Source organism: Pecten maximus, chromosome 8, assembly GCF_902652985.1.
Source record: "Pecten maximus chromosome 8, xPecMax1.1, whole genome shotgun sequence".
Taxonomy (NCBI): domain Eukaryota; kingdom Metazoa; phylum Mollusca; class Bivalvia; order Pectinida; family Pectinidae; genus Pecten; species Pecten maximus.
Window position 1 is genome coordinate 42,457,943 of NC_047022.1, and position 101,983 is coordinate 42,559,925.

Here is a 101,983-nt window from a genome sequence, read left to right on the forward strand (position 1 = left end):
CTACAATGAGAATCGTTAATGAATAGTAGACGCCTACCCTCCCGGAGCACCTGGTCTTATTATCACTTTCTACATTTAAATCTAAATTCGTCTACATGTCGGGTTATGCTTTTCTTGACTGGCTAAATGTCTGAATCAGGGTGACAGTGGAGGACCATTCATCTGTAAACTAAGCGGGAAATGGCAGCTGGAAGGAATTGTATCATGGGGATATGGGTGTGCAGGTAAGAAATATTGACCATAATATATATTCCTAGATTTTTACTTTGTTTTTTGTTTTAAGATATTTCATTGGTCTGCTCTGATTCACAAACACAATTAGAACAGCTAGAAACTGTCATTTATAGTTGATCAACAATATCAAACTTTCTATACTTTCATACTACTGATATGTTGAGATCTTCTGTAATGAAGTATGGTCAATTGCATTTAAAATGTTAACTATTTCTGTCCTTAACTTCTAATAATATAGTGGGGTTTTCTGCTTTTGTTTTTTTTCAATTGTGTAATATTTTTCAGAACCTAACTCACCAGGAGTATACGTACGTGTAAATAACTATATACCTTGGCTTCTACAAAACGTTGGATCACATTCTCCATAAATGTATTTTGTGTATTTCATAATTAATGTATGTATATCCAAATCAACCCACATTAAATACGCATTTTTCATCAAATGCTTTTGTGTTATTATTACATCAAATACAAGAAGACATAAGTACCGACAAAGAAAATAGGAAAAGCAATTCATTTACTTCATCAATTTGTCCAAAGTATCTGGAAGTATCTGAGGTTGGTCTTAGATTGGTATGTGAAGTATGTGATCTGTTAATCCCCCACCGAAAACTGTGTCCGAGCTCTATCTGACATATTGACACTTCATACCGGAAGTAGGTCACTTTGATTTACCTTGTGACCTTTGACATACACCATGGAAAAATGTCTGTGACTCTATCTCCCACCTGCAGAAAAACAACCTTCGAAGCCAAACAACAATTCACAAAATGATGCCCTCTTTTGAAATTTTACATTTATGGAGGGAAAGAAATCCTGATGTTAAAAGATATACGTTCAAAGGTCCCGGTAAAAAACAGGCTAGACTAGATTACATTTTGGTATCTCCTGATTTAAGTCCACTTATACTTATAATATATAAATTAAGCTATAGGTCTGATCATTCTCCATTATCTATTTCTCTAAGATTCATTGATCCAAAACAAGGTCATGGGACATGGAAAGATAATTCGTTATCAAACGGCAACATGGCCATAACGAAAATTAAAGAGTACATCTCTGACACGCTCAATCAGTTCAGAAATAATGATAGTGATATACCAGGTGAGTATTAATGGATAATCAGTTGGTTTCGGAAACAATCAAACTGATGATAAAGGGGCCTAACCACAAAGAATTGTTCCATTAAGAACAAAAAAGCGGGAAAACAAAGTGTTGGAATTAAAAGGTTTCAATTTATGTGCAAATGAAAATACAAATGAAGGGGAGATAACTAGAGTAGAAGGAGAATATTTGAAAAGAGAAAATTAAGGATAAGATGACTAGAGCTAAAACGAGATGGAAAGTAGGAGAAAAAACTACTAGATATTCTTGTAACTTAGAAAATAAACATTTCACAAAGAAGATTATTTCACAATTAATAGTTGAAGAAAATAAGGAAAGGAGGTGGTGCATAGGAGGGCTAAATCGGCCCACGGCGATTCTTTTCCCGGAAACATATTTTTGTCAAAAGCATAATATCCCCGATTATGTGGGAGGAATTAATTTCCATTCCTCAATGTATATATTCTTTTTTTGGTGATTTCATTATTTCCCCATCTAACTGCATAAGAAGCTAATGTTTTGACCACTAATTATTATAGAACACATTTTTATTTCCTACTTGTGAAACAAATTCACCCCATTTGTTTAAGGTTTAATTTTGTATATGAATCATCACGCTCCATGACACTAAAATTAAATTTCAGCCTAATTTGATGTCTTCTTTGTGAAAATCATTGTTTTTAACTTTTCATTTAAAGTCTAATACCACAAAGTTATTAATGGAGTACTATCAAAATTTCCGGTTAGAAATAATCTATGGATATTCATAAACATTTAATGAAACAAATTTATTTGGTGAATTACTGGATATGCCAAGATTTTATTATGTTAAATGCATACACCCCCAATTTTGGACAACATATCAAAGTACCGAAAGTACTGAAAAATAGAGGCAAATGCTAAAAATCCAACAAAAATAACAATGCAACCAGACTTTACTGCTTATGTCAGACAGGGTGCTCCTTTTAACCCTTGGGTTTTTAATACAATTTACTTCATGACCTTTCTTTGTAAGCAAAAATCTGTTGTTATCCAGTAATTTTTGATGATTTTTTTTGGTTGTGTATCAAGATTAATATGCAAACATGTTTTTTAAAAGCAAAATTTGATAGTACTCCAACGATTATTACATTTTATCTACTTAACAAATAAAAGAAAATTTCAAGAAGGTAATTTTTTTACTGATAATTTTGTTAAAAAGCTGTAATTACACTTTCTATTATACAAATTCATACTAAACACACATGTTTTTATAAAATATAACATCACATGAGACTATCAATGCAATATGAAATTTATCAAGTACTTTTGTACGAGAAATATACTGAATTTAAAAGGGAGGGTACACATTTTTTACAGAAATCATGTTAGGTGGCGCTGCGTATACAGCATTTGACAATTTTCGTTTTAGTGTCTAAAATGACATGTATTTTGTAAAAGTCTATCATAATATCATGCATAAAATAATATTCGGCCGTGGGCCGCCATGCACCACCTCCTTTATAAATAGATGAAAGTATGAAAGAATAAGAAAGCTATTGTACAGATATATACAAAAGTAGGGATACTGATTTAAAGGATCCTCATATGCAGAGCTTTTTTGATGGAGGATATCCATATGATTATAAATTAACTACGGGAAAGTTTGACAAAATGGAAGGTACATTATCTAGATAAGAATGCTTAAATGCTTTTTAAAACATAAAAAACTGTATATCTCATGGTCTAGATGGATATAAAGTTGAATTTTACATTTAAACAAAAAATTATCTTCATCAACCCCAAATTGTTTCTTAGATGAATCATTTAGAAAGGGTCAGTTATCTATTTCCAATGTATAGGGATCATTAATTGAATTCCAAAGGAAAGTAAATTTAATTTTTTTAATGACACACTATCTCTCTTTTAAATATAGACTATAAAATCGCTCCAGACGATATTCTGCCTACAAACTTTGGGAAAGGGGCATATATAACTGGCATAAAAAATTCGGCAGATCCAAAAAATATTCTGAATACAGAGCACACCTAATTATAGGAATAAAGACCAGTGATGATACGGGCGTCTTCACGTTGATTTCATTGATGATACATCCATCCCATTCACAAAAGTATATTTTATATATTTTAACAAGTTTTTCTTTTAAGCACAAACTTGAGGCTCTTTCGAACATGAGCATTTATTTTCTTCATAACGGATATACATATAGCTTATATATTGTCCTTTATTTATCTTCAGAATTACAAACTACGCCTAAATGTCTGTTTGTCGAAGAAATATGGTAATTTGTCATTGAATCGTAATTGAAAATTTCAATTTAGTTCCGTTAAAGATGTGTCGTCTGCCAAAAGTCTAGAGGTAGAATGCAATACGTCAGATAGGTAATTAATATCAATCAAAAATAATAAAGGGCTTTTATGATACCACTTCGAGAGTGGGAGAGAATCTAATCGCCAAAGAAAGTGTACAGCTTGATACACGTGTTGGCAACTGTGCACACTGAACTGACTTTGCACACGGAATGTAAGACCAAACCTTCCATGTGACGTCTACAGATATATACTCTTATATATGAGTTATCTGACCGTCATCACAATATAACTTGGATTTCTAACAAGACTGTCAACATGGCGGTCACAGTCCTGTTGCTGTGTTTTGGTCTTCTGGTGTCGAGCAGTTACGGAGGTAACATCTCTTCTCTCGTTATATAATCGACGCTTCAAGTCTATATTTTTCATGTCCTTTATGTAGAAAATCGTGTAGAGAAGCCGAAATGACCAATGTACTTTAACACTGAGCATGTATGCATGATAGTATTATTTTATTCAAGGATTCACATTGAGAGTGGACAAATCTTTTTCCGATTTTGCAAATTTCACGATATGTTTCGAACTGAATACATTTGATATAGAAAGCAAATCCTTCTGCGTATTTCATGATTAAAATGAAAATGCCTGTCTTGACATTTTCCTCCTAGGCGATGTTTTGATATCCAGAGACCAAAGTTACTAAAGTCATTTGAGGTGTGACCCATAGAAAAGAGCCACTCTCCCCCAATTCTGTACACTGAGATCTACTGCAGACGAAATAATACTGTAATGCATGAAATGACATGTTTATCATACAAATAAGATTGAAAGCATTTCTAACAAAAACATCAGGAACAACAACAGCAACCTGTTGGTTAAATCATCCGCTATGATTTTAACAAACTTGTCCTAAATGCCAGCTATTCATTTTCATAAACGATATCGATATGCAAATGCGAATGTAATATAACTGATATTATCAACACGTAGTAAAATCATAGGTTTATACATGGAAGGATTTCGCCAGTAATATGGCTTGATGCATTTTTCTTTCTGAAAATGATAATTCCTGACATCTCAAAATAAAATGACTTTCGTCTTTTATATCTAAATTGCATCTCATACAGAGTCTTTGTTATCCCTTATTATCATATCTACCAGTCTCAATAGTTAAATGGTGAGCCGAAAGGCGAAGCTTCAATAAAGATTCGGTATTTCACAGGAATATACTAGTGAATATTAGTTGGTTTGCTTAGTGCTTATATAAAGTACATTAAGGTGAGGCCTCTAATAGCTCATTTACACATATCCAATTCAAATGAATATCTAATGACATTATGTAAACGCAGGTTTATATTAAAGAGCTTACTTAACATTGACTTGAATTACGTGTTTTACTTATTTGATTAATTAATTTATTTATTAGATCAATTATTTAGTAGCAGATATAAATTGATCGATACAGTATACCATTTTATGTTGACACCATTAGATGTTTGATCGCTATCTCAGTATGTCAGGGTTAGACCAGTGACACGGTGAGGGAATAAAGAACCGTCTGTTCGGTTACACGATACAAATATATGACCTTCACAGGCATTCTTACCTGCTTCAGTCACGCTCATCACAGGTTATATCATATTAGATATACACACCTTTTTACATGCCCTATACAATTTTAGTCTATACAATCTTACTCTAATAACCTGCTTTCAGATTTCCAGATTTTTCATGTTTAAGTTTTGTTTTTGACGATTTATAGAAGTAAAGTTTGTAATGGTCCGACATTCACGAGTTTTTAGTTGCATTGTCATTTACCTATTGCACAAGACACACAGGTAAATCACCAAATTCTCCAGTACCTAGCTATCCCTTTTAATCCGAATACTGCATACAAGTAAATGATGTTTAACAAGAAACGTATAACGTGTTTTGTAACAGGAGCTTGGTTGTCCCAGTTTGCGTGTCAAACTGCACCCCACTCGCCCTGTAAACCAACCAAGATTCGATAGAGGGAGAACAATAGCTTTGAATTACAATTAACAATTTATTATTGATGACATATATTTACAACATAAAACTACATAAAAAGCAGACAACAGCATAGGCCTAGCTATAGAACAAACGCATTAACCTTAAAGCCAACCCATATACATACGACCTAACTATACGAACACAACATCCCTGCTAATAATACCCGCCATAACCCCAAATAACCTAACCCTTCATCAAAACCTGAGACGAAGACGTGACAGCACACAGGAAATAAATCAATCAGACTGCCCAGTATATACCACGGTGAATTTATCCCGCCAACGACAATACAGAACTATAGGACCTATCACAATAGAGGATTCACAGGACCATACAGGCACGTCAGACACTGACGAAAAAGCAAGCGACTGCGGAAAATGCACGACAAAAACATTGACCAGAGACAGAACACGTGAACAGAGAACGACAAAGGTCAGGGTGACACAAGTAAACAAATAGTACAGACATAACATATAAACATGTGGTCAGGGTGACACAGGTACACAAATAGTACAGACATAACATATATACTCATGTCATATAGTTAGCGTTAGCTACATTTATAAGATAATCAATATTTTGAAAAAAAATGGCCTAAGTTATATGTTCTGGTGTTTGTCTAATGTTGACTGAACGTACGGGCAGGACAGATTTGGATTTGACATTCTAATAACTATTTTCCCCAGAATGTATACTTTCATCAAATTTATATGCAATATTATTTATTATTATATATAAGTGTTGATCGTTTATGATACGGAAAAATACGCACTATACTTACGACGATCCTTCGAGTTATCTTGTTGAATTTCCTTTTGTGTATTGTTTAGATTCTGGTCATTCTGGCTGTGGCGGACCTGCCCAACTAACACATAACCACGGACATTTCTCGTCGACCAGAAACGCGTCAGTGACACTGTATGAAAATGATATCCAGTGTCATTGGAGGATCCACTCTACATCCGGAAAAATTATCCGACTCCGGGCTCTGTCTTTTGATTTAGAAGATGATAACGAGTACGCTGTTTCTCTTCTGTCCCCTTTGTTTGTAACAACTATTTCTCATTACAATTTTCTAGATATTTTATTGTTTATGCTCGAATTATATAAATAGCTAAAATAGATGATACTGTTCTCCGCGTGCTGACATCTCATAAATTATGTTGATCCATTAGGATGTCGTCTCTTTCTTTGGTGCATATCTTCATATACTAGATAAGAGATAGAACAATACAATTGTTGTCTCCCCCAGGTGCGACAATGACTACTTAGCCGTATACGACGGGAAGAACACACGATCCAATCTCATTGGGAAGTTCTGTGGTAACGCCAGCGTGGAGCTCATATCATCCCACCGATACCTGTCCCTGTTTTTTGTAACCAACAGTCACAGACAAGCTACAGGATTCAACTTCACCTACGACTTCGTACAAGCGTCAAGTAAGATTTAACTAAGAAAGGCAGCTATTCTTCAATTAATTTAACAAGGATAAACAAAGCAGTTGTTTTACTTTTGTTTTATAGATAGCATCTCTAATATTATCTTTTCAGAATTAAAACCGGGATACTAAATTTCTTAATTTCATGTTCTTTATGGTATATCCACATATTGACAATAAAAGTCTTGTTATAAATCTGAAATCGAAGAATTGGTATATCGTCTTTGTGGCACGTTCTGAATGGCAAGCCAAGAAATCATTCATTCACGGAGCAATGTTGCTTGGCTTGCCATAGTTCTGGTATGCTCTCTGATAAAATCAGCCTCACGCAGAGAGCGGCACAATTCAGCCCCATGGGTATGCCAGTAGTCTGTTGATACAACTTGTCACCAGAAATGTTTCAGCGAAACTAGTTGTGATACAGCCAGAACATTTTTGCGCCATTTTCTACACATTTAAAGATAATAATAATGGTTGTATGTGTTTATTTTCACACAGGTGGATGTGGAGGCAACTTCTACAGATGTGCAAACAACCGGTGTGTCCCCAAACTTGGAATCTGTGACGGACACAACCAGTGTGGCGATGCCAGCGACGAAGAAAACTGTGCTGCATCCGGTACGTAACGTTCTATCACTAAATTAAACTCCACAAACAACCCCTCCCTCCACACACACACACACATACAACATAGCCTTTCCCCCACACCATGTTCTTTTAAATGTACCAGACAGAAATAAGTCTGAACCAGATGTGTAGCTCAATTTTATTGTAGACGGGAACAACTAACGGACTCTCCTTGTAAATACTTCATGCACTGAGATAGTTTGTTATTGATAGAATAACCTAGTTATAGATAGATTGACCTTGTTATCGGTAGAGGGTAAAATGATCTATTTTGTTTTTGAGTTTCAATATCGATAGCGCTTCGGCCATTTTTGGTATGACATTGCAATGACATCATTACGTCAAGATCTATGACGTCATGTTACAGGTGCCTGTAGCGGTACAGAGTACGAGTGCCCAGACAACACGTGTATCCCAAAGAATGGGTGTGTGACGGCAGTAACGACTGTGGCGATTTGGCGGACGAGGACAACTGTGGAAAACAAACAGGTACTGAACAAATATCTCGAAAAATATCTAGTATTTTGTAAATGAATGCTGCTGCAATCCTGCATGTGATTTGCAATTTCCAATTGAAACTGGGAAGTGACAAAACATATGTATTCCAAAATCAGAAAATATGTATCCTGTGAATATAAATAGTGGAAAGGAGTTTTCTTATCTGTTTTCTAATAAAAATGTAATGGTGAGAAATTATTTTTAATTAGGGCTATCTGGCTGTAGGAGTAGCGCATGGCAAAATGGTACTTCCGGTTCCTTTAGCAGTATGGACTACACTGGACCAATCTCGGAGTATGAAAATGATACTGAATGTCATTGGGATATCAATGTTCCGAATGGCAAGGTAAGTAGCAAGATGCTGGTAGTTAATGATTACTAATTTACGAGGGCTGATAGATAAGTTGTGAGCATCGTATTGAAGGATTTGAATTTTGTCGGACATATTGTATTATTTTCAACATAATCCCCCTTAGTATCTATACACCTTTGCAAACAGTGTTTAAGGGCCCCAATGCCACTTTTATAGAACTCCTTTGCCTGGCTGTTCAGAAAGTCATTCATTGCATGTTAGGATTAGGGTGCTTGAAATAGCTGTGTTCAGTTTTTGAAATAGATGAAAGCATGATGGAGCGAGATCAGGTGAATAAGGCGGATGCTCAATCAATTTAAAGCCACAATTGTGAATTGCAGCCATGCCAATGATAGACTCTTTCACCCTAACCCTAACACTGACCGATTTTGTCCATTTTGCAAAAGCCGCTTGTCTTGGGTACTTTAGAGTGCTACCTCGTCGATATAAACTAACCAAATGAGACCAGTCCTTGGGTACGCGGCCCTTTAGTGAGAGAATAGTAGGAATTTAAAAGAACAACCTTGAGTACCTCCTTCAATACTAGGCTCACGACTTCTCAATTAACACTCGTAGCTCTAGATGTTGGCTATATTGCATCATAGAGTGTCTAGACAAGGTATTAGCAATATTTCCATGGGTAAGTGTTCACTCATTGAAACCATGATGCCCGCAAAATAATTTGTAACGAGGTCACGTGGTAAAAATATATGCAATTTGTCATTGAGTGAATCAAAAGTAACAAGTTGAGGAAAAACGTTAAAACAATATCAAACATTTCAAATACTTACAGTATAGCTGATGCAAGATTTTTTGTTGAACGGAATATACATTGTAAAAGGAACAGACGGCAACCCTTTGGGAGCGCTCGTTGCAAACTCGTTAGACCATGCTTTGCGATTCAGAAGCTAATTTTATATAGGGTCCACGATCATGCTGAATAAAATACAAGAAATTATTATCTTGAAAGCGAAAAACAATTACACAAATTTATAATTATAATCATTTCTCTGGTAGTTTATCAGGTTGACATTTGACCCCGACTTTGAGATAGAGGATGGCCATGCCGTTTGCGACACCGACCGACTTACTATATTTAATGGTAAAGACCATTCCCTTATAGGTAAGTCCTAACAGCTGTCGTGGCACACATAAATATAGACAAAAATATATCAGATTTAGTCACGGATAATGACTCGATCGAGGTCAAGGTCGCTGTTTTTCGTTTATTATTCAAGTATACCGACTGAGGTCAATGTCGGGGTTTGTAATTTATAAAAAAAGTATATTGACCGAGATCATTGCTCTTTCTACTTCTCTATAAAATTATTTGAAAAATAAAACAAATTTTAGCCAAGGTTCTATTTCAATGTGGCCTTGAGCTAAAGCACTCAATGAATATCCATGGTCTACTTTTCAGAAATGTGACAGACATTCAGAAGCAATATTTAGTCAAATTCCGGTGACCTTTAAGTCAAATTCCGGTGACCATTAAGCCTAATTCCGGTGACCATTAAGTTAACTCATTTCATATTCAACTGGATGAGATAGATTGTTTCAATACAATTGTAGTCGACATTTGGCACGATCCGGAAAATCAATCAAACTAAAATGACGTTAATTTTGTTTTTATTGTGTTCACAATAATTTTCTTTGACTAAATGTATTTTATTTTCTAGATAGCATTAAAAGCTTTGGTATTGTTCTCTAAACACCGATTAATATATAGTATATTCTGGTCTGGTGACCCCGTTGTCATAAATAGTTATTTCTTAGATAGTTTCCGTTTTTTAATAGTTTTATATTGTTGTTGTCTACTTAAGTTGAAATATTACAAAACCCATGATGGTCCTTTACTTCAAATGATAGATGAATACTGTGGAATGACCGCTCCTGATCCAATCATCATCCCGAATGACCACGCACTGGTCAAGTTCTTCTCAGACGAAGAGTCGAGTTACAAGGGATTTATGATACATTGGGAGGCAGTAGACGGTATGTACAATATAATACATTTATTGTATAATTTATAGACAGTTGTTGTTCATCATGATTTGTTACAGTGAGTGTTAACGATAAAGCTAGGTTGGTGTTATATATTTCCTAGTGGCCAAAATAAACATTCCGATTGGTTAAATACGGATTGAACAATCACTATTTTCAGGCTCATTGTTGTTGCTATAAATAAGAACTATAAGGAAGAGATTAATGAGTAATTGATTTATAAAACAATATATCTAAAACAGCTTTGTTTACATGTTTTTTTTTTTTTATCTTTTTGTTAGCCGCTGGCCTGCCTACTGAAGTGAAACACGATGCTGGTCCCCATGGGTGTGACCAGTGGATTAACTACACGGGCCCGGGGATAATACAAACTCCCAACTTTGGTCCCGGGAACAACTACCCGGACAATACTACTTGTGTTTGGAGAATATCTGCCCCTGAAGGTTACGTTATCAAGGTACATTTTAACGACTTTGGGGTGGAAGGCTCTTTTCTGTGTAAGTTCGATAGTGTCCGGATTTACGATGGCCCTAGTACTGAAGACGATCTCCTGGCTACCATCTGTGGACGAAGACTGCCCAGAGACGAGTGGTCGAAATCAAATAACATGATGATTGCCTTCTACGCCGACAGGAGCTACAATGCGGAAGGACTCAACGCGACATTTGAGGCCGTCAAAGTGGTGTGTAAGTATTCCATCGTCTCTGGTACAGGTTGATAATATAAAAGCAAAGTGTTCGGGGACTACACGGCTGACATTATGTTAAGTAAGTACAATGTATATTGATATTCATTTTAGAGTAATATACGCTGTCTGTATGTGTCCTTGCCATTCCCACCTCTGGACACTAGATCATGAGTAACTCATACATAACGTGTCATCATACTGGCTAATGCTACAGTACATGTATATGAAGTAAGATTAAATCCCTTGAGCCACTTTTGGAACAATTTTGGACAAAACATGCTCGGGATATGGTTCACCAGATTGATACTACTTAGTATTAGGAGATGTTTATTTTTAACAGTGGTTATTAACTGTCTTTGCGACTGAATCTGCGAACTTTCGAAAACGTCTGTATCCCTAACCTCAGACACGAAGATTACACACTTCTAACAATATCTTTGTATACTAGCTAACCCTCAGTCACACGAGTCGGCCTGTACCAAGAAAGTTACACTAAGAGATGACCACGGCATGCTGACCTCTGACCTCTACGACGGGGCTACTGAATATCCTAACGACTTATTGTGCCGCTGGACGATTGTTGCTCCCGCTGGTAAAGTCATCACACTAACCTTTAATGTAAGTACCTTATGACGGAAGTACAATCGTATTGGAAAATGAGATTAGATAATGAGACTGGAAGGAGAACGAAAGGGATTACTTCCTATTGAGGTCACATATATTCCAGTCAGCATTTATAGACATTCCTTTATGGGAATCAATATCATATTGCGATTCTTTAATTGAGTGTGTTAGAGTAATTTGGTATTTTCTACACGTAAATCGTAAATATCGTATCCTTTACACAATATTTATATCGGGCATATCCCCTGATCAGTAACATCACGATGTCGACCATTAAAACCTTTCTGTGTATTTGTTATAGTAAAGTCTCCGCCAGCCTTCATCTCTATAACCCGATGACCTTCATCAACCTTCATCTTTCTGGCCCTATGCATATCATTTACTCCATATGTATATTTTTCAGACTTTTGAGACGGAGGAAGACGAAGATTGCCAATATGATTTCCTTCGCATTACAGAAGGCCATAAAAATAGGCGTTTATGTGGGTTCGTGTACCCAGAATACATCACGAGCCACGGACGTAATATGGACATCCGGTTTGTGACGGATGAAAGCATCGGTGGATTCGGGTTCAATATAACTTACGACATCCACGATCCAATACGTAAGTGCCATTTCTTCATTAACTAGCACAACTTCATAGAGCAATGACCATGGAACGAAAAAGTACCTCCCTGAATCTCGAGCAGGTCTGGTGTGTGCTTGTTTTATGGAATATATCAGTGAATAGCACATCTAATTACATTATGCGTATATGGCTAATGTATAAATTTGAGCCGAGAGTTGCACCAAAGAGGGACGTTTACATGTGTAATTATCCACTACTCCTACAACAATAACATGATATCCACAAATATAATATCAAATGTTCAATGCAATCATTGGTTACGCAAGTTCAAAACTAGCATAAATATGTTGTCGTTGAGGAGTTTCAATGGCGAAATAAATGCAAATAAAAGTTGGTAGATCGAATTGAAAATATTAACATGTAAACTGGTTCAATATGTCTAGAGGAAATTTACATCCTCGCAAGAAATGGAGTGAAGCTTGTGTTTCATTTTCCAGCCGATTGTCCAAATGCCGACGATTTCCGGTGTAATGACAACTCGTGTATACGTGCCAATCAAGTATGTAACGGCCAAAATGACTGTCCAGGAGGGACAGAGGAAATTGTATGCGGTGAGTGGGCTTTGGTGAAAAATGCGTCTGCGTAAGATTGAAGAATTTCTTTCAGATTCTATATCATACGAATACTATGTAATTACATGAATTGGTGATTCATTAATTGTGCCTCTTGTACTTAAGTCTGTGAGGTGTTAATCAACATAATGTCATGCCACTAATGATGTAATCGAAAATGTCACTAGACATATCGCAGTCTTTAGTTCATACCTTTCCAAATGGTTGAGTTAGTTGTTTACTTTTTACGGTAAATGTTTGACATTTAGGAATTTAGATCAGACATCTTCACTTGTTCTTTATTTACATTACAGGGAATGTCCCCACGTGCGGAATTCCTGCCATAACACCATCTACTGGCAACACGAAAATTGTCGGCGGGAAGGTGGCTATCCCAAACAGTTTACCTTGGCAGGTGTCTCTCAGGTTTTTAGGTTCTCACATGTGTGGAGGGACACTGATTGCCCCACAGTGGATAGCTACAGCGTCTCATTGTTTCGAAGAGTACGTCAATTTTCTTGAAGCTAAATCGCTACATGTAATGTGTTTGTAGTGTGGTGTCTTTAACGGGAGTATTCACAAAGATCCCCTTTAAGTCATTATGATATATATTAGAGGAAGTTTATTGTTGATAGTTATTATTTTACATGATTTTATGATGATATGTTCATGGTGTGGGTTTCTATATTACGTCATCATCACTAAATACATTTTGATGATTTTTGATGTCCTATCGCAGACGGTATTTGCGAAAATACCGTTAAAACAAGGATACCCTTCGCCGTTTCCTGATACAAACCAGGAGCGTGTGTGCCAACCCCCGACAGCAGTTGGTGTTCTTACTCTCTTACAAACCCTAGCAACATAGTCTTTGTTGTCCTCCTCCAACGTAAGGTTACCTTGATGGATAGAAGAAAGAACGAGTTGTCTCAAAACCTGATTCCGATATCTTACTGTGGTAAGATTACGATGGACAAATACAACACACGCCTTAAGATATCCCTGCCAATACCATTACCATAACAGACCCTCCCTCGAATATGTCGCTTTCTGTTACCCAAGCACCAGAATATCGCTCATCACGACGTCGATGGACATGTTTTCGTCCATCTGACATGTAAAGCGTAAAGCAAGATTTGTCAGAGAACAACACGCGTCTCCAATGGACCTAACAAAACCGATTGGGTGCATGTGCAAGAAGCCACTGCATTCGACGTTGGCGTCGCCTCTATGTAAGTGGAGGACCAACATATGGACGTCCTGGCTTTACCTGAAACTCCCGCAACCGATTCCTTATTGCCGGTAATTTGACATGCCGTCGTCGTCTAAAACCGATTAAGAAGGTACGAGAGACGTATGCCTCTATCTTGACGTCACGACCAATGCTCGGGCGTCCGCACCTTATCCCCCTGTGGCTCTGAGACGCCCAGCAAACCAGGATGTTATAAGTAAGCAATGGTAACCTTTGTAAACGATGGTAACTATATTAAAATATGGTAACCATACTAAACATTGGTTACCATAGTAAATATTAGTAACCTCAGTTAACAATAGCAACCTTAGTAAAAATTAGTAACCTTATTTAACAATAGTTGCCTTAGTAAGCAATGGTAACCTTTGTAAACAATGATAACCACAGTAAACAATGGCAACCTTAGTAAACGATGGTAACTATATAAAACAATGGTTACCATAGTAAATATAAGTATCCTTTGTAAACGATATTAACCAATAATGACAACAATAAAGTTTGAGACAAGACAATAGTAAACTTCGATGTAATAGTAACCTTTGAAACAGCGGTATTTTTGACGACAATGGTAACCTTCGAGACATGGTCACATTAACGACAATGGTACCCTTCGAGAGACAATAGAAACCTTCGAGAAAATAGTAACCTTTGAGACTATGGTAACCTTAACGACAATAGGAACTTCGGAAAAGAGTAAACTCGAGACAGTAGTAGACTTTGAGCCAATAGAAAGCAATGCGAGCAAACTATTCGTAACCTTAATGCAAATTATCAACGACTTGTCATATTTTAAATGCTGAGTAGGATAAGTGGACAAAGAGAACGGCTATTCAAGGAAACAACAAATAACACGTTTTTAGAATTTTCCTTAATGAAAGCGTAAATTGTCTTGAAAATCCCTGTCACTAGACTTGAACACACCTGTCACCATACTTAATTCTGATCGAGTAGAGCGGCGATTAACCTTTTACAAACAGCAATGTTTAATTAAGGCCAGCGATGTAATATACAGAAAACATGAGAGCGACTTATATCGTGGTGAAGTTACATGAAAGCGACTGTGATAATCGGGTGAAGATATCTTACAAAAATGTGGGGTTTTTTTCCCTCCTGGCTTTCATCCATCACCAAAACCTAGTACGTCTTAAAGACGTAGGGCGTAAAACAAAATAAACAAACATGGGCCAACGTGAAAATGATAATGTGAATGCGTTATTTAACACGAAATCCAGTGATATTGTGGTGAAGTGGTTCAACATGAAAGCTAATGATATTGTGAAGTTGTTTTAACACAAAAGCGACTGATATTGTGATGAATCTGTCGTTATTCAATTGCAGCAATAGAAATCCCAAGAACTGGAAAATTTACGCAGGGAAACAGCACGAGAAAAAGGATGATCCTCACCAACAGCTTAGAGACGTAGTCAAAATACTCATGCACGACCAGTATAATTCAGCCGCCGTGGACAACGATATTACCCTGCTGAAGGTGGACCCGCCATTTACGATCAATGATTTTGTCAGTGTTGCCTGCTTACCGACAGAAGAAGCTCCGGACGGAAAGGAATGCATGTCGTCTGGATGGGGAGATACCATGGGTAAGGTCACGCCACTGTTCGGGTCTATTATTTTACCAACACGTAGCGAATTATTCCAGTTGTTCGATTGTGATTCTAATTAAAAACAAGTATATTGCTTAAAAACATTGTCTGCAAACGTTTGAAACAGTGTGATTGCATCAGACAACTTTTCACTGTCCATTGTTAGGCACTGGCGGAGAAGGTCTATTAAAACAAGTGACACTCCCGGTGGTGAATTTACAGAAATGTAACGGATCTGACCTTCTGGATGGAGAGGTCACAGCCAACATGATCTGTGCAGGCTTGGACTCCGGTGGTCACGATACATGTCAGGTAATATTTCCTGGGTTGTTTATAAGAACATTCTGACGATCTTGATACAGACAATAAAATAATTTATAATGATATATCTATTATGATACTAAATGGATTTCTATGATATTAACTACAATGTGTTGTTAATGAGTAGCAGACGCCTACCCTCCCGGAGCTCCTGGTCTTATTCTCCCTTTCTACATGTAAATCTAAATTCGTCTACATATCGGTATAATGTTTTAGGGTGACAGCGGAGGACCATTCATCTGTAAACTGAGCGGGAAATGGCAGCTGGAAGGAATTGTATCATGGGGATATGGGTGTGCAGGTAAGAAACATGGAACATATAACTATGTATATATTGATACACGCTTAGTTGTATTCTTTGTGTTTTGTTTTAAAATATTTCAATGGGCTGCTCTGATTAACAAACACATTTAGAACCGCTAGAAACTGTCATTTGCAGTTGATCGACAATATTAACAAGTTCATATTTTCAGACTACAGATATATTGAAATCTTTTCTAATGAGGTATATTAAATTGTATTTAAAATATTCCTGTCCTTGACTTACAAGCAGTATAGGTTTCTATTTTTCTATTTATTTGATATTTTTTCAGAACCTAACTCACCAGGAGCATACACACGTGTTAATAACTATATACCTTGGCTTCTACAAAACGTTGGATCACATTCTCCATAGATGTATTTTGTATGCTTTATAAATTAATGTATGTATATTCAAATCAATCCATATTAAATATGCATTTTCATAAAATATTTCTGTGTTATTATTACATCAAAACAAGAAGACAGGAAGGGTCATCAAAGGAAAACGGATAAGCAATCTATGTACATAATTTAGCAATCTGTGGAAGTATATGAGGGTGACCCTAGATTGGCATGTGGGGTATATGATCTGTCATTACTTAGTTTCCAACCGGGAGGGATGGTGAGGATTATAGTTTTGCATTGTGTCCGTCCGTCTTCCGCACCTCATCATTTCATACTTGGGGCACGGGTTCACTTGGTTCACTCTGACCTACATTGCGACCTTTGACCTACATCAAAGAAAAAGTGTGTCTGGGCTATATCTCCTACACAACTTAATATTGGCTCTGTATACTTGGGGCATGGTTTCACCTAAATGAGGCAGTGTTTCGTGTACAAAAAGTCGGTCACTATCACCCACACTTCAGAACTACTGTGATGAACCCCTGCACACGAAGCAAAGCCATCCAGATTCTTTCTTCTGTGCATTTTCCATACAGTATAATCCCGACACAACTGTATGCATTTATTTATTATCAAGGATTTATCTTAAATACAATTTACCGGATTCAGGTATCAAATATTTCTAATTTAGAAAGTCGTATCAACATAATGCGTTTAAATTGGTAAAATATTTATATTATCACTTCAAATAAGCACGGTTGATTTACCCCTTGAGTGGGCGATATCATTGATCAAATTGTTCACATTGCCTTTGAATTTTTCGTTTTCACATCTGAATCCCGATATATTAGTGATAATACTAAAATTTATACTACCAAAATAGGTGTCACAGATACAATTGCATGGACAAAGGACACCACTTATCAGTTAATATTAATCCGATTTATTTATCATATGTGCATTCTTGACATATCAATTCATATTCGGTGGGGGAGTGTAACTCTCTTAATTGTATTGTTTATTCTAAGTTGTTTTGATAGACTAGATTCTACCACAATAGTCAACTAAGGTAAGATAAAGGCTTACTGTGGTATTTCTTGTATGCAAAAAGAACTTTCCATTGATGACATGTACGGATATAGAAATCAAACAGTTATAAGAAAGCACGCAAAAGGACTAGCAATAATCAAAAATATATAAGGAAGTGGAAAGCAGAGGACGATAAAAAGTGGGGAAATCTTTACGTGGAGCAACAGGATCAATACTATAGAGAAAAATGGAGGAGTGGTGACAATGGGTGGATAACAGGCTGAAAAAGATGAAAGTAAAATATCCTGGTGTATGGTATAGCGGAATCAAATAGTGCTGCAAAAATAGGAAGTCAGAAACTTCCTGTCTGACGGGATAGACAGATTGGCACTAAACACTTAATTATAATAGGAAGATTTAGTAAGAGTGTAGAAGGATAATAGAAACGAGAGGCCCGCGGACCTGATGTTTTGCTTTTATACCAACATTTGATAAACAACATGAACAACTAGGAGTAGTGACATAGTAACTCGTTGGTAGCAACGTTGGTTACTTTGCAAGTAAAGATCGAGTTAAGCGGCTGATGTTGAATGGTCTGTAGTGTCCTTGTTACGTGTAAGTAAAGATCGAGTTAAGCGGCTGATGTTGGAGAGTCTGTAGTGTCCTTGTTACTTTGCAAGTAAAGATCTAGGTAAGCGTCTGACATTGAAGGGTATGTAGTGTCCTTGTTATGTTGTGAGTAAAGATGGAGGTAAGCGTCTGATGTTGGAGAGTCTGTAGTGTCCTTGTTACGTTGTAAGTAAAGATCGAGGTAAGCGTCTGATGTTGAATGGTCTATAGTGTCCTTGTTATGTTGTGAGTAAAGATCGAGGTAAGCGGCTGATGTTGAAGGGTCTGTAGTGTCCTTGTTACTTTGCAAGTAAAGATCGAGGTAAGTGGCTGATGTTGAAGTCTTTGTAGTGTCCCTGTTACGTTATAAGTTAAGATCGAGGTAAGCGGCTGATGTTGAAGAGTCTGTAGTGTCCTTGCTACGTTGTCAGTTAAGATCGAGGTAAGCGGCTGATGTTGAAGAGTCTGTAGTGTCCTTGTTACGTTATAAGTAAAGATCGAGGTAAGCGTCTGATGTTGGAGAGTCTGTAGTGTCCTTGTTACGTTATAAGTAAAGATCGAGGTAAGCGGCTGATGTTGAAGAGTCTTTGTAGTGTCCTTGTTACGTTATAAGTAAAGATCGAGGTAAGCGGCTGATGTTGGAGAGTCTGTAGTGTCCTTGTTACGTTATAAGTAAAGATCGAGGTAAGCGGCTGATGTTGGAGAGTCTGTAGTGTCCTTGTTACGTTATAAGTAAAGATCGAGGTAAGCGGCTGATGTTGAAGAGTCTTTGTAGTGTCATTGTTACGTTATAAGTAAAGATCGAGGTAAGCGGCTGATGTTGAAGAGTCTGTAGTGTCCTTGTTATGTTATAAGTAAAGATCGAGGTAAGCGGCTGATGTTGAAGAGTCTTTGTAGTGTCCTTGTTACGTTCTGAGTAAAGATCGAGGTAAGCGGCTGATGTTGAAGAGTCTGTAGTGTCCTTGTTACGTTGTAAGTAAAGATCGAGGTAAGCGCTGATGTTGAAGAGTCTGTAGTGTCCTTGTTATGTTATAAGTAAAGATCGAGGTAAGCGGCTGATGTTGAAGAGTCTTTGTAGTGTCCTTGTTACGTTCTGAGTAAAGATCGAGGTAAGCGGCTGATGTTGAAGAGTCTGTAGTGTCCTTGTTACGTTGTAAGTAAAGATCGAGGTAAGCGGCTGATATTGAAGAGTCTGTAGTGTCCTTGTTACGTTGTAAGTTAAGATCGAGGTAAGCGTCTGATGTTGAAGAGTCTGTAGTGTCCTTGTTACGTTATAAGTAAAGATCGAGGTAAGCGGCTGATGTTGAAGAGTCTTTGTAGTGTCCTTGTTACGTTGTAAGTAAAGATCGAGGTAAGCGGCTGATGTTGAAGGGTCTGTAGTGTCCTTGTTACGTTGTAAGTTAAGATCGAGGTAAGCGGCTGATGTTGAAGAGTCTGTAGTGTCCTTGTTACGTTGTAAGTAAAGATCGAGGTAAGCGGCTGATATTGAAGGGTCTGTAGTGTCCTTGTTACGTGTAAGTAAAGATCGAGGTAAGCGGCTGATGTTGAAGGGTCTGTAGTGTCCTTGTTACGTGTAAGTTAAGATCGAGGTAAGCGGCTGATGTTGAAGAGTCTGTAGTGTCCTTGTTACGTTGTAAGTAAAGATCGATGTAGGTGGCTGATGTTAAAGAGTCTGTAGTGTCCTTGTTACGTTATAAGTAAAGATCGAGGTAAGCGGCTGATATTGAAGGGTCTGTAGTGTCCTTGTTACATTGTAAGTAAAGATCGAGGTAAGCGGCTGATATTGAAGGGTCTGTAGTGTCCTTGTTACGTTATAAGTAAAGATCGAGGTAAGCGTCTGATGTTGAAGAGTCTGTAGTGTCCTTGTTACGTTGTAAGTAAAGATCGAGGTAAGCGGCTGATATTGAAGGGTCTTTGTAGTGTCCTTGTTACGTTATAAGTAAAGATCGAGGTAAGCGGCTGATATTGAAGGGTCTGTAGTGTCCTTGTTACGTTATAAGTAAAGATCGAGGTAAGCGGCTGATATTGAAGGGTCTGTAGTGTCCTTGTTACGTGTAAGTAAAGATCGAGGTAAGCGGCTGATGTTGAAGGGTCTGTAGTGTCCTTGTTACGTGTAAGTTAAGATCGAGGTAAGCGGCTGATGTTGAAGAGTCTGTAGTGTCCTTGTTACGTGTAAGTAAAGATCGAGGTAAACGGCTGATGTTGAAGGGTCTGTAGTGTCCTTGTTACGTTATAAGTAAAGATCGAGGTAAGCGGCTGATGTTGAAGAGTCTGTAGTGTCCTTGTTACGTGTAAGTTAAGATCGAGGTAAGCGGCTGATGTTGAAGAGTCTTTGTAGTGTCCTTGTTACGTGTAAGTAAAGATCGATGTAGGTGGCTGATGTTAAAGAGTCTGTAGTGTCCTTGTTACGTTATAAGTAAAGATCGAGGTAAGCGGCTGATATTGAAGGGTCTTTGTAGTGTCCTTGTTACGTTATAAGTAAAGATCGAGGTAAGCGGCTGATATTGAAGGGTCTGTAGTGTCCTTGTTACGTTATAAGTAAAGATCGAGGTAAGCGGCTGATATTGAAGGGTCTGTAGTGTCCTTGTTACGTTATAAGTAAAGATCGAGGTAAGCGGCTGATATTGAAGGGTCTTTGTAGTGTCCTTGTTACGTTATAAGTAAAGATCGAGGTAAGCGGCTGATATTGAAGGGTCTGTAGTGTCCTTGTTACGTTATAAGTAAAGACCGAGGTAAGAGTCTGGTGTTGAAGGGTCTGTAGTGTAATGTTGTAGAATCAGCTGTGTCCTTGATTTCAAGTCCTACAGGGTATATCCGATCGACATGGCCAATAAAGTTTTTGTTATTTACGATAACACATCGCCAGTATCCCTGTTTACGATAGCGCATCGTCAGTATAGAGAGCATTGAAGGACCTTGTAGGTATATGTTACCTGTTCTTTTAAGGTTCAAGTTGTTGATTTCAACAAATTGGAAGCCCTTCATCCTAGCATGCTGGTGGTCCATTAACATGCCCCTGACGCTTTTGGTTGTTGATTAGAAATCGTTTAGATATTTTAACAAATTTGCCTCATGTAGCCTTGAAAAGCACAACCCATGGTATCTTGGTTAAAAGAAATCGTTTAAAGATTTGATACCTGTGATATGGAAAGTAGGTCAAAATTAATTGTTTACGGACGGACGACGGACGACGAGGGTCTTTTTAAAGGGCGATTAGAGAAGGTTACTTCAGACAATGTCTCGGGTGACCTAAAAATCTACTAAATAAAGATGAATTCAAAGCTAGAGGATATGCTATAAACGGGACTTGACTCGGGGAAATAGTGAGAATTCATTTTAAAGACATGATGAATACACTGCTGTACCACAGATATCTCCCGTGAGGGAAGGGACATGATGAGTAGAGACTGCTGTACCATATATATCTCACGTGAGGGAAGGACATGATGAGTAGAGACTGTTGTACCACGGATATCTCACGTGAGGGAAGGACATGATGAGTAGAGACTGTTGTACCACAGATATCTCACGTGAGGGAAGGACATGATGAGTAGGGACTGTTGTACCATATATATCTCACATGAGGGAAGGACATGATGAGTAGAGACTGCTGTACCATATATATCTCACTGGAGGGAAGGGCATGATGAGTAGAGACTGTTGTACCACAGATATCTCACGTGAGGGAAGGACATGATGAGTAGAGATTGTTGTACCACAGATATCTCACGTGAGGGAAGGACATGATGAGTAGAGACTGCTGTACCATATATATCTCACTGGAGGGAAGGGCATGATGAGTAGAGACTGCTGTACCATATATATCTCACATGAGGGAAGGACATGATGAGTAGGGACTGCTGTACCATATATATCTCACGTGAGGGAAGGGCATGATGAGTAGAGACTGCTGTACCATATTTATATCACGTGAGGGAAGGACATGATGAGTAGAGACTGCTGTACCATAGATATCTCACGTGAGGGAAGGACAAGATGAGTAGAGACTGATGTACCATAGATATATCACGTGAGGGAAGGACATGGTGAGTAGAGAATGTTGTACCATAGATATATCACATGAGGGAAGGACACGATGAGTAGAGACCGATGTACCATAAATATCTCACTGGAGAGAAGGACATGATGAGTAGAGACTGTTGTACCACAGATATCTCACGTGAGGGAAGGACATGATGAGTAGGGACTGTTGTACCATATATCTCACATGAGGGAAGGACATGATGAGTAGAGACTGCTGTACCATATATATCTCACTGGAGGGAAGGGCATGATGAGTAGAGACTGCTTGTACCACAGATATCTCACGTGAGGGAAGGACATGATGAGTAGAGATTGTTGTACCACAGATATCTCACGTGAGGGAAGGACATGATGAGTAGAGACTGCTGTACCATATATATCTCACTGGAGGGAAGGGCATGATGAGTAGAGACTGCTGTACCATATATATCTCACATGAGGGAAGGACATGATGAGTAGGGACTGCTGTACCATATATATCTCACGTGAGGGAAGGGCATGATGAGTAGAGACTGCTGTACCATAGATATATCACGTGAGGGAAGGACATGATGAGTAGAGACTGCTGTACCATAGATATCTCACGTGAGGGAAGGACATGATGAGTAGAGACTGATGTACCATAGATATATCACGTGAGGGAAGGACATGGTGAGTAGAGAATGTTGTACCATAGATATATCACATGAGGGAAGGACACGATGAGTAGAGACCGATGTACCATAGATATCTCACTGGAGAGAAGGACATGATGAGTAGAGACTGCTGTACCACAGATATCTCACGGGAGGGAAGGACATGATGAGTAGGGACTGCTGTACCATATATATCTCACGTGAGGGAAGTACACTGATGAGTAGAGACTGCTGTACCACAGATAGCTCACGTGAGGGAAGGACATGATGAGTAGAGACTGCTGTACCACAGATATCTCACGTGAGGGAAGGACATGATGAGTAGAGACTGTTGTACCACAGATATCTCCCGTGAAGGACGGACAAGATGAGTAGAGACTGCTGTACCACAGATATCTCACGTGAGGGAAGGACATGATGAGTAGAGACTGCTGTACCACAGATATCTCACGTGAGGGAAGGACATGATGAGTAGAGACTGCTGTACCACAGATATCTCACGGGAGAGAAGGACATGATGAGTAGGGACTGCTGTACCACAGATATTTCCCGTGAGGGAAGGGAATGATGAGTAGAGACTGCTGTACCACAGATATCTCACGTGAGAAAATGACATGATGAGTAGAGACTGCTGTACCACAGATATCTCCCGTGAAGGACGGACAAGATGAGTAGACTGCTGTACCACAGATATATCACGGGAGGGAAGGACATGATGAGTAGAGACTGCTGTACCACAGATATCTCACGGGAGAGAAGGGCATGATGAGTAGGGACTGTTGTACCACAGATATCTCACGTGAGAAAATGACATGATGAGTAGAGACTGCTGTACCACAGATATCTCACGGGAGGGAAGGGCATGATGAGTAGAGACTGCTGTACCATAGATATCTCACGGGAGGGAAGGACATGATGAGTAGAGACTGCTTGTACCATAGATATCTCACGTGAGGGAAGGACATGATGAGTAGAGACTGTTGTACCATAGATATCTCACGTGAGGGAAGGACATGATGAGTAGAGACTGTTGTACCATAGATATATCACGGGAGGGAAGGGCATGATGGGTAGAGACTGCTGTACCATAAATATCTCACGGGTGTGGCCGACATGATGAGTAGAGACTGTTGTACCATAGATATCTCACGTGAGGAGAAGGGCATGATGAGTAGAGACTGCTGTACCATAGATATCTCACGGGAGAGAAGGACATGATGAGTAGAGACTGCTGTACCATAGATATCTCACGTGAGGGAAGGGCATGATGAGTAGAGACTGCTGTACCATAGATATATCACGTGAGGGAAGGACATGATGAGTAGAGACTGCTGTACCATAGATATCTCACGTGAGGGAAGGGCATGATGAGTAGAGACTGTTGTACCATAGATATATCACGTGAGGGAAGGACATGGTGAGTAGAGACTGTTGTACCATAGATATATCACACGAGGGAAGGACACGATGAGTAGAGACCGATGTACCATAAATATCTCACTGGAGAGAAGGACATGATGAGTAGAGACTGCTGTACCACAGATATCTCACGGGAGGGAAGGACATGATGAGTAGGGACTGCTGTACCATATATATCTCACATGAGGGAAGTACACGATGAGTAGAGACTGCTGTACCACAGATATCTCACGTGAGGGAAGGACATGATGAGTAGAGACTGCTGTACCACAGATATCTCACTGGAGGGAAGGACATGATGAGTAGAGACTGTTGTACCACAGATATCTCCCGTGAAGGACGGACAAGATTGAGTAGAGACCGTTGTATCATAGATATATCACGTGAGGGAAGGACATGATGAGTAGAGACTGCTGTACCACAGATATCTCACGTGAGGGAAGGACATGATGAGTAGAGACTGCTGTACCATAGATATCTCCCGTGAAGGAAGGACATGATGAGTAGAGACTGCTGTACCATAGATATATCACGGGAGGGAAGGACATGATGAGTAGAGACTGCTGTACCATAGATATCTCACGTGGAGGAAGGACATGATGAGTAGAGACTGTTGTACCATAGATATCTCACGTGAGGGAAGGACATGATGAGTAGAGACTGCTGTACCATAGATATCTCACGGGAGGGAAGGACATGATGAGTAGAGACTGCTGTACCATAGATATCTCACGGGAGGGAAGGACATGATGAGTAGAGACTGCTTTACCATAGATATCTCACGGGAGGGAAGGGCATGATGGGTAGACTGCTGTACCATAGATATATCACGGTGAGGAAGGACATGATGAGTAGAGACTGCTGTACCATAGATATCTCACGTGAGGGAAGGGCATGATGGGTAGACTGCTGTACCATAAATATCTCGCGGGTGTGGCCGACATGATGAGTAGAGACTGTTGTACCATAGATAGCTCACGGGAGAGAAGGGCATGTTGAGTAGAGACTGCTGTACCACAGATATCTCACGGGAGAGAAGGGCATGATGAATAGAGAATTTTGTACCACAGATATCTCACGGGAGAGAAGGGCACGATGAGTAGAGACCACTGTACCATAGATATATCACGGGGGGGGGGGGGGGGGGAGGGGGGGGGAGGGGGGGGGGGAGGGGGGGGGGGGAAGGACATGATGAGTAGAGACTGCTGTACCACAGATATATCACGGGAGGGAAGGACATGATGAGTAGAGACTGCTGTACCACATATCTCACGGGAGAGAAGGGCATGATGAGTTGAGACTGCTGTACCATATATATCTCACTGGAGAAAAGGGCACGGTGAGTAGAGACTACTGTACCACAGATATCTCACGGGAGAGAAGGGCATGGTGAGTAGAGACTGCTGTACCAGTAATACATCACGGGAGGGAAGGACATGATGAGTAGAGACTGTTGTACCATAGATATATCACGGGAGGGAATGACATGATGAGTAGAGACTGCTGTACCATAGATATCTCACGTGAGAAGGGCATGATGAGTAGAGACTGCTGTACCATAGATATCTCACGGGAGGGAAGGAAATGATGAGTAGAGACTGTTGTACCATTAATATATCACGCGAGGGAAGGACATGATGAGTAGAGACTGCTGTACCACATATCTCACGGGAGAGAAGGGCATGATGAGTTGAGACTGCTGTACCATATATATCTCAATGGAGAAAAGGGCACGGTGAGTAGAGACTACTGTACCACAGATATCTCACGGGAGAGAAGGGCATGATGATTAGAGACTGCTGTACCATATACATCTCACGGGAGAGAAGTACACGATGAGTAGAGACTGCTGTACCACAGATATCTCACGGGAGAGAAGGGCATGATGAGTAGAGACTGTTGTACCACAGATATCTCACATGAGGGAAGAACATAATAAGCAGAGACTGTTTTACCATAGATATATCACGGGAGGGAAGGGCATGATGGGTAGATTACTGTACCATAAATAGCTCACGGGTGTGGCCGACATGATGAGTAGAGACTGTTGTACCACAGATATCTCACGTGAGGGAAGGACATGATGAGTAGAGACTGCTGTACCACAGATATCTCCCGTGAAGGACGGACAAGATGAGTAGAGACTGCTGTACCACATATATCTCCCGTGAAGGACGGACAAGATGAGTAGAGACTGCTGTACCACAGATATCTCACGGGAGGGAAGGACATGATGAGTAGAGACTGTTGTACCATAGATATCTCACGGGAGGAAATGACATGATGAGTAGAGACTGCTGTACCACAGATATCTCACGGGAGAGAAGGGCATGATGAGTAGGGACTGTTGTACCACAGATATCTCACGGGAGAGAAGGACACGATAAGTAGAGACTGCTGTACCATAGATATCTCACGGGAGGGAAGGACATGATGAGTAGAGACTGCTGTACCACAGATATCTCACTGGAGGGAATGACATGATGAGTAGAGACTGCTGTACAATAGATATCTCACGGAGGGAAGGACATGATGAGTAGAGACTGCTGTACCATAGATATCTCACGGGAGGAAGGACATGATGAGTAGAGACTGCTGTACCATAGATATCTCACGGGAGGGAAGGACATGATGAGTAGAGACTGCTGTACCATAGATATCTCACGGGAGGAGAAGGACATGATGAGTAGAGACTGCTGTACCACAGATATCTCACGTGAGGGAAGGACATGATGAGTAGAGACTGCTGTACCATAGATATCTCACGGGAGGGAAGGACATGATGAGTAGAGACTGCTGTACCATAGATATCTCACGGGAGAGAAGGGCATGATGAGTAGAGACTGCTGTACCATAAATATCTCACGTGAGGGAAGGACATGATGAGTAGAGACTGTTGTACCATAGATATCTCACGTGAGGGAAGGGACATGATGAGTAGAGACTGCTGTACCACAGATATCTCACGGGAGAGAAGGACATGATGAGTAGAGACTGCTGTACAATAGATATCTCACGTGAGGGAATGACATGATGAGTAGAGACTGCTGTACCACAGATATATCACGTGAGGGAAGGACATGATGAGTAGAGACTGTTGTATCATAGATATCTCACTGGAGAGGAAGGGACATGATGAGTAGAGACTGCTGTACCATAAATATCTCACGGTGAGGAAGGACATGATGAGTAGAGACTGTTGTACCATAGATATCTCACGTGAGGGAAGGACATGATGAGTAGAGACTGCTGTACCATAGATATCTCACGTGAGGGAAGGACATGATGAGTAGAGACTGCTTGTACCATAGATATCTCACGTGAGGGAAGGACATGATGAGTAGAGACTGTTGTACCATAGATATCTCACGGGAGGGAAGGACATGATGAGTAGAGACTGCTGTACCATAGATATCTCATGGGAGAGAAGGAATTGATGAGTAGAGAGCTCCCGAGAGATATCTGTTGTACACTGCTCTCTAACGTCGTTACTCATGTTCTTCTTTCCCGTGAGATGTATGTGGAATACCGCTCACATATCACGGGAGAAAAGGACATGATGAGTAGAGAGCGGTGTACTAACAGAACAAGAATCGACTTAAATTTTAGAGACTCACGGTTGATTGAAATGTTAAGATACATTTTTCACAAAGAAAATAATACGTGGAGTAATCGAATGCTGTGAATGTATGCAGTTTACCATATTTCATTACTGAACAGTAGACCTGTGGATTAGAAATATATATAGTTTTATAGGGAAATAGCGATCACAATTTGATAATGATGATTAGGTCTATGTATATTGTAAAATTTGTTTTGTCTTAATTTCTTTTGAAATAGATCTACTTCAAGCCTCATTTGTTTGACAACCGATATTACAATTTAATATTTACATTTCCGGTGTGTGTTCGTTATGTTACTAACGATAACATCGTTTACAAGTTGTGCACCATTAAATAACAACATATGTTAAAATGTTAATATAAGGAATATCTAATTCTGATTTTTTTTGTAGTTTACAATGGCGCCGGAAGGATGTCATAATTAAATTTTTTTGCTTTCGCAAAATCAGTTTTGCCTAGGCAAAAATATTTCTGCCTAAGCAAAAATCAGTTTCTGCTTAGGGGAAAATCGAATATTGCCTAGGCAGAAATATTTAATTAGGCCTATTTCTGCCTAGGCAAAAACAATTTTGTTTCGATTATTGCCTAGGCAGAATTCAAATTTTGCCTAAGCAGAAATCGAATTTTGCCTAGGCAAAATCATTTTTGCTTAGGCAGAAATATTTTTGCCTAGGCAAAAATATTTAATTATGACATCCTTCCCGCGCCATAGTTTACAGTGTGAAAACTTGCAAAGCAACTAAAGGGAGGTAACTCTGATAGAAAAATTAAACCGGAAGTTTATGCTCGCTAGGCAACAAACTCCATTACCGAAAAAAAAGAGAGCAGCGTTGTTTACATCTTCAAACGACAAAATGCCATCGCCTACGCTTATTGAGGATCCATTAGAAGTTAAGGATGTACCAAAATTAATACAGGTGACCATTGAAAATGTTCTTGTGTAATGAAGTGTATTGAATTATTCGTTTATGATATTTGACATCTTACTCCACAGGTACTTGTGGACATGATTATGTTTTAAATTTAAATGTTACATTATAAACGAGTAAATTATTGTATTACAATCGAATGCTTAATTTGTAAAAAAAATCGTACCTTTGCCTTATAAATACTAAAAGGTAAGCAAGTAACAGATCGAAAATCTAGGTCACCGCCTACCCTATCGAGGAAATCCCTGTTCTCCCTGAAATATGCATTGTTTTACTGCTACAAGCCTAAGCATAAGTATGTGCCATCGATTCAGAAATTGTATTTCTTCTTAGCTGGCCTTACTTGCTTACCTTTTAGTGTTTATAAAGCCAATTTACTCGTCTATAATGTAACATTTAAATTAAAAACATCATAATCATGTCCACAAGTACCTGTGATCTTACTCCTACTCTGTAACCAGTTTATTGTAGGCTGCTGTTGTACAGTACTGTGCATATAAGCCTGGTGTTGTGGGACTGCTTTACTTGTACAAAAACAAACAAAGTACTAAATCATGTTGCCATCTTATCTTCCTGATTTCTTGCCTGTATATATGTAGAATTCCAAGTAATGTGTGTGACAGGAGAACAGTTGTTGAATGAGTAATAAATGTATAACCTGGAACATAAGGTCTCTACTTAGTTGTACATGAATAATAATGAACTGTTATTTGTTTCCTTTTAGCCGAGAAATCACAGAGCCAAAGTTTGTGTTTGGTAAGTAGGCCACCATTAAGTTCCATGGAGTAGGCTACCTTATATATATATGTAGTGATTACATGGATTGGAAAAAAGGGATTTTGTTCTACTAGTACATACTCTAACATACAAAGTGTATGAATGCTAGCTACACACTGCATTGCATTGGGTCAACTGTAAATTACGTCTCAAATGTCAATGAGTGACACTATGATGGGCATACCCATGGTAGCATGGTAGCATTACTACTGGAGTCATTATAACTTGGTCATTCATTTCTCAGATGTTTTACCAAACCAGATATTTTTGTTATGCAGGGCTGATCTAACTGTTGACGATGTAGACAGGATCAATGAGTCGGGGAACGCCGCACATATAAAACAGTAAGTATATTTGTATTTGGAAGACAGGTCATCTACAGGTGCCAGTAACATGGCTCGAGACATGTTTCTTCTGTCATTATAATACACTATTAATTTATAGAGAGTATAGGAGCCTGTCAATTGATACTTCTAAAACATTAATGATTTACAAGAAAGTTATCAAAATATCAAGTTATCTATTTATCTATCTATTTATAAATCTAAATATGTAAATAATTGTTAAATAAAGCATGAGAAGTGCATGCATCCTGTTTTAGAATCGTCTCCCTTGTTTACAGAGTGTTGGCAGAGATATTCAATTTGACAGACTACAAAGAAAACCTCAAGTCTGGAATCGTCCTTGACCTGTTCTTCTACACAATACAGTTTGCTAAAGAAAATGGTTTTAGCAAAGAAAAGATGTCCACTTTATTTTCCATTGTGAAAAAGACACACGAGGTCTGCATAGGTAAATTGTAATGCAACATGACACATCCTGTAATCATACTACATTTTATCTTATTTTTTCGAAATTTCAGTAATAATAAATTTTTAAAACCATTAATGAATTAAAGAAAACAATTTAAAGTAATAATTTCCTTTACAAATTTATAGTAGTGTATTAAATTTCATTGGAATTTTCGGTATTTTTTCAGAAACTCCATTCGGAAATGTAGACCAGACATTTGACTATTTCAAAGAACTAGTGTTGTGTCATTCTGTCAATGTAAGTACATCAGACCTGCTTTACTACCCATTTGTCCGACAACCTATCTACATGTTCATCCCATTCAAATTATGTAGAAGTACCTGAGTTTAGTCTGAAAAGAACCTCATACTTAAAAAAGCTAAAGATTAATATCCCTCACATGTTAGCATTTCATTTGATGCTTTTTATAAAAATTGCACTAAAGAATCTACAAGTTATGTTCTTATGGAAATCATACATCTCAATTTACCATATGAAAACACACTTTGTAAACTTAAGAGAAATTGTAAAAAGATCTAGCTAGATTGATTTAAAAAATGTGTGCAACTCAGGTTACCCTATTTTATCGCAATAGGTTTGAGTTTTATTATATTTAGCCAAACATTGTAAAATGTTTGTATATTTATATTTTTTTTCACAAATTAGTTCATGAAGCAATGAATATTATTTTGGCGGGGGTACTCCCACCAATTCCGCTTGTCCTGACTACAGGAAAGATATTTTGATGCTGAAAATATCTTTAAATATCATTAGAAATGTTCATAAAAGGTACAGAATAGTCAGGAACTTTCCAACGTGTGTGGGATATCCCTTTAACAGTTTATTCTTTTTGCACCAAAACCCCATTTGCTATAGAAAATATACAAAAACTAATGACAGGACTATTACACAGCTGTCAATGAAATAAAAGTTCTATGTTAGATGAAATCTTCATTTTGAGTGATGTAACAGTGGCACCATTAAAAAAATTCTTTTGAAGTTATTTCCTGAAGTAAACTTATGATCTGTGTAAAATGGAACTAATTATATGGAACATGAGGCTATGAGAATTGATAGCTGGTTTACTTTACAGAGACCCCCCTACAGTATTGAGCTGTTCACAGCCGATGAGATCCGTTTGATAACAGAGTATGTCGTCAACACATATTTCCGTCACTTCAAGATGTACAAATACGCTTTCACACCACTGGTAAGTGAATAGTTTCAAGTCCTTGTTAGTTGCAACGTCTAGAACATCGTCTAAACTGATTGCTCCCAATGTTGACATGACATCAGGACCAAACTGAGTTTCATGTCTAAAGGGCCTGAAAATAATCTTATAGATATTTCTCTTAAATTCATTTTAATATTGAGTATAAGATCAGAGTTTGAGCATGACTTTGGTAAAGTTTCAATTACTTGGTTTGGTAACAGAATTACAGTATTGATGATAATGTTGTAAATTAAATATTACATTATTTGTATTTAGGTACGCCTTGATTTGGTATAGTTTCAATTACTTGGTTTGGTAACAGAATTACAGTATTGATGATAATGTTGTACATTAAATATGACATTATTTGTATTTAGGTACGCCTTGATTTGTCCTTGACGTATGTTGGAGTTCCTCCATCACCACCACAGTCTGAGGGTAAGTTATCTCCCTTGAAAATAACCCTTCATAAAATGTACCTTTAAATCTAAAGGGTAATTCTCATTATTTTAGTTATGAAAACTGTTATTTATGAAAATAATATAGAACATTATTGTTTTCAAACATGAAAAAATACTGCATGCTTACTTTAAATATTTATTTGCAAACTGGAATTTTCATTATGTTCCTTTTATTATTTTTGTGTACTATTTTAAGCCTCAGCCTCATTTTGGTTGGTTATGAAATTAGAATATTTTGATTTCAAAATGTGAATTATGTTACTTTGAAACTGTTACCATTGAAAACAGGACAGGATCGTCACAAACATGTAACATTTGCTGGTACAGCCGGGCCTAATGGTATTTACATGTAGTACATCAATATTCTAGGCAATGGGAACTAGGTCACCACAGTGATCTTGTGGCATCATCTTCTTTTGTCTGTTGATGGCACACAGTAGAACCTCAAAACAATGTGTTATATTAAAAAAATAAAAAACTTCAAAGATATAAAAGTATCAAAGTATTGAAGCCTGTTCAAGTCTGGTTGGCTTGACAGAAAAAGTTAAAGTAGATTTTCATTTTCACAAAATTTAATTCTTTTTAGAATATCGTTTTTTTTATCAGAAGTTCAACTGTGCACTCAAACTTTTTAACTGAATATTTCAATTTGCATGATGATTTTTTCTCAAAATCCACATGGGTCTCACTAGTATGTACAATTCCAGAAAATGAAATGCTTGTTTGGGATTGCACATGCTGTATGTGTTGATTACATCTATTGCATGTTATTGAAAGACTAAGTAAAATTCACAAATCCTGTACAATCAGGCATGCTCAATTTTACACCCCAAGTCTGGTAAAATTCAACCAGTCTGGTAAATTCACAAATCCTGTACAATCAGGCATGATCAATTTTACACCCCAAGTCTAGTAAAATTCACAAATCCAGTACAATCAGGCATGCTCAATTTTACATCAAAAGGTCAGGCTTTAGTTGTGTTAAGGATCTGAATGGTAGTCTCATCTTCGCTAGCCAAGGCTTCTGATTACGTTACACTCCACGAACCCTTGGCGGATATAGTTGTGTTCAAACCGTCGCGCCCTGGAATCCCAGGGCACCCAATCAAATCGCGTTTTACATTCTGGCTTGGTTTCGCAGTAAACAAAAAATGCGGCACCCAGTACAGAGCTACATTGCCGACTATGTCATGGCATTTTACCTAAATACAAAAATAACAATCTTTGGGGGAACATTCGCAGTGTTTGATCAATTCATATAAGTCATTGATCACATATCTCATCGAAATGACGCCAAGCCTCCATGTGTGTTTGTAAACATCACCGATGAAGTAAATCGGTAACGCTTGTTTTGATTGGTTGAAAATTTCATGCGTGAAGGGTGGTAATTTCGAATCACCGCTAGAGGGCCAGAACTGACGCCTATATCTGCCAAGGGTTCGTGGAGTGTAACGTAATCAGAAGCCTTGGCTAGCGAAGATGTGGTAGTCTACACAAATCACATTCCAAAGAGAAATTGTCAAGCTTACTTTGAGCAATTCTGTATGGATGCACACTATATGCTTGAGAAAACCCAAACAATCCATAAACCCATGTAGTTAACCATTTGTAATGACAAAATACTACTAAGACTACCCAAGATCAGACAAATAGCTATACCATTAGTAACACAACATTGGTATACACAAATCTACCTTCTGGGCATGATTAGAATGCCTGTGTCAAATCCCCCCCCCCCCACGAATGTACTTTTATCAAACTTCATTTTTTTTTGTATAATTAGGATGAGGGTGGTGTTGGTACTTTTTTTGTGGTGTATTCTATAGTATACATATACTTTTGCATGTTTAAATCTACCCGGTATGTGGTATATATTCAACAATTCAAGTGTTCTAATTCATGAAGTTATTGTGATTGTGATATAATTTATCAATACATATATTTATATATGTCAGGTGGAAAATATGCTATATTTAGTTATGTTGTTACAGACTTTCCATATATTGTCTTAGGAATGTAGATTTTACTAATCAAAGTCAATTTTACAATTGTAATTAAACTATTGTACAAGATAAGAATAACTTATATGCAAAATATACTGATTTAACTTCTTTCAGTAGACTTGTCCTGTTCTCTTTACATATATACAAAAATAAATTGAAATTCAATCATGCTTGCAGGAAATCCGATCAGGAGAATCCACAGTTTTGTAAAAATCTGTAACATTTTTGTGTAATTTTCCAGTGGGTGAGCCAGAAGTTCCGACTGAGGAGTCGACAGAGGACCTGATACCAGAGGATGCAGAGAGGGGTACTGGAGAGGGAGAACAAGGGGAGAAAACTCCTGAGCCAGGTAAAAATGTCATGATCAGTTGCATCTTAATAATCCACGAGCTGTGGTCTCAATATATTATCTTCCCTGTACACTTATAATCATGATACAAAGATCAAAGGCTCACAGCTAGCCACCCGATTCCTGACATGTCCCACGTTATTTGGAGTGTGTATGCTACACCATGACACTTTTGAACTATCATATAGACCATGGGTATTCATGTTTCAATGAAAGTGAACTTGAAGTTTACCTTCAAAGGGCATGTCAAAGGCAAAACCTTTGTATCTAAAAATAGATTTTATCACTATAGTAGTTTGAAATTATACAACACAGTTGATACAAGCCTTATTTTGCAGCCTCTGGAAACAGTCTCATCACCTATCAGGGAAAGTTTTAACTGTTGACTAAGACAACATGAAACAACTGTTTTGTTAACTGAATTACCCAAAATAATCAGATATATAGCCCATTTAAAAAAATGACATTTTGCATGATTGGATAAATCCTCAAACTATTCTGAAGTAGCTGCACTGTTTACGTCAAAAATGGTGGTTAGAAAAAATGCTTAATCATAATCATTCAGTTTTGATCATTGTCTAGCTTGTTTCAATTTTACAGAAACAGTAAAAACTCTTGGTTTTACAATTAGATAGAGTTAAGCAACAATATAGATTATCCTTCTAGTTTTAGTAAGGCTTGGGAGTTATTTACAGATACTTAGCAGATATCATGCTCAACCTGTTGTTTATAGTTGCATTTACAAGCAAGGGCTACTAACTTTAAAATTTGATGAGTTAGTAAAGGGGCTTCTTCATATGATTTTGTCCTACTGAGATGAGTATTCAGATCTGTTTAGTTGATGATGTCATGTGTGTTGTAGAAGAGTCGGATGCAAGGAAGGAGCTTCGCTCAATGATTCAGACATTCCTATCAGAAGAAGTGAAGAAGATGAAGGTATCAGTAGAGGAACAAATAAAAACGACAGAAGAAACTCTCAACAAAAAGTTGGACGTAGCAGAGGGGGGTTCTAAAGGAGGGAAAGGAGGCAGAGGCTCGGCCAAGGGCAAAAAGAAATGATGTGATAATGACATAACTGTATATATGATATCTTTATAATTATTCATGTTATATGCTTGTTAAAAAATGTTTGAAATAGAAATGGACTTCTTATGTATGAATTTCATACTAGAAACTATCCAGTTCCTTTACAGTTAAACCATCATCTGTTGTATTGGTAATGAAAGAACCACATATGACAGGACTTCAATACCTATCTATAGGATTGACTGGTTTTACATGTAATATTGTATATAGGATTTACTGATTTTACATGTTAATATTGTATATAGGATTTACTGATTTTACATGTTAATATTGTATATAAAGTCATCTGTAAATGTATGTATGGAAGAAAGTGTGTGGAAGAGAGACAAAGTGACTAAAATAAAGATAATAAACTATTGATATATTTAGTGTTTTATCTGATTAGTTGTAGAAATCTCATCATAGTAATGACCAATCAGTAATCAGCGTTTATCAATGTTGACAATAAACAATGACCAACAATAGATAAATTTCTCTAGGACAACAAATGCGATGATTCAACAGTTGTTTGCATAAGAATCATGTTGGACTTTGTGTTGCAGATACCACTTTGGTTAAAAACAATGTACAATGTAGATAAGTACTTATTTTTGACATATGATAATTTGACTAGTAGTTGTTTTGAAGATAAATCTGACAGTATGAAATCTGACTCCATTTACAGTCTCACATTTCCAACTTTAGCTTTATAACCAGGTTGAATGATTCCTGGTAGTGTAATCCTCCAATATTATCATTGTGGCTACTGTCTACAAAATTTCTACAAGTGTATACTGTAATATTGGCAGGAGGAATTTATTTTCTATATTTTTGGTCGTTTAATATAGAAAGAAAAATAAATATCCATTTAACAAAATGTATCAAATTGTTTACTGCAGAATGTTAACAAGGTGTGATTTTGTGAACTTCAATGACCGCTCTGTCCGAGTGGCACAACCAGGAAATACCAACCCGGTAAAATTTAACAACTATACAGTACTAAAGTTATTCAAATTATTTAAAAACTTTCAACATTTAAGATTTAGGAATCACCTGCAAATGTCATATCCAAAGCTGTAAATCAGATGTTAAACAAGAGGCCCTGTATTGCTCACCTAGTTATTTGAGCAAACATTTCAAAGATAAAACAAAGGAGCAGGAACTAAGACTTTCGGGGTAGAGAAAGACACCAGGGTCTATTTTTCAAAACACATTTGTTAATCTCTTGAAGCTCAGCCCCATCATTTGTATAATTTTTTGAATCCCAGCCACCTAGGGATGTTACCACTGAAATATAAATGTTGTACAATGCTTAGTTCTAGAGAAGAAGTCGTTAATATCAATATTACCAAATGGACCCCTTTTGGCCTCGCCTCGCAGGCCCCTGGGGAGTTATCCCTATTAATTGTATAAATTTGAATCCCAGCCACCTAGGGATGCTTCCTGCAAAATTTGGTTAAATTCTGATCATTGGTTAAGAATAAGAAGTCAATTGGTAATGGACAGATGCCTTGGGCCTTTTGACCAGGTGAACAAAAAGGAATTTTATCACTTTGTGTAATACATAAGGTATCTCTCGATATTACCAATAAAAAAAAAAAAAAAAAAAATTGATTTCTATTAAATTTTAATATTTCAATCAACATGGAATAACATAAACAGTACTCATCAACAAAGTAACATACAGGCAGTGGATTCACATAGACATGCTCCACTCTATATAGCTCCACTCTATATAGCACCACTCTATATAGCTCCACTCTATATTAGCTCCACTCTATATAGCACCACATGATGACCATCCGACAGGTGAGCTATGCAGTTATACATACGTAATTCATCAGAGAAAAAAGAAATTGTTTCAGGGTTTACTGCATGTACACAAGCATTTGCATAAAGCCAAAAAGTGTCCAGGCCCGACATTTCATGTTGACCTTGACAAATAACTTTGACTTTGAAACCGAGAAGCGCCAAAATACATGATTTTGTGAACCCATCAGCGGTTAAAACATAATTTTAAGAACCTATTGGAGGTTAACACATGCTTTTATCAACCAATCAGAGGTTTGTAATATTGCAGAGGTTATTACAAGGTTTGTCTTTCATTATAAAACAGTTATTTCTCAGGAGTTGTCAGAATTATTTTCTTTCAAACTTATCTGCTTTATTAAATAAAAGACATCTGATTTCCTCATTCATGTTATGTAGCATATACCTTACTCATGACAAGTTTGAATTGAAGAATAAGAGTTCTGGGTGTTGTCACGTTATTCTTTGCCGTTTCGTTGGATTTTCATCTGTATTTAGTTCTTCATTATCATCGTTGTTCTCCTCTTCTGTAACAACATCACGGATTCCTCCCATCTGGAAAAATATTTGATCAATAACTAATTAATAGAATCAACATTTTGTATATAACTATGAAGGATCACTACAACAATTTGTATATAAATAAGAAGGATCACTACAATTTGTATATAAATACAAAGGATCACAAAAGGGATACAAATCTCAAGTGGACTTTGACCTTTAACTCCATCAGTGACCTTGACCACTGTATGATGTTGGTACAATATCATGTTGACCCCTGTTTATGATATTGATATTATAGGTGAGCGTATATTTATACAGGGGGTGCTGATAATCACTGTCATATCAGTTATAGGTGAAATAGTTGTTTGTGTGATGTGTTAATCAACTCATTACCAAATAATGAAAGCTGTAATCTCTCATATACTTGTCTGATAAAATTGATTGTGAAAGTCAAAGGGACATTTGGTCTGATGTTTAAAGAAGTGTACAAAGATGTGGTAAGAGACACAAGCCCCTGTGTCTGTGTCAGGGAAATAAGTATAACATACTTACTGCCAGTGTCTCAGCAAAGTATGACCTTGACCTAAGTAGTGTTAATTACCATGACTTAGTGTGGCACTAAAGTTTTTGCATGCGAGAGAGATTGTATAGCCAGACTTACTGACCATTATCTCTGTATAGTATGACCTTGACCTTAGAAGCATTAAATACTGTAACTTGGTTTTGGGAAATTGGTACAGCCAGGTTTACTGCCAATGTCTCTATGTAAAGTATGACTTTGATTTAACATTTTTAAACAGTGACTTGTTTGGATTCACTGTGTGAAGGAGATTTGTTCAGCAAGGTTTACTGTCGGTTCATTGTCTGTAAAGTATGGAGCTTAGGCCTCTCTATGTGAGGGAAAATTTGAACAGCCAGGTTTACTGCCAATGTCTCTCTGTAAAGTGCGACCTTGAGTTGACCTTAAGAATTGGGCCTCTCTGTTTGAAGGAGAATTGTAGTCAGATTTACTTCCAATGTCTCTGTAAAGTACGACCTTGACCTTAGAATTGTTATTTACCGTGACTTGGTATAGGACTCGAGCCTCTCTGTGTGACGGAGATTTATACAGCCAGGCATACCGCTTCTGTCCCTCCCAATACAGAATCACCCGGATAGTACTCGCGTGACCCCAACTCTCTCCCAAGGCTGGCACCAGCTGTGAGGCTTCACCCAATCGCACTTTCGTAGTCATCTGATTGGTCAGGACAACCTGTGACAGGATAAAAGTGAGTGACAAAACAATAACAAAGCCAGTAAACAAGCTGGCTGAACAGGATTAAAATGCTTAAAGGTAAAATGAGGACTATTTTGTGTCTGTATTCACTTAAAAAGGCTGTAATGTGTCTTTTTAACACTTAAGCATGAATTCGGAAGGGCGAGTTTAAGTATGGGCTATGTTGATTATGAAACATGAAATACATGATACTAGTAAGTCCCTGGATATGAAAATATTTTTTCTTACCGCAAGTTGGTAGGTGGTTGCCAGTTTGATGAGATTCTGAGCTGTGGAGGTAAGTAGGCGTGTCCTCAGGGACATATCATCAAAGTCGTGACGAAAGTGAAAGGCCACACTATCTACAATCACAAGTCGCACCTACAACATAAAAATACCAATAACAGTTAATTTCATCTGAAGTTAGATTACCATAAATCAGGATATTTTTGGCACCTGGCATGAAAGCGCTAAAATTTAACACCCAAATTATAACATTGTTGGTATTGAAATGGAAAATACTCAGGATGCAGCATTTATCAGCATGGTTGTTAGGTTAAGTGCTTTAATTTGTGTTTCATAAACTGAATCATTTTGTTATTCTCCAAAACAGGCATGATTTATAAAATTTTAAGCTTTTTGTTTTGAATGCTGTTTGAGAAGACATAAGCACTACTCATACTAAGTTTTCATAGATTTGTTAGTTCTTTGTTCGATCAGCCAGAATGTCAAATATCATATACAGGTTTGCTGACACTCGCAATGCCCATGAATATTTTATACAAAATGCTGTTTGTCACAGTGGATCTGTGTGAATTAAGTGTCATGAGTTCAAAAGCAATCATTATATTTTTTAAACTGAAACCTGCAAGTGTGATTTAATTTGAAGATAGATTAATAAAGGCCGAGTTTGATGTGGTGTAAAGGGATGACCATGATAAAAATTGATCTCGGAGGAAATACAACAAAATCAGTGTGGCAACATGGAGATAAGAATCCACTAATAGTTGACAGTATGTCAGTCATATCCCTTCAAGCTAATAGAGAGTGGCCCTGATCTAGATATAACCATGGTTTGGTTTTATACCTTGTTAATTACATTATAAAAGATTAATCAACTGAAATACTGTATTAAAACAGGAGAAATACCAGCATATTTGTTTATATGGGATTTATTGCACCCACAAATAATTTATTTCATACAGTTGCACTTGTCAACAATGTCTGAAAACTAACTTTTGAATGATGTTTGACAAAGTCAGGTAAGAGGTGAATGGTGGCCAGTAGTTCTATGTAGTCATGACAGCGATAGTAATGTATCCGTGACAACACATTCTCCGGGGTGAACCCTTGTAAGTCATCAGAATCTGTGAATAAGGAACACACAACAGATACTTATATGCAGACTCACTCTTAAAAAAAAAGAAAGAAAAAAAAAAAGAAAAAGAAAAAAAGAAGGATTCTGAGTAAACACTATCATTTATCATCACTTGCAAAAAAAAAAGTTATCTTATTAATTCCATTACAAAGATTTAAACTTCAATTTACTTTAATGCATTCTCAAATATTTCACTCTTATTTGGCTTATTATGTGAAAAATGACATAAAAAGTATTTCTATTTAAAAGTCATTGTTATCCATACAACTTTGACAAACACTGTTTATTCAAACACACGCAAATATTGTGAATTCAAAACACTTCAATTATGAAATTTTATTTAATGTAGAAGTTACCTTGTTCACCTCCAGCAATTTGTTTACAGTGTTCCACTGATGCAGTGACAATGTCAACGAGGCGCTCCACAATAAAGCTACCCTCCGTGTCTATGTACACAACCTCTGCCTCTAGGCCTCCCAGGCACTCGGGTATCTGTGCATCTACAGCCAGCTGCATACTAGTATTAGAGACCAGGATATAATATTAATATCTTATATCTAATGATACCCAAGGTCATATTGGGATGTAGAATAATACCCAAGGTCATATCGGAGATGTAGAATGATGCCAAAGGTCATACTAGAGATGTGGACTGATACCCAAGGTCATATTGGGATGTAGAATAATACCCAAGGTCATATCGAAGATGTAGAATGATACCCAAGGTCATACTAGAGATGTCGACTGATACCCAAGGTCATATTGGGATGTAGAATAATACCCAAGGTCATATCGGAGATGTAGAATGATGCCAAAGGTCATATGAGGGATGTTGACTGATACTCAAGGTCACATTGAGGATGTGGACTGATACCCAAGGTCATATTAGGGATGTAGAATGATGCCAAAGGTAATATTAGGGATGTGGACTGATACCCAAGGTCATATTAGGGATGTAGAATGATACCCAAGGTCATATTGGGGATGTGGACTGATACTCAAGGTCACATTGAGGATGTGGACCGATACCCAAGGTCATATTAGGGATGTAGAATGATACCCAAGGTCATATTGGGGATGTGGACTGATACCCAAGGTCATATTGGGGATGTGGACCGATACCCAAGGTCATATTGGGGATGTGGACTGATACCCAAGGTCACATTGAGGATGTGGACTGATACCCAAGGTCATATTGGAGATGTGGAATGATACCCAAGGTCATATTAGGGATGTTGACTGATACTCAAGGTCACATTGAGGATGTGGACTGATACCCAAGGTCATATTGGGGATGTGGACTGATACCCAAAGTTATACTGGAGATGTAGTATGATGCCAAAGGTCATATGGGGATGTGGACTGATACCCAAGGTCATACTGGAGATGTGGAATGATACCCAAGGTCATACTGGAGATGTGGAATAATACCCAAGGTCATATTGTGGATGTGGACTGATACCTAGTGTCAAGAGACACACATCAATTCAATGTAACTTATATGTAGCTGTGGAATAAGATAAACCTGAGGTCATAGTGGAAATGTACAAGAATTATAACACCACCTACCAAAAGTTATTATTTTGTCAGATATCATATATAGTTTACCATATTTGAGTTTTGCCTGTGCCAGGAGCACCACAGAACTCGGTGATCTTGCAGAGTGGAATTCCACCGCCCAACATGTTGTCTAGCCGTTCGGAGAATGTTACAATGTAGGGAAGTGATTGTTCCTGTTTCAGAATGTCTAGTGCTGACTTGTCTACATGACCAGAGTTATCTCCCTTCCCATCTGTTCCCAGCACCAGCTTTAAAATGTCCAGTGATTCTTCCATACCAATGCCAGTCTCTGAAAGATGTGTGATATATTGATAAATAGTACAAATTGAATTTGAATGAATGTAATTAACTTTTTTAATTTGTTTGCTTCATAAACTGTTACCTTTATTTGTCGAGTTCAAACAAAACTGTTACATTTGTTGAGTTCAGATGGCTTATGTCTTTCAATGAATTCAGACAAAACCGTTATCTTTGCAGATTTCAGACAAAACTGTTACCTTTGTAACAAAACTGTTCAGACAAATCTGTTACCTTTGTTGAGTTCAAATTGTTACCATTACTAAGTTCAGACAAAACTGTTACCTTTGCAGAGTTCAGACAAAACTGTTACCTTTTCTGAGTTCAGACAAAACTGTTACCATTGTAACAAAACTGTTCAGACAAAACTGTTACCTTGACTGAGTTCAGAAAAACTGTTACCTTTACTGAGTTCAGACAAACTGTTACCTTTACTGAGTTCAGACAAACTGTTACCTTTACTGAGTTCAGACAAAACTGTTACCTTTTTGCTGAGTTCAGACAAACTGTTACCTTTACTGAGTTCAGACAAACTGTTACCTTTACTGAGTTCAGACAAAACTGTTACCTTTACTGAGTTCAGACAAAACTGTTACCTTTACTGAGTTCAGACAAAACTGTTACCTTTGCTGAGTTCAGACAAACTGTTACCTTTACTGAGTTCAGACAAAACTGTTACCTTTACTGAGTTCAGACAAAACTGTTACCTTTTTGCTGAGTTTAGACAAACTGTTACCTTTGCTGAGTTCAGACAAACTGTTAACTTCGTCGAGTTCAGACAAACTGTTACCTTTGCTGAGTTCAGACAAAACTGTTAACTTCGTTGAGTTCAGACAAACTGTTACCTTTACTGAGTTCAGACAAAACTGTTAACTTTGCTGAGTTCAGACAAACTGTTAACTTTGCTGAGTTCAGACAAACTGTTACCTTTGCTGAGTTCAGACAAACTGTTACTTTTACTGAGTTCAGACAAACTGTTACCTTTACTGAGTTCAGACAAACTGTTACCTTTGCTGAGTTCAGACAAACTGTTACCTTTACTGAGTTCAGACAAACTGTTAACTTCGTTGAGTTCAGACAAACTGTTACCTTTACTGAGTTCAGACAAAACTGTTACCTTTACTGAGTTCAGACAAACTGTTACCTTTACTGAGTTCAGACAAAACTGTTACCTTTGCTGAGTTCAGACAAACTGTTAACTTTGCTGAGTTCAGACAAACTGTTACCTTTGCTGAGTTCAGACAAACTGTTAACTTTGCTGAGTTCAGACAAAACTGTTACCTTTGCTGAGTTCAGACAAACTGTTACCTTTACTGAGTTCAGACAAACTGTTACCTTTACTGAGTTCAGACAAAACTGTTACCTTTACTGAGTTCAGACAAAACTGTTAACTTTGCTGAGTTCAGACAAAACTGTTACCTTTGCTGAGTTCAGATGGTTTCATGCCCTTCATATCCTCAACAATGAGAAATCCTGCTGCAGCCAGTTTTGTCTTATGTACAGGAGCTATTGGAAAGCTACTCAGCTCCCTCTGTGTCTGCATAATGGTCAGATAGCACAGCTTGTCTGCTTCATGTGTCTGCAAGTATGATTAATGCATTTGAAAATAAAAGATACATGTATATATACTTATTACCTAATTACCACTTCCAACTTATTAACATATAGTCATATACTGCAGCTCTCAAAGTGGCGCCTTAAATTCACCATTAGTGACCAGTTATTGACCTATAAGGCGCTTGCAGGGATCAATCTAGGGATTTTTTACTACCGTTTATGGGTAGTTCCCCTCAGGATTTTGTTCCATTTCCCCCCTCAAACTTCTGTTAAATTCACTGAAATATTGTATTTTCCCTCATTTTTATGGCAATAACATTCCCATATACTCCAGATTTGCTTTCCTAATTAACCATTTGCTGTTTTACTTGAAAAATGTGTTTTTAAAGCAAATAACTGAAACTTCGAGATTTTTAAATTTCCCCTTTTCAGAACTGATTTTCCCCTATGGTCCAAAAAGGATAGTTTCCCCTAAATTCTAGATTAATCCCTGGCTTGCAAAGGCCACTGAAAAATTGAATAAATTTGCGATTTGGTTAATCTCTCAAAGGTTGCAGTAAATGCTAAAATCATTTAAATGATGTTCACAATCGAAAAAGTTACAAAGAGATGTTATACTGTATTAAAGAATTAAAAGATTTTTTTAAAGTTAAGACAACTTGGCCCGGGCAACTAACTTTTCCAATTGGCACCTAGATTTTTTGACTTGGTAGCCAAATAGGCCACATGGTAAAAATATCCACTTTGAGCCCTGTACTGTGAACATTAGTTGCATCTTCTATGAAATCAACCAGCGAGTACAAAAATCACTTTACTACTTATGAATTTAATTTGACTAAAACAGAATATCTTCAGTACTTCTAGTCTATTAAAAACTTAGTCAAAATAGTGACTAACTGATCGTACATAATTCATTAACAAGAAAAGATATATCACGCCTCATTCATATATTCTATATAACATATCACATTATAATTGGGAAATAAGTTAGTGTTTCGCACACTTGTAATCTCATGATCAGCTCAATCCTAGGGTGTACCTAATGAGTGACCAGGGAGTAATGAGTGTCCAGGGAGATACTTTTCACGCCCAGGAATTCGTTAATGAAGATTTTTTGAAATTTTTTTCTGTAACGTACATATTGTCCCATTATCTACCACCATGTAAAATCTCACTTCGATCGGACCAGTGCATATTATTAAAATGCACCGATGAAGTTGCAGTGCAGCGTGCACTCGGGTGTCCCGGGCGTATTTTACACGCCCAGGAAGTCGTTGATTTAAATTTTTTGATTATTTTTTCTGAAACATACAGATTAAACCTTTATCTAACATCATGCAAAATTTCACTTCGATCGGACGTGTGCATAATACAAAATTTTACCATTAATCTTACGAAGTTACGATGAAATTGTCCTGTATTTCGGCTGCGGTCAGCACGTGAGTGTCCAGGGCGTATTTTTCACGCCCAGGAAGTCGTCGATTTATATTTTTTGATTATTTTTTCTGAAACATACATATTATACCTTTATCTAACATCGTGCAAAATTTAACTTCGATCGGACGAGTGCATAATACTAAATTTTACCATTAAATCTTACGATGTTACGATGAAGTTGCCCTGTATTACGGCTGCGGTTGGCACATGAGTGTCCAGGGAGGTTTTTACACGCCCAGGAAGCCGTTGATTTATATTTTTTATTATTATTTCTGTAACATACAGATTATACCTTTATATAACACCATGCAAAATGTCATTGCGATCGGACGAGTGCATAATACTAAATTTTACCATTAAATCATACGAAGTAGTGTACTCCAAGGATTGGAAGGGAAGTAACTCTATTGTTAAAATAAGAATGTTACCAGACTGCGATGAGGACGCGGTTCTACAAAGAGTCCATTATTTATTTATTTTATAACGAGTATAACTAATATATTGGCTATATGTAACACATTTACTTTATTTTTTTGACTCTCCATAATTTTATTTTATTTCTTAACACTAAGATATTGTTTATGATAAAGTTTTTCAAGTATAAAATCAGAATATACTATTTGGAATAATTTCCTCACTTTGCATTAAAACATTATTTATTTGATTATAGATGAAGATGTAATTTATTATAAAACTTATATTATGTGTATTTTGTACTGAATAATGTCACAATGTTTGATGATGATTTAATATCTTAACCAATTTCTGCATTGTACTTTGCATAATAGTTATTGTTGTAACTCATAATTGATTCATCTATATTCATGTACCGGTATTATTTTTTATGATATTTATTTATTAAATGTTTGATAATAACTTAATATCTTAACCAATTCATGCATTTTAATTTGCATAGTAATTATTGTAAGTCATGATCTATTCATCTTTATTAATGTATTATTTTTTATGATATTTTTTTATTGAATGCCTTTACATGAGTTATATATACTTACTGTTTTAGACTTTTAGTTAATTTTTGTTGTTGTTAGTTACTTAGTTATTGATAAATTGTTCAATTGGATATTTATATAATTACATTTTTTAATAAACTGCTGTAAAACTATTCTAATGTGAAAAATTCTGACAGGATTGCCTGATAATAATGCTATGTACAGTGTGATTTTTGTTTTTAATATGCAGCATTATTTCTTTTAACAGTATAAATATAGGAGATAGGTACATATAAAGTTAAATGACTGCATCGGGAAAGATCACGACATATAAATGTTTGGAATGAATTCAAATATACTTGATCGATTAGAAGAAAAAACATTTTTAATATTATATGGATAAATGGAGCATTTTGGATTAAGTTTTTTTATTATAGGAAAATAGTATGAAAAGAAGGGGTTGGGGGATAGGAAGTGATGATTAGTCGAATCTTCCCGACCTACTCAAGAAGTTTTGCACAACTTTGGCGATTTTTACATTGTCAGTTGAGGAGATATTCGTGTCACCATTGCAAAGTATATTTACATTAACAGGACCGTACCAGGTTAAATCAGCAATAAGAGTTCCTCTTAACTTCCTCCTTTGTCATTAAGAAATAAAATTTAGAATCATAACAGTAATTTAGAAAGTCAGCATTCACTGTTTTGTCATGATTATAAAGTTTTTGATGTTCTTGGTTATAAAAGATATATTTGCCTAAAAAATGGGATTCTGTTTCAACGTCGTAAGAATTAAAGTATACAAGTAAATTAAAACAAATACATGTACACATATGTAGATGTTTCTTTCGTGTAAGTATATTATTTATTTTTTTTCTCTCTCATTTCAAACATTGATTGTTAACACAGCAAGGAAGTATAAGTACAAGTAGTACAACATAGAAAATGATACATTAATGTATTAAATAAAGGTATTAGACAACAGACTTTTAAGAGAAATTAAAGGAAGAAAAAAAATCATATCTAACAAATGACTCTTTTGAAATGCTGTATATTATAATCATATAAATTAGAGAGTTTGAAATCTGAAATGAAATACAAATAAAACAGTCAACTGGCATTGGAAACTGTCCTATATCCAATAAACAGTTCTTCAAAATCTATTTCAAAGTTTGAAACTCGAAATGAAATACTGATAAAAACTTGTTGATATAATGATATAATGATAAAAAGAACGTGCATATGGGATAAGAATGTGAAATGGCATCGAAAACTGTATGAAATAAATGTTTTACATGGAGTGTACAGAGGAGTCCGCGTGTAAAAAATATTATAATCTGTCAAAATGTATTGCAGTATTTCAAAGTTAGAGTCTGCAACCAAATTGTGAATCATGATACGAGATTCGTATCAAATAATAGAAAAAACGGTCGATGGATTTTAACTGAAATAAAAGGTGATAATTCGTGCCATTTCGGGAAGATAAATGTGTACAAGTTTGTACATGCAGGGACATACTATACTCCTACATTTGTTTAACCAAGGACAGATCAATTAAAAATCTTAAGTCCCTTATATCCAAAATAAAAAGGCCACTGATTTTATTTTTTATCCGACCATATTGGGCTGATACCTAGTGTGATTAGAACCATCTTCTTGGGATCTAGATAAACCCTACCCTACCACATTGTTCCGACAATAAACGATCAGTACCTCTAAAAACGGCCCTTTTCAAAGCCGACCTCTTCACGAAATGTGTTAAAAAATCTCGAAAATGCACAACTTAAATCGATAGAACTTACACTTCAAAAAGCCAATTGGTGGTATTACGTAGTCTTCAATAACAGTAATTGATGATTATTCACTCGGGCAACAAATGGTCATTTTTGTACACGTGTTGTTGCAGCAGTACAAGATGCAGAAAATTACATTTGGTAATAAGATGACTTGTTTTTTTCATGTTTCTGGTAGCAACAAAATATTCTTTTTATATTAGAATAGAAATAAGCAAACTGATGGTGAGGGACAAACAGCACGACACCTAATTTGTTAGTTACGTGACTCCGCCTACTGATGGCTTTCGTTACCTGTCACTCGTCTTCCATTGAACACAAGTGAGGCGGAGACGCGGGTTAGTTGACAGCTAGACAGGCGCCAAAGTTATATAAACTAATCCAATTAGACTACACCGCAGGTGGGCGGAGTCACCGATAGATGATCTTTTTCACTTGACTCGGTCAATTATTGTTTTATAAAATATTAATGCATTTATTGATCACTTCGAAATTGTAAGAATGTATTCTTGGTTTTGATGAAATAATACGTTTTTATAATTATTTTATTTCAGGTATCAGATTTGGAATTCCACAATTGACATATTAGAGACGTGTACATAATTTGGTTTGATTTATTTTGTTTAACGTCCTATTAACAGCTAAGGTCATTTAAGGACAGCCTCCCGTGCGTGCGACATACATCCGTGTGGTGAGTGCGTATGTTTTGGGAGGCTGTGGTGTGTTCGTGTTAAGTCTCCTTGTGATAGGCTGGAACTTTTGCCGATTTATAGAAGAAACGCAGAGAATGTCTTTATTCTTCTCTACCAAAAATGGTATAGATATAAATGTTCTTTGTGACATCATGCCAGAAAGATTAGCAGAAATCCGTAATATTTTAGATTCCCATCATCTGAGACAACCTAACTTTCGATTAGAAAATATGCGTATTTCCTTCTTTCCGTCGTCCATCAAACTGGAACGATCCAGATATTAAAGGATTCGTCTACTTAGAAGAAGTTCATTAAAAGAAATATACCTAGGAAATGTCCAATAATAAAGGCATCTTGGTGTGTGGCTCCCGCATGTTAAAAATACTGCATAGCCGTTTGAAGAACCGTGCTAGCTCTCTTAACTATGAACTTTTCAGAGCAAATTTTAAAATTAATTCTCCTGATTATATGTGTGGTAATCCTTGAACGACCCTAAAGGTCCTTGGTTGTTTTTCTATTTACAATTTACATTGTTATAACCTTTCCGCAAAAATCAAACCTCCGACTTTCTCCTATTGGGCGAACCAGAATACGGGCATGTTAAATAAGTCTATAGCCGATTTTAATACATTTATCAGGTATGGCAACGGAGTTATAACGTTACAATTAATTCTATCATAATGCGTTATATTCTATTTGATTTGCAGGAGATTGATAAATAATTGCTAGATTAGCCGAACACGCGGGTTTGTCACTCATTAAAACTATTTATATTGTAAAAAAATAATGTTAGTATTTAACTTGGAATGTATGATTTTCGTATTTATTTTAGAACTCAAAGTTTACGATGTTATTAAACGTTCTAATTACGGAACTGAAACTGTAACTGAAGGAATAATCGTAACTGATGAAATAGTAAGTTTTTATTTGTATTTTATTCCGGGTTGCAATATGTTATATATCAATTAACAGGGACATGTCAAGTTGTTATGTAAACCAATACAATTACCGGTCACACCGCAGGTGGGCGGCGCTCCGGGATTAATTTGTCAGATCACAGGTAGATATAAAATGGCCTGGACAATGAAGTGATCACCTAAGGCTGGATTCAGTAACAAAATACAATAATATACACTCGTCCGATCGAAGTGAAATTTTGCATGGTGTTAGATAAATATATAATCTGTATGTTACAGAAAAAATAATAAAGAAATGTAAATTAACGGCTTCCTGGGCGTGTAAAAACCTCCCTGGACACTCATGTGCCAACCGCAGCCGTAATACAGGGCAACTTCATCGTAACTTCGTAAGATTTAATGGAAAAATTTAGTATTATGCAATCGCCTGATCGAAGTGAAATTTTGCACGATGTTAGATAAAAGTATAATCTGTATGTTACAGAAAAAATAATCAAGAAATATAAATCAACGACTTCCTGGGCTTGTACAAACCTCCCTGGTACTCATGTGCCGAGCGCAGCCGTAATACAGGCCATCTTCATCGTAACTTCGTAAGATTTAATGGCAAAATTTAGTATTATGCGATCGTCTGATCGAAGTGAAATTTTACACGATGTTAGATATAGGTATAATCTGTATGTTACCGAAAAAAAAATAAAAAAATCTTCAATAACGGCTTCCTGGGCGTGTCAAATACGCCCCGGACACTCAAATGCACGCTTTAATGCACCTTCAGTGGTGCATTTCCGTATTATAAAATCATTTGATCGAAGTGAAATTTTGCATGGTGTTAGATAATGATGTTATTAATATGTTACAGAAATTTTTTAAAAAAAATCTTCATTAACGAATTCCTGGGCGCGCCCGACACCCGAGTGCACGCTGCACTGCAACTTCAGAGGTGCATTTCCATATTATGTAATCATTCGATCGAAGTGAAATTTTGCATGGTGTTAGAAAATGGTCTCATAAGTATGTTACAGAAAAAATTATTAAAAAATCTTCATTAACGAATTCCTGGGCGTGCAAAATGTCCCTGGACACTCCCTGGTCACTCATTAGGTACACCGCAATCCTAATCTCCCGTAATGTTGACTTGACAGAGGGGTTGCTCTATAACTTAGATAATCTTATTGGTATTTCCAAAAATATAGCATGTTTGTCAACATCCCCTTCTAAATTGTCATTACAAATGTGCCCTGTCTGCTTGTATCTACAAAGAGATGTACAAATACAATTTAGTAGCATGTCACCGTAAAACTAAGCCTACTCTAGCTCACTCTGTATATTTCTCCGCGTCCATCTCATGATCCTTCGTCGATCTCAAGATGAAATGTTGGGCTAGTTCGAATACATGTTTGCTTATGATGCTGATTAAATGTTTCCCTTCTTTGTAACTATCATAGAGAACTAAACCATAAACCTAATATCACTAAAATTCATCCACCACCACTGTGAAATTCCCTCCAAAATGTCAAAATTGTAAACACACTTTACTGACGTCATCACTTTGTGTGCACAAAGCTGTATAAAAGCCATCGATGGCGTGACAACACTGAAGGATGGAGCGAGGAAGTGACTTAGGTTCCTTTCAGCGTTTCTTGGATAAATTCTGTCAAACTATTGCGGATGAAGGTGAAAGTGAAGATCTCCCAATCCGTCTGTTTAATCAGCGTTTGCTGACCGATGAGATTGAAGGAGAATGTCTTGAGTGGAGCCTTCGTTACTTGGATTCGCGGTAAGTTAGAGGATTATAACACTAACGGTACCTGGTTGTTTATGTATACAATGTATGGGGTCAGACCCAGATTAAGTAGTGGTTATCGAAGGTAATGTACACATTGATCATATTAAAGGATTTAAGTTTCCTTTCGCTGGTTTGTCAAATACAAAACTTATAAACAAGGACACAGAAAGTAAACTTGAACCGTAATTATGAGCAGGTGCCCGTTTTACTGTTTTATACATGCTGTATTATACCCATGTGTACACTTTATGTAGGCTTATGTACTAACTGCACGTAGTTCAACTATTATCGTATTACCAGTGACAGGATTGATTAAATGTCAGGAAGAGAGGTACAAGTAATATTTAAAAAAAAGAAGTGTGTGCCACCTTTGATTCATTTATAATAAATGATTAACAATAATCTTTATCGGAGATTTTTTCAAATATAAAGATAATTGTTGTTGTATTCATTGGACATCAGCATCTTTAATTTGTTTCATCAAATTTAATTTGCAACCTTAATTATAATGTATGATGATCGAACAAGAGTCTTAAATTTCTGTATACAATATTATTATTTATGTACCTGAGAAAAAAATAATATATAGATCTCTGAGTCTGATATGAAGGAACAGCCAAATGATGATATGACAAGAAGTCTTTGTGTGTATATTATATATATATGAAAAAAATTAGTCCATTACAACTGGAAAACTTTTTTTTATCAAAATTAGATAGTTCAGTAGCTCATTATTTTGAATCAACAAGTCTTATTATCAGGGTGATACTACATGTAGTTTGTTATGAGAACTAGTGTATTATTGGCAGTTTAATATACTGTATATCAATTTATTTATAGACATTTCTGACCTAATACATATTTTAAAAAATAGGTATTTTGTCAGGCTCCCCTATTCTCAATTGAAATGATTTCATATCTTAGCCAAATTATCAAAATTTGTAGTTTACTCATGAAAAAATCTCTCCCAATTCACTAATTTTCTTCCCAAATGAGACAGAAAGGCTCCACCCAAAACCAGTGAGAAAAAAACCCTGTTTGGTAATGTCTATATTAGTCCTTGATAAAATTCTTAACTTTAAAAAGTATAGTGTAAATCAAAAGGGGGTGTTTACACTAAATTTCAATGACAAAGGTAGATTTTTTTTTTTTTGTAATTTGATCAAAATTTAAATAAAATCTTGAACTGAAGTAAACAACTCTTGAGATATCTATGCTTAGCTTATGTAAATTGCAGATGTGATTTCTATTTGCATACCAGTAAATGTGTCTGCAGAATAACATGTCATTTTAATTGGATACATCTGTGTGATGTTGTGTGTATTGGTACATCCTAAACCGGGAAGGAGATGATATATAATACAGCTGTACATGTAGATAACATAAGACACCTTACAAACCATTATAACCTGTACATTATACGAATCTGTGTGATTTAAATCGAGTAGGCAGTCTCATATGATATTAGGTACACTATATATATATGATCTGCACTAAACACATTATTTTTTATAGTGTGTTCTCAAAAAGTCGGTCAGTTGCACAGGAAAAGCATTATAAACAGGATACTGTTTCAAATATCTTGTCCCACAACATCTCCACAACTGAAACAATCAGGCTTCATCAAACAAAATATGTATGTATCAAGGGTAACATTTGGACAGTTTAATTGCTGCTGCTTCCCTTTAAAAGAAAATTATATTTTCCCTTATGGAGACAAAATAGGAGTAATTTACATTTTTTATCAGATCTACAATCCCTGGCAATGATCCTTTGTGACTGATACCTGTACAATGTTACATCGTTAGTTTTCATCTAAATCTCGTGTAGGATGTATGAAGGATGGATAATTTAGGGTTAATATTGTAACAGAGCTTCATCATGATCAGGGTCATTGTAATTGGTCGTGTACAATACACAGAATAGTATTTGTAGTGTCTTGTTATAGGACCTGTCAAACTCTGGTGTTTATGAGAACTTAAATACAGTGGAGAAGTATGACAAGCTTATACACATGATCATGCTATTAATGATAATTTCCTGATTCCTGGCATCTGTTTAGCAGACTCTTTACTCCATATCAGTAAGAGATAAGGATACAATGGCAACACCACCGATTCCCACATGTGCTGCTGACTATATAGATCACCACCAGAAATACATCTGGTTCCTGCTGCATCAAGCTCCATTGGTTTATAATTAGGGCGAGGAACAGATCTAGTAATTAGGGGCAATGTAATGTTCAAAAGGGCTAAAACTGAAAAAATAACAAATTACAGGTGATATACACATGTATTATATAACTGGCAGAAAACATTAAAAAAAACTACATGTATATTCTCTCTACAGATATGCATACACTGTACATATATTAATTTCTGGCTTATATTAGAATGTCCCATTATAATGAGGCACATCTACAAAACAACCATGTGCTGTGGAGTACTTTGCCAGATATACATGTTATATTGTTTTTTGATTGAATGCTCCACATTCATCACATACATTGTACTTTCCCACGGACTGCTTATTATTTTAACAAGATGTTTAATGAATCTTTATTGCTGTGCACTCTGGATCTGGTGTTCAGATGTGTTGATAATTTGGGGTTGGTTCCCGTCAGAGATTCGGTAGGTATACATTAAGGTGTTTATAAATGTACACAGTATTAATTAAGCTAATACTACTGTAACAAAGGAGATAGCCTTCGGGAAACACCTGGACTGTTTTACATGCTTTGTTGGATTGCTGATGCGTAAAGGTGCATTTTAATATTGATGCTATTCTCATGATTTTTTAAACTGATGTAAGGGTGGTTTGCCTTAAATGTTTGATAATTTCATTGTCTGCCCTAGCCTGTCATTATTGCAACACAGATCTCTTATCACTGATAATTATAGTAATAGCAATACAAGTATATTTTACATAATAAGGATGCCTTCTTTCAAATTCAAACAAGGACTTTCAGAGATTTTAAAAAGATATGACTTCTATGTATATTATCATGTGAACTGACTGGTGATGTATCATTTCAGTTATCATTTCAGTTCAGACAAGGAGTCTGAAGTAATATCAAATTCTGATCAGATTCCTAATACCAAATTTTGTATGAATAAATATATCCCCATATATACTAAAAGTACATAGTATACATAGTCACCAGAATGTGTTGATTGAAAAATTGTTAAATAAAATCAGTTAGGGATTCATGCACAGTGCTGAAGACGTCAATCTGCAGTGTGTTCCATTTTGAATACCGCATTTGTGGAAATCAGCACATCATGCACATGGAAAATTGATGAAAAGTTGATGTTATAAACCATTGTGGAAAGTACAGTCCTTTAAGAGGATGTTACAAACCAAGATGAAAAGAGCCCTGTAAAACTTCATTTGATGTAAAACAAATTAAACAATATTCTCATTATATGAAATATTGTATGGATGTGCTCTGTATGGTTGCATTTAATTTGGTTAAATAATTATGGTTTATATGATGTAAAATATCCTGGGCTGGTCTAGATCTAGACCTTGACTAATTATAATACAGGGAGTAAGACAGATCGATGGTTAATGTGAATATTTTTAAAAAGAAGGAATGGTGCTTATTGGAGCTGGGGCACGTATAATAGCGAGTACAGTAACTGTACTTTCATACGTACAAGGAAACTTTGATGACTCCCAGAACACTGCCAGTGTATGTCATGATCAGCTGCAATGGAAATCTATGCATACTGAATGTGACAAATAGATAAGTGATGCTTGACCGATGGTCATTTTCCAATCACCATGATGTCTGCCTGTCTGGTTTCCACAATATATTCATGATCAGTAACAGTGAGAAATCCAATTATCTGAGAGCTTATCTCTGATGTTTCCTAACAGTTTCTGAAGCCAAGAAAACAGAAAGCTGATGTTTCCTAACAGTTTCTGAGGCCAAGAAAACATCGAAAGCTGATGTTTCCTAACAGTTTCTGAGGCCAAGAAAACATGGAAAGCTGATGTTTCCTAACAGTTTCTGATCATGAGGCCAAGAAAACAGAAAGCTGATGTTTCCTAACATTTTCTGAGGCCAAGAAAACATCGAAAGCTGATGTTTCCTAACAGTTTCTGAGGCCAAGAAAACATAGAAAGCTGATGTTTCCTAACAGTTTCTGAGGCCAAGAAAACATGGAAAGCTGATGTTTCCTAACAGTTTCTGAGGCCAAGAAAACATAGAAAGCTGATGTTTCCTAACAGTTTCTGAGGCCAAGAAAACATAGAAAGCTGATGTTTCCTAACAGTTTCTGATCATGAGGCCAAGAAAACATAGAAAGCTGATGTTTCCTAACATTTTCTGAGGCCAAGAAAACATCGAAAGCTGATGTTTCCTAACAGTTTCTGAGGCCAAGAAAACATAGAAAGCTGATGTTTCCTAACAGTTTCTGAGGCCAAGAAAACATAGAAAGCTGATATTCCTAACAGTTTCTGATGAGGCCAAGAAAACATAGAAAGCTGATGTTTCCTAACAGTTTCTGAGGCCAAGAAAACATAGAAAGCTGATGTTTCCTAACAGTTTCTGAGGCCAAGAAAACAGAAAGCTGATGTTTCCTAACAGTTTCTGAGGCCAAGAAAACATAAAATGCCGTATCTGATCTGTATTGCGGTTGATTACTGATAAGATATATTAGTGACCAGAACTTTTAATTTGATGTCTGAGTTACCGACACACTAATTTGATTTCCTTTTATGATATTCCTTTTGTAAATCAGCAATGGAAACATCATCCTAAACTATTGTCAATTTGCTGTTAGGATTATGTTGAATTGAGAAATTTGCCTTTTTGCTATAATCCTAGAAAAATATAAATACTGATGATTGAATACCCTTTTTGGTGTAACATGGAACATTACAACATGCATATGTGTTTGAAAGACAGTTTTTGTGATGATTCGATAAGATCTTTGAATGCTAAAATTCAAGCCTTAGTGTGAGTTGGTGAATGTTGTAGTAATTGTTGGGAGTTAATACATCTCTCATCTTCAAGGTCATTTGTCACCTCCTAAAGATTAGGGATCAATAAACTGGTGCCACTGTTTCTTGATATTTGCTGCATTGCACCTAACTAAGTGACACACATATACCGGGCCTGCCATGTACAGTTCTCATTCAAGGGTGTTTTTTATATTAAGTTCATGAACTTAAGGTGTATTTGGTTGAGTCAATGGCATAATGTATGGTCAATATAATTTGTAACTTCATCAATATACAATGTATACCTAAAAGTGACAATAAGCCCATGACTGGTAGCTCTTGAGCTATCGGTAGATAACAGATCAATTGTATGTTATTTGACATATTAATACCCCATATTTCTATACTGACAGTGATGGAAATGTACACATAATTAGGTTATCAGTTGTTTGCAACTCAAAGCATGGTGTTGACAATAAAAAATCTTCCTAAATATACAAATATTTATGTGAGTGTCCCCTACTTGTCCTCAGCGTATGGAGGTCACATGATGCATCCTGGATATATATCTCCATGGCGTACATGTTTATATGCATGTGACTTGATTGCACCGCCTTTAAACCAGTGAATATAACATCATTGCTCGGTAGAAGTTGGTCTAGTTAATATAACATCATTGCTAGGTAGGTGTTGGTCTAGTTAATATAACATCATTGCTAGGTAGAAGTTGGTCTAGTTAATATAACATCATTGCTAGGTAGAAGTTGGTCTAGTTAATATAACATCATTGCTAGGTAGGAGTTGGTCTAGTTAATATAACATCATTGCTAGGTAGGTGTTGGTCTAGTTAATATAACATCATTGCTAGGTAGGTGTTGGTCTAGTTAATATAACATCATTGCTAGGTAGGTGTTGGTCTAGTTAATATAACATCATTGCTAGGTAGGTGTTGGTCTAGTTAATATAACATCATTGCTAGGTAGGTGTTGGTCTAGTTAATATAACATCATTGCTAGGTAGGTGTACATGTTGGTCTAGTTAATATAACATCATTGCTAGGTAGGTGTTGGTCTAGTTAATATAACATCATTGCTAGGTAGGTGTTGGTCTAGTTAATATAACACCATTGCTAGGTAGAAGTTGGTCTAGTTAATATAACACCATTGCTAGGTAGGTGTTGGTCTAGTTAATATAACATCATTGCTCGGTAGAAGTTGGTCTAGTTAATATAACATCATTGGTAGGTAGGTGTTGGTCTAGTTAATATAACATCATTGCTAGGTAGGTGTTGGTCTAGTTAATATAACATCATTGCTAGGTAGGTGTTGGTCTATATAGCTAGTTAATATAACATCATTGCTAGGTAGAAGTTGGTCTAGTTAATATAACATCATTGCTAGGTAGGTGTTGGTCTAGTTAATATAACATCATTGCTAGGTAGAAGTTGGTCTAGTTAATATTACATCATTGCTAGGTAGAAGTTGGTCTAGTTAATATAACATCATTGCTAGGTAGGAGTTTGTCTTCTTTAAAGTGTGAAAACTCACTTCCAAATAATCATGTGTCAAAGAGTATTTTACTATTTGTAGAGTGTTGAATTTGTTGGGTTTTTAGAGGGGGTATATTGTAACCTCCCAGATATGCTGTAGATATATATACACCTTCAACATTGCTGCGGTGTCATTCTGCTGTCTGCTAGATAAATTATACCAAAGCAAATACTTGTGGTCAAAAACGATTAGCTATTACCATATTAATGTCAAGGGCTGATGTGATCTGTGTTACGGTTGCTATGTGTTATCCTTCTGCTTGTTGATAAGAATACCTGTTGCGAGGTGATGTACACAGAGAAATGAGTGATATTCACTTGTTACTTGGTCGAATGATATTCTGCTCAATAATTCATCACCCATTATTTGATATCATTTTGTCCTATGGCAGCATTCATGATGCCGTGAATCCCACAGAATTGCTGACTTGCAATAACTTCAGCTTTTAGCAATCCACGGTTCTACTAAAACCTGTAAAATGGCTAATATTTGTGTACAGTGTGTGATGTCACAGTGATATTAAATATAAATAAGTGATATTGGATTTTGTAACAGCCTGTATGATAATGCAGTAGGAATTTTATTCTTGGATTCTGAAGGCCAACATTGAACTTTGTGAAAGCTATAACCTAGCTTTGCATGTTCAGCACTTGTCGACCACGTACCTTGGTGCTTCTACATCTGCACCATTTTTCTTAGACTGGCTCCTGTCTTTGATAGAGTTTAGAACATATAAAATTGAGCTTTATAAATTTGGTCTCTAGGCATACGTCTGATTCTAGACAAACTAGATGGAGAAAATCTAGTATCCATTTGGGCAAATCTTTACAAAAACTTTTTCCTGTTGATCAGGGGATGGAAGCTACCTTTTTCTGTTGATCAGGTGATGGGAGCTACCTTTTTCTGTTGATTAGGGGATGGTAGCTACTCTTTTCTATTGATCAGGTGATGGTAGCGACCTTTTTCTGTTGATCATGAGATGATAGCTACCCTTTTCTATTGATCAGGGGATGGTAGCGACCTTTTTCTGTTGATCAGGTGATGGTAGCGACCTTTTTCTGTTGATCAGGGGATGGTAGCTACCTTTTTCTGTTGATCAGGGGATGGTAGCTACTCTTTTCTATTGATCAGGTGATGGTAGCTACCCGTTTCTGTTGATCAGGGGATGGTAGCTCTCTTTTTCTGTTGATCAGGGGATGGTACGTAGCTACCTTTTTCTGTTGATCAGGGGATGGTAGCTACCCTTTTCTGTTGATCAGGTGATGGTAGCGACCTTTTTCTGTTGATCAGGGCATGGTACGTAGCTACCTTTTTCTGTTGATCAGGTGATGGTAGCGACCTTTTTCTGTTGATCAGGTGATGGTAGCGACCTTTTTCTGTTGATCAGGGGATGGTAGCGACCTTTTTCTGTTGATCAGGGGATGGTAGCGACCTTTTTCTGTTGATCAGGGGATGGTAGCGACCTTTTTCTGTTGATCAGGTGATGGTAGCGACCTTTTCCTGTTGATCAGGTGATGGTAGCTACCTTTTTCTATTGATCAGGTGATGGTAGCTACCTTTTTCTATTGATCAGGTGATGGAAGCGACCTTTTTCTGTTGATCAGGTGATGGAAGCTACCTTTTTCTGTTGATCAGGTGATGGTAGCTACCTTTTTCTATTGATCAGGTGATGGTAGCTACCTTTTTCTGTTGATCAGGTGATGGTAGCTACCTTTTTCTGTTGATCAGGGGATGGTAGCTACCCTTTTCTGTTGATCAGGGGATGGTAGCTACCTTTTTCTATTGATCAGGTGATGGTAGCTACCTTTTTCTATTGATCAGGTGATGGTAGCTACCTTTTTCTGTTGATCAGGGGATGGTACGTAGCTACCTTTTTCTGTTGATCATGAGATGGTATGTATATACGTAGCTACCTTTTCCTGTTGATCTCATTTTTATCGGTCAAATTCGACTTCTGATTAACTAGATTTGACCCAGATGGTGTACTGAGAAGGGCTACTCTGGTTGATAGTGTTGTTGACATTGTAGCCCAACAGTTTTCACAGGTGTTGTAAAAAAGCTTGAACCTTGTTTTGAACCAGAGATATCTCTTATCCCTGTGGATTAAATTAGGTTTTATATCATGGTCAGTGTTGGCCCATTGTTTATTTAGGTGTTAAGCAATCTCAGAGTGTATGAAAGTATATATATTTGGTGCTAATCCATTTGGTATGTCTGAAGCCTGGACTACTCCCTGGGGTCAGAAACACACAGCATGTCAGTTACTGTAAACATCCGTAGCTTTAATTTCGCAATTTCTATACGTAAACTATACGTGCGGGGGTAATTTTTGCGATTGACCCACCTTCGTTTGTAGTTCGAGTTTACTCAAATTAATATCAAAATAATAAATGTGGGGGAAATTTTCTCGATCAGAAGGGATCCACATAATTAGCGTAAATTTCCCCCTCGCGTAAATTTCCACGTTTACAGTAATATGTTTATATATTGAGGTATTTACTTAATTACGGTATTATTGTATACGTATAATATGCTCTTTTTTTACCAAAGACTTTTGAAAAACAACACCTTTAGAATTTGCAGTGCATTGCTCGACGTTAAGCTTTGTATTGTGGTAGTAAGGAAAGTTGATTTTCAGTATCTGGGTAATGATATGGCCAGGTTAGGACATTTCGTTGTGATAAATCTATGATTTGTGGCTGTTGGACACTTAATGGGTAGTTTCTTGATACATGTAGGCATTCAAGGATGTAAATCACCTATCTAACAAGCTCTATCTCATCTGCTGATTATCTTAATGTAAACTGTATTATTTTTTATAATAATTACTCTTGTTGGCCTAGATGACAGCATACAAGGGGTCTTATATAATTACTGTGGGAGGAAATCAGAGTACCCAGGGAAAACCCTTATGACCAGGCAGGTGACCTCATACCTATGATGTCTGAAGGGGAATTGAACCTGGATTGCCTTCCCAACCTGACGACCCTTAACATCAAATTTCTTGTAATTCACATCTCATGATTTATAGGATAAGCGTGATGTATTGTGCAATGATTGTGATGGATCATTATGCAAAATCTGCAATTGTAATTAACTTGATGCATTCACTTAACTAGGTACTAAATAGGAATGAGAAGAAATGATCTGCAGCTTCGTACATTTGTATGGTAATTATTTTGTGAATACCGTTAAAACTCCTAAGATGCAGTACCTACTTAAACTAAGTCACCTGACACCCTGTAGGACGGAGACTGATTAGTTCATAACGAGTAAGTCACCTGACACCCTGTAGGACAGAGGCTGATTAGTTCATAACGAGAGAGCACACTGTCAGGTATACTTAGTGTAGAATTAGGCAATTTTCTGTGTAATTAAAATGTGATTTTAAAATTGGCAATAATTTTATGTGGCTGGAAATGTACAAGTATATCACAGCAGGTTAAAGAAGCTTCAACATGATCTTTAGGACTTGGTATTTCTTTTACTTTCTTTTTTCTCCCAAAGATGTGATATGTGCTTGTGTTAAGTTCCTATTTCTCATCAAAACCTGAAAACCTTCCCATTTCAATTTCAGACATAAATTTTCAAAATTCTTTTTTATTCCATCAAAGTGCAGTTTTAAGATATGTTCTTTGAATGTATTCAAATTTGTTAAAAGGAGGTCTATCTGCTTTTGAGAGCTAGTAACTTTGAACAGTTTTCCTCGATCAAGTCTGCATTGTCACATAAGGATTTCACATCCAAGCCTGATTATATGTGATTTATACAGCAGTAACACAATTTATAAACAAATTGTTGGCTGGCCTTAAATAAAAAGAAGTTGTTGGTTTGTTGAGTTACACGAGGCACGACATTCTAAATCTGTAAGATCATCAAAGGCGTTGCTTTTAATCCTATTGTCCTCCTGTTTTAAAACGGTATCAAGCTTATTGAACACCAGAACTGGTATATATATAGTTACCTCCTATGGTCGATCAAATCGGTGCATGTTGAATGACAAAATATTAATTTATTTTCCAAGTTAGATATTGTTAAAGATAACACCAACAATCTTCAATGACAAACAAAGGAATTGTAATTAGCAAAGATTTATCTATAGGTTTTATTACACATAGGCAATGCCAAATCAACAACCAATTTAAATTTAAACAAAATAAAAAATATACTAATATTTAAAACAGATGTTCATTTGACTATATACTGATACGTATATATACGTACACCCTTTTAATTGTATCAATTGTTACATAGTTTGGCATAACTTACAACAAAAGGTGATAGGTAAGATTAGGTAAGGTGGGATTATTTAATCATGCTAATTAATTATCTATTTATAGATAATAATGTATCTCACTCTACAGACTATATATAGTCTCTGGGGGTACAATACATTACAGTGTTATACAGGTATTGTATCTCACTCTACAGACTATATAGTGTCTGGGGGTACAATACATTACAGTGTTATACAGGTATTGTATCTCACTGCAGACTATATAGTGTCTGGGGTACAATACATTACAGTGTTATACAGGTATTGTATCTCACTACAGACTATATAGTGTCTGGGGGTACAATACATTACAGTGTTATACAGGTATTGTATCTCACTCTACAGACTATATAGTGTCTGGGGGTACAATACATTACAGTGTTATACAGGTATTGTATCTCACTCTACAGACTATATAGTGTCTGGGGGTACAATACATTACAGTGTTATACAGGTATTGTATCTCACTCTACAGACTATATAGTGTCTGGGGGTACAATACATTACAGTGTTATACAGGTATTGTATCTCACTCTACAGACTATATAGTGTCTGGGGGTACAATACATTACAGTGTTATACAGGTATTGTATCTCACACTACAGACTATATAGTGTCTGGGGGTACAATACATTACAGTGTTATACAGGTATTGTATCTCACTCTACAGACTATATAGTGTCTGGGGGTACAATACATTACAGTGTTATACAGGTATTGTATCTTACTCTACAGACTATATAGTGTCTGGGAGTACAATACATTACAGTGTTATACAGGTATTGTATCTCACACTACAGACTATATAGTGTCTGGGGGTACAATACATTACAGTGTTATACAGGTATTGTATCTCACTCTACAGACTATATAGTGTCTGGGGGTACAATACATTACAGTGTTATACAGGTATTGTATCTTACTCTACAGACTATATAGTGTCTGGGAGTACAATACATTACAGTGTTATACAGGTATTGTATCTTACTCTACAGACTATATAGTGTCTGGGGGTACAATACATTACAGTGTTATACAGGTATTGTATCTCACTCTACAGACTATATAGTGTCTGGGGTACAATACATTACAGTGTTATACAGGTATTGTATCTCACTCTACAGACTATATAGTGTCTGGGGTACAATACATTACAGTGTTATACAGGTATTGTATCTCACTCTACAGACTATATAGTGTCTGGGGGTACAATACATTACAGTGTTATACAGGTATTGTATCTCACTCTACAGACGATATAGTGTCTGGGGGTACAATACATTACAGTGTTATACAGGTATTGTATCTCACTACAGACTATATAGTGTCTGGGGGTACAATACATTACAGTGTTATACAGGTATTGTATCTCACTACAGACTATATAGTGTCTGGGGGTACAGTACATTACAGTGTTATACAGGTATTGATCACTCTACAGACTATATAGTGTCTGGGGGTACAGTACATTACAGTGTTATACAGGTATTGTATCTCACTACAGACTATATAGTGTCTGGGGGTACAATACATTACAGTGTTATACAGGTATTGTATCTCACTCTACAGACTATATAGTGTCTGGGGTACAATACATTACAGTGTTATACAGGTATTGTATCTCACTCTACAGACGATATAGTGTCTGGGGGTACAATACATTACAGTGTTATACAGGTATTGTATCTCTCTACAGACTATATAGTGTCTGGGGGTACAATACATTACAGTGTTATACAGGTATTGTATCTCACTACAGACTATATAGTGTCTGGGGGTACAATACATTACAGTGTTATACAGGTATTGTATCTCACTACAGACTATATAGTGTCTGGGGGTACAATACATTACAGTGTTATACAGGTATTGTATCTCACTCTACAGACTATATAGTGTCTGGGGGTACAATACATTACAGTGTTATACAGGTATTGTATCTCACTCTACAGACTATATATAGACTCTGGGGTACAATACATTACAGTGTTATATCTAATGTTACAAAGCTGTGATATATCATGCTGTGTATTATCATACATGACCCATATATCAGTAAAATTCTATATATTTTGACCTGTGGTTATTTAAGAAATAACATCCTAACCTAAATGGAGATGTATGTAAAGGTTTGTGTCAGCTGAGTTTGTGCTTTATCAGTTTGGAATCAACCCTCCCCCCTGTAGTTCTTCCACCCAAGTCTATCATCCTCCACACTTGGGTTCACAGAACCCTGATCAGCCTCTGTACCTTATAGCTATAGCTACATCTGTCAGCGTGGTTAATGTAATCTTAAAGATTTCCCATTCAAAAACATGTTGTAAAGATGTAACACAAACATCTGCTCATGTTTCATACACCATTAGCTTATTTAAACATGTTCAGGAATGAACATTTTTGACATATTTGTTAAGAAAAAATGAATCAGAATTTTTTTTGATATTTTTGTGAAATGCTTATCATTTGAAATCACAAACAAGGAAGTTTTTTTTCTGAATATTGGGATTGTTAAGCACCAGTAAAATTAAAAAAAAAAATCTGATGCATTAAGCTGTTAGATCTTTGAATTGAAAAATTTGCATAATACGTATGAACTCTGAATGGGGTTTCTGTAGTATGGGCTAGCGCTGTGGTTTGTGGGGACATGCATATGTAATAGGTGTAGTATATGGGGCTCCTTGGAAGATGAAGTTTATTTTATTTGTAGTATGGAGCTCGTGGGAAGTTTATTCTAGGTGTAGTATAGGGCTCGTAGGAAGTTTATTCAAGGTGTAGTATATAGGGCTCATAGGAAGTTTATTCAAGGTATAGTATAGGGCTCATAGGAAGATGGGTTTATTTTAGGTGTACATGTAGTAAAGGGTTCGTAGGAAGATTAAGTTTATTCAAGGTGTAGTATATAGGGCTCATAGGAAGTTTATTCTAGGTGTAGTGTATAGGGTTCATAGGAAGATTAAGTTTATTCAAGGTGTAGTATGGGGTTCGTAGGAAGATTAAGTTTATTTTAGATGTAGTATGGGGCTCGTAGGAAGATTAAGTTTATTTTAGGTGTAGTATAGGGTTCATAGGAAGATTAAGTTTATTCAAGGTGTAGTATGGAGCTCGTAGGAAGATTAAGTTTATTTTAGGTGTAGTATGGGGTTCATAGGAAGATTAAGTTTATTCAAGGTGTAGTGTAGGGCTCGTGGGAAGATGGGTTTATTCAAGGTGTGGTATGGGGCTCGTGGGAAGATGGGTTTATTCAAGATGTAGTATATATGGGGCTGGTGGGAAGATGGTGGGTTTATTCAAGGTGTGGTATGGGGCTCGTGGGAAGATGGGTTTATTGTAAGTGTTGTCCCAGGAGACCGGAAACTATTAGGATTATCAGATATACCTACAGTTATATTTCTATACAAAACTTACATTTAGCTTGTGTTTATAATTATTAACACATTCCATGTACATGGTACATCTGCTGAAAATGTCTTTTATTCTTATTTTACTGCAGTATTACGATTTTGATAATATCAAGACTGTATAATTTTGAAATCGCTCTGCAGGGAGCTTATAATTATGAAGCTGTAATCTCCTCGTTTGGCATTACAATTTATACACAGTTCAGTGTTAACATTTAAAGCTTTTGCATCCTTGTTCAACAAGATTTCATGTTGTATAAAAATAAATTGAATTATTTTCTTTATTGTCATAAATAAAAGTAAAGTTAATTAGTTGAAATGTATGCATTCAGACATTAAATTCAAGGAAACTAAATATTATAGTGCAGTCTATAGATGTTCCATGGGAGATATGGGAAAACCTAATGTCTACAGTTTGATGATACAAGATATTTGAAGAAATAACATGAAAATATTTTGAAAAAGAATTAATCACTCTTTACATGTCTAAAGCCATGTCTGGAACACATGGATCTTGTGTAGCTTGAGTGTCTGGGAACACATCAAACTGGTACAGTATATGTAGCTTGAGTGTCTGGGAACACATTGATCTTGTGTATGTAGCTTGAGTGTCTTGGAACACATTGATCTTGTGTATGTAGCTTGAGTGTCTGGGAACACATCGATCTTGTGTAGCTTGAGTGTCTGGGAACACATGGATCTTGTGTATGTAGTTTGAGTGTCTGGGAACACATGGATCTTGTGTATGTAGCTTGAGTGTCTGGGAACACATGGATCTTGTGTATGTAGCTTGAGTGTCTGGGAACACATCGATCTTGTGTAGCTTGAGTGTCTGGGAACACATGGATCTTGTGTATGTAGTTTGAGTGTCTGGGAACACATGGATCTTGTGTATGTAGCTTGAGTGTCTGGGAACACATCAGTCTTGTGTATGTAGCTTGAGTGTCTGGGAACACATCGATCTTGTGTAGCTTAAATGTCTGGGAACACATGGATCTTGTGTAGCTTGAGTGTCTGGATCACATGGATCTTGTGTATGTAGCTTGAGTGTCTGGGAACACATTGATCTTGTGTAGCTTGAGTGTCTGGGAACACATCGATCGTGTGTATGTAGCTTGAGTGTCTGGAACACATCAATCTTGTGTATGTAGCTTGAGTGTCTGGGAACACATTGATCTTGTGTATGTAGCTTGAGTGTCTGGGAACACATCTATCTTGTGTTAAATGTAGCTTGAGTGTCTGTGAACACATCTATCTTGTGTATGTAGCTTGAGTGTCTGGGAACACATCGATCTTGTGTAGCTTGAGTGTCTGGGAACACATGGATCTTGTGTATGTAGCTTGAGTGTCTGGGAACACATTGCTCTTGTGTAGCTTGAGTGTCTGGAACACATCTATCTTGTGTATGTAGCTTGAGTGTCTGGGAACACATCGATCTTGTGTAGCTTGAGTGTCTGGGAACACATCTATCTTGTGTATGTAGCTTGAGTGTCTGGGAACACATCAATCTTGTGTATGTAGCTTGAGTGTTTGGGAACACATGGATCTTGTGTATGTAGCTTGAGTGTCTGGGAACACATGGATCTTGTGTATGTAGCTTGAGTGTCTGGGAACACATTGATCTTGTGTAGCTTGAGTGTCTGGGAACACATGGATCTTGTGTATGTAGCTTGAGTGTCTGGAACACATCGATCTTGTGTATGTAGCTTGAGTGTCTGGGAACACAATGATCTTGTGTAGCTTGAGTGTCTGGAACACATCGATCTTGTGTATGTAGCTTGAGTGTCTGGGAACACATCTATCTTGTGTATTTAGCTTGAGTGTCTGGGAACACATTGATCTTGTGTAGCTTGAGTGTCTGGAACACATCTATCTTGTGTATGTAGCTTGAGTGTCTGGGAACACATCGATCTTGTGTATGTAGCTTGAGTGTCTGGGAACACATCGATCTTGTGTATGTAGCTTGAGTGTCTGGAACACATCGATCTTGTGTATGTAGCTTGAGTGTCTGGGAACACATCGATCTTGTGTATGTAGCTTGAGTGTCAGGGAACACATCAATCTTGTGTATGTAGCTTGAGTATCTGGGAACATATCAAACTGGTACAGTGTAGCTTGAGTGTCTGGGAACACATCGATCTTGTGTATGTAGCTTGAGTATCTGGGAACATATCAATCTTGTGTATGTAGCTTGAGTATCTGGGAACATATCAAACTGGTACAGTGTAGCTTGAGTGTCTGGAACACATCGATCTTGTGTATGTAGCTTGAGTGTCTGGGAACACAACGATCTTGTGTATGTAGCTTGAGTGTCTGGAACACATCGATCTTGTGTATGTAGCTTGAGTATCTGGGAACATATCAAACTGGTACAGTGTAGCTTGAGTGTCTGGGAACACATCAATCTTGTGTATGTAGCTTGAGTGTCTGGGAACACATCGATCTTGTGTATGTAGCTTGAGTATCTGGGAACATATCAAACTGGTACAGTATATGTAGCTCGAGTGTCTGGGAACACATGTACATCAATCTTGTATGTGTAGCTCGAGTTCTGTACCTCATTCGCCTCAGAGCTGTGCACTCACAACCTTTAAAATATTATTTGGATCAAGTAGGTTCATTCAAACAAAAACACAAGATTACAAATACCAATTAGACCAATTATAAATCACTAATAAAAAATTGCAGGGAGATAACTCTTAAAATAAGGTAAACCTGTGATGTTGTATGCATCCTTAAGATATTTCTATGTCTTGTTTCATTAAGATGGGTCAGTGGAATGTTTAAAAGGAAAGTAGATAACTAGGCAATACAAAAACAAAATATTGAAATTATAGATCTTCAAAAGAAGATTTCAGAGTATGTATGCCTTAGTGATGAAAAACAATGTACACTATCATTGTACAGAATAATCCATGATAAAATCTAATTTGGGAAAATTTTGCATAAAACAAATTTTGTTAAAATTTACTGAAAGGAGATTGTGATAAAACTTTACAAAAAGGGAATAAAAAAAATAAATAAACATGCCGAACATTTGGGCTAGTCCTGGGGATAAGGCTATCTCCCTCCTTGAGATATCTCCAAGGTCAGGCCCACAAGGCGTGCTGTATCTAACTACCTAGGTGTGGATCAACAAGTGCCACCAGCCAACTGATAGTGTCCTTAGTATCCCATCTCAGACACATTTATGTCTTAAATATCAGTCTTCCTGAGGTAACAAATCAGTATTGTAATAAAATATAGGTTACAACATGATGTAGGATTTCATACTCTGACATCGGCTTCAAAGTCTTCGTCTTTGGTAGGGGGTAGGGGGGCAATGGTGTTTAGAGGGTATGGAAATGTGGTTATGACAGGGGGTAGGGGGGCAATGGTGTTTAGAGGATATGGAAATTTGGTCATGACAGGGTAGAGACGGAGGGGGCAAAGCTGTTTGGAGGATATGGAAATGTGGTCATGACAGGGTAGAGACGGAGGGGGCAAAGCTGTTTTGGGGGATATGGAAATGTGGTCATGACTTGGGGAAAAAGAGAAGTTTGGAAATATTAATGGCTGTAAATAGTGCTATGTCCCATTCATGTCTTGTTAGTTAGAGGATAATACTGACCAGGCTACCTAGGAATCAATACATTATCCTCACCTCTCCTCCTCTCACTTCTCTTTACTTATTCCACAGAGACCTCTTTATATAATTGACCAATGCCTGACCTGTTTGGTAAATATCTTTATATAATTGACCAATGCCTGACCTGTTTGGTAAATATCTTTATATAATTGACCAATGCCTGACCTGTTTGGTAAATATCTTTATATAATTGACCAATGCCTGACCTGTTAGGTAAATATCTTTATATAATTGACTAATGCCTGACCTGGTTGGTAAATATCTTTATATAATTGACCAATGCCTGACCTGTTTGGTAAATATCTTTATATAATTGACCAATGCCTGACCTGTTTGGTAAATATCTTTATATAATTGACCAATGCTTGACCTGTTTGGTAAATATCTTTATATAATTGACCAATGCCTGACCTGTTTGGTAAATATATGTTGTTGGATTTAGTGCTTTGAGGATTGAAACAGAACTAACATGTATGTAATTCTTAAGATATGATATATATGTGGTGTTTATTAATTATCTCATTTATTTTGTGTTAAAGTAAAAAATCCCATGTATTACGAATTCATAAAAATGTGTTGGTTTAATGTTTGAACCAAAGTTTTTACTTTCCTGATTTAAACATTAAGCCTACTGGTGTTTTGATACTTGTCATTTGTATCCCAAAACTTTTGTCTCATTAAAATTTGTTTTGAAATACAAAAAAAAAGTAAATTCACAAATCTTCCACCTCTTTGAAGTGAATTTGTCTAGTCAATTCTGCACATTTAATATGTTCTTAGTCAGAACTAAATAATTTTTGTATAGTTGCTAAACCAGGAAATTTCTGTTTCAAATGTTGATTTCTACCGTTTAAAATGTTGATTTGTACCGGGTAGGGCTATGGCCAGTTGGCTGTATAATTTAGTGTTTGGCAATCAATAAACTGGTTATTGACAATACACTCCAACCCCACAGTTTCCTGTTCTTTGTTTGATAGGTGACCAATCTAGCCTTACAGTCATTGACTGGCAACCCTTACTCAAACTGTGGCCATATCGCTCTGTCATTATAGGTGTCCACTCAAACTGTGGCCATATCGTTCTGTCGTTATAGGTGTCCACTCAAACTGTGGCCATATCGTTCTGTCGTTATAGGTGTCCACTCAAACTGTGGCCATATCGTTCTGTCGTTATAGGTGGCCACTCAAACTGTGGCCATATCGTTCTGTCGTTATAGGTGGCCACTCAAACTGTGGCCATATCGTTCTGTCGTTATAGGTGGCCACTCAAACTGTGGCCATATCGTTCTGTCGTTATAGGTGGTCACTCAAACTGTGGCCATATCGTTCTGTCGTTATAGGTGGCCACTCAAACTGTGGCCATATCGTTCTGTCGTTATAGGTGGTCACTCCAGCCAGGTCACACTGGATTTGACAATCTGGCCTCTTCATTAAATTATTGTTTATTTGAACCAATTTTCCATTCCATCATAACTGATTCTCTGTCAGTGACAAGATTTCAGGGTCAGTGACAAGGTTTTCAGGGTCAGTGACAAGGTTTCAGGTTCAGTGACAAGGTTTTCAGGGTCAGTGACAAGGTTTCAGGTTCAGTGACAATGTTTTCCGGGTCAGTGACAAGGTTTCAGGGTCAGTGACAAGGTTTTCAGGGTCAGTGACAAGGTTTTCAGGGTCAGTGACAAGGTTTCAGGGTCAGTGACAAGGTTTCAGGTTCAGTGACAAGGTTTTCCGGGTCAGTGACAAGGTTTCAGGGTCAGTGACAAGGTTTCAGGGTCAGTGATCGACAAAGTTTCAGGGTCAGTGACAAGGTTTTGGGGTCAGTGACAAGGTTTCAGGGTCAGTGACAAAGTTTCAGGGTCAGTGACAAGGTTTCAGGTTCAGTGACAAGGTTTCAGGGTCCTCTCTGTTAATTATAAGGATCTCTCTGAATTATTCTTTACATCTGGTCTATGGATCCTCAGCTTCCGTTAGTATGTTTTTATTTTTGTCCTTCACAGCCAATGCTCTGACTTGGTCTTTCAATCCTGAGCCTATTCATTAGTCCATACAAAGTTCTCATATTCTGATTTCTTTATGCCTTCTCTGCTTCCTTCCATTGACTTGATTTTATCTCTTAACTTCCTTGTCTTTCTCTTATACTCATCCTCGTACTTCTGTTTTGATTTCCCCCATCTTGTGCTATCACTTGATGTCAGCTTGATGTCTTTCCTTGAAATGAGCTCCCAGCTGGATGACAATGGATATTATATAATAATGCTACAAGCTGTAAGTGTATATATTACAGTATAAACATAACAGGTTAATATCAATATTGAAAGTAAAACTATTATGATATATAGTACAGATATGGTTAGTTACAATGACAGATGAAACTGCCCAGCTAACAGTATACTGCATACAGGTTAAGCAATATGACTGCTATCATGAATGACTACAAAAAATATATATGTGTAATTTTACATGCTCAGTTGATTAGGATATATTCAGTTTCCATTTCCTGGTCATTTTAATTATTAACTTTTACTGAAGATTCTCTGAGAATAAATCCGTCATCAGCTTGTTTAGCAACAATATAATGATTTGTTGGTTTCCCAGACGAAAATATGTGGTATCTCCATCAAAGTGTTAATAACCCTACAGCTGTGTTTGGTGTACAGTATAATTAACTTTAAATGGCAAACATCAGAAAATTCATCTCCGGATTTAAACCATTGTAGTGCTTGGTGTGTGATTTAAAATTTGATTTTGCCATATTCTCAGATCACAAAATTGACACTTTCTCATGAAATATTTCCCGTTTGAGGATATAGCCCAGCCAGGTGATGACATCAACCACTTTCTGTACATCATTGTCCATAATTGTATTTTGTGTGCTGTTTTATTTTGAGTCTCCAGGGATGCGAGGACCGAGATGAAATCTCGAGCTTACATCTATGGTAGAAACCCATATAACTACTAACTTAACATGTTAAGTATATTGTCTGTCTTCAGTCGGACTGTTCAAACAATACTTTTACGGCACTGTTGGATGTTGCTTTTAAGGCTGAACAAAAAGATATGTGTGTTTCGAGCTTACAAGGAGTGTGTGACATAGATGTTTAAGCAACAGTACTAGTACAACTACCATCTGTCAACCCAGATCTCGACTCACTCAGTTCAGGTCTCAACTCAGACAGCTCAGGTCAAAACTCACTCACCCCAGATCTCAACTCACTCAGCTCACCTGGTCTTAAATCATTAGAATAGCATCATAATCATTTAAATAGATTATTGGAGTAATTGATGCTATCAAGAAATCAACATCTGAATAATGAAGTTCACATGCAAGCGAAAAATTAATGGATAACTAATCTTTGTATTACTATCACATGCTTTTTTTTTACCAGTGAAATGCTTTGTTACATCTGAAATGAATTGGATTAGATATTGATTAGTTATTGTTCAACAACATTGACATAAAAAGGCTGGAAAATAACACCTTGACCAAATAACCGTACATGAAGGTGACATAAAAAGGCTGGAAAATAACACCTTGACCAAATAACCGTACATGAAGGTTATATCTTATTTAAATTTTCCTGTATCTGTAACATAAGGTATCAAAACTATTAGGATGGGTATATGGCAAATCTAACTGTGTAGCTCTCCTGTCTATAAATGGATGTATTTGAATTAAGCTTGGGCATTTCATAGCTTTACGAAGTTAAGCTGTGTTAGTACTTGATGAGGTTGTCTTTATATAATTAATATCCTTCCCACAACCATAGCGTACTAATGGGTATTGGTCAAATTGACCATGTCATATGCCCCCATTGAGACTCAAAATCATAAAATGTGGCACTACTGGAAAGGGAGTATTAAGCCAATACCAGGTGTAGATTTAATGTATCAATATTCATTACATCATCTTGAAAGATGTCTGAAAATGTCTACCTCAGTTAATCTGTTTCTGGTATGTGCCCTGGTAATTGTCATTACAAGGGCCATTTTTAGGATAGACATGCATGGTATCAGATCCTAAAAAATAGATATAACAAGTTGAGAAAGAGAGAAAACACGGAAGGAAAGGGGAAAATAGCACCTAGTTGTTAAAAAAAATGTCCCACACACAGCAGAGTCACCTAATATAATATGAAACACATGTACAGTATAACAGAATTTTCTTCAACAGTTACCTAAATTCTACCCCTTCACCGACAATGACTTAAATTGAAATACCCCGGCCCTTTAAAGGATAAAGATGATCCTTGTGGCTCCATAGCTGTTGAAGCACCAGGACTTCAGTATCATTTCTGTGTGTCGGCTAATGTTAGTGGACTGATCATGTGGTATGGATACTCTATCTCAACCGAGTTAACTGGAGACAAACAAATTATGCTACAATTGCTTGTGACGGTGGTTGTGGTGCCATAGGTAGTTAGTGGTCTGCATTGCACTTTACCAAATTACTACAAATATAAATTAAGTCACCCTTATACAGTTCATGCAGTAAGTGTCTGGTCCTGCTTCTGGAAAATAACATTGTAAAGATCTCCAACTCTGTGTTATAAAATATAAAGGAATTTATCAGATTGTTCTTATTTAACTAGGTTTTCATGCACTCTAGTTTATACTGCCCCATTGCTGCCAGCTATCCTATTTGAGAGTAATAGAATCTTACATTGAACAGACCCATGTTTGATTAATTTTTTCCTAAATACTAATAAAACAATGATAAATCATAAATTGTTGTGAATGTCCCATTGAATGTGCGTCAAAACTGATGACATTATCAATTTCTGACAAGGTTATGTTATTAACTCACCGGTTATGAGTAACCGTGAGCTAATGCTGGTTTATACAGCAGAAATAGCAGGTAAAAATGTGTATTTGGTCATAAAAGAGTCTATAAATGTTCTCCATGGCTTGAACATTAGAACAACAAAATCTTCCTCTTGCAAATGTTTACAAGTTATGAAGTTCACAGCTCTAACTGGTCATATCACATATCCTGACATAGAAGTAAAAAGTATGTCCTTATGTAGACGTAAAAACAAGTCTCTGAAAGTCAACAAATACAACAGCATCATTACGTCCCAATGGAATTGGTTTGGGTCATACATCAAAGACCATCTATGATAGTTGTACAGACATCAGTGATGACTTGCACTTAAATGCCTGATAATAAATCATTACACTAACATTTAGTCATTGTTGTCATTTCAGAAATGTTCAGATCTGAAGAAAACATTGGCCATGATTCACATACAATTGATCTGTTTAGATATTGTTACTGCAGATACCCAGAAAGTGAACTACATAATTTGTAGTTGTGGGTATACAATGTGACTTTGTGTGATTCAGCCATGTTTTCCTGATTGGTTCACTGTGTGGTTTATGATTCATTTTGTATTATGTTCGCTGTTCATTGATTGATTGATGCAGTCACTATTTGCTAGTGCATCATGTGATTCAGATTTGTCCGATTCCATGAGCTGGTCAAACTATAGGTACACATATGTACGTGTATCTTTATATGATCTTCATCAGATGGTTCGCTCATATTGCAATTAGTTTGACCTTGACTATGATATGTATTTCCAGTTTTCATTATTCAGTCTTAACTTGCGAAAGATGTTTGAATGTCTTGTTCAACGTTTCTTAAGGATTTCATTGTCCTCTGAAAGAGAAGAAAAGTTTCACTGTTCTGAGAGATAAAAAAAAATATGTGTATATACAAATTTTCATAGCCATTGTCAAATATCAAATATGTGTATATACAAATTTTCATAGCCATTGTCAAATATCGGGTACAGAGCCTCTAGCTGTTTTTCACCCTTATGGGACTAGAGGGGAAAATATGTGATTTATATACAATGTATGTTTAAGTTTGAGGTGTAAGACATTAAACCTGAAAACTGTTCCATTTTCCTGTCTTGCCTGACAGGTATGTGGAGTGTAAACATCTAATGACCTTGTTGAGGACAGTGATAGTCACACATATACCATTACTGTAATGACCTTGTAGAGGTCAGGGACAGTCACACATATACTAGTACTGTAATGACCTTGTAGAGGTCAGGGACAGTCACACATATACTAGTACTTTGACCTTGTAGAGGTCAGGGACAGTCACACATATACTAGTACTTTAATGACCTTGTAGAGGTCAGTGACAGTCACACATATACTAGTACTTTGACCTTGTAGAGGTCAGGGACAGTCACACATATACTAGTACTGTAATGACCTTGTAGAGGTCAGTGACAGTCACACATATAGGTCAATGACAGTCACACATATACCAGTACTCTGATGACCTTATAGAGGTCGACGTCAGGGACAGCCACACATATACCAGTACTCTAATGACCTTGTAGAGGACGTCAGTGACAGTCACACATATACCAGTACTCTGATGATCTTATAGAGGTCGACGTCAGGGACAGCCACACATATACCAGTACTCTAATGACCTTGTAGAGGTCAGGGACAGTCACACATATACCAGTACTCTAATGACCTTGTTGAGGACAGTGATAGTCACACATATACCAGTACTCTGATGACCTTATAGAGGTCAGTGACAGTCACACATATACTAGTACTGTAATGACATTGTAGAGGTCAGGGACAGCCACACATATACTTTACATTTTTTTGTACATGTTCAGACATAAAAAAAATGTTTTAGCTAAAGAAAAGAACCTTCAAATGCAGAAGGCTTTCAAAAACCAATAAAACTGTCAAAGTGGGCAGTGCTGTTAAAATTGGAGTGTTGCTTTTATAAGTGAAAATGTTTTTAAAAGGTTTGGTGTTTTTTTTAGTAAGAAAGTTTCTGTAACTGAAGAGAGGTTTTTTCAAAGTAAAACATGTTTAGGAAGGTATAATATGTCACTATTTTTATCATAAACACATAGCCATGTTGGTGTGGTTAGGAATTAGTGCTGTCTCAGTTGGTGAAATATGTCAAGGACACACTTTGACAATAACAGAGATCAGACTCCTAGGTTTGAGGCCAGGGGATATATCTCAGACTAGCTATACATGTTTAGATGTTGACCCAGTTAAGTTTTCTGTCTGGGAAAGGACCTGATTTAATGGCAGATGAACTTTTTAAATTCCATGATTCTATATTGGATCTTCAGAATATTTTTCTGCGTGTGTGGTTTATTTTCTCAAAGTGTGAATTGTTTAATTCAGCATCCATATGGTGGTAATCAATTAAATTCAAATACATAGCAGAAAAGGGAGTTTGCATGCAATCAATGTAAATGTATATCAAGCCAAGCTTTTATTTTACCATTTGCTGTGTAAGTAAAAAATGAGATGGTACCTACTTTTTTCTTTCAATAAGCCAGAAAAGAAATATCAATCGGAGATCCATGTATATTTGTGGAGTAGGCCAAATTAGTATTATAATTTAATGGTTTCTACAAAAAGATGATCTTATCAAGGATTCCAAGTTACTGCTTCCAAGGTAAGTTTCTTCAAAAAGGATCTAAAGCTTGTTTGTTTGGGGTGTATGTCACCTTGCAATGGCTAAGGTCATATGGAGAGGGAATCCACCTTTGATAAAGTCAGTTTTAAGTGTTATCACACTGAAATGCCATGCCTGGACACAGTAATGTGATTTCCCACCTGTTCATATTATACAACCTGGGATTTAATTTGAGTATAAAGAGAAAGTTAGACTGTATTTAGATAGAAAAGTTGCGCATGCTCATACCAATTCTCTGAAGCTATATTTCAGCATACAGAAGAATGCAGGTGGCTTTGTAGATGAGGAAAGGTTTTGGCATATGTGTTCAGATGGGTATGGGAGAAAAATGGAAGGGACACAAGCATGCAGGTTGCTATGTGTATGTTTTTATGAGAAAAGTTTTTGGCGTGTGCCTTTAAGAAGGGTTGGAGAGGAAGGAAAGAGGTAGCAGTCATAAAACGGAACAGAGATTAGTTTGTAGCCGAGCTTCCTCCTGGTCTCACCCCTACTACTGAAGGTCATCGCTACAAGGCGTGTCAATGGTGGATGCCAAAGAGAATTGGCTGTGTCTGGTATCCTACAGTTATTATAGAAACTCCTTCAATTACATGCTTCATTACCACAGTACATCCATACTGGCTAGAATTATTGTACAATCTCCAGTAGTGTAAAAATTAGACAACTGTTTGTTGTTACAATCGCAAGCACTTGTGGTTTTGTTTTCTTTTGCAAAATATCTGTGATTAAGGACAGATATTTTACAGAATAAAAAAATTTAGACATTAAAGATATCTAGCAGATTTCTTTTGATTAATCTCGTGGCTTAACAATCATTTTCAAAAACTCCAAGAGGGAATTTTGAATGATTAATGAAACTAGACAGTTTTCAAACGTAATTTAGGAATCTCTGTTCAGAGGAAATGAAGGGTTTGTCTGTCTGTCTGTCTGTCTGTCTGTCTGTCTGTCTGTCTGTCTGTCTGTCTGCCTGTATAGGAATGAATCAAAACTGATATGACGATTAAATTTTTCTGTGGTATTTTGTGTGAAATTAATGATAGAGTGTAAAACTTAGAAACTACCTCTGGTAAGTAGTCCTCTGTTTACTGTAAAATGTGGTACCTATTTGTAAATGTGGTACCTATATGTAAATGTGGTACCTATTTGTAAATGTGGTACCTATATGTAAATGTGGTACCTATATGTAAATGTGGTACCTATTTGTAAATGTGGCACCTATATGTAAATGTGGTACCTATTTGTAAATGTGGCACCTATATGTAAATGTGGTACCTATTTGTAAATGTGGTACCTATTTGTAAATGTGGCACCTATTAGTAAATGTGGTACCTATTTGTAAATGTGGCACCTATTTGTAAATGTGGTACCTATATGTAAATGTGGTACCTATTTGTAAATGTGGCACCTATTTGTAAATGTGGCACCTATTTGTAAATGTGGCACCTATTTGTAAATGTGGCACCTATATGTAAATGTGGTACCTATTTGTAAATGTGGTACCTATTTGTAAATGTGGTACCTATTTGTAAACGTGGTACCTATTTGTAAATGTGGCACCTATTAGTAAATGTGGTACCTATTTGTAAATGTGGCACCTATTTGTAAATGTGGTACCTATATGTAAATGTGGTACCTATTTGTAAATGTGGCACCTATTTGTAAATGTGGTACCTATTTGTAAATGTGGCACCTATTTGTAAATGTGGCACCTATTTGTAAATGTGGCACCTATATGTAAATGTGGTACCTATTTGTAAATGTGGTACCTATTTGTAAATGTGGCACCTATTAGTAAATGTGGTACCTATTTGTAAATGTGGCACCTATTTGTAAATGTGGCACCTATTTGTAAATGTGGTACCTATTTGCATCTGGAAGCTGAAGTTGACAAATTGATGTATGAATATGAAGAGTATGCACACTTTACTTTGTAGTATTATAACATATGCTCCTTGTGTAAACAGTTAATTTACATGTGAATTCTCTATCTAGTGGATAACATGCCTGATTCCTGTTGATTTCTAGCCAGAGTATAAACAGTTCATCTGAATGTAGTCACAAGTAAGCTAGCAATACACTGGTAAATGTATATTGTCATTTCGTGTGGTAAAAATATGCTAGGGTCTGTGATAGGTGAAGTGTTTGTAGAGCATCATTGTCAGGAAGTTAAGATCATCGTCTGTTCTGTGATAGGTCAGTTGGTACAGCATTGTTGTCAGGAAGTTAAGATCACCGACTGTTCTGTGATAGGTCAGTTGGTACAGCATTGTTGTCAGGAAGTTAAGATCATCGACTGTTCTGTGATAGGTCAGTTGGTAGGGCATTGTTGTCAGGAAGTTAAGATCACCAACTGTTCTGTGATAGGTCAGTTGGTACAGCATTGTTGTCAGGAAGTTAAGATCACCGACTGTTCTGTGATAGGTCAGTTGGTACAGCATTGTTGTCAGGAAGTTAAGATCACCAACTGTTCTGTGATAGGTCAGTTGGTACAGCATTGTTGTCAGGAAGTTAAGATCACCAACTGTTCTGTGATAGGTCAGTTGGTAGAGCATTGTTGTCAGGAAGTTAAGATCACCGACTGTTCTGTACTGTTGCTGGTGCCCTTGGGAACATTTTACCACAATTGCTCTGAAAGCAAATGATGGTCCTTTTGTATATTTTTCAGTGAGATAGCCACCAACTACTACAAGGATACCATGCATCAAAATTGTGGTAGCTTGAGTTTCCACGAGTCGATCAACCCAGTAAAAAATAAACATGATAGAATAGTTTTGGTGATAAACCCAGGAAACAAACAAGCCTGATAGAAAAGTTTTGGTCAGAAAGGCCTGCTGTTTCTCTGGGTCAGAAAGGCCTGCTGTATCTCTTGGTCAGAAAGGCCTGCTGTATCTCTTGGTCAGAAAGGCCTGCTGTATCACTTGGTCAGAGAGGCCTGCTGTATCTCTTGGTCAGAGAGGCCTGCTGTATCTCTTGGTCAGAGAGGCCTGCTGTATCTCTTGGTCAGAAAGGCCTGCTGTATCACTTGGTCAGAGAGGCCTGCTGTATCTCTTGGTCAGAAAGGCCTGCTGTTTCTCTGGGTCAGAAAGGCCTGCTGTATCTCTTGGTCAGAAAGGCCTGCTGTATCTCTTGGTCAGAAAGACCTGCTGTATTTCTTGGTAAAAAAGACCTGCTGTATCTCTTGGTCAGAAAGGCCTGCTGTATCTCTTGGTCAGAAAGGCTTCCTGTATCTCGCTGCTTGTGTATCTACACAAGAGGTCCCTATATGGGGACCCCCTTTAACTGTGTAGAAGGATATTAATTAGTTTGAGCTATGGGGCAGCATCCATCTTCATACAACCTGTGCGGTTTTGACTATACAATAAACAAAACTTCTGATTTTAGATCATGCCTGTTTAATTCAAATGTTACCTTAGGCAGACATATCTGTGCTATCATTGACTGTCAATTATGTTTGACACAATCAAGACATTTAGTTTTAATCTCTTAATTTAATATTATTGTAATGTAAGGAGATAGTGATGAGTGTTTTCTGTCGACTCATTATTTCAATATATTTTTATATACACTGTATATAAAAACATTTCTCATGCAGTATTCTAGGTAAATGAAATCTTTATACATTATTAAGTGACATCAATCAAAACAGACAGTGTTTATGTGGATATGTTGTAGATCCTGTGTGTTTGATGCAGGTCTTTTGTAACACATTGTACATAGATTCAATGCATTTTAAATCAGAGACCTGCAGAAAATTCAGGTCATTAAATTACCCCAAAAAAAAGAAGAAAGTCAGATGACACTGTAGGTTGATTTAAAAACTTCCTGGTTTGGCAAATCAAGTCGTTTGTATTTAGTTTCATGTGTGTAAATCCTTAATTATATAACCAACAATGTGTCATTGGGTTCCCTCTCTAATTCACTGTCAACACTATAAATAGGACCGTTTCTAGTAATGTAATATTACTGTACGCTGTTCAACATGTCCCTGTGTTGAACCTCATAGGTCGTTCTTACTACAATCCATTGATTTTAGGCTGTGGATAAGTACACATTTAAAGATTAATTTTCAAGGCTATAACTATATGTAGGAAACAACATATTCTCTGTTGTTAATTATATGGTAACTCTATTAACACTGAAGCCTCCAAATTCTCTATAGATTTCTTTGGCTTAATTAATGATTCAGGTAATTTCAATTTCATTTTTTTTTTTTAATTTTTGAAGTATATATATAAAATGTAAGTACGAATGTATTTTTTTGTGTGGAAATAATTTGAAGTAGTCTTCTTGAACCTGAGGGTATAATTATATTTCAATCTGAAAAATTTAACATAAAATGTTAATTATTGATTGGCATTAAATGAAGCTAACAGACAGGGAGATTATCTGTCCACAGTTGTTGTGGTCTAGACCTAAGTAAACAATACCTCCCAGGCTACCAGTGTTGACAATGTATTCGGTATTGTAAAAATATCATTTTAAAATGAATGGCTTCAATACATTGTTTGTAAATAGTTCCAATTGTGACATTGTCTGGGGGTGACACCAACGGTTATATCTGATGTACTACATGGTAACATTAAACCAATCATGTACATGTGTAGCCAAGCATGTTTAACTGTTTCCTTTTGTAAATATATATAGTGTTACTATTAAAATAATAATTATACCTCACAAAACCTAATAAATAAGTTTTAATTCATCATATAAGATCCTAGCAAAGGTTTTAAGTGAATTTTGTCAAAAATACAAGTTCATTTTCGATAATTCAATACCAAATGTTTGATAACATACATTGTAGATAAGAAAATCACATGGATATTTAGGAATTTTAGAGCTAAAGTTTGTTGTATGAGAATTAAATTTACTAAAGGATCGACATCACTCCAAATGTAGCCTCCCCAGTTTTGTTCCCCATCAGTACACCACTGTTAATTCATTAGTTAGATGATGACACCAGTTTGAACAGGTTTTAAACACTGTAATGATAGATATACTATAAATGTATTTAACAGATAATGAAGATGATCCCACTGACTGATGGCTGCCATGATCTCGCTGGTGTATCTTGTTTTGTTTCTTACAAAAAATCATTTTGTAAATTGTTTGCTTGTTTTTACAGAAAATGCCCCCCAACTCTAGCGGCTGCCTTGGGCCGGGCTGTCGTGGAACAGATTCTCCAGTCTGACCTGACAGAGTATGAGGAGGAGGTGTCCAGCACAGGTAACGGACGTGGCGATGAAAACAACGGGGAGACAACTCCAATAATAAAGAAGGACCATACAAGAGGTTTGTACACAGTTGTAGGTAAAAATGTTCTGTACTCGGTAATAAGTTAAGTCATTTCTGTATCCTCTTCATTGAGGGAAAATTCGAATCATCTTTAACACGCAGCACCTGATCATGAGTGTCCATGATCATGTGTGTATTTTACTTGATGGACGAAAGTATATGTAAAACTGTATTTTCAAATCATTTGAATATTAAATCTTAAGGATTCCATATTTTGTCTGTTTGTTGGTGATAATTTTTATAACAAAATGTCGTGACTTGTTGACCTAATTCTACTCGATTGTTTTCTCTATTACAGTCCTTGAAGCTCAGGTTCTGTGTACACATGTTATTGAAGTACTTCATGATATCTGCAAAAACTGGCGTCAAGGTCTGCCCCAGTTGTCTCCCCCTTCCAAAGTTTCCAAATCCTACCTCTATGAAATTAAGAATACTCGACGAAAAATGGAAGATCGTCATGTGATATTACCTGACCTCAATTCTTTGTTTAATTTGAAGGTAAGATTATAGAACAAGCAAATATGCCTAACAAGGGATATCACCATATGTGGAAGTTTTACCCCAGGAAACTTTTACCCTCTGATAAAAACTATGTTTTTAAAGGTTTAAAATCTTTCCTGATACTATGTAAGATGTTTACATTAGGGAGTAGTAAACTACATCGTTAAGCTTACAGTCAGATCTGTAGTATGTATGTTTAGTGTACACCTTGAGTAAGATTTTAACATTATCTAACATTGACCCACAGGACCAGCCTCCACAGTCGTATTACGCAGTTTTTGATGGCCATGCTGGGGTGGAAGCTGCCACATATGCAGCCACACACTTACATTGCCATCTTGCCAGCTGTGAAGATTTCCAAAAGAAACCTGCGGATGCCCTCAAATATGCTTACAAAGTTACTGATGATAGGTACCTACAGAAGGCAGAGAGGGAGGTAAGTTGTGTATCATGTTGGTATATATATGGTAGATATATAGAACAGGCGGAGAGGGAGATATATATATGGTAGATATATAAAACTGGCTGAGAGGGAGGTATATATATGGTAGATATATAGAACAGGCGGAGAGGGAGGTAAGTTGTGTATATGGCAGATATATAGAACTGGCTGAGAGGGAGGTATATATATGGTAGATATATAGAACTGGCTGAGAGGGAGGTATATATATGGTAGATATATAGACCAGGCGGAGAGGGAGATAATTTGTGTATAATGTTGGTATATATATGGCAGATATATAGAACAGGCAGAGAGGGAGAGGTCCTAGAGATTTTATGACAAGTATATTTGATTTGATACAAGTTTTGAGTTATTGAAATATAATTTAAGATACTACATTTATGAAAGGCAATAAGCCAGTGCTTTTGATAAGCCTCAGACCTCCACCTGTATTTGTAGGGTCATGTCCAGTAATAAGCCAACACTGACTATAAACATTATGGCATATAGGAATAAGGACTTGACCCCTGGATTTACTGCTGGATAAAGTGACAGATTGTTGTAATGTTGACACAAATGTTTCATAATTAAAATATGTGGAACTCTGATAGAAAGTAATTGATTATGAATATGTGGTCGTTACAGAAACTGAAGAGTGGGTCTACAGGTGTGTCCATCCTGATCAGGGAAAACAAATTACATGTGGCCTGGCTCGGCGACTCACAGACCATGCTGGTGAGGAACGGGGAGGCTGTGGTATTGATGGACCCACACAAACCAGAGAGAGAGGTAACGACCAGTTTATAGTAACAGTGATGAAGTGTTCGAGTGGAAACCTGCAAAATTGGGCTCTGACAGGATACAGGGCAAACAGTATTGTACAACACACGGTCTTGCTTTTGGAAAAAAATGTTTATTGGTTCATAATTAATGATTGATCGGAGACTTTTGTCCTTGATCAAGGACACTTTAGTGTGTAACATGCAACCTACTAATGAATTATCTGTTTGAATGCCTGATAGATCAGGTATATGTAAAGTCCTTGTTAGATATCATGATTGCCTGACAATGAGCCTAAATCTGGGTGAGATATGCTGATTTAATTCTCCATGCCTACCCATTTCTTGCTTTGGAGTCATAGAAGAAATATTTTGGGATATTCATTGGAATGTGATTTAGGAAAGCTTCAAAATATTGATTGTAAGTCAGTAAAATATTGCCAACATATTAACTCACACTCTGACCCCCGCAAAGAAAACATCCTGGGATATGTTTAGTTGTAGAAAACATCCTGGGATATGTTTAGTTGTAGAAAACATCCTGGGATATGTTTAGTTGTTGTGGATCTAACCTAATTACCTATTGCAGGATGAGCGCAATCGGATAGAGGCCGCTGGTGGCTGTGTGTTGTTTATGGGGACGTGGCGAGTCAATGGGAATCTGGCTGTATCACGAGCCATAGGTAATACTACCCCTGTGAAATCAACGCCATCCACAACCGTCTGGCCTAACATATCCCAGAGACGTCATGGGTCTACGCTGCTTACAATTTAAACTGATATTTAATGTTTTGTTTTCCAACATGGCAAATGTTCTTTTTCATCAACATCAATATTTGGTCTCAGAAAATACATAATGAATTATAAAATTTTGATTGTAGATTTATTGTAATTAGAAAATGGAAATGAAGCATTGTGTTATGGATTGGCGAAAACCCATGGCGTTTCAGTGAATATTTGGACCAGGTTTGTGGGTTGTGTATAAGTAGTTACCTTGTGTATCTGTATGTAACTTGTAATTACAGGATGAGACTCGCAGAATTGAGGAAGCTGGAGGATATGTACACAGTGTACGAGGGATTTGGAGAGTTAACCTCATCCTTTCTGTTTCCAGGGCGATCGGTAAACATGGCTGCAGACTTGTAGAATATAATGCTTTGTAAAAAAAAAAAAAGCTTTTGGTTTGTGACAAAATTAAGAGTGTGTTTATTATGTTAATAAATTTAGCCTGAAAATCAACACTAAAATCAGGGAATAACTAAGGTAGAAGTAATGTAATATGCCAGTAGGGCCTCTTGTTAAGTACAGGTATCTACTATCTAGGTATTGTATTAAATTATTAAACCTCATATCAAAATGATAGGAAATCATCTAAAAAAATACACTCTTAATAAGTCTGTTTGTTAAATATTAATACATGCTTTGATTTCAGCCATTTGTTTTTGTTGTGTACACATTTGCAGTGACTTCTATTTTCTCGGAGAAAGTAATTGAATACAGCATTATAAGGTGCTGATTATTGAATACAGCATTTTAAGGTGCAGATTTTCTATTCAAATCGCCCTGCGTCCGTGGTCTGGTTCGTCTGTCCCTCCTTTAATAATTCTTGTTATCATTATTTCTCAGGCAGTACTGAAGGGATCCTTCTCAAATTTCATATGTAGGTTCCCCTTTGTCCGTAGTTATGCATATTGCATTTTGGGACCAATCGGAAAACAACATGGCCGACAAGCAGCCATCTTTGATTTTGACAATTGAAATTTGTTATCGCTATTTCTCAGAAAGTACAGAAGGAATCTTTTTTGAAATTTTCATATGTAGGTTTCCTTTGGTCCTTAATTGTGCATATTGCATTTTGAGACCGACCAGAAAACAACATGGCTGACCGGCAGCCATCTTTGATTTTGTCAATTGCAAGTTGCTCCTGCTATATCGTGTTATATAGAGTTATTAAATTTTTTTTAAAAAGTGAGAAATAAAGGAATAGATCAGTCTTTCATTAAACTGATATGGATCATTCAGTGGTGGGCGCCAAGATCCCTCTGGGATCTCTTGTTGAATACAGCATTTCAAGATGACAATTATTAAATACAGCATAATAAGGTGCAGATTATTGGCTTTGCACTGATTTCTTCACATCTGTCTGCTAAGGACAAATAATCAATCATGCTTATCACTTAATTATGTTGAATTTTTGAAATGTTTAACAATATTTTTCATTTGCTGTGCTTTTGAGTTTTCTTTTGTTGTGATTATAATATACCACCTTACAGATATGTATATAAGTATGTCAGCTATGTACATGTGATTATAATATACCACCTTACAGATATGTATATAAGTATGTCAGCTATGTACATGTGATTATAATACACCACCTTACAGTTATGTATATAAGTATGTCAGCTATGTACATGTGATTATAATACACCACCTTACAGATATGTATATAAGTATGTCAGCTATGTACATGTGATTATAATATACCACCTTACAGATATGTATATAAGCTTGTCAGCTATGTATTGAATATCAAAGATTGGCAGTAGTCAACTCTTATTTGTTATGGTATCTTGAACTCTCAAGTGGACTAGATTAAGGGTATCCTGGGAAACTGTCCAGAAATTTTTGGTAAAAAAGTAAAACTGTTTGACATGTTCTAAAGGAAACACTGACATGGATTATCATTGAGGTGTTATTGGTAGCGTATATCAATTGGATCCAACACCACATCAAAAAGATCTTATTGAATTGTAGAGGTAGGGAATATATGATATATTCAATTCAATTAGACCTGCTGTTAACATGTTTTATTTTGTAAAAGAAAACCCCAACAATTACTAAAATATGGATATGTCACAAGAGATCTGCCACCAACACATCAGATGTCAGTATTTATACTAATTGACTGTGTTGTAATTATTTTCTATTCCAAAAACTAATGAGGTTATTTTTTCACAGGTGATGCTGCCCATAAAAAGTTCATTATCAGTGATGCTGACACGTCCAGTGTTTCCCTGGATGGAACTGAAGACTACATAGTATTAGCTTGTGATGGACTCTGGGACATACTGACACCAAACGCTGTTCCTAAACTAGTATATGATTATCTCCAAGAATCCAAGGGAGATAAGTCTGGTGTGGCACAGAAACTTGTGACTTGGGCGAAAGAAAATGGATCTACAGATAATATAACTGTCATTGTTGTTTTTCTCAGGGATGAAATTGCAGAACCACATGTGACACAAATGTTTAAATTTGGCCAATCAGAATCTCAGGGAAATGATGATTTTGAACAAGATGAGAGCGCGAAGGGAGGTAACTCTCCAAGTCAAAATAACAATACTTCAAACCATAATGACTTGTCTGGTGGAACTTCAAACGGAAACACAGATGGTGTTGATTTATCACAAGAAGGAAACAAAGAGTCCCCTGAAAAACTAGACAATGATGAGTTTAGTATACAAAAGGTTCTGAGTGAGACTACTGACTCTGTCAACAGTCATTTTCCACTACCCAAAGACCATATCCTACGTAAAGATGCAGTGTTTATAGTGGAGCATCCAAAAACTGTCAAAGCCCCTAAACCAGAGGATGTACGATCAGCGAGTATGCCTGATAGGATATCAGAAAAACATTCATTTTCCAATCAGTACATTCCGGACATAAACCATGCAGCTGTTGAGTTGCGGACACTTCCACACTGGGAGATCCACGATCCTCTGTCCCACCGTGAACCATTGTCTAAGGAGGGAGTAGATCACCGCCAGTATCGTCACCTACCTCTTTCCCATCGGGAACCTCTTGTGCACCACCAAGAACTCGAACCCCTGAGAGACTTGAGACTAAAGATCAAGAAAAAGGCAAAAAAACTAAAGAAGGAGCACTCTAACAAAGACTCCACATTAAACGCATTAAAGAGAGTGAGCAAACGTCACAATAACTCAGATCCAATAATCTGGGCATTTACAGGCAAGAGTCGTGCCCCCTTACCAAACTACAAACTTAACTTGACCAAATCAACACAGTTTTCTTCTCCAAAACGAGTTGCCTTAGCAACTGTTTACCCAAACTCATCCTCACAGGAATCACAGATAGTTACAATCAACCTCTGTGACCAACCATGCGTCAGATTTCCTTGTAGATAAAATGTTACGATCTAAACCTCATACTTTAGACACAATAAGAAACAGGGAGAACATTCCTAACCCTGTATTTGATCTTCCTCTGTCAACCTTTACAAACTCAGCCTCCCAAACAAGCACTACCTCAATCGCCCAGAACCCGATGTCCTTGCTTGCGGGCAAGACCAATAATGTAACAAGCGAAGATGCTCTCAAAGCAAAGAACTTTCACACGTCATGGCGACCACGTAAGACATCAAAGCATCATAACAGTGCCTTTTGTGATGTTCCTCCTACACCATTAAGTAATGTAAAGATTCTTCCCAGTCTTGATGACTGAACGCATGCCGTGGTGCCGTACGCCTTACCTACAAATTCACTTATCTGACACGGGTCATGTTTCCAGGTGTATTTATCATAGTTGCCATTAGTATCATAGAGTTAGTTAATGTCCTTGAAAGCTCATACAGATGTATTGATAATGGTATACTACATTAATTGGTATGCATGGTTACATTTTATAAACATTGATGTCCCAGGGTTAACAACAGCCAATAAGACACCAAGTTTACCTTTGTAGGTGTGGCTTGTTGCCATGGCCAGGTTAACAACAGCCAATAAGACACCAAGTTTACCTTTGTAGGTGTGGCTTGTTGCCATGGCCAGGTTAACAACAGCCAATAAGACACCAAGTTTACCTTTGTAGGTGTGGCTTGTTGCCATGGCCAGGTTAACAACAGCCAATAAGACACCAAGTTTACCTTTGTAGGTGTGGCTTGTCATGGCCAGTTTAATAACAGCCAATGGGATGACGTGAAAGAAGTAGCCATGTGATTGTTGAGGGCTGCCTGAAGAACAGGTTGAAGACCTTGGTGTGACATTTGTCGTCCATTTGTCTGCCTTTCTTTTTTTGTTTTTTTGTTTTTGTTTTGAACAATTTGGATAACTTTTTAAGTCACGGTGCTCAAATTTGTTAAAATGTTTGATTAATTTCTCCTGAATAACTCAGGGTCATGATATTGGGACTGTAGAGCAATGGTATAAACAGCTACTGCATTTGTTAGAATCAATGACCTTGACCCACTTTCACATTCAAAGGGGTCAAAATCTGTAAACTTCTTCAGCCATGAAACCTTCATTTGTGATATATATCACAAGGAGACAATTACAAACATACAGCAGCCTCCTAACACGTACACTTCATACATCTCACACACAGAAGAGGTCATCCTTACATGACCTTACGTGACCTTAGCTGTTGATAGGACATTAAACAATACTAAACCAAACCTTACAACTTCCAAGTCCTAGAGTCATGATATTGGGTCAGTAGTATTCTTTTCAAGGTCACAGAATTAGGGTTTTACTCTGTTTAAAGTTTGAAAAGGAGGTGAGTGGTATAGGCCCATCGGGCCTTTTGATAAACATGATTGCTTCCATATGCAATGTATAATTTTTATAACAACTTTCATGTATTGTACACAAAGATGCTGCCTGCTAGTTCTAAGATAATTATAGTAAAGTTAGGGCCCTAATTAATTCCATAAGCTGATATGTGTATTAATGAAATCAGTACCTATGGTAATTTGATTTTTAACACATTTTTATCACAATTTTTCCTTCCTTTATTTTTGCAATCATCAATTTGACAATGTATGTGTGGTTTTGGGTAATGTATATTGCCATTTGTACTACACAGCGATAACTTCCCAGCATTGATATGTCACACAGAGTGCTTTATATGAATAATTCTTCCTTCTACTTTAAATATTTTATAAGCATTGTATTCCTGTTGATATGTAATGTATGATAAGTTATAACTGCAATAATTTGTACCACTATCTATTGTGTACTTCCTCGATAATCAGTGTATATTTAGCCACAACATGTCTTATATTTCCTTTGTTTGATTTTGTTAATTGAACTAAATACATTGCAATAATTTAGTGATTAACTTCATGTTTTTACTTGTGACAATTTTCCTGTTTTCTATTTTTGATATCATTTTGATAGACAACACTGCAGTGTATGGCATACGGCTTTACCTCGTCCATATGTTAGCTGAGAGAATTTCTAGCATTCACTGTTTCTTGTACATGTGTAGGATTATACAACTGTGAACAGTAAAATATACTACAGTCCAGTCTGTATTTAAAAGAGTATTTTGTAAATAATAAATTGTTTTTAGGAGGTCTTATCAATATAATGGGAGGTCACGCTAGTAGATTTTACTGTAGTTATGCCGTAGAAATTTTATACGTCTTGTACATAATATAATCTCAGAATACAGTATAGTATAATAGGAATGATACCTTACAACTGTCTATATGCACCTGTACAGTTATAGAGGTTAGTAGGGCAGTAATTACACCTTTTACACCTGTCTATATACACCTGTATATTTAAAGAGGTTAGTAGGGCAGTAATTACACCTTTTACACCTGTCTATATACACCTGTACAGTTATAGAGGTTAATAGGGCAGTAATTACACCTTTTACACCTGTCTATATTACACCTGTACAGTTATAGAGGTTAATAGGGCAGTAATTACACCTTTTACACCCGTCTATATACACCTGTATAGTTATAGAGGTTAATAGGGCAGTAATTACACCTTTTACACCTGTCTATATACACCTGTACAGTTATAGAGGTTAATAGGGCAGTAATTACACCTTTTACACCTGTCTATATACACCTGTACATTTAAAGAAGTTAATAGGGCAGTAATTACACCTTTTACACCTGTCTACATACACCTGTACATTTATAGAGGTTAATAGGGCAGTAATTACACCTTTTACACCTGTCTATATACACCTGTACAGTTATAGAGGTTAGTAGGGCAGTAATTACACCTAACACCTATCTATATACACCTGTACATTTATAGAGGTTAGTAGGGCAGTAATTACACCTTTTACACCTGTCTACATACACCTGTACATTTATAGAGGTTAGTAGGGCAGTAACTACACCTTTTACACCTGTCTATATTACACCTGTATATTTATAGAGGTTAGTAGGGCAGTAATTACTCCTAACACCTGTCTATATACACCTGTACAGTTAAAGAGGTTAGTAGGGCAGTAATTACACCTTATACACCTGTACACATACACCTGTACATTTATAGAGGTTAGTAGGGCAGTAATTACACCTTATACACCTGTACACATACACCAGTACATTTATAGAGGTTAGTAGGGCAGTAATTACACCTTTTACACCTGTCTATGTTACACCTGTATATTTATAGAGGTTAGTAGGGCAGTAATTACACCTTTTACACCTGTCTATATTACACCTGTACATTTATAGAGGTTAGTAGGGCAGTAATTACACCTTTTACACCTGTCTATATTACACCTGTATATTTATAGAGGTAAGTAGGGCAGTAATTACTCCTAACACCTGTCTATATACACCTGTACATTTATAGAGGATTGTAAGGCAGTAATTATACATTTTACACCTGTACACATTTATAGAGGACTATAAGACAATACTTACACCTTATACCTGTCCATGTACACCTGTCTATTTACACCTGTAGAGTTACAGAACTATAAGAACACCTTACTGCTTTTCTGGATATACATCTGTAATTTATAGAACAGGGAAACATAGGGCAACAAGTATGCCTCTCATTGTTATATTAATAGAACTGTATATTATTATAATAATGGTACCCAGTAAATAAAAACAATATGTTAGAGAAAACTTCTGTAAAATATACAATTATTCAAATCTTAATACTCGCTGTAAGCAGACTTAATTTAGTGCATTGACATTTTAACATATTTCCACATTTCAACAGGAAGTTGCTTTGATATATTGTGGTGTTTGAATACTTTTTTAACAGAGACGATATATAGAAAGTTAATTAGAGCAGTCATAATTTAGTCTAAGAGAGATGTATGATGTTGGTATCATTTTGACATACTGAAAGTTGTTCATTTTGGTGGACTCCAATTTTAGTGTATAACCCAAACAGAATAGCACCATAATGAACTGACACACAAAACTTGCCATGGAAGACAGTATACTGAAACTACAGTTATAACTAGTGGAATACTGTCCGAAAGGCTGATATAACGACTACAATGTAAACAGTACATACTGAGGTGTTTAGACAGATTTTACTGTACACAGAGCTAGCAGTATGGAGAGTGTGGTCCCGATTATATAATGATAATTATGTAGGTAGATTATAGCAGTTTGTTGTACGGTACAATTATCATTATATAATGATAATTATGTAGTTACATTATAGTAGTTTGTTGTACGGTACAATTATCATTATATAATGATAATTATGTAGGTATATTACAGCAGTTTGTTGTACGGTACAATTATCATTATGTAGTTAAGATTGTAGCAGTTTGTTGTACGGTACAATTTTTAGCCCACCATCATCAGATGGTGGGCTATTTAAATCGCCCTGCGTCCGTGGTCCGTCGTCCGTCCGTCCGTCCGTCCCTCCGTCCGTCCCTCCGTCCGTCCGTAAACAATTCTTGTTATCGCTAATCCTCAGAAAGTACTGAAGGGATCTTTCTCAAATTTCATATGTAGGTTCCTCTTGGTGCCTAGTTATGCATATTGCATTTTGAGACCAATCGGAAAACAACATGGCCGACAGGCAGCCATCTTGGATTTTGACAATTGAAGTTTGTTATCGCTATTTCTCAGAAAGTACTGAAGGGATCTTTCTCAAATTTCACATGTAGGTTCCCCTTGGTGCCTAGTTATGCATATTGCATTTTGAGACCAATCGGAAAACAACATGGCCGCCAGGCAGCCATCTTGGATTTTGACAATTGAAGTTTGTTATCGCTATTTCTGAGAAAGTACTGAAGGGATCTTTCTCAAATTTCATATGTAGGTTCCCCTTGGTGCCTAGTTATGCATATTGCATTTTGAGACCAATCGGAAAACAACATGGCCGACAGGCAGCCATCTTGGATTTTGACAATTGAAGTTCGTTATCGCTATTTCTGAGAAAGTTATGAAGGGATCTTTCTCAAATTTCATATGTAGGTTCCCCTTGGTGCCTAGTTATGCATATTGCATTTTGAGACCAATCGGTAAGCAACATGGCCGACAGGCAGCCATCTTGGATTTTGACAATTGAAGTTTGTTATCGCTATTTCTCAGAAAGTACTGAATGGATCTTTCTCAAATTTCACATGTAGGTTTCCCTTGGTGCCTAGTTATGCATATTGCATTTTGAGACCAATCGGAAAACAACATGGCCGACAGGCAGCCATCTTGGATTTTGACAATTGAAGTTTGTTATCGCTATTTCTCAGAAAGTAATGAAGGGATCTTTCTCAAATTTCACATGTAGGTTCCCCTTGGTGCCTAGTTATGCATATTGCATTTTGAGACCAATCGGAAAACAACATGGCCGCCAGGCAGCCATCTTGGATTTTGACAATTGAAGTTTGTTATCGCTATTTCTCAGAAAGTACTGAAGGGATCTTTCTCAAATTTCACATGTAGGTTCCCCTTGGTGCCTAGTTATGCATATTGCATTTTGAGACCAATCGGAAAACAACATGGCCGCCAGGCAGCCATCTTGGATTTTGACAATTGAAGTTTGTTATCGCTATTTCTGAGAAAGCACTGAAGGGATCTTTCTCAAATTTCACATGTAGGTTCCCCTTGGTGCCTAGTTATGCATATTGCATTTTGAGACCAATCGGAAAACAACATGGCCGACAGGCAGCCATCTTGGATATTGATAATTGAAGTTTGTTAACGCCATTTCTCAGAAAGTAATGAAGGGATCTTTCCCAAATTTTATATGTAGGTTCCCCTCGGGGACATTTTGAGACCAATCAGAAAACAACATGGCCGACAGGCAGCCATCTTGGATTTTGACAATTGAAGTTTGTTATCGCTATTTCTGAGAAAGTACTGAAGGGATCTTTCTCAAATTTCATATGTAGGTTCCCCTTGCTGCCTAGTTATGCATATTGCATTTGAGACCAATCGGAAAACAACATGGTCGACAGGCGGCCATCTTGGATTTTGACAATTGAAGTTTGTTATCGCTATTTCTCAGAAAGCACTGAAGGGATCTTTCTCAAATTTCATATGTAGGTTTTCTTGGTGCCTAGTTATGCATATTGCATTTTGAGACCAATCGGAAAACAACATGGCCAACAGGCAGCCATCTTGGATATTGACAATTGAAGTTTGTTATCGCTATTTCTCAGAAAGTACTGAAGGAATCTTCCTCAAATTTCATATGTAGGTTTCCCTCAGTGCCTAGTTATGCATATTGGGACCAATCCGAAAACAACATGGCCGACAGACAGCCATTATCCTAAATCTTAAATTCTATATATAATAGGTTCCCCTGGTTTGAAAAGTACTAGCTATAGAGGGCTGTTTCTGAATTTACACAGATTAGTAAGACTTAGAGGAAGGGAAAAGTAGAGAAAAGATCAATCTGACATGGAACCTATAAAGATCATTCAATGGTGGGCGCCAAGATCCCTCTGGGATCTCTTGTTTTATTGAACAATTTGTTAATTCATGTACTACTATATATCACCTACATTTTAACTACAACTTTGGCGAAAGACAAAATAATTTGGAGAAAACTCATATTTAGAAGAGGTGGTCATGGTCTGAGGAGAGGGTGTTATAAATGTAATATAAAAATAGTAAAACTTAATGGTGTTCATGATTTTGAAAATTAAATAAAAAATAAATAAATAAATTGAACAGGTGCTTCAGGTAATGTATTGACTTTGTTAAAAAAAAAGATAACACAAACATGTATGTTTTAAGTCAAGGAAATATTCAAATGAAAGAAGTTTTAAGATTTCCCCTCCTAAGAAAATATTAATTGATTTAAATTATGAAAATATGTGTAATTAAGTGATAAATATTTTTTTACAAAATTTGAGGTCTGTCTTTATGTATTAAATAACATTATATTTAAGTTGTACAATAACTGTCGGTGATTTATGGTAGTACTGTGTGGTTTGTCACACCTAGCAACAGAAGGCAGCATGTTTCCCTATTGTTTTTACAGATGTTGATATTAACATGTATTGTGATAATGTTATAAGGATGTTTGTACCCCTGTGTACAGGTGAACTTTGTTACAATGTCTCCAGTTATATATCACAAAAATGCTGATATATTAATGGTTTACAAGAATTAATATGAAAATGGATAAGAGCACCTTTCAATATAGTGATGGTAAGTAAAGAAGTTTTACTGATCCAGTGTCTATATATCTGTAATGTTCGTGTTCAAATTTGTCTGGTTTTTTTCAGGACTATACATTAAAGACATTGTTAAAAAACTATAATTATTTGAAAATGAAATTATTAAAAGCATAAAATTGTTGAAAGAAAAAAATGTGTTCACCAAATGTGGCAGGCTCAGGTGTATAGTACCTATCTGTTATATAGATATTTTTTTCTATTATCTTCTTCAAAATAATATCATAGATGTATAATTTTTAAATGTGTGTTTGGCAAGTTCCTTTGATAGGCAGTTAAGTTTCATGTACAAATGTATATCTTTCTTTCTTTTAATATTATTTTTTTAGTATTAATGAAATTATCGTTTGATTTATTGTTGTATTTCAGTCTAAGTTTCAGTATTAAGTTGGAAAGATAGTCTACAAATAGTCACAGCTTTATGTTGTCACCAAAGTACAGTCACACCATCTTACAACTTTACGTTGTCACCAAAGTACAGTCACACCATCTTACTCACAGCTTTACGTTGTCACCAAATTACAGTCACACCATCTTACAGTCACACCATCTTACAACTTTACGTTGTCACCAAAGTACAGTCACACCATCTTACAGCTTTACGTTGTCACCAAAGTACAGTCACACCATCTTACTTACAGCTTTACGTTGTCACCAAAGTACAGTCACACCATCTTACAGCTTTACGTCGTACCAAAGTACAGTCACACCATCTTACAGCTTTACGTTGTCACCAAAGTACAGTCACACCATCTTACAGCTTTATGTTGTCACCAAAGTACAGTTGCACCATCTTACTCACAGCTTTACGTTGTCACCAAAGTACAGTCACACCATCTTACAGCTTTACGTTGTCACCAAAGTACAGTCACACCATCTTACTCACAGCTTTACGTTGTCACCAAAGTACAGTCACACCATCTTACAGCTTTACGTTGTCACCAAATTAGGTCACACCATCTTACACACAGCGTTACGTTGTCACCAAAGTACAGTCACACCATCTTACTCACAGCTTTACGTTGTCACCAAAGTACAGTCACACCATCTTACAGCTTTATGTTGTCACCAAAGTACAGTCACACCATCTTACAACTTTACGTTGTCACCAAAGTACAGTCACACCATCTTACTCACAGCTTTACGTTGTCACCAAAGTACAGTCACACCATCTTACACACAGCGTTACGTCGTCACCAAAGTACAGTCACACCATCTTACTCACAGCTTTACGTTGTCACCAAAGTACAGTCACACTGTCTTACAGCTTTATGTTGTCACCAAAGTACAGTCACACCATCTTACAACTTTACGTTGTCACCAAAGTACAGTCACACCATCTTACTCACAGCTTTACGTTGTCACCAAAGTACAGTCACACCATCTTACTCACAGCTTTACGTCGTCACCAAAGTACAGTCACACCATCTTACTCACAGCTTTACGTCGTCACCAAAGTACAGTCACACCATCTTACTCACAGCTTTACGTCGTCACCAAAGTACAGTCACACCATCTTACAGCTTTACGTCTCACCAAAGTACAGTCACACCATCTTACAGCTTTACGTTGTCACCAAAGTACAGTCACACCATCTTACAGCTTTACGTCGTCACCAAAGTAGTCACACCATCTTACTCACAGCTTTACGTTGTCACCAAAGTACAGTCACACCATCTTACAACTTTGCGTTGTCACCAAAGTACAGTCACACCATCTTACTCACAGCTTTACGTCGTACCAAAGTACAGTCACACCATCTTACAGCTTTATGTTGTCACCAAAGTACAGTTGCACCATCTTACTCACAGCTTTACGTTGTCACCAAAGTACAGTCACACCATCTTACAGCTTTACGTTGTCACCAAAGTACAGTCACACCATCTTACTCACAGCTTTACGTTGTCACCAAAGTACAGTCACACCATCTTAGGGTCAAGGTCAAATGTTTGACATTGTATTGTTGAGGTGAGAATGACTCTGAAGTCAATGTTTACTTTGGAAGTTTGATGTCAGGAATAAGCATTATAAATCACAGCATTATTAGTTGATATTTACTCAGATTTTTAAACACTTTGATAATTGTTGTAATAGTATGTTTTTAATATCTGTAATGACAATATAGTAACATAGTGTACACTCTGATAATGATAAAACCACAGACAGGAGAAATACTGTTGGATGTCTGTAAATTAACCGGTATATGTTACAATGATAAAACCACAGACAGGAGAAATACTGTTGGATGTCTGTATTAACCTGGAACCTTGTGGGAGAATTCTCATAGTTTCTTTTCTTCAACACCAATCCAAAAATATGTTAAGAATAAAAAAAATAATATAAATACTGTTTGTTGATTGGACATCTTTATAATTACTTGTAAATAAAGTTATTTTAAAGGCGTAGATCAATAATAGATGTTCCATTTTTTCACCAAAAAGTGTCACAAATTAATATGTTCTACATTGGAGGAAATAAAGAAAGCTTTGTTGCTTGGTTCTTATGATAATTTCATTTACAAAGTAAAATCATTTCCGTTCGATACTGTATCTGTATACAAATACAAAATGTAGCCGATTATTTAATGAATGCATATCACATGTATGACCGACCTTAAGTGTTAACCCCTTGTTTCTACATTTGTTTTGAAAACCTTATTTGTTTTGTTTTAAAACCTTTGTTTCCCTAATGTTATTGTTGTTGTTGTCAACTTCGTGTTCAGTTGTGTGTATATTGTATTGTTATCTAGTTTAGTCAACTGTGTCAATATTATCAAACAGATTATGTATAACACGTAATTCACCAAGATTTCTTTGAATAATATCTTTTCATCAAGCCGAAGAAATAACCCGATATAATGTTTTTGATTTCATGTGTCTGAACTCTAACATTTTATCTATTAAGTTATATTAATTTTTTTTTTTTTTTTTTTTTTATTTTTCCTGATTTTGATATTGTTTAAATGTAGAATAATGGTCTTATTTCCTTTGCTTGATGAATTGAAAAACTAATGCATTTATATTAATTTTGTATTTTACAATACTCCTTTGCACATCCATATCATATGTATAACTAGATTTTGATACACAATATAACTTACCTCATTATTATATATCAAGTGTTACCGAATCATGTGTTATAACGTTCAGTAATCTGAGATGCTCCTCAAGGCCTGGTCTGGCCTCAGTTTCTTGAGGGAGAGGGAGAAAAATAGGGCTTTCTAAAAGTCAGTTTTTGCCATAGAATTTTTATGAAGTCCTTGAAACAAAGTTTGGGTACTTCCTGGTTTTTCACACTTCTATATTATTTTTATACCATCATTGAATTGCTTTGACACAGCTTACATCAATTATTGATGAGCCATTAATGAATACATGCACAACTCCTTCTTTCTATATGATATCCAAGATGGCCACCCTGGTGTATTATGGTTAACATTTTGTCTGGATACCATATTTGTTTGTTGTAGAATACTGGAGTTGTAACTGTCAAGTAATGAATTCAAATTTAACAAGACCTTGTATTAATAACAAAATTGATATGTTACTAATAAATATTCATGTGTTTCAGTAACAAAATCTATGTTACTTATAAATATTCATGTTTTAGTAACAATATGAATATGTCATTAATAAATATTCATAAACCTTGATTCCAAACTATAAACCTGGCAATAGATACATTTATTGTATGTTGTAATGGCGGTTTTGTGGCGGTAACTTACTTTTCTTGATCCATCTTGGGTTAAGGGGACTTCATGCAAGAATTTTTGTTACAATTATATCTTGTTGGTGTTGAATTCACTTCATTTGGGAAAAAAATGCATATATTATATTTTAATGTTTTCAAGATATCTCAACTGTAATTTCTATGAACAATATCAAATGAAACCTGGGGTCTGAGTAAAATGAACTTTGAACATGGATTTAAAAAAAAAAAAAAATCACCTGCAAATTGTTTAAAATCAAAGAAATTATATAATATATATTTAAAGTATACTTATGTTTTATTTATAGTTGTCAATTAACCTGGTATTTATAAATCTAATTGAGAGATAAGTAAAACACTCGACATTGTAACCTCTGTCAAGTTTAAAATGGAATTAATAATCTACCAGAAGAAAACTTTTTTTTGTGTAAATGATTGAAGTGATTCACCGACTAGATTTGATGATAATTAAGTACTTTGCTGAACATCACAATTTGAGATAGCGGGCCACATGATGTTCACCATGTCTTCCACAGAAATAATTTCCCTACATCAAGAAAAAATGTTGAGTAATGTGATTACACAATAATGTGAATAAAAATGATATTTATACTCTGAAAGTTTGACTTTGTTGTGTTTATTGATAAATTAATGATGTAAAATAAGGATTTCTGTTTTGTATAATGATACTATGATGAAATAACAGTCAATTTTTCATCCAAGATTATTACCGTAGGTAGTCCAGAGATTTTAACAATATTGAAGAATCAGCATTATTGAACTCCATCATGAACAAATGAGTATCCCCCTTCCCTTCAAAAGGAGTTGGACCTGAGGGCTGTCAATATTTTCTTGTTGTGGTTCCACCTCTCAACATCCAGAGGACAATAGCCTTTATATGTTCGATATCCTCTTTCTGAGACAGAGATGGACCTCCAGGCAAAGAGCCAATCGATGCAGTATTAGTGTGTAATAATTCCTCTACATTTTGAAAGGTGGTGCATTTTTCTGTAGACAAGCAATCTCATTTTGGTTTTGTCCACAGACGGTACCCTCTGCCACCTTTCAGGGCTCCCAACTTCAGGAATTATTGCCTTGTCAAATATTATCTGAAAGCCTACTTCTTTTGAGCAGGAAGTGGTAAATGGATTTTATCCTAACTTTCTTTAAAGGTTCTGGAGATGAAAAGGATAAAACTGAGTATTTCCTCATTTCTATTTGCTCTCCATCATCACAAAATATTCATCTTGGCAAACAACATAGAAAAGTTATCATATCATAATTCTCACATAATTCCCTTTGGTGCAGTGATTGGTGTCCTCTCGGATCAAAATGATGATATAAATTGATGGTTTTGTGTTCATTTCCACCAACTATATTTTTAGCCCACCATCATCAGATGGTGGGCTATTCAAATCGCCCTGCGTCCGTGGTCCGTCGTCCGTCCGTCCGTCCCTCCGTCCGTCCGTCCGTCCGTCCGTCCGTCCGTAAACAATTCTTGTTATCGCTAATCCTCAGAAAGTACTGAAAGGATTTTTCTCAAATTTCATATGTATGTTCCCCTTGGTGTCTAGTTATGCATATTGCATTTTGAGACCAATCGGAAAACAACATGGCCGACAGGCAGCCATCTTGGATTTTGACAATTGAAGTTTGTTATCGCTATTTCTGAGAAAGTACTGAAGGGATCTTTCTCAAATTTCATATGTATGTTTCTCTTGGTGCCTAGTTATGCATATTGCATTTTGAGACCAATCAGAAAACAACATGGCCGACAGGCAGCCATCTTGGATTTTGATAATTGAAGTTTGTTATCGCTATTTCTGAGAAAGTACTGAAGGGATCTTTCTCAAATTTCATATGTAGGCTCCCCTTGGTGCCTAGTTATGCATATTGCATTTTGAGACCAATCGGAAAACAACATGGCCGACAGGCAGCCATCTTGGATTTTGATAATTGAAGTTTGTTATCGCTATTTCTGAGAAAGTACTGAAGGGATCTTTCTCAAATTTCATATGTAGATTCCCCTTGGTGCCTAGTTATGCATATTGCATTTTGAGACCAATCAGAAAACAACATGGCCGACAGGCAGCCATCTTGGATTTTGATAATTGAAGTTTGTTATCGCTATTTCTGAGAAAGTACTGAAGGGATCTTTCTCAAATTTCATATGTAGGCTCCCCTTGGTGCCTAGTTATGCATATTGCATTTTGAGACCAATCGGAAAACAACATGGCCGACAGGCAGCCATCTTGGATTTTGATAATTGAAGTTTGTTATCGCTATTTCTGAGAAAGTACTGAAGGGATCTTTCTCAAATTTCATATATAGGTTCCCCTTGGTGCCTAGTTATGCATATTACATTTTGAGACCAATCGGAAAACAACATGGCCGACTGGCAGCCATCTTGGATTTTGACAATTGAAGTTTGTTATCGCTATTTCTGAGAAAGTACTGAAGGGATCTTTCTCAAACGTTTTTGTAAGTTGCCCTTGGTCTGTAGTTCTGCATATTGCATCTTGGGACCAATAGGAAAACAACATGGCCGACAGGCAGCCATCTTGGATTTTGACAATTCAAGTTTGTTGTCGCTATTTATCAGAAATTGCTGAAGGGATCTTTCTGAAATTTCATTTGTAGGTTGGCCTCTGTGCCTAGTTATGCATATTGGATTTTGAGACCAGTCAGAAAACAACCTGCCCGACAGGCAGCCATCTTGTATTTTGACAATTGAAGTTTGTTATCGCTATTTTACAGAAGGTACTGAAGGGATCTTTCTCGAATTTCATATGTAGGCTCCCCTTGGTCC

The 101,983-nt window shown here is 36.7% G+C and overlaps 6 protein-coding genes across 12 annotated transcripts in view; 5 read left to right on the forward strand and 1 right to left on the reverse strand.

Moving 5' to 3' along the window:
* LOC117332337 (suppressor of tumorigenicity 14 protein homolog) overlaps window positions 1-643 on the forward strand; it is a 15,030-nt gene extending 14,387 nt beyond the window's left edge. Inside the window, 2 exon segments of the mRNA XM_033891223.1 lie at window positions 140-224; window positions 520-643. Of these exon segments, the coding sequence (XP_033747114.1) occupies window positions 140-224; window positions 520-602 (168 nt within the window). The 3' untranslated portion in view covers window positions 603-643.
* Window positions 644-3,951: 3,308 nt separating this feature from the next.
* On the forward strand, window positions 3,952-17,020 carry LOC117333570 (suppressor of tumorigenicity 14 protein homolog). Its single transcript, XM_033892920.1, is given in 18 exon segments — window positions 3,952-4,023; window positions 6,512-6,698; window positions 6,934-7,121; window positions 7,619-7,738; window positions 8,115-8,165; window positions 8,168-8,236; window positions 8,455-8,591; window positions 9,615-9,720; window positions 10,467-10,592; window positions 10,883-11,287; window positions 11,738-11,907; window positions 12,317-12,518; window positions 12,980-13,093; window positions 13,408-13,597; window positions 15,684-15,943; window positions 16,113-16,258; window positions 16,484-16,568; window positions 16,861-17,020. Coding segments are annotated over 18 exon segments (2,697 nt in total). The 5' UTR covers window positions 3,952-3,965; the 3' UTR covers window positions 16,944-17,020.
* Window positions 17,021-29,050: 12,030 nt separating this feature from the next.
* Window positions 29,051-36,250, forward strand: LOC117333573 (coiled-coil domain-containing protein 189-like). Of its 3 annotated transcripts, XR_004533934.1 has the most exons (11): window positions 29,051-29,191; window positions 29,928-29,959; window positions 30,259-30,324; window positions 30,603-30,772; window positions 30,960-31,030; window positions 31,866-31,982; window positions 32,363-32,423; window positions 32,735-32,785; window positions 34,691-34,798; window positions 35,661-36,056; window positions 36,126-36,250. XR_004533934.1 is itself a non-coding variant. In XM_033892925.1 (10 exons), exons 1-10 carry the CDS (start codon window positions 29,057-29,059, stop codon window positions 35,855-35,857), a joined length of 1,008 nt encoding a protein of 335 aa, XP_033748816.1. In that variant the 5' UTR covers window positions 29,051-29,056; the 3' UTR covers window positions 35,858-36,250. The 3 variants fall into 3 exon arrangements, 2 of the variants coding, with proteins under 2 accessions (XP_033748816.1, XP_033748817.1); XM_033892925.1 differs by having other exon boundaries at window positions 35,661-36,250; XM_033892926.1 differs by lacking the exon at window positions 32,735-32,785 and having other exon boundaries at window positions 35,661-36,250.
* A 1,223-nt stretch (window positions 36,251-37,473) lies between these two features.
* On the reverse strand, window positions 37,474-51,593 carry LOC117333572 (DNA repair protein RAD51 homolog 3-like). Of its 3 annotated transcripts, none has more exons than XM_033892922.1 (8): window positions 51,335-51,593; window positions 44,086-44,245; window positions 42,418-42,658; window positions 41,166-41,326; window positions 40,668-40,798; window positions 39,681-39,812; window positions 39,237-39,428; window positions 37,474-38,227 (listed from the first exon to the last, which is right to left on the reverse strand). In XM_033892922.1, the coding sequence occupies exons 2-8, from the start codon at window positions 44,207-44,209 to the stop codon at window positions 38,126-38,128; spliced, it is 1,083 nt and encodes a 360-aa protein (XP_033748813.1). In that variant the 5' UTR covers window positions 44,210-44,245; window positions 51,335-51,593; the 3' UTR covers window positions 37,474-38,125. The 3 variants fall into 3 exon arrangements, with proteins under 3 accessions (XP_033748813.1, XP_033748814.1, XP_033748815.1); XM_033892923.1 differs by having other exon boundaries at window positions 51,325-51,593; XM_033892924.1 differs by lacking the exons at window positions 44,086-44,245; window positions 51,335-51,593 and adding an exon at window positions 44,030-44,039.
* Window positions 51,593-90,164, forward strand: LOC117333571 (protein phosphatase 1F-like). 3 transcript variants are annotated; one of them, XR_004533932.1, is made up of 8 exons: window positions 51,593-51,792; window positions 82,202-82,368; window positions 82,670-82,869; window positions 83,120-83,308; window positions 83,960-84,103; window positions 84,683-84,776; window positions 87,055-88,757; window positions 88,821-90,164. XR_004533932.1 is itself a non-coding variant. In XM_033892921.1 (7 exons), exons 1-7 carry the CDS (start codon window positions 51,617-51,619, stop codon window positions 88,239-88,241), a joined length of 2,157 nt encoding a protein of 718 aa, XP_033748812.1. In that variant the 5' UTR covers window positions 51,593-51,616; the 3' UTR covers window positions 88,242-90,164. The 3 variants fall into 3 exon arrangements, 1 of the variants encoding a protein (XP_033748812.1); XR_004533933.1 differs by having other exon boundaries at window positions 88,884-90,164; XM_033892921.1 differs by having other exon boundaries at window positions 87,055-90,164.
* A 4,578-nt stretch (window positions 90,165-94,742) lies between these two features.
* LOC117333574 (coagulation factor V-like) lies at window positions 94,743-99,794 on the forward strand. The gene is made up of 3 exons (XM_033892928.1): window positions 94,743-95,901; window positions 95,942-95,984; window positions 96,328-99,794. Exons 1-3 carry the CDS (start codon window positions 95,888-95,890, stop codon window positions 97,417-97,419), a joined length of 1,149 nt encoding a protein of 382 aa, XP_033748819.1. The 5' UTR covers window positions 94,743-95,887; the 3' UTR covers window positions 97,420-99,794.
* Window positions 99,795-101,983: the final 2,189 nt, after the last annotated feature.

What these genes read in the sequence shown, in the direction of transcription:
- LOC117333574 (XM_033892928.1), top strand. An exon ending in CAGCTTTACGTTGTCACCAA is followed by an intron (nt 95,985 to 96,327) that starts ATTACAGTCACA and finishes CGTTGTCACCAA; the next exon opens with AGTACAGTCACACCATCTTA.
- LOC117333571 (XM_033892921.1), top strand. Translation starts at nt 51,617, where the DNA reads ATGGAGCGAGGAAGTGACTTAGGTTCCTTTCAGCGTTTCTTGGATAAA. An exon ending in CTTCGTTACTTGGATTCGCG is followed by an intron (nt 51,793 to 82,201) that starts GTAAGTTAGAGG and finishes TTGTTTTTACAG; the next exon opens with AAAATGCCCCCCAACTCTAG. An exon ending in ATTCTTTGTTTAATTTGAAG is followed by an intron (nt 82,870 to 83,119) that starts GTAAGATTATAG and finishes ATTGACCCACAG; the next exon opens with GACCAGCCTCCACAGTCGTA.
- LOC117333572 (XM_033892922.1), bottom strand. Translation starts at nt 44,209, where the DNA reads ATGCAGACACAGAGGGAGCTGAGTAGCTTTCCAATAGCTCCTGTACAT. An exon ending in ACAGGCAAAACTCAAATATG is followed by an intron (nt 41,327 to 42,417) that starts GTAAACTATATA and finishes CTCTAATACTAG; the next exon opens with TATGCAGCTGGCTGTAGATG. An exon ending in AATTGCTGGAGGTGAACAAG is followed by an intron (nt 40,799 to 41,165) that starts GTAACTTCTACA and finishes CCTTATTCACAG; the next exon opens with ATTCTGATGACTTACAAGGG.
- LOC117333573 (XM_033892925.1), top strand. Translation starts at nt 29,057, where the DNA reads ATGCTCGCTAGGCAACAAACTCCATTACCGAAAAAAAAGAGAGCAGCG. An exon ending in ATCACCACCACAGTCTGAGG is followed by an intron (nt 32,424 to 32,734) that starts GTAAGTTATCTC and finishes CATTGAAAACAG; the next exon opens with GACAGGATCGTCACAAACAT. An exon ending in TGGTACAGCCGGGCCTAATG is followed by an intron (nt 32,786 to 34,690) that starts GTATTTACATGT and finishes GTAATTTTCCAG; the next exon opens with TGGGTGAGCCAGAAGTTCCG.